Raw genomic sequence first — 144,179 nt, 5'->3', positions numbered from 1 at the left:
CATGTGCTGTGGAGGCTCAGTGATTTTGTGTTTGCAGAAGTGGGCTTAAAGACACAGTTGCTCTGGCCAATAGTTGTTTTCTGTGTCCTAAAATGAAGATACGGTGGGCTGCAAGAAAACAAAAAAGAGGGCCTCCCTAGTGGCACAGCCGGTTGGGCTCAGTGCTGTGAAGCTGTCCTTGGCCTCTGCAGCACGGGATCGATCCCAAAGTATTTATTATTAAATCCAACTTGAGACAACCTATTCTCAGACATACTTACATATATACTTACATTCATACAACCCTTCGCTTTCCAGCTCACTCTATTAATTCTTTTCCAGGCCAAGCTGAAATCCTGCTTCTTTGTCTCTCTAACTCTCTTTCTCATTTTCTTTATCCATCCTGTTCTGATCACTGGGTCCTCCAGTTGGGGTCTTTGAGTTCTGGAGGACTGTGGCTCCGTGAGCATTGGCAACCTTGCAGCTTCCCACATACAGGAACCTCCCTAAACTCTTGTTTTCTTGTTGGTACATTACCCTCAGGGCTGAGCTGTCCTTCCTTCCAGATCTTGAGCTTGCTGAAAGGATCCTGGCTTCTGCCCCCAACTCATCTCTTCTGTTTTTTTACATCTTGGGCCACTGGACTGTGTGGAGAGTAAATATTAAATAGCTTCCCACCCATGAGACAATAATAGGCTGATATTAGATAACCCTTTATTAGATAGCTACTTTAAAAAAATAACCTTTCTTATTCTGTAAGGAAGTTGGAACTTATAACTTCATGTGCAGTATATTCAAGTGCATTCTTCCTTTTCCCCACTGTTTCTTCCTTCTAAAACTCAAAAACTCTGGTCAATAATTTTTGGTTTTATCTACATGATTACTTTAGGTGTCAAAGTTGTCTTTACCATGTAACCTTCAGTTATATACTTTCCATGGTTAACACCCATTGATGATGGGGTAGGAAAATAATAGAGATTCTAAGATGCTATGAACACTATTTTCTCAAATTTTGCTTTCATGAAACCCGAGGAAAAAGATTTAAAATGAAAGATATACTCACCAGGAGCAGGGTGGATATTCTGTGCCTATTCAAAGAGGGAAATTAATCAGGTGGTTATGCACAGAATATAAGTTCTCTCGGGTTTTCTCCTGTTTAACTTTCAGAATACATGAAGCTGGCCTTTTCCCTTCTAGGCAGGAGAGAGTAAGAAAAATAGGCAGTGGGGAAGTCCTGTAAGAAAGATCTCAAAGTACTAATATGAAACAACCCAACCAGATCATTCTGCAGGGAAGCTCAATATGGGTACGTCTAACCCAAACATCTCAAGTCTTCCGGTAAACTTTCTGGTTCCTCAAATTAAACATAAACAGACACCCAAGATTGCCAACTATGTGAGGGATGTCTCTAATTGTGGAGATAGAGGCTAAAATGAACCAAAGAGGGAAAGAACAATTTGGAGGAATCTTAAACACTGTGGAGAGAAACAAACAATATAGTGAAACCCACAGAGATCATTAATATCGTCAGGGAGTTAAGAGGAGATACTGCATGTAGGGAAAAATGCTATTTGCCAATAAAAGAAAACAACCAAAACACAATGAAACCAAACCCCAAGAACTTTCAAAGAACAAAAAATAAGTTCTAGAAAATAAAAGCACAATAGAAAAAAAAATGGCGTTAGAGTTGCATTTAGATATATTGAAAAAGAAAGTTTCCAGAAAATAGATGGAAAAAAAGATGAAGAAATGGAAATGAGGTGATTCAAGACAATAAAATTAGGTAACGAGACCAGGAATTCCAATACAAGGGGTTAAAAAGAAGATAGAGCGAACTTAGAAGCAGGAATATTTTTTTAAAAATATTTTCAAAAATATTTTCCAGAATGGAAGAACATGAATCTCAGTTGAATGGACCCACAAAGTGTCCAGTGTTGTGAATCAAAAGTGAATCACACCCAGTACATCTCTTTAAAATTTCAAAATGGAAAGAAGTACCTCTAGGTTGCAAAAAAAGGAAAATCCTCTAAAGAATTAGGAATCAGAATTATTCCAGATTTCTCAACTGCACCACTGGCAGCTAAAAGAGCAGCTCTAGGAGAAAGACTCCAAACCCTGAAAAAAATCTATTTCCAGCTTAGAATGCATTACCAACCAAAATACTAATGTATAAATACATGACATTTCTATGAAATTTTTACCTTCCCTGCACTTTTTCTCAGAAAGCAGCTAGAGACTGCCACACCTAGCAAAGCAAGGGAATAAACCAAGAAAAATGAAGACTCTGTGTTCAGGACGTGGGGCTGAAATGCAGAAGAGCAGGACAGGATCCTCAGGATAACTGGGACTAGGATACTAGGGGAACAGCTAGACACAGCCTGAGGAAGGAAACTAGTCCTGACTGGAGCATGTGATACAAGAAATACGTCTAGTCCTTTGAGCTGCCCTTTTGCCTCATCAGCCTGTTAGAGGCTGTCTGCTAATGTACACCAAGTACACCAAGCATGAGGCCCAGGAGACAAGGACCTAATATAGGACACAGGCAAAGGCAGTTTAAGGATGAAGGTCAAGGCAGAGGGGAGCTCTCTAGGATGGGTGTCTTTATTTTCTCAAGTGATATACATACATATCTATGTATGTTTGCATTTTTTTTAAGTTTTTTTTTTTAAAGATTTATTTATTAATTTATACAAGCACTGGGTACAGTCAGAAGTGCGGGAGGGTGAGAGAATTCACCAGAGCCAGAGAGGGGAGCAGAGCAGGCAGAAGGACCGAAGGACACTGCTGAGGGGAGCAGCGGGTGGCAGGAGAGGTCTGCGCGCCATGTGGGACCCTCCTCTGGTGGCCGGGGAGCAGCTGGGAATCGAACCAGTGCTGCAGAGGCTGCGGGCAGCTTCGCAACCCAGTGCTCAACCGCTGCGCCACCGGGAAGGCCCCGTATGTTTGCATTTTTATGTGTTAATTTATGTGTGTGTGTATATAACTGATAGATTAACTGATGAAATTGGTCTATGAATAAAATGTTTTATAATTTTGTATTTAGTATTTGGTATTTTATATTACCATGTAGTACTCAGGAGTGAAGTATCATGACTTTTGCAACTTAATCTTTAAACAATTCATAAATATGTGTATCATTACATATATAGAGATAATATGCTTTTGAAATTTTTCATAGTAAAAACTTCTGGATAAAACCAGTAATACAGAAAAATGAAAATGTGTAAATGCTGGAAACAGCAACACAAATGCCGGTCTCTGAAGACAGACTAGAGGTGGTGAGCGGGCAGGTCTGGGACTGGTGTTTTTCCTGAGAAGCCTTTTAACTTTCTAAGCTATGATCATGGCTCACCAGATAAAAAGAAAAAGTTAATTTAGAAATGTAACCAGGAAATGAGAAAGGATTCATGGGCTAATTAAATTCTACCAGTACTAGTAATAGTTATATGACCTTGGGCGGGGTTCTGAACTATTCCATGAAGAAGGTTCCATTAGACCCTGTACTTTCAGTCAGAATTGCTATTTCTCTCATCAGATACAAGCTCATTTGTTTAACATTTTTTCATTATTTTATGTTTTATATATCTAATGGTCCAAAGCAGTTTCCAGAGCATCAAATTGCTGTGTATAGAAAAGAAAATCTTTTCTAAAAATCATTTTTTAGAACACTGAATATGAACATTATCACCTCACATATACCATGAAAGCACCCACAATCTTCCACCACAGTCTGTGGTCACCCCCTTTTCTGCCCACCCTCCTTCCCCTCTGGTAGCCTCAGTTCTGCAGTCTGATTTTGAGGGTTTGCTCTGGTTTTGTTTTATAGGAGAGCCTTAATGAGGATGATTTAGCTGCTTGGTTACAAAAATTGTACAAAAATCTTCACAGTCAACTGGAAAACCTGTTCTTCCTAGATTCCCAGTCTCTAAGATGGAAAAAAATATGGGGCATGTAGAACAAAAATAGCTCAAATATAGAATCACTTGGGGAATAATTTGGACTTACATAGTTAAATGAAAAATCTCCAAAGTCATATTCGCCAGAATTACATCCAAGAACAACGTTTTATTTAGCAACTAACTGAGATGAATAGCAGCTTCAGTAGCTCTAAGCAAAGGCTCTATTCATCAAATTTAAGGACACAGGCAAAGGAAATTGATTCATTTCTGGACCTGATTGAGTTTCCACAGTTGGATGCATTGGACGGAGACACGGCCTGAATGCTCCGATTCTGTGGACATTGCCAGCATGTAATCTGGTCTGGACACCTCACCCCTGTGTCCACAAGTCCAACCAGACTCCCCACATGGAAGTGACCCTTATCTCCATGCCACTTTTAGAATAATCAATGAGACCTTTAATAAATATCTGTGCTCTCAGTGGAAGTATGGCTTTCTCCCAGGAGGTGCCCATGTGTGTGAAATAGGAGATGCATGAAATATCAGAATGCCTTATGAGAAGGGAGGCTCGCCTGGTGCCTTGCTCATAATTGGTGCTCTAGCAATGTTTGCTAAACCAATGGAAGGGCTCATGTTAAACTTATTCTGTTTGACAAGCTCCACCCCCATGCTGAGAGTGTCCTCGGGAGCTGAAAGGCCCTTCTCCATGGCGTGTTATCACTGTCACATCCATAGTTCCTTGCATCATATTGGCTGTGTGTCTTAACTCATGTCTAGAGTGTTAGCTGGGTTGTCACCGGTCACCGTGCAGGCATACAGCAGGTGCTTGGTAAATGCGACTTAGAGGAGCAGGCTTGGGACTGGTTTTCCATTCTCCACACTCAGGAGGCTTGTTTGATGTCAGAATGCTAGATTCTTTAATTAATGAATGGACTTGCGCGTGTAAGCCTGGAATTTGGAGTCAAAAGATCCTAGGTCTGAGCCCAGGTCTGGCCCATTAGCTGTGGCAGCTCAGGCTATTAAATGCTCTAACTTCAGTGTCTTAGGAGGTGTTACCTGAAACTTATATAAAATTATAATGCAATAGTACTTTAATAAAAAATTTAAATACTACTACTAAAACACTGGAAAAAAAAGGTGACACTATCACTTCACAAGATTTTGTTGAGCATTATATATACAAATATATATATATAATATACACTACATATTATATAGTGTGTATATATACATAGTGTATATATAGTCTAGGACAGAATCTCACATATAATTACGTTAGATATTTTCCGTTGCCAGCCCAAGTTACTGAGGTGTAGAACTCCTTTAAAGTTGGGATAAGGGCAACAAACTATATATATATATATTATTTTTTTTTAAAGATCTTTATTTATTTATTTTATACAAGAACCGGAATACAGGCCAGATGTGCAGGAGGGTGAGAGGATTCACCAGAGACAGAGCAGGGAACAGAAAAGGCAGACTAATGAAATACACTGCTGAGGGGAGCAGTGGGCGAGATAGGAGAGGTCTGCAGCTCCATGTGGGACCCTCGCCGGCCGGCCGGGATGGAACCAGTACTACAGGCTGCAGACAGCTTCACAGTGCTGCGCTCAACTGCCTGTGCCACCAGAGAAGGCCCAGCAAACTATATTTTTTTGACATTATTTATTGATCCCTAGTATCAAAAAGAGAAAAATTATTATACATCATAAATCCTATCAAGCTATTTTTAACTTTAAAAATACTCACAGAATTCTTATAGTTTCTTCTTATAATATTAACTAAAATATGTTAAGCTCTTTTGAGAAATCTTTCCACTTACTATCAAGCTAGTCAGCAAGCTTTCTTGCTACATACCCAGTTTAGATTAATTAATTAATAGCTTGTTTCTCAATATGTAGCTTGCTATGTAAAAACTCAGAATATGGAATTTATCATCCTTGCTTGCTTGGAGTGGATTCTTGGTCATTCAGAACCACCTGTTTTGGGCCTCGTTGCCAACTCCAGAATTATGATGGAGCTCCCTAATTTTGCTGTTTTCTGTGGATACTTTGAGTGGATTTAGCAATAAAGCTAACTGAGTATCACAACAATAATACATATTCTGACCAGACCGAGCTACTGTAATTTTGCCCCAAACTCACAACTACTTATCTAGTTTGTATTAGAGGATTTTATTACAAATTACTAAGTAGTAGATAATGAATAATTTTATCACAGGTTTTCAGTATAAGATGGCAAGAATCTTATAGAGGCATGAGATAATTATAGCATTTTAAAGAATAGTAGTTATACTTAAATAGTCCAGATTATTTGTGAAATCCTATAAAATCCTCAACTCTCTTGTATGTTACTGTTTAAAATGTTTCAAGAAATTATCAGCTGGCATACTTTGGGGAGATAGTGTAGAGGTATAAAATCAGAGAAGAGTATCAGTTTACCAGCCTCATAAATTTGCTATAAAAATTCTAATTAGTGGGCCTCCGCTGGTGGTGCAGGCAGTTGAGCGCCGCACTGTGAAGCTATCCTCAGCCTGCAGCAGTGGTTCAATCCTTGCCGGCCGTGGAGATACCCACATGGCTCAGCAGACCTCTCCTGTCACGCCCGCTGCTCCCCTCAGCAGTGTATTTTTTCAGTCTGCCTGTTCTGCTCCCTGCTCTGTCTCTGGTGAATCCTCTCACCCTCCCACAAATCTGGCCTGTACTCCAGTTCTTGTATAAATAAATAAATAAATAAATAAACTTTTTAAAAAAAAATTCTAATTTATCTTGTTCACTACCAAACTCCTTTGGGACTGCTTATGGTACAAAAGAAAGGAGAGGGGAAAAAAAAGAGGGAGAGAGAGACTGATAGAGAAATTTGCTCTTATGTTAATATTTTCTAATTTGATTTTTATGTCACTTTGTATTTTTAAGTCATATTTACCATTACCCTAGACCTGAAACAACCCTGTGATGTAGGTGGTAGGATTAATATTATTGTCACTGAGATGAGGAAACTGAGACTCAGGGGAAATTTAAACTTTTTTTTTTTTTGCAAACAGAAACTAAACAAACGATTGCAATCATGTGAACAGGCCGATTTAAGTTTTCTTAAGCTAAGATGGTTGTTACCTTCCTCCCACACTTTTGTCATTTTTCTTTTGAAAATATGGTGAAAATCAACTCCAAGGAAGGCACCTGTCCCCAGAGGGAACCATGTGTCATTTGTGCCCCCTGGACTTAGGAAGTGTCTCACATTGACCTCACCTGGCCACAGAAGAAGTTGCGATGTCTGTTTCATCTTCCTCTACTTGGGGTCAATCCCACAGTGAGTCTTGACAACCTGGAGTAAATTTTTTTAAACATCGGCAACTTATTTGAATAAGAATTATCTATTTTAATTCTTTGCTGACACAATCTAAATTAATAAAAATAGAACATTGTAAGTACATTAACTACAACTTGTATCTCATAAAAGAAACTCACTTGTACTGAGTGTCTATTTGAATGACTGTTATCTCCATAACAATGATCGCTACCATGTGGTATCACTGTTACATGATATAAATTGTCCCAGAAAAGTAGCATTTTGTTCCTACAACAACCCTGTGAAGTAGGTGGTAGGACTGTTATTTGTCTCACTTTATAGATGAGAAAAATGAGGCTCAGAGGAAATTTGAGTTTCTTGGCCAGTGAAAACGCTAAGACTAAGACTAAGACTCAATATGTGACTTTCCTACTCTGAGTTTTGTATTTCTTTTTTTTTAAAAAAAGGTAAAAATATAACATGAAAATAATTTTAAGGTGTATAGCTGAGTAGCATTTGATATATTTACAGTACTGTGCAATCATCACCTCTTTCTGGTTCCAAAACGTTTTCATCACCCTAAAAGAAAACTATTTTTTTTAAGATTTATTTAAAAATAAATCTTTATTTATGCATATAAGAACTGGGGTACAGCCAGTGATGCGGGGTGGTAGAAGGATTCACCAGAGACGGTGGGGAGCAGAGACAGAGTGGGGAGCAGAACAGGAGAATTGACTGACTTGCGCTGCTGAGGGGAGCAGCGGGTGAGACAGGCGAGGTCTGCTGTACCACATGTGGGTCAGCTCCCTGGCCAGGGATTGCATTCAGGCTGTGGTGGTGATAGTGATAAGACTTAACCCCTAGGCCACCAGGGAGGTTCCCTTTTTTTAACAACTTTATTTTTTAATTGAAGCAACATTAGGATTCCCTCCCTCAGGTATCACCACCATAAGGTACCTACCACCACACCATCCTTAGTCCCCCACCAATACTGCAATTTCTTTATCCACTGATTGATACTTGGCTTTTGACAACAGAGGTGTCAAGAACATTTGGACATTTGTTCAAATAACCCTAATGATTGCTATGGATATTTGCACTCTCTCCAATTTGTGGGCCGTTCTATTTAATGCTGCTGTGAACATTCATGCTTTGAACACTGCGTGAGCACACATTTGCACTTCTTGTATCTACACAGGGTGGTGGGAATACTGGGTCATATGATAAATTCTGTATTTTCCTTTTTGAGGAACTGCTGAACTGTATTCCATAGTATCTGTACCATGTTACAGTCCCACTAGAAATAGATCAGGACTCTGATTTTTTTCACATCCTTGCTGACTCTAGTTATTTTCTCAGTTATTTTGTTTGTGTTTTTAATTATAGTCATTCCGGTGGGTGTGAAGTGGTATCTCATTATAGTTTTAATTTTCCTAATGACTAATGAAGTACTTGTTTTTTGTGTCCCCACAGCCCACGTACATAGGGGAGCTTAGAAGTTTCTGTGTTTGAACAAAATGTTTGGTTGAGGGAGGGCCTTTGCTGTCATCTCAAAACTTGAGAACCTATTCTGCTCAGCTGGAGTTGGGGTGGGGAAGCTGATGTGGTTTTGTGGATGGGAAAGCAGACAGAATGTGGTTTCTGGGCCCCAGGGTCCTGCGCCCTACTCCCCAGGAGAATCTGGGACTCCCCAGAGAGGGAGTGAGGTGTGGGTGTGCTAGCCTGAAAACCCCCCTTCTCGGCAAGCCCACATTCTAATCCTGGAGCCTGCAAATATATTACCTTACAAGGGCGAGGGGACTTTGCAGGCAGTTAAGGATCCTGAGATGGGGGGATGAGCCTGGAGGGCCTGGGTGGACGCCATGTACCCACGAGCTCCTTAAAGAGGGGGGCAGGTGAGCAGCATCAGAGGCAAGATGATCTGAGCTCTCGCTGCTGGCTTGGAAGGCCAAGGAGGGAACGCAGGTAGAGGGGTGCTGGGGTGTGAGGAGGGGACCTCAGCGAGAAACAGGGTCTCCCTGAGAGCTTCCTGGGTTCGGAGGAACCAGCGCTGCTGAGACTCCACTTTAGTTCATGGACCGTTTTGGATTTCGGCCCCAGAACCGTAAGCTCGTCTCTCCGCGTGGGCGCGCGGGAGCCCTGCAGTGACACTAGTGTGACCGTCTGTACGTTCCGGGTGCGCCTCACTGTTAGTCAACAAGTGTGTGCTCTGCCTTACCTCAGCGTCCGTGTCAGTCCTTCGCCAGACATTTTTTTTCCACAACTCATTTGTGTGGTTTTCCGCCGTTATGTTGGTGGCAGTTTGTTACAGCTGCCCCTGGGCGTGGAGGCAGGGTGACCGCGGGGCTGGGCCGTCCACCTCCGGCACCCCAAGTGGGGCCTGGTGGCAGTTGGAAGCTGGCAGGAGAAATTAAGGAACCACTTATAGGGACCCCCTGGCACTGTCCGTGGCGGCTTCCTCACCCTGCCCTGGCCTGACACCCCAGGATTTCCTGTCACAATGTGAGGGAAGGCTGGAAGCTCCCTCACATGAGATGACATTTCTGTGACCCCAGCGAACTGAGGAACTGAGCATTTTTGGGTACTGAATTGGGGGCTGAGAGTCCTCTTTTCCACGTGATAATGGTCTCATTTCTATAGAAGGAGACGGCGTAACCGCCGCGTGCCCCATGCTTTATGTACGTCTGTTCCATTGGTCTGTGCACCTGAGTGAGGCCGGTCCCCCTTATTTAATTTGCTTCTGAAAATGCATCAATAGAGGCTTTTGGGGTGGAGAGAGACTACAGTGTATAATTTTAAATAGAAGAACTTAGTGGGGTATGAATTGGATACCTATGTGGAGCTGTGAAGCAATACTCGTGAGACTTACACAGTGTTGTAGACCAGTGTTACCCAAAAAACCATATATATATATATCTATGTTTATATTTGTATATGTTTTTTTTTTTCTTGTGGCTGGTGATAGCTTGATAGCGCTGAGATTTAACCCATGTGCCACCAGGAAGACCCTAGATTTTTTTTTTTTAAGATTTATTTTATTTTTATTTTTTTTGTATATGTTTTTATATATGTAATTGTAATCAGTTCCAGGCATATCCAAAATGACCTTCAGATATCACCGGACATCTGAACTATCCAGGTAACAATCCATCAAGGATTTCTGTGTCACGTAAGGCATTAAAAACACAAGTCATGTAGTTATTAAACACATCATCAGGCACTTTGTGTCCGGCCTACGATGTGGCATAGTATTACACACCAGCTGTGTTTTCCTGGGGCACTGACAAGAGCTGTAACGACAGGGAACAATATGAGCTCATGTTAAAGATTCGCAAACCTGACCCTTTTCTGTGGGCTGACAGCCAAGCTGTGGCCATGGCTCTCTCTGCATCTTTTCTCTGAAAATCTTCTCGCCTTTTCCTCACATCCACACAAGTCCTCAGAACTTGGGTGACCTGTAGGTCATGGTCAAGTTAAGACCGGTTTTGTGACTGAAAATGGAACTGTTAATTGGTGAAGGAAATTCTATGGGGACTACACCTGAGGGGGTGGGGGGAAGCAAATATTGTTTAAAAATCAACAATGATGTAAAAAATTAAAGATTAAAAAAATAATTACATTGGGAAAATCGCAGAAACTGGGATATCTGGGGCCCCATGGAATATGTGGTCCTTCCACTTGGAATACTTCTGCAAGGTGGAAAGTGAATTTCCTAAGTTTTGCAGTAAAAATTAGTGTGGCAAGGGTTCAGCATTTTATTATTCCTGTTTCTGAGGTGAGAGAAGCAGGACTCAGGTGGTGAAGACATCACTTAGCCAAGTCATTTCTGCCATTGAGTAGACTCAATCCCAGGTCCGCAAGCTGTGGTTTTGTGCGTGCTTTCGAAGACTTTGGGGTAGGACCTCTTTTCTGAGGCTCAAGAGAATTTATTCCAGACCCACTAGAGGCCTGGAGAGGCCTAGGACAACTCTGTCAAGTCTCTTAACTCATAACCTCTAGGACAGAATTATTGTATTATTGTTATTTTTTTTAATTCGTTTCATTAACTTTTATTTTAACCGTGGTAACCCTGGTTGATGACATTGTTTAAGTTCAGGTTTATACTTCGGCATGTGTATATGCTACATTATTATCTTCACCAAAAGTCTAGTTTCCATCCACCACCATATAATTGACCCCTTTACCAGTTTTATGCACCCCGCTTTATCTCCCCTCCCTCTGGTGACCTGTTCTGTTGCCAGAATTTGGTTTAGTTTTGTTTATTCGTTGGCTTTGTTTCTTCATCTTCCACTTAGAGGTGAAATCACGTCCTATTTGTCTTTGTCTGTCTGGCTTCACTTAGCATCATCCTCTGCAGGCTGATTTTAAGGGGCCAGTTTGAATGGTCCCCCATCTTGGGTGCCTGGGATCCTAAGAGCCTGCACTTCAGCGGGGCCAACGAGGCACTGTCCTTCCACTCTGAAGTCATGCATCCAGTCACTCAGACTGTCAGCTAGTGTTTATTGCTTTAATCCTGCACCCAGGCTCCTTTTCCCGACTCCGTGTGACTTTCCACAGACTGGCATCGCCAGGGACCTCCAACTGGGTGGTCTCCAACAACAGACGTTTATTCTCAACCAGTTCAGGGGCCAGAAATTTGAAAAGCCAGGGGTCAGGAGGGGCAGGCTCTCTTTGAAGCTCCTAGGGGAGACTGCTTGCTCACCTCTCCCTGCACCTGCTGGCTCCTGGCCTCTTGACTGGGGGTGGCTTCACTCTTTCTCAGCCTCCATCTGCTGGTGGCTTCTCCCCGTGTGTATGTGCCTCCACAAGGCTTCTAGAATGATTCAGGCATTGGAGGCATGGCCACCCAACGCAGCAGGACTCCATCTTAACTTAAGTACTTACATCTCCAAAGACCCTTTTTCCAAGAAAGTCACATTCTGAGATTTCAATGGCCATGCATTTGGAGGTACACTATCAACCCAGTGCACCCCTGTTTCACTTCTCACAAAATCATGATTTCGGTGCTTATGCCAAAGCATGATCACAAGTTAAACTTCAGCAGATACCCCTGTGGGAAGAGTCTCACTGTCTGGTGGGCAGAGATGGGGAGGGGCAGGGCCAGGTGACTTGTCCTGAAGCTGTATTTGAAAAGATCTTTTTATCAGATTGAAGAAAAGCCCATTTCCTTTAAGATGAACAGGGCTAAGTGGGAGAGGTTCCAATGAAAATCTGGCAACATTAAAACTGCCAGAGACACTTCTCGCCATCACCACTTTCAGGCAAGGACTTTGGGACTAGGAAACTCATCTCCATCTTATTTTTCAACTTTTATTTATTTTTTATTTTTTAAAAGATTTATTTATTTATGCATGTAAGAGCTGGGGTACAGGTCAGAGGTGTGGTGGGGAGGTGAGAGGATTCACCAGCGACAGAGTGGGGAACAGAACAGGCAGATTGACTGGAATACACTGCTGAGGGGAGCAGCGGGCGAGTCAGGAGAGGTCTGCTGCACACTGTGGGTAGCACCCTGGCCGGCTGGGGGATTGAATTCGTGCTGCAGTGGCTGTGGACAGATTCATAGGTTGTGTCTTAACCCCTTGCGCCACCAGGGAGGCCCTCAAATTTTATTTTTTTTAAAGATTTATTTATTTATTTATGCATACAAAAACTGGGGTGTAGACCAGGAGTGCATTGGAGGGGGTGGTGGTGAGAAGATTCGCCAGAGACAGAGCAGGGAGCAGAACAGGCAGATCTACTGAAATACACTGCTGAGGGGAGCAGCGGGGAGAGAGGAGAGGTCTGCTGCACCATGTGGGTCAGCTCCCTGGCCGGGGATTGAACTTGGCAGTGGCTGGTGATAGCTTGATAGCTCTGTGTCTGTAACCCCTGCGCCACCGGGGAGGCCCTATTTTTCAATTTTTAAACAAATAGGGTAATTTAAACAGATGGTACTTGAGTTGTTTGCTTTCTGGAGTTAAGGAATTTGAAACATTAACCCTTTCTATATTTTGCTTTCAACTTACGCCGATCCTGAACTGTGGAGTCCTGCTCTACACTTTTTCTTTGACATGTACATAAAAGTGGTGTATTCCTTGCATTTAAGTAGTTGCATCCAGCTCTCACCCTGTCCTGGGCCAAATGCCTTGTATAGCTCTTAGTTGTTCTGACTTGCTTCAGGACTGCTGAAGGAATTTGCCAGATAACTTGAGCAGTATTCTTTCAACTGCCACTAGACTTCACAAGTTGTATGCAGATATGCAGACATTGCCCCCGCTTTACAGCAGGCTTGGCACGGAGGTGGTGTTCCACCCCCCCACCTTTGTTGAGTGAGGGAATACTATACATGAGACACAAGAGACCGGTTTACCTCCTCTGCTGATTGGATGTGCTAGTAAGTCTACTTTAGAACATTTCCCTCTTCTCTCTAAGTTGCCGCGTGAAATGACGCATTTGCTCTTGTTACTACCCAGTAGCCTCTGCTGCCATCTCTGCTAATATGTTAGCATGTGCTTCATCCCTCCACCTAGTAGCTTATTGCTACTCTGTGAGCCCTACAACTCACACAGAGTGTGAGCTGTGACTTGGTTATCTGAAGCTTCTGGATTCCAGGTGCCATAGATGTAAAGTACCTCAGAAGTGTGCAGAGGACATGCCTGAGCCTAAGCTGCAGATGACTGCTCAGATATTGTGCAGGGCAGGCAGGCTGCCCTGCTGTCTTATAAAGTTGTCCTAGTTTTTGTGCCAAGAAGATAGTCTAATGAAACACACGCTCCATGAAGAGTATCTGTGTGCTCCATGCAGGGAAATTATAGGTGATTCGTGACTGAATTCTAGGACAAAATTTGGATCATTAAATGCTCTCAGTCTAAGCTTTCAATATGCACAAGTTTGGAATCACAAATCTTGGCTTGCCAGAATTTTCAAGCGGACGTTTTTTGAGTATCTCAAGTTCTTTGGGGCCTTTTTCCTTGAAAACTCTCTCCTGGTTTTTTCAGGTGTCCAGAGAAATACTAATGTTTATTCTCTTTTCTCAAATATCTATGATTTTGCTCACTGCACCCTAAACATTATGCAACGTATTGCATTTCAGATAAAGAGGTAAAGATGAAGAATTTCAGCCTCTGGAAAATCAGATGAGTTGCAGGTCATGATAAGAAAAATGGTGCCATTTAGTGGTGGGGATAACACGTGGTCCTTTTTCTAGAGTTCTTCCTTGAGCTGGTGTAACCAGTATGTAAAGAAACTTCATTAGCAATCAAAGACCCAGTGTTGCTTCTGTCATTGCTACCATGTACCTCTCCACCACATTTTATAAAATTTGTGAGGTTTTTTTTAGTTTTTTTTTTTTAATTGATGTACCATTGGTTTACATTGTTGTTAGTATTTTGGAAGTATAGGACCTACCTTTTCAGATGTAGTCCCCATAGTGTTCCCACCACCAAAGCACCTGTGGTCCTCCACCATAGTCCATTGTGCTGTCTCCCTACCCTAGTCTCCACTGGGATGCCTCCCCCTCTGGATGCATCAGTTCTTTCCATTCATGTTGCTACCAGGGGTAAGAATTTATCTTTTTGATCACTGAGTAGTATTCCACTGTGTAGACCACTCTTGATCCACTCATCTGCTTTTAATCACTTAGGGTGTTTCTGTAGTTAGCCCATTGTAAATAGTGCTGGGAGTGCAAGCTTCCTTTGGAATTAGTGGTTTTCTGTGTTCTTTGGGTAGATTCCTAGGAGTAGAATTGCTAGGTTGTATGGTAGATCCCTTTTTAATCTTTTGAGAAATGTTCTGCTTTCCACAGGGCCTAGATGAGTCTATTTTCCCACCACCAATGTAAGAGGGTTCCTTTCTCTCCACATCCTTGCCAGCACTTGTTGCCTATGGTTTTTTTTTTACATAGGCCATTCTTACAGGCGTGAGATGGCATCTTACTGTGATTTTGATTTGCATTTCCTTGGTAACAAGTGGTAATGAACATTTTTTTTATTTGCCTATTAACCATCTGTCTGTCTTTTTTTGAGAAATGCCTGTTCAGCTCTTCTGCTCCTTTTTCTTTTGTTGTTGTTTTAAAGATTTATTTATTTATGCATATGAGAACCGGGATATAGGCCCCAGGCGCAGGGGGTGAGAGGATTCACCAGAGACAGAGCAGGGAACAGAATAGGCGTATCTACTGAAATACACTGCTGAGGGGAGCAGCAGGCAAGACAGGAGAGGTCTGCTGTGCCTGTGGGTCACCTTCCTGTCTGGGGATTGAACTCGTGCTGCTGTGGCTGTGGACAGCTTCATAGTGCTGCATCTTAACCCCTTGCACCACCAGGGAGGCCTTTCTGCTTCTTTTTTGATTGTGTTTCTTGGCTTTTTTTTGTTGTTGAGTTGTATGAGCTCTTTGTAGATCTTTGATATCAGTGCCTTCTTAATTATATGGTGAGCAACTATTTTCTCTCAGACATTTAAAAAAATCTGGGTCAAATTTTGTTGCTGAACTTCTGGGACATAGCTTCCTGTTTAACCTAGATGGGTGAACTCTGCCCAGTTTTGATCTCATTTATCTGGTCTCACGGATCACTTATATTGGCCACCTGAAGTCCCACATGTGGCTGACACTGTGGAACCGTCCTGTCATTACCCACTGCTCCCACCTGTGTGGTCTGAGTGGTGTCTGAGTTGCTCACTCAGTGGGAATGGGCAAAGCATGATGGGAAATGATGCTCTGGTATCTTTTGTACCTCACGACATTGCACATCATTCAAAATTCCTGAGAGCAGGCACTGTGTAGACGCTGGGGTAAGAACAAGACAAGAGAAGACAAGACAAGACAAGCAAAGACTCCTGTCTTCCAGGAGCTTACATTCCACTGGAGAGACAGACCCCTAAGAAGGAGGAGTCAGTAAAATACACACTATACAAAGTGGTCATACACACCATGGAGAAAGACTAGTCAAAGAAGAAGGTCATCAGAGCAGGCTACACCAGGAAGGTGACATTTTCAGGAATGCCTGAAAGGGCAGAGAAATTGAGCCATGCAAGATTTGGGGGGAAACATTGCAGGCAAGGGCATGATGGAGTGCAAAGTCCTTGCGTTGGGAGTGTTCCTGTTTGTTTCAGGGCTAGTGTGGCTAGAGTAGAGTTGATGAGGAGAAGACGAGAGGACGAGAGAAGGAGAGTAGATGGGTCTTTCACAGACTTCAACAGTAATGCAGTTAGCATTTTCTAGATTTTTTATTTCCAGTGCTACAAAAAATTGTAAATTATTTGATGGAGGAGAGTAGGTGACTATCTTTGATCAGGTCAAGTTGCCTCTCTTAGCTCAAGGGCAAACATGCTGGAAGAAGGGACAAAAGCAAGAGGGGAGTAGAGAGAGGAAAAGGCATAAACTTGACCAGCCCCTCTCTGGCTTTTTCTGGTCCTATTCCCCCAGTCTCTGAGTCTGGATCTATACAGGCACTTAAAAACTCACAGGGATCTCACCAATTCAGGGCAGAACTTGGCAACTTTTCAGAGACACCCCAGACAACACTCACCTTTCACTGGAGTTCAGCCAGCTTCTAAAGATGGGGTAGGGTTGAGTCGATTTTCCTGATGCTATGGAGAGGAAGAAATGATCTAACATCATTTAGTCATTCAACAAATTATCTAACATTTATTCATTCAACAAATGCCTGTTGAAGTCCTACTGAGTGCCAGGCACTGCTAGCAGGGATCAGACATTCATACCCCTATGCCCAGGGAACTTCTAACCACAAATAAAAGATGCACTATTCAGGTGTTAGGGCCACATTTTTTTTTATGTACACTTGAAATAAGTGCAAAAAATGCAACAAATGCTCGATGTCTGTGCTCCCCAAAGACCCCAGGTGGGAAATAATTAGTAGTGCATCTGTTGGTACCGCGGGTGAAAAAGGAGACTCACTCAGTATGCCTTAAAGAGCCCAGATTTATCAAAGCTGTGATGTCCTTTAAGAAACAGCACAACTTTAGAGAAAGGGACATAGTGGTCCTTCTGCAGCTGGCGTCTTTGGTTTCCTTCTCTACTATGCAAGTGCATGGAGACTCAGCCTCTTGCTCTTTGTCCAAAGAACCTGATCTTATAAACTCAAAGACTTTCTCCAAATTCACACTACCCAAGAGAAAAGTTCTAATTGGTCAGCTAACCCCCTTCAGCACAGAGTATGCTTCTAAGAGAGATGATGGTCAAGATCAGTCTGTCATGGGCCTCCCTGGTGGCGCAGGCGGTTCAGTGCAATGCTGTCCGTAGCCTCTGCAGTGCGGGTTCAATCCTGGCTGGCCAGGGAGCAAACCACATGGCGTGGCAGACCTCTCCTGTCTAGCCCGCTGCTCCCCTCAGCAGTGTGTTTCAGTACGTCTGCCTGTTCTGTTCCCCGCTCTGTCTCTGGTGAATCCTCTCACCCTCCTGCACATCTGGCCTATACCCTGGTTCTTGTATGGATAAATAAATATTTAAAAAAAAACAAAAATCAGCCTGTCATGTAGCGACAGCTGGGGTGGGGTCCCATCTGTGGTCAAATTAGCTGTCTTTAGTGCACCGGTTTCATATTACACACCTGCATGTTCCTACCTGTACTGAACCCCTTAGAAGGGAAGTGAAGGAAATGGCAGGTGCAGTGACAATTCCCAGGGGTCCCTAAGAGTGTCCCTAGTCCCTGGCAATCTGTTCCTTCAGAGAAATGGGGAGGAAATTCTCTATTCTTCACCACTCCTTCCTATCCTGAGATTTCCATCTACGCACCACCTCACTCCCCGCTCCTCCAGGTGACCATGATATCCAGCTGTGCAGGAGCTGCCTCCTGAATATACTGCTTACCGCTGACTCGGACATCTGGAAAGTGGGTGCATTTAGTAAATGAAAGTTTTCCCCATTGTTCCAAGAGCTGATCCAGTTTATGTTACTTCCCAGCTCCATATTCCCTATAGAATTCAAGAAAGCCCAGTTGTTCAGAATTAATCTCATTGCCTTTTCAGATTATTTGGGGCTAGGACCCAAATAGCCACTGATTCTGTGTTGATTACATCACCTAACGCCTCATACTTAAATTCCCCCACGCCGTTAGGACACTCAGTGGGCCTCATTTACAGCGTCCCTGCATGGCCATGTGAGAGAGGAGTGCCTGCCGCCAGTGCTGAGGTGTGTGCCGGCATCCCCCAGTATGGAGAAATGGACCACACATTTCTTGCATGTGTTTATGAGGTCTTAATGGGAATTATTAGTCCATGGGGAAGATTTGTAAGACATAATGGTAATGTGGTCATTTTATGGGCCAGTCCCTTCAAAAGGAGCAAATCCCTTAATTTTCCCCCTTCATTGGAAGAATTGCTTATGAAGCTGTAGTTCAGCCAATCCAGAAGGCTGTGGGGGGGCATGTGGGAAGGGTCTTGGGGCCGGTGACCCACTTCTTCATGGGGGATTTAGGAGCTTAAAGGGACACAAATGGGGAAATATTTCAGTTTGTAGTTATTTATGCTTGACATTATGAAAGAGCATGAGTTTTGTAGACTTGGGGCACAAGAAAGCAAACTTCTTGCTTTCCAGGCTCCCCCTCTACAGATGTGCCAGTTTCTTCTACCCCTGTTATGGTCTCTGAGCCCCACCGGCAGATTTTGTGCAAGTGGAAGGATATAAAACTATGCCTTCAGTAGAGCACTGTTTCATTAGATTATAAAGTGTTAGAAAACTGAAGAGATAGAGTGGTTTCTAAGCTTTTTTTTTTAAGATTTATTTATTTATTTATACAAGAACTGGGATATAGGCCAGATGCGTGAGAGGATGAAAGGATTCACCAGAGACAGAGCGGGGAACAGAACAGGCAGACTGACGAAATACACTGCTGAGGGGAGCAGCGGGCGAGACAGGAGAGGTCTGCCGCGCCATGTGGGACCCTCGCCGGCCGGCAGGGATCGAACCGGCGCTGCAGAGGCTGCAGGCATCTTCACAGAGTGGCACTCAACCGCCTGCCCACCAGGGGAGGTCCTCTAAGCTTATTTTTAAGTTACAAAACAAAACAGAACAGAATATCTCTAGAAGGATAGGAAAGAAAGTACAATCACAGATTCCTGCCAGGGAGGCTCTCTTATACACACAGATAGCACCCTTGGGAGGTCTGGGCAAATCTGTGGCCATCTCGCTCTTTGTAGCTCCCTCCTGGGCCTTCTGTTCTGCAAACTCTAGTCACTTTGGACTCTGTCTACTCAACTCTGAGTAGCCTGCTGGTCTTCACCCAGTTTCCCTTTTCTGGTGACTTGTCCTAGAAGCTGTCACAAGGCTGCGGTAGGTTGGGGCAATTGTAGAGTTCATGTCATTAGCTCCCACTGCCCTTCATGGTAGTGTTCCATGTTCTATTTATTTTGTTCATTTTCATTATTTTGAACAGCAGGGTTAATCCAGTCACTTTATACTGTCTTAGCTGGAGGTGGGATTCCAATAAAGTGTTTAGAAAAAAAAAATAGAGGGCCTCCCCTGGTGGCGCAGCGGTTGAGCGCTGGGCTGTGAAGCTGCCCGCAGCCTCTGCAGTGCCGGTTCAATCTCCGGCCACTGGCGAGGGTCCCACATGGCACGCAGACCTCTCCTGCTGTGCCCGCTGCTCCCCTCAGCAGAGTATTTCGTCAGTCTGCCTATTCTCTTCCCCGCTCTGGCTCTGGTGAATTCTCTTACCCTCCCGCTCTTCTGACTGTACCCAGTGCTTGAATAAATAAATCTTTAAAAAAAAAATAGAGAAGAATATATTTATGACCTCAGGATTCTGAAAGACTTCTGAATGAAGCATTATGCATAGGTCATACAAATACTACAGACAATTTTATTAAATTATACCAAAGTAAGACCCCAGAAAGAGTGAAAATACAAATCTACAAAGAACATAGCCTCAAGGCATATAATTAAGTGACTCAGAAGTAGACTATATGCCAAGAAAAAATGTCTTATAATACAGACAACCCAAGATAAAATCATACCAAAGTCCCTAACAGACACTACACAAAAGAAAATCTCCAAGTAGCCAATGACCATATGAAGTCGTGCTCAAACCATTAGTCATAAGGGAATGAAAATTAATATTAACATTTGCCACAAAATAGACACATGAATACATTTTACAAAGTAACAATTCCAAGTGTTAACATAGTATGACCACTCAAGAACTCTCTTCTTGGTTGTGGGAGTACCAGTGAGGGTAAATATTTTGTAAAAGGGTAGTGCACTGGCTACTGAAGTTTAGCATATACAACCCCTGTGATCTGACAAAAACATTCGTGGGTCTCTAGCCCCCAGAACCTGATGCCTGCATGAAACAGGAGACAGGTTCAGCAGCCCTCATGACAGCATTTATCATAGTAACCAAATAAGGAAAGCAGTCGCAATGTCCAGCAGGAGTACGATGGATAAATCTATCCAGATGATTTTTTTAAAAAGATTTATTTATTTATGCATACAAGAACTGGGGTACAGGTCAGAGGTGGGGAGAGTGAGAGAATTTACCAAAGACAGAGTGGGGAGCAGAACAGGCAGACTGACTGAAATACACTGCTGAGGGGAGCGGCGGGGGAGACAGGAGAGGTCTGCTGCTCTGTGTGGGTAGCTCCCTGGCTGGGGATGGAACTCGTGCTGCAGAAGCTGTGGATAGCTTCATAGTGCTGTGACTTAAACCCTTGCACCACCAGGGAGGCCCAATCCAGACCATTTTTAAGATTAAAAATGAATGAGCTGAGTCACACACCATAGAGTGGTATAAACCTTAGGAATAAAATTTCTAAGGAAAGGAGCAAGATTATAAAGACAGCATTCTGTCTGGTTCTGTTCATAAAGTTCAAAAATGGGTCAAATATATTATTTAGAGATGCAGTCTTAGCTGGTAAAACCATAAAGAAAAAAACCTAAATGTTTTCATTTCAAAGTAACCCATAGTAAAGTTAATATGAAATAATACATGAAAAGTATTTAACCATAATCTGTCTGTGTCCAATAAGTTCTAGCTAAAGTATTTTTCTTTATCCCAGTATATTTCCTGGTAAACAGTTTAAGCTTGGATTGGGACCAGGGGGTGTCAAGGTAACCAATCAACTCTAGGATGAGTCGTAATGATCAAGAGTGACTTAGTCTCCTCATTATAGACTCCGAATGGCACATATTTCTCCTGAGGCATTTCTTTTTGTGTGAAATATATATGTTCTCAATCATAATTATTGATTTCATATCCAGCTTTTTTCTTACAAAGAGAAAATATATTCTGCGAGAGCAAGTAAATGTGCGTTTAAGAGGTGAGCCCAAACATGGGAATAACATCTGGGAAGTGACTGGAGGGAAGTTGCAAGACAAAAAATGAGGCAGATGGCAAGGGGAGGTCGTGATGACACATGGAGCTGACCGCACCGTCCATTTATGTGATTCATAAACATTTTTAAAGGTTAAAAAAAATGGGCACATAGGGCCTCCCCAGTGGCATAGCAGGTTGAGTGCAGTGCTGTAAAGCTGTCCGCAGCCTCTGCAGCACAGGTTCGATTCCCAGTCCGCCAGGGAGATACCCACATGGCGCGAGATACCCACATGTCTCGCCCGCTGCTCCCCTCAGCAGTGTATTTCAGTCATTCTGCCTGTTCTGCTCCCCGCTCTGGCTCTCTGGTGAATTCTCTCACCCTCCTGCACCTCTGACCTCTACCCCAGTTCTTGTATAAATAAATAAATCTTTTTTTTTTTTAAATGGGCACATAATTTTGGAAGTGCTAACTGTCCTTAGGGCCAGTTATTCATCCTACCCATGGAAGTGGAAGGGAAAAGAGAAGAGAAGGATCTGGAACAATTAACCATCTGTGTCTTCATGCCGCGTATTCATTGTTAAGCCATTAAGCAGAGTTACCACTTAGACACCAAAATGCAGAGACATAAAATCTTAGACAATTTTTGAAGGGCCAAGTATATAATAGGACGGTGCTTTCTATGTTCTAAGTATTTCCCCAGGACTAACACATAGAATGCTTACAGCTCTAGGGCTTTACAAGTGAGGTCCCTGGGGTTATGTTAAAGTTAAGTAAGTTATCTGAAGCCACATAGCTACTAATGTAAGTGTTGGAACTAGGATATTTTTTCCAAAAGCTCAATTTAGACTTATATCCACCTCTAACTATCTAACTATCCTGACTACAGTGATAGTATGTGTTTTCCTACAATGCAAAAAACCATGAGCTTAGTACCTAGTTAGCAAGATTAGTGAATAAAAATAGAGGGTCACCAGATAGGCACATAATCGCTACAACTCCTCTATAAACCGCAGCATGAATTACACAGATGATTTAGAGGTTTGTGTATTAAGATTGCCCCTGGCTGCAAGCAAAGGGTTTATTTGTCTTGCTCAACAAGAGATCTAAAGATAGACAGTCCAAGGCCAGGATGTAGCTCCCCTGATTCCACAGGCACCTGGACTGTCTTGCATTCTGGCTCTTCCATCTTTATCCTGTAACTTTCTTCCTCAGCACTGCAGGATGTCTTCTGTAGCTCTACTTTTTGTGTTTGAGTTCCAACACAGACAAACAGCAAGGGGCAAAGGACAAAAGCCCAGAGTTTGAAGGGCATGGTAGTTGGAAGTGCTCTCTTACTAAAACTTTTCTTACAATTTTTTTTAAGATTTATTTATTCATTCATTCATTAATTCATTTATTTCTTTATTTCTTTGTACAAGCACTGGGTACAGTCAGAAGGACAGGAGGGTGAGAGAATTCACCAGAGCCAGAGTGGGGAGCAGAGCAGGCAGAATGGCTGAAGTACCCTGCTGAGGGGAGCAGCGGGCGGCAGGAGAGGTCTGCGCGCCATTTGGGACCCTCCTCTGGTGGCCGGGGAGCAGCCGGGGATTGAACCGGCGCTGCAGAGGCTGCGGGCAGCTTCGTAACCCAGCGCTCAGCCGCTGAGCCACCAGGGAGGCCCATCTTTTCTTACAATTTTCACGCATTGTATCCTTCCCCACCAACCCTAGAAACTGAGTAGGGAAAAGAAGGTTGCACATGGGGGCTGAGCCATCCAAGAATTGGTATGTGCCTTGAGGCAAAATTGTTAGTTAAGTTTCTGTTTGTAGGAGACTCTTACGGTGGCGAAATACGGCTGCCCAGTTATCCAAGCAATGAAGAGAGAGTCACAATGACCAGCCTGGACTCATCAATCTCAGTATTCCCTGCAAAAAGGGACCTATGGCTATTAGCAGGCAAAGCCTTCCTGGGGGAGGAGACATCTATTTACTTGTCAGCATTCATTCCTGCTCTTCGACAGAATCATTCCTGTCCCAATTGCAGTCGGTGTGGTTCAGTTAGGACTGAGGTACAAAGCTGGCCAGGAAATCAGCCTGTTAAGACTCAACTTCAGAACTTCTGTTAGAATAATTGGGAAACAAGTGATCTTTTGTCTAGATTACTATTCAGAAGAACAAGATAATTTTGGAGCTGCTGGGGACCACGCATGGTGGATTTTCCCAGCAGTTACCATCAGAGCAGAGGATGACAGACCCAAGAGATGGAGAGAAAGACTTCAAGAAGGGTTTCACGAAACATCAGCCTTCGTGATGTTGTTTGAACCGCTGAATCCATCTATACCTGAAATGCCATAATCTGGCTTTTCATATATAAGCCGTCTAAATTTTTTTAAGATTTATTTATTTATGCATTCAAGAGCTGGGGTATAGGCCAGAGATGCGGGGGGTGAGAGGACCCACCAGGGACAGAGCAGGGAGCAGAACAGGCAGACTGACTGAAATACACTGCTGAGGGGAGCAGCGGGTGAGACAGGAGAGGTCTGCTGTGCCATGTGGGTAGCTCCCTGGCCGGGATTGAACTCGTGCTGCAGTGGCTTCGGATAGCTTCGTAGTGCTGATGCTTAACCCCTTACACCACTAGGGAGGCACATCTAATCTTTCTTTAAGCTCTTACCATTTAATTTTTGTCAGTGCTGTTGAGAGAGTCCTCAGAAATACAGCCAGACTCCATCCATACTCATTTTCTTACCGCCCTTTCATGAAGACTTTGGGTCTTCTGCCTTCAGAGACACAGAAAAAGTTAATCAGAGACTCAGCCCCACTTAATCTTCTCTCAGTTTTGTCAGGGACAAGGAAGCAGAGGGCTCGTCCAACCTATCCCCATAGTCTGTACCTGGAAATACGAAGACAAACAGTGCCATGCCTCATGTAACAAGTAAAATGGACGGACACAAATACAGTGTTGCTAACCATGCATGTATTTTTTATTTTTCCCAAGAAAAAAATCATTTTTATTATGCTGGCAAACTTCTTACAAAATATTGAGGGGTGGGAAGGGTCTAGCTTTGTTAACAATCTATGGGAATCTGAAAGAGAATTGGAGCAGCAGGCACTCGGGCAGGTGACAGGATAAACGTGATGGGCTTAAGAAATTTACTGGAATGCTTGACCTTGTCTGCTGGCTCGAGGACAAACATTTATTTTGAGGAAACAACTGTGCAAAATGCTTCTGTTTGAAAACGTTTGCTTATGGAGCACTTTGAAATCTATACTTAAACTAGTAAGTTGCTGCCAAACAAAATATATTTCCACCCAAACATGTTTCAATTGAAAAATGCTTGCCAGGGAACACAGACAAAAAGGAATGCCTGAAACCTGGTCAAACTTAACAGTGTTTTTAAAAGTCAAATTATTTATTACTGATTTTTCAAAATGTTCATTTTCCAGTGAGTGGTCCAGTGTCACTGGTCCCTTACTGTATTATAAAAATGAACTGAAAACATATACATAGGCATAGCTTTTTTTTTTTTTTTTAAGTTCTATTTAAGCATCTGGCAGTCTTGACAATGAAAAAATGATTTCTTTCTTTGAGTCTCAAGGATCTTGTCATTTTTTGGTAATTCCTTTTTTTTTCTTTGGAAGATGAATTAATCATAGTCTGTCAGGATCCTTGGGAAATGTAGCTGCCTTTTCTAAAACATTTTCTCACATGGATTTTACTTCAGGAGGATCTGGAGAACTAGTCTTTCACACATCGCTTGACTTCAGTCTGTGTGTGTGTGTATATGTGTCTATTTAGTTGTATAGTTCTTTGCAGTTTTTACCACATCACAGCGCTGTGTGTTTCTGCTGTGCTGAGGGCTTCACCTTCATCCTGAAGTCCTTAGCAGTTCTCCAGTTATCTTAAGTGTGAGTTGGTTCTCAGACTTGCCCTTGCACATATTAGGGGAAGACAGTCTCGTGAAAACCTCTTTCTGAATCCCGGATGTGACTGCAGGACCCCCTGAGAGAGTAGCTGGCCACCCGGTGTCGTCTCCTGACGGAGTAAGAGCCGCCTGGGCCTCCCTGTCCATTTGTGTAGTGTCTTGTCTTTGGGTCTTCGCTCAGGCAGCTGCTGTGTCCTAGGAGGCCTTTCCTCACTTCCTCTGCCCTTCTTAAAGCAGAAAATTGTTGTGGCCCATTTGTCTGTGCAGCTTTGCTGGCTATCTCTTGGCCTAAAGTGAAGGCTTCCTCTTCTGATCTCTCTGCCTGTTACTGGCCCCAGATCCTGGGGCACTGTAGAAGGAAAACTGGTCTCTGAAAGATTTTTCCATTTTTAGCTTATTAAAGTCACTGCAATTGATACTCTTTTTGGCTTCCCTTATAGCATACCTGCACTGTGTCCTTATTCCAAGAGGGAAATTGAGAATTCATTCCTTTTTTGTTTTTGAAAGGGGACGCTCTTACACGGAGAAGACAGAGTGGGGAGCAGAACAGGCAGACTGACTGAAATACACTGCTGAGGGGAGTAGCAGGCAAGACAGGAGAGGTCTGCTGTGCCATATGGGTTGCTCCCTGGCTGGCTGGGGATCGAACTCGTGCTGCAGTGGCTGCGGACAGCCTCGTAGAGCTGAGACTTAATGCCTTGCGCCACCAGGGAGGCCCCACAATCTTGCCGATTTTCGGGAAAATGGAAAAGTAAATTCTTGGAGGAAGGGTGGTCAGGAAGGAGGCAGCAAAGGGAATACATGAATTTCTGAAAGGACAGTTCTTCCTACCAAATTATTTCACCTTTCCTTTACTTTTGAAGACTTACTGAAAAAAAGAACAACTATTTTCACTTACTGGTCATTCCTTCTCTTTGTGTCTGAACTGTGCTGATATATTTTCAACTTATTAGGGCTTTGCAAATAAGAATAGCTGATTTGGGCCTCCCCGGTGGCGCAGCGGTTGAGCGCTGGGTTGCGAAGCTGGCGAAGCTGCCCGCGGTGTCTGCGGCGCCGGTTCGATCCCCCGGCTGCTCCCCGGCCACCGGAGGAGGGTCCCACATGGCGCGTAGACCTCTCCTGCCGCCCGCTGCTCCCCTCAGCAGTGTACTTCGGTCCTTCTGCCTGCTCTGCTCCCCGCTCTGGCTCTGGTGAATTCTCTCACCCTCCCGCGCTTCTGACTGTACCCAGTGCATGTATAAACAAAAACAAACAAACAAACAAACAAATAAATAAATAAGCATGCCTCTATTAAAAAATAAATTTAAAAAAAAAAGAATAAAAGAATAGCTGATTTTCCTGCAAAGGGGAATGGATCTACTTAGAGGCTTTCCAGGGAGAATGATCTATCCCCAGAAATGGGTAATGGACTGTATGTGTTTCACCTCCGGGTCAGTAGGTCCACGTCTGGGGTGGCTGGGAGGCATTGTTTGAGTGCCAGCTGTTGGGTGACCAGGGTGAAAAGAGATGGAGGAATCAGCTGCTTTTCAAGGGGAGTGAACAGGAGCAGTAATCTGGTGGAGGATGAACTAGGCTGTGCTTGATCTCTGAGGCCCCGGAGGCAGACTAGATGGACCTGTCCACTAATCTGGTTAAGTAGAATTTCTCCTAGCTGTGTCCAGAGGCTGTCATTGGCTTGGGCCAGTGAGGAGCTTGCCTTCCTAGGGCAGTTGTAACAGGTGGAGAGCCGAGGGGGCTTCAGAAGACCGGTGAGGCCCCACTGCATGGCCTGGGAGAAAGCTGACTTTGGTGCCGTAAGCTCTGCAGTGGCCTCCTCCACAGGCCTCTTCCTTCTACACACCCTTTCTTTCCTGCTGTTGCTGGCACTGTTTTCATCACTGAGCAAAGGCAAATGAAGATGCAGAGGGATCCATGAGATGTTTGTAGTGACTAAAATAAGTGGCATGGGGTTTCTTTCTCAACATTCACACTTCACACAACAGATTTATGATATCTGGAAGGTGGGTAAGAAAATGGGAGTTGAAGAGGGAGGGCAAAAATTGGTAGCTCCTTGGGCCTCTCTGTGGTTTGGGGGTTAAGTCTCACCACTATGACTACTGAGGTCTAAGTTCGATCCCTGACCAGAGAGCTGACTCACATGGCATGGCAGACCTCTCCTGACTCGCCCACTGCACCCCTCAGCAGTGTATTTCATCAGTCTGCCTGTTCTGTTCCACACTCTGTCTCTGGTGAATCCTCTCCCCCCCCCCTACCTCTGGTCTACACCCCAGTTCCTCTATGAATAAATAAACAAAACAATCTTTAAAAAAATGGTAGCTTTTCAAACATCATCACACTTAGGCGGTAACCTCATTTGACCATTGAAGAAAGCGAGGCCCAGCAAGTTTGGGGTAGCTCATTGTGTGAAGTTCTAGAAATCGCTGCAATTTTAGGTGACTCCAATTTGACATGACTATACTAAGCAAAAAAGAAAAAAGAAACCAGAAGGGAACATTTACAGATGATTTTGCACATTTGCAAAACAAACAAACAAAAAACCCCAAGGAAACAAACTGGCAAAGCACAGCAGCAAGAACAAAGTCTTGGAGTGTGAGAAACACAGCTTAGCAGAGCCTGAGGGGCAGGGAGGAGGGAGGGGGAGGGAAGGTAGGAGCGCTTGGGCTCTGGAGCCTCCTCTGGGTGCTTGTGAAGCAAGTGCATATAAAGAGGGGTGAAGCTGTCCTCCCAACCTTAGTTATGCAAATGATGGGCTGAGCAATAAAATTTCAGGGGCAAAAAAGATTTAAAAGCAAAAAAGTGACCAGAGACAGTAAAAGCTATAGAGCAGCCCACAGAATCAGATGGGCGTGAGGGGGGACTTGCCCGAGAAAGGGAGGCCAGTTTGGCTGGGAGCTCTTGAGGTAGAATTCTTACCCAGGGCCTTGGGCTTCTTCAAGGGGCCCCTTTTACTGTACTAGCCCCTCGGACGCAGGTTAGGGCAAAACCCCATTCTGGCCGCAAAACTGGCACCTCTTGCTTTGTGTCTTTTCAAATGTCACCTTTCAAGAGAAGTCTTTCCTGACCACTATATTTAAAATAGTAATTAATACCCAGTGCTTTTTTGCACTGCTCTCCACAGCAGTCATTACCATCTGACAATAACTTGCTTAGGATGTGCTTTCTGCTTCGACCTCCTTAAAATTCACTGGAGTCTGGATTTTGGGGGGGTTGTTGTTTTAATGCTCCCCCCACCTCCCAGTCCCCTTCTGAGGGTTTAGCATGTCTGCCAGCAGCTACCTGTGCCCGTAGGAGTGGAGGGTCCTTTAGATTTCAGGTTTGGGCAGCTGCCCAGCTGCTCCTTCGGGAATTTCACAGAGGTGGGGGGAGGGCAGCCTCTTTCCAGAGCCTTCGCCCATCTCCCTGCATTCCAAGGTCCTCCTATGGCTCTTTCCAGACCCTAAAGCAAGAAGCGAGGGTGCTTTGTGAGTGCAGCATTGAACAGATGGGGCGGTAGGAAAGGAGACTAGTGGAGCCCAGGCTGCCAGTGCTGTTTGGGTGCAACATTTCCCCCCAAATTTTTCAGGGCAGGTTAGAAGGAACCGATCCACTCATTTGGCTAAACAAAGATTCCTCCTGTCTGCATCCCTGCCCTCTCCTGCTCCTCCCGCTTGCTGTCCACACACACACACACACACACACACACACACATCCATTTCCCAGGAAAATAAATCTCCAGGAGGACGCTAGGAGAGTGGATCACAGAGAACCCTTCTGAATAAATGTCTATATTAATGAATTATTAACTCAGCCACCCATGACCTTAAACCCAGGAGCTGAGCTCTCCCAGGGCAAAAAGGAGAGCTGCTGAATCCTTTATTGGAGTCCTGTCAAAGGCAACCGACCATTTGTTTCCCTCCTCCATCAGGAAAAAAAAAAAAAATTAATATGAAAGGCAAACTTTAAAATTGCATGTCAAACGAAATCCGATAGCCCGTCTCCAGGAGGGAATCCTCTTCCTGCCTGCCCCTTTCTGCCACTGCCTCCCCGCCCTGGGCTGGGCGCTGTTCCCCTGCGCCCAGCTCGGGGTCCACTGGGTATCCTAAGGATATTTTTCGGGGGAAAAAAATGGCTCGAGAAAATGATGAATTTGGGTAGTTAATTTATCGATCTCGGCTCCTCTTCCCACTTGTTTTATTTTAGAGGTCATTAATCAATGAAGAAAAACACCACCGTGTCCCCCCGTTTGCATTTAATACACTCGCGCTCCTTATTTATTCCTCTGGAACAAATTCCCAGCAAATATTCACCATCGATTTGGGAGCGATGGATTTTTATAAAGGTTTGATCGCTTCCTAAGTGGTCGAAATGATTTGTTTCCGTGGTGTTCTTCTACGCAATGAAGAGGGGAGCGGATTTGGGGGGTTGCATGTCCTTGCGCTTGGTGAGCTCCCTCTCCGAACACCCCGGAGACCTGCCTGGCTAGTGGGAACCCGGTCGATTCGGGCATCAGCTGGGCGCGCAGGAGGCAGCCCCGCCGCGCATCTAGTGTGGGGCGACCCGGGGTCCACCTAAGCAGCCCGAGGAGGCGCACCCCGGAGTCGACCTCTGCCCCACCCGAGCCCCATCCGGCCCGTGAGGTCACGGCCTTTGCAGGGGCCCCGCCCCTCGTCTTGGGCCTGCAGGGGCGGCGCTGGGATCCTCCGGCTCTCCCTGCAGCGCCTGGTGTCGTTTCTTGCGCTGCTGGACTCCCGAGCCCGCGGAGTCCACCCCGCGCCCCGCTCCACGCGACTTCTCCAGGGTTTCCAGGCTCTGGGTTCCTGTGGCCTTGCGAGGTGCGCTTGCCCCGCGCCCCCGGGGAAGAGGGTTGTCTTCGAAGCTGGCGGGTCGGGGGCACCACACAGGCCTAGAGGGGGAGGTTGGCTCGGCTCAGCTGTGCCTCTCGTGCGGCCCCCGCTGCCCGGAGAGCCAAGTCTCCCCCACACCCCTTCGGAGTCAGCTGAATGGGAGGGGGCGAGGGGAGAGGTTTTACAGCGTTGCGCAGGAGAATGCACTTGGCGCCACCTCACCCGGGTTTCAAGCTACCTTCACCACTCATTACCGGCCACCTTAGGCGACCTACCTAACCTTTCTGCGCCCCACCTGTGATCCATGAGCTAATGATAACGCCTCCTTCGCTTGGCTGCTGGGCGAACGCAATGCACTTGAAGCGCCTGCCCGCGCCCGTGGCACGTCTGAGGCTGTGCCCAGCCCGCTTGCTAATCTTATGAAGAAGGGACGCCCTGGGCTTCCCAGACTGCGGGGCCAAGGCCTTGGGAAGAGTTGCTGCAGCTAGCAGCTCAAACTCCCGGGATTTTTAAGTCCGATTGGGGGGCGGTAAGAGGAGGGGGGTCTCTGAAATAGCCAGTCCTGGGGCCGAGCACTCGCAGAGAGTCGGCGCGGAGAAGCACAACGCGCGGGCCGCGGGGCGCTGAAGAGGCTCCGGGCCCAGGTGCTCCCGCCTCTTCGGGGCGCAGGGGCGGCTCTCCGCAGCGCAGCAGTGAAGCGAGAGAGTGTGAGAAAGCGAGTTTGACTCCTCTTTCCTGGCCCGACAGCCTCCCTTGGTCAGCTCTGCGAGCAGATTAATTGCAGTGGGCCTGGCCCTTCATCCAGTCCTCCCCAAGCCCGCGGAGTCGGCCTGGTTAGCCCCGGGGTCCTCTGCACCAAGGGTTTTCCCTCGTGGTGTTTGCCTTAAACTCGGGTACTATCAATCTGTCCTGGGGTGACTGATGGTGCTGTCACAGCCACGCCAGTCAAAACATCGTCGGTCCAACTCTGCTCCAGCCAGCGTCGCGGCATCCTGCGTGAGACCCGGGCGGAGTCTCCAACAGCGCCTTTCCCAGGCTCCGACGAAATGAGCGATGGGAAGACAAAAAGAAACAAGCAGAAACCAGGCAAGAGTGGCTATTAATGGTTCAGAGTGGCGGGTGCCTGAATAAGTTGGTTAGTTTGGGGGGAACACAAATGTCAGTTGTTCCCTGAGAGGTGGACAGAAGAACTGCTGCGATGAGAGCGCGCCTGAGAGGGTGAATTTCACACACGGCCTGTGCTGTCCCCCCACCGAGCACCCCTATTTCTGCACCAGCTGGGCGGGTGCCCAAATCGCTGGGGTGAGACCGCCCCAGGCAGTGCGGCTGGGTCTAAGGCGCCTGGAGTCAGCCGGAGGGAGCGGGGCTGCGCACTTCTAGGGCGAGGGATCAATGCACGGGCTCCGGGGCACCCCGCGTAGCCAAAACAAAATCAGCCTCCCCAGGGTCCTGGAGCCAGTTGTGCCACCAGAAGTAGCTCCGGATACTTGCCTCCGAAGCGCCCACAGGGAGAGGGCGCGAGCCCCCCGAGGAAGACAGCCCGAGAGTGGGCGGGGTGCGCCCCGGGCGTTGCGCGCACTCGCGGGCGGCCGCCTCCAGCTCCGCGGCCGGGACCCGCCGCTCCTCGAGGTCCTGGGTCTCGCGCCCCGCCGCTCGGCCGCAGCCCGCCTCCTCCTCGCTACCCGCCGCGCGTCTCATTCCGGGGCGCAACCTGCCCCGCCCCGCAGCCCCCTCCCATCTCCCCGAGGATTTATGTCGGCGGTTGCGCGGGGGCCGGCCGACGGCGGCTCGCAGCAGCACTCCTGAGAAATCGCAGTCGTGCAAAACTGCAAACCCGGTCCCGGGACAGGGTCCACTTGGTCGGCCGCGCGCGCCTGCCCCGCTGCGGACACCGCGCGCGTGCGGAGATGCGCCCGGGTTTCCACCGCCTTCAGGATGGGGCATGGAGAAAAGACACCTCATGGGCTGAAAGAGACAACAGGCGAGCGGGAGACGTCACGCAAAAAAAAAAAAAAAAAATGGGGGGTTGGGGAGAGGGCGGAGGAGGTATTGGTGCCGGAGAGGTGCGCGGCGGAGTGCGTCCAGCCCAGGCAGAACTTCCTCCTTCCCGCTCCCTCCCCTCGGCGCTGGCCGGCCTCCCGCCTCCCCCCTGCACGCTCTCCCCCTACCCTCCCCCATCACTCACACACACACACACACACACACACACACAGACACACACTCACACACACGCACTCACACACACACTTGTATTTTGTGCTGTCGTAAAACCCACGTGTCCAGACGGGAAGCTGCCAGAGCGTGGAGCCGTGGAGCCGGGACGCGGCGGCGGCCGAGCGAAGCAGCCCACCTCGGCCCCGTCCCGCGCCCGGGTCCGCCGGCGCTCCCCGCGCCCCGGGAGGAATCGCCCCGCGCGCTCCGCCGGCCTCCTCCGCCCTCGCGCCAGGCCGGGGAGGGCGCCCGGCGGCCGGGTCTCGGGGCGCACCCCCGCGCCGCGCAGGGGCATGTAGCGCGCCCGGGCGCACCCTCTCCAGCTCGCCCGCCGAGACGCACGCGCGCGCGCGCCTGCCCCGGCCCCGCGCCCTCAGGTAAGGGGCGGCTCCGGGGGGGGGCGGAAGGTCTCGAACCCGGGGGCGGGCGGCCGGAGGTCCCCGCTGGGGGCGGGGGGCGAGACCGTCCCGCCTCCTGGCGCCGGCGGCCGGCGCGGCCCAGGCGCGGAGCCACTCCGGCTCGGGTCGGCTCCGGGCGCCGGCGGAGGGCGGGGGCTGCGTCCCGCCGCCGAGTTGCGCGAAGCGCCCTCTCGCCGGCTCCCGCCGGGCAGGCTGCGGCTCGGGCGCCGCGGGCCGGAGGCGAGGCCGGCTGCCCTGGGCGCCCCCCGCGCCGCCGCTCCGGAGGAAACTTTGCGCCCCGGCGGAGGGGGCGGGAGGGAGCGGCCGAACCCGGCCGGCGGCGCCGAGGGCGCGGGCTCTGGGGCCCGGGGCTCGGCGGCCGCGCTCCCCGCCCCTCTCGCTCCGGCCCCGGGGCCGGCCTCACGCGCGCCCTCCTCTCTGCCCTGTGCCCCCAGCCGGAGGCGTCGGACATGCTGAAGCCGGGGGACCCCAGCGGCTCGGCCTTCCTCAAAGTGGACCCCGCCTATCTGCAGCACTGGCAGCAGCTCTTCCCGCACGGCGGCGGCGGCCCGCTCAAAGGCGGCGGCGCTGCGGGGCCCCTGGGCGCGCCGCAGCCGCTCCCGCCGCCCCCGGACCGCGCCGACCCTGCGCCGGACGGTCTGCGCCCGCGGCCGGGCTCGCTCTCCGCCGCCTCCACGCCGGCGCCCGCCTGCTCCTCGGCCTCCTCGGCCTCGTCCTGCGCCGCGGCCGCCGCGCTGGCGGGACTCTCGGCCCTGCCGGTGGCGCAGCTGCCGCTCTTCGCGCCCCTGGCCGCCGCCGCGGAGCCGCTGCCCCCCAAGGACCCCCTGTGCCTCGGCGCCGCCCCGGGCCCGGGCCCCGCCAAGTGCGCCGGCGGCGCTGGGGACGGCCGGGGCGCCCCGCGCTTCCGCTGCAGCGCCGAGGAGCTGGACTATTACCTGTACGGCCAGCAGCGCATGGAGATCATCCCGCTCAACCAGCACGCCAGCGACCCCAACAACCGTACGTAGCCGCGGCCCGCGCGCTCCCCCGGGGCGCTGCGCCGTCGAGCGCGGGCGCCCTTCGGGGAGGCGGGTCGGGGAGGGCCGCGGGGCGGTGGGCAGGCGCGCGTCCCCAAGGCCCCCGGCGCGCGGCGGCGCGAGGGGCCGGCATCGAGAAAGAAGGGGGTGGTAGGGCAGCCGGGGGCACCTCGGGGGGCACCTCGGGGGTCCCTGTTCTCCCGCCCCTCATCCCTGGCCTCGCAGCCCCTGGCCTGGGGGACCCGAGTGCCTGCGCGCCCGGGGTGCGGATCTCTGCGCTCCCGCGGGACGGGGATCGGAGCGCGGGCGGGACTCGGACGCTCCGCGCGGGCTGGAGGGAGCCGCTCTCGGCGTGTCTGGGGGCGCGGAGAACCCGCCGGGTTCCCTTCGCCCCGTGCCTGCTCCAGAGTCCACCCCGTCCAGTCTCTCCCGGGCGCGGGCTCGTCGGGGGGCCGGGCGGCAGCTGCGGGCCGGCGGGCCTGCTGAAGTAGGAGTTGGGGGTGGCATTCCGTCTGTCTGTCCCTGCCGGCAGGCGTCATTCTTAGGTTTAATATTTTCCTAGAAAAGGAGGAGAGCAAAAGAGGCCGGCTGCTTAGTGAGAAAACAGTTCCGACTTCCAGGCAGGGTGGTTCCCTGCGGATCCCGCATTCTCCGTGCGTTCTTGATCCTGCAAACGTTTGCAGCTCGGAGCCACCCTGGTCGGCCGACTGGTTTTTAAAATTAGGGTGACGACAATTTGTATATTGCAGCTGGCTCTCCCTGCGCCCAAGTCGGTGGTAAATACCTCATTAGACAGCGGGTCGCTTCTGGCTTGTGGTTCCTGAATGAACAATTTCAAAAGCTCCTCACAAAGTACAGTTCCATTGTGGGGTTTTTGAAGCGCGCCTCTAAATGTGAACCAAGGACTGTGTGGCTCTGTAGCCCCTTCTTTTGTTGTTTTCAGAAGTTAAGCGTTTGCCGTTGAAGTATTGGGGTAAGTGCTAAATATACTTCCAGAGACTTCTGGAGACAGGCGAAAGGAGGTGCAGGGAGTCAGGTTGAATGCAGTGGGGGATTTGAAAGATCAGTTCACACTCAGCTTTTTCCCTCCATTTCATTTCTTCAACGAGCTGCCGTGTGGGGAAATTTGATCATAAACGTTTACGATTATTCTGTCTTGAATAAGCGCCTCCTTGCAGAATGTCTGCTCCTCTGTGAACGTCTTAATTCGTTGTAAAAGCACGTAACTTTAGGTTGTAGTTACCTAAAGGATTCCCAAAGTCATTGTTTGGATGAAAAACTCCTGGGCGTGAAGGACCCTGGTGGTGGAGGTGTACGGTTGGAGACTGGAGACGGTTGTTGTGATGCATATAATTATTGCTAACAAAAACAGCAATTGCATTTACTTTTTTTTCTTTTCTGGAGTCTCAGGCTAAAGCATTGGTTTAAAACCGGGGCTTTCAGCTCTAACTTGCTCTGAAGTTAAGCTTCTTGCATTTTAGAGTTTCAGGAAATTAAAAATATGTGTTGTCTTAATGGATCAAAAAAATAATGATTGTTTTCTGAATTTCTTGCACGTGTTGTTTTCAAAGCAGTTCTTTTAAAATGTGAAAGAAAGCGCAGAAATGCTTGGAAAAGGTGTTTCTTACAGCAAAGTGAAACATAGGCGGTGTGGCCTGGGAGTGCTTTATCAGCATAGTTTCCCTTCTGAATTAAATCACTGCTGGAAAAGAGACAGGCTTTGCACCCCAAAGCCCTAGCTGTGTGCTGAGCTTCCTATAATTGTTCATAATTTCAATACATTTTCACCAGAGAAAAACCTAAAGTAATCAGAGAAAGAATTGGGATAGATTCCTAATTAATATAGGGCTATTGAGCCAACTTATCGCCTAGGTAACTTCCCCCCTCTGGCTACAGGAAATGAATTATGATTTATTTAAATTATTCCTATAGTGTGAATCTTCTGGTTTCTTCTCTTGAGTGGACTGGACTGCTTCAGTGTGCAGAGTGCAGTGGAAAATCAGATTGTCTTATTAGAGTCCCATGTCACGTTACTTCCTAATTAAAGAGCAATTGAGAGAGCAAATAGAAAGCTGAGGTAGTTCCGTGGAACCAGGTGGAAGGGGCTCTTCTGTTCTTCCAGGAGCTTCTCTGCGCATTCACAGGCACTCAGCTGACACTACAGGGTGTGTTTACTAAGGGAAAGTGAGGAGGGAAATGAGTTTATTAACTAGTCGCTTAAAACAAATCAGATATGCAAATGCTGGGAAGATTCCCCCCCACCCCTTGATAGGGGAAATTGGTATGTTTGTTACTTGAAAGATGGTGAAAGCAGCTTCTCATTCCCAGGCTGGGTGGGGGTGGGGATGGAGCAAGAGGGGCCAGGGAAGCACCTATTAATTTATCAAGTCTGAGAAATCTGTGAACTGTTGGGTATTGCTTCATTTTTTTTTTTCTTTTACTTTGTATTCGGTCATTTTCTCCTTTTCTTACAAGACAAAGAAAGGGTTCTCCTTACTTCTCTGTTCCTTCTAAAAGAGTAACTTTTTTTTTTTGGCCTGGGATTAGCAATCCAAAAATCACTAATGAAAAAGTAACAGTTTCTCCATGAATTTGTGGAAGTCGAGTACAAATACCACAGCGAAGGCATAGTAAAGGGTGTTGGATCTCTCTGTCATGCTGACAGATTTTAAAACAGCAGAAACTATTCAAGTGAGCTCCTCCAGTAAGTTGCTGCTACCTGACTACTTGTGTCAATTTATTTAGAGATTGAAGCACTTTCCAGTGAACCTCTGAAGGCTTAACTGTCTCTTTCCTCTTTTTAAAGTCTGATGGGGTGGGGTGCTCTGAAATATTCTTGGGGGAGGGGTCCTTTCTTCCTCTTACTGCTGCTGGGTTTGCCTGAAGCCACAATTGCATCAGGGTCCTGCTCACTGTGGGCTCTTCTCGTCTTCTGGGGGCAGGTTGCTTGAGACCCTGTCACTACTCCTGGAAGGTATGGAGCAGGCCCCGGGGTGCGGGGTGCTCTTGGCTTTGCATTTGTGTGGAGGACCCTGGGCTGTGTCCCGGGCTGCTAGCCAGTTAGTCTTTCAGACCATGTTGTCTAGATGTTTCTCCCCCGTTACCTGGGAGGGAGACAGGAGCTAAGTTCCACTTCATCTCTCTTCGCAGAATCGGGTTGTCTGTGCAGAACTTCCCCACCTGGAGAGCTCTGTCTCCTCCCATTCAGGGGAGCCCCACACTGCACAGGTGACCCACAGCTCTGGGAACAGTGCCGACCAGTGTGAGCGCAGGCGTGGGATTCACCCCAGAGGCTCTCCTATAGCCAGGGTTTGAGGCGAGGGCTTGGGGGCGAGAAGGACTCCTGGGCTCAATACTGGTTTGCTGCCTGTCGGGACAGGGAAAGACATAAGGAGGGGAGCGTTTCCACACCTGCCTTCATTTCTTCCCACGCACTGGTCAAAGGCAGGTCCTGTTGGGGAAGCTCTGAGCCCGGTGGCGCACTGGCATCCGGGCTCTTTGAAGCCCCCCAGGCGCTCTCCTGGGTTCCTCCCACCTAGCGCCCAGGTCAGTGGCCAGCTGGGACTGGGGTTTCCAGCCCCCCCTCTAGGAGGAAGGCTTTGCATCAGCGTGTGGTGTTTTGTGCGGTTCTGTTTTTCTCTTTTTGGGGGGCAGCCTCAGCCCCATCCTGTAACGCTCGTGATTCAGCCCTTTCACGCCGCGTGGTGTCTAGCACCCTGAAACTGAGCATAGAGCCATAGATTAGATTGAGGTTAGAGGAGGTGGCGACTGTTTATTTAAGGTGATAAAATGGTCCATCAGCAGTAATCTCCATCGATATGTGCCACCCGGAGATGAAGGATGAGGGGACAAGCCACAATTAATTGCCCTATAGTTTTGTGGGAGAGAGTGGAGCCAGCCCAGACCCTCTTCGATCTCCTCTCGCGCCTCCTATTCATCATCTCCGCATTGTATAGGCCGCCTCAGAGGGGCAGGGGCCGGCGAGGTTTATCTCCCTGCAATATTCTCTCGCCCTCACACCCTGGCGCTCCCGTTTAATTTATTAATACAGTCATCGGGAAACAAATAAAATCCACATTTCCTCCCTCCTCTCTTGCCCTCCCCCTCATTATGTCAGCCTCTTGGTCCTGAGTAGGCTGTCTGGCCAGCAGAAAAGGCTCAGGACATCTGCCGATTGCTGGGGAACGCCGTGCTGTCTGCCCAGCACCCCAGAAGGTGCCGGGCTGGGCTGCTCCTCCGGGAACTGGTCACGAACCGCCGCCCTTTCGCCGCTGGGCCAACCTGCCTGGCATCTGGATCTTCTTCTGGGTCCCCTCGGAGAAGCTCAGAAAACCCTTCTCTGGTGGAGGGAAAGGAATGGGTGTGTAGCGGGCGGGGCAGGGGCTCCCGCAGTGTTTGTGGCAGCGACCCTGCAAGCCCTCCCTGTGCTGGCAGGGGCAAAGCCTTCAGAATTCAGGCTTAGGTGCGGGGACTGCCGCCAGCAGACGCTTGGCTGCCCCCGGGCATCTCACATGCATACCCTGTCTAGCTGGGAGTGCAGGGGGAGAAGGCGCTGGAGACCAGCCTGGGGGTGGGGGCTGAGCCCCAGGGCCAGAGGCCGCTGGGGGCCCCTGGTGTCTTCCCCTGTGACTCCTGCCCCAGGATGCCTGACCAGCGCTCACTTGGGCCGCCAGCAGGCGGCACTCCCTGGGCCGTGCCCCCAGAGGGGATCGATGGACTCAGCCCTGCTGCCTCTGCCTTGGAGACTGAGGGCCTGGCCTCCTTGGGGTAGTGGAGGATGGATAGCCCCAGGGGTTACTGCCGCCACGGGGCCACTGCAGTAGGCTTTTCAGCTACAACTTGGTCCCTTTGCAGCGGGCCTGTGAGGGCTGGGAAGGCTGAAGGGAGTAGCCGATGCTTCCTGCATCCTGACCCACACAACAGCAAATCAAACCCCCAAACGTGTTGCAGCCCAACTTTCCTAGAAAGCAAAATGAAATACTAGAAAACTGTGGCGCGCTTTGTTCCCTTTAACATAGGCCACAAAAGTTGCACTTGTAAAGGCAAAAACCGCAGAACGACAGAAAGCCACGCCTGAAGACCTGCTCGTCTCTTCTTGGCCTGAGCTGCTGAAGTCAACAGGGGAGCACATCTGTGGCCTGAGGATACTCCTTAGTCCTTCAGGATCCATAAATATTCAGGGGCATTAACAGACAATGGAAAAGGGGCCAGGAGTGCTTATAATGCCCTAGATGACATTTCAGACTGTCTTGCTGGCAGAACATGAGGCTGTTCCTGACAGATATCAGAAATTTTTCTGAATAATGATGAACTTGTACCAAAACTTAAGTGAGTTTAAGAGCAAGCAGCAACTTTACTTGACCTCTCTTCACGGAGACGAACAGATGTGTTCTAGATGCTTGTCCTCACCTGCTGTGTGTGATTATAGGTGTGTTACATGCATACGCAGTGCATGTATTATGCGTATACACACATGCATATGTGTATGTCAGTAAACACGTGTGTGTAATTGGGGCATCTGTTCAGCTTCTCCCCCCAACTTTTTCATGTAGGTGTTTGTGGCTCGCTGTTTAGACACCACTGGTAGAATGTCCCCTCGTTGCACAGTCGTCGACTCTGAGTCATGACTGACTTGTTCTAAACATGCTTAAGCTCCTTCGGGACTGTGAGACATCAGTCAGAAGCCAGAGAGCCTCAGTGGCCAGTGTTTGGTGTATACAAATGCAATCGCATCAGGCTGTAACCTGTATTTTGACTTTTCTGGCAGAATATTTTGATGTCGTGTGAGGTGTTTCACAAATTAACAGTTACATTGGGCAGACTAGTTAACGTGGATTGATCTTGCCTGCTCCCTGGTGGGCCTAACAGAGAGGCAGTCCTCTCGGTATTGGGAAAGCCTCAGCTTTGGGAAAGCCTCAGCTTTTCACTCTGCAAAATGCTGCTATTTAGTTTTTCCCAGTGAGACAAACGGGACGTAGCAAGCGGAGGAGGCCTGCAGGACAGTGGTATCATGCGTTGCACGGATCTGGACGGAGCCTGGTGTTGGTGGGGGAGGTGGCTGAAGTTGGTGCTTTTGCTCCTTATTTTGTGTCTGATGTAGCCAGTGAGGGCTCTGTGTCGTGGAGATGTGGGCAGTGCCAAGAGCGCTGCTGCAGACTGTCGGGGCAGTGGAAACCAAGTGCTCTGGCTTCTCACACTCTTTGTGTCACTGACCCAAGCAGAAAGAAAAGTCTGTGGAGCAGTTTCCTGGGGTGATTTATTTTATTTTCGTGGGCATATTGCCTTTGCCTATTGTCATTTATTTCAGCTTTTTTACACAGGTGCTGAAAGGCTATCTCTGAAGTGAGGCACAGAAATTCAAAATTATGGCCATTGTCCATTTGCTTTCTTAACTCTTTCTCTTGAACCTCCCCAAGCCGAAGAGTGTGGGAAACACGTGGGGGAAAACTCTAACCCAGGCATGCTACAGCAATTTTTTGTGGTCCCAATATAGTTGCTTCAGTGAAGTATTTCTTTTCTACAGCCTGACTTATGAGTTTGGATAGAAAATTCTCCCAGCTTTCATTCGTCTTTGGAGTCAGGCCGACCTGATTGTGAATCTTTCTGTACACTCTGCAATTTACGACCCTTGGTCAAGGTACATTGCTCAGGAAGCCTCCTCAGTGGCCTCATCTGCAAAATGGGACTCAAGATACTTAGATGTTGTGCTGGTGATTTGGTTTGAGATGGGCACCTGGCTCCTAGGGGGGGCTGGGGAACTCGATAAGTTGTATTGTCTTTGCAGCCCCTCTTCATCTGTAAGTTTTTATTTTTACATTCAGAAGCTTGCGTGAGTATGTGACGTGCGTGTCCTGGAGGAGGTGACAAACGGATAAGGTTGGGGGTGCGTCCTTTCACCTGGTCCTAGGATCAAAAGCTGAGCCTGACCCAGTTTTTACTTTAGTTGTGTGTTGGAAGAGGGGGTTTGTGTGAGGGAGGTCCAGAGCCATGGATACAGGAACAGGCTGTTGGCTGTTTCTGGCTGCAGAAACAGATTGTTGCTTTTTCCTGTAGACGTCTGGGGACACTTGCACCAAGCTGTAGGCAGGAGGACCCATTTTTCCTGGGCTCTCTTGGGAGGCATGGAGGAAGCGCTGACTGAGGGGAAGGCCATGGGCTAGAATCCACCTCTAAGGTGCTCAGAGTCCTTTCTTATCTGCGGGGAGGAAATGGCAGACAGAGGGGCCCCTCACCATGCTCATTCCTCAGGGTTCACTTTGTCACACCTTCCTTGGTGGTTTAGCAGCTGCAGTATGGGTAGGGCACACCACCTGGCCTGGCTACCTCCAAGGCCAGGTGCATGTGCCTGGAGCCCAGGCAGGCGCTCAGCCACCTGAGAGCAATCCTCTGCTGCTGCCCGGCTCTCATTGTCTCTGCCAGCCAGGACTGGCCCAGTAGCAGGTTCTGAGTCACAGGCGCTTTTTTGCAAAGGGACACAGGGGCTCCCCAGGAAGGCTAGGCTAAGGAGGCCTCTTGCACCAGCAGGGACTGGGGTGGGGGCTGGGGGGGAGAGGCTGCCTCCTTGAGGCAGGTCTGCTGAGCAGGGCGCAGACACAGCGGCTCCGCCAGGCCCATTAATAACCTGGAGGGCGCTGCAAACCGACAGCGTGGTTGCCGCAGGCCCTGCTTCCTGCAGCCGGTTTGCCTTATCCTGCCCAGTTCCAGTCGATGGACACTGGCCATCCACAGCCTCCTGACCAGAGGGTGGGGGTTCCTGCTCATTGGCTGCTCTGGAGAGCTTCAGAGAGGGGTGGCTTTATAATAGCTCTCACTTAGTTTATAATGCTAGATAATCTCATTTAGCCTGGGGATCGGCTGTCTGTGCTGGCGCTGGGGCCCTCCCCGTTGAACTGTTATCCCATCACTAAAGGCCCATTACCCTGATCATTACATTTGCCATTGGTTTCTTTTTGGCTATTGGTGACAGTTTGCCCACAAGCGCGGGTACCCTAACCCCTCCAGAACAGAACCCCTCCCATGTCCCACCTGCCCCCATCTAGCGTGAGTGCCCGGAGTAGGGGTCGCTGGGTGTGCTGGCGGGTCCCCAGCTGCAGTGTGTCCTCTGTGACTGTGCACTGGGGCTCCGGCTCCACTGGACCCCAGGCCTGCTCTGCCCTCTGCTCTGGGCACTTGGCGCAGGGGGCTGTTCCCAAGGAATGGCAGTGGCACTTGGCATCAAACAGGTCGTTCAGCTGACCTGCTGATTTTTAAAGTCTCTTCTGTAATTGTAAGGAGACAGGTAGGAGATGTGGCCTCAGATCCGAGATTGGGCAAAAGGGGACTTACGCTGTGTTATAGCAATAAACACCTGGAAGCACTAGAGAGCTGGCGGGAGCAGGAGAGAGGTTGGGGCACATGCAAAAGGAGAGAAAGACAGGGGCCAGCAGGAGAAGCAGTGCCTGCAGTTCCAAGAGGAGGACACAGCCATGGGCTCTCAGCTCCAAAGGCTTTTTGGGCCACCCAGGACTCACCCCATAGGGACTTAGGTGCCCAAGGCATCCTCAGGTGGCTTATGGGACAGGGCAGGGGCCCTGTTTCAGGGATTTCCCGGAGCTTGGACCTCGAGCTGCAGGGGTAACCCTCTCCCCTCCTCCCTTGTTTCCCGCAGGCTGCGACATGTGCGCAGACAACCGCAACGGTGAGTGCCCGATGCACGGGCCGCTGCACTCGCTGCGCCGGCTCGTGGGCACCAGCAGCGCCGCAGCCGCCGCGCCTCCGCCTGAGCTGCCAGAGTGGCTGCGGGACCTGCCGCGGGAGGTGTGCCTGTGCACCAGCACCGTGCCCGGCCTGGCCTACGGCATCTGCGCGGCGCAGAGGATCCAGCAGGGCACCTGGATTGGGCCCTTCCAGGGCGTGCTTCTGCCCCCTGAGAAGGTGCAGGCGGGTGCAGTGAGGAACACGCAGCATCTCTGGGAGGTAAGTGCTGCCGCCCAGCACCTTGCTACCCGCTGGAGCTTTGATCGGCAAAGAGCCAGCCCGTGGCCCCGTGGCAGCTCTGGCAGAGCCTGTGTGTTCCCCAGAGGTTCGTGGGGAATAGATTTTCGGGTCTTGCACTGCCAGACCTGGCACAGCAGCACCCCCACCAGAAACACAGGGCTACAGGGTTCTGAAGATGGAGTCACCTTAGCCTGCCCGAGCTCCTGCAGGTTGGGTTCTATCCTTTCTCTTTTTAGATCAAGAGAAAGCAGCTGAGAAGGTGGAGTCCAGGGGCTTGGGCACTGGGGCGTGAGCTCAGTGACCTTTCCGACCTGTTCTGCGCTCTTCTGATAGGCTTTTGCTCACTGGTCAAGAGGGAACATAACAGGAGGAAGGAGAGTCAGGCTCGTTTTCTCAGATAAAAACAAATTTGTAAACACTGTGAGGCTGCAGCATCTCCCAATTTTGCATGTTCCCGAACTTGGCAGATCATATTGTGAACCAGAAATGATGAATTCTGCTGCTTCCCTGACAAAACACAGTTAAACAGGGATCTGCAAGTAGGTAGAAAATCAAAGTATCCGGCAACTGAGTGCTTGGGTATAAGCCAGTGGGTGATAATGTTTCAGTGGCACAATCTTAGCAGATGCTATTCTTTAAAAATAAACAACCAATCTGAAAAACATTAATGGAAAATTTTTCCTTAAGATGCAGGTTTGATTACTAAGTTTCACTCCCAAGGAGACAGCCCTCAGGTGGGTGACACCCCCCATTAATCCTAGCTACCTCCCACCCATCCACCCATGGGGAGTTATTTATAAAATACAACATGCTGGAAGCTTACACCATAGGTAACTGTGGCTGAGGCTAGGCAAGAAAACTGAGTGGGAATACCCAGGAAAGAAAATTGCTTAAATGCCAGGGGGCAAGTTGGTTTGGACTCTTAATAGGTCATTCTGCTTCCACTTACCCCCTCACACTTAACTCAGTGTCCTGTCAAAATGATCATTTCACTGTGAGCTGCCCAATAGCCACTGACTAGAACTCATGGGACTCAGGAATTCATTCCAGGTCTTGGCTGAGCACCCACTCTGGCTAGCACTGTGTGAGTGAAAAGACCTGGTGTCCAGAACCTTCAGTGAGATGCTGAGGCCTGTGTCTGCAGGGCTACCTTGGGTCGGGGCGGAGTTAAGTGTCGGCATCACAACCCCACAGCTGCCCACGGGTGCTCTACCCAGGCCCTCACTTCATACATTTTCAGTCTTTCAGAGTAGGATTCTTGAATGAGAAAAACAAACTGGGCATATTTATGTTGCCAGCCAGTGTTTTTTGTTTTGTTTTGTTTTGTTTTTTAAACAAAAATTTTTAGAGGAAAATATGGCTGGAGAAAATGGGTTGGTCCATTGAGGCAGGTGGAGAAGTTAGAGCTTCTGGAAAAATTGACAGGTAGGAAAGGATAAAAGCGTCTGGTTGTGAAATATTTCCTAACTGACTTTTGTTTCTGACTAATCAGTTCTAACCTCCAATGTGGCACTCTTACACCACCCAGTAAAAGGGTAGCCAGTACTTTTTCTCAGGAAGTGATGAAGTAATTGTTCAGAGGTACAGAGATGTTCTATTAGAAAATGTTACAGCAGGACACTGTTAAGTAGCTCTCTGGTGCCTCAGGGCATTTTCAGGGTGTCAGGGGACAGAGCCATCATCATGAAAAAAAAAGTTCATTGGGTTCTTTCTTGTTTTTCTTTCTTTCTTTCTTTCTTTTTGTAAAAGGCTGTGATGACTGTGGTGCTGGCAGGAGATCGCTCTCCACGCAGAATATAGTAATATGCGTTAGTGCTGACAACTGGGGAGAGTTTACTTGTACTTGATGAAGTTAAAATTTTGTTGTAGTTAAATGTACTGGGGAATTATTTGGGTCCTTCCGTAGCTAAAGAGTTGTGCCTGCTGTCGGGAGTGTAGGACTTGACTGTGTGGGTAGGGGTGGGGGAGCGTGGAGTTGGTTCTGTATTATCAAAAAAGATTTGCTGGGTGTATACTTGGATGCTCTCCAGGGCCCTAAATTTGGGGCATAATCTTTGTATTTTTATCATATGTAAGAACAGTTAGAATAACATACATTTAGGGGATTGAAAGGATTGTAAAACCACAGACATGCGAAATGTGTCACTCTCCTGGGAGATCATATAAATGTGACTGATTGAGGCCAGGTAACTTCGTGCCAATGTCCCCTTGAAAGATGAAACACTGACTTTAATAGGTTTCAGATTCCTATTCATATAATTATTTTTAAGCTCTGAAGCATGAGTTTATTTAAAAGTTTTAAACACATGCTTTGTTATTTTTTATGAAATGGGACAATTTGAAATAAGTTCCATTAGTAACAGAAGATTCTAATTTTGGGATTGTTCCTTAAGTTTTCATCTTTCTTTGCAAACTTCAATTCTTTGTGAAAGATTTTTAATCATTATATCCTTTCTATTAGAAAGAACCTGTAATTGGCGTATACTGTAGATCTATAGGAAACTTTCAGGAATAATTGTTTAATGACTCATGGAATAATTATCCACTTTTAAAACATGTTCTTTTAGATATCTTCCAGAATATCAGGTCGACATAAAGCAGATCTTTCAAAAATTAAAAGCAGTTGAATCATAACCACTTCATTTTAAAAGTCAGTTGTAATGTTTTCTCTTCCTCACATTATTTAAAGTAACTTGCTGATGAAGAAATGTCTTTGTATTTAGAGTTCAATATGCAGGTCCTGCTGGATCTTGCAAGGGTTACTTATCTTTATTTCAGGACAATAAATGGATTGCTAATCTTTCCCCGTCACTGTTTCCAAGTAGATGATGGATTTTTGTTTCAGTTTACAGTTCATTGTTTTTAGTATGGTTGTACTTTATTATACACATGAAGGCTTATTACAGAAACAATCAGATTCACCTCAGTTGCTCCTTTTGTTTAATCATTAAATGCTCTGTTTTCTTTGTAGAAAAATGATTTTTTAATATTTAACACATATCAGCCCTAGAAAGTGCGCTTGGTGGTTAGCAAGGGTGCTGCCGTCTTTTAGTTAATATTTTCTTTGTATATACCCCTGGTTCTTTAACATAACATTAATATTTAAAGAAAGTTTATTATTATTCCATTACCATCAATATGTTTTGACGCTTTGGTGGTGTTTATAGGAAATATAAGGATTTTTCTTTCTTTCTATTTTTAATAATAAGAAAAGGCAATTTTTGTATAGGTTAAGAAAATGGACAAACTAAAAATCAAATGATTGGTCAATTTTGGGGTCAGTTTCTTTGAGAATCTGATTTTTATTGTGTGTGAAAAATAAGATTGTTTAATCCACCCTGCAACATTTTCATTTAAAACTATCATGTGCCTTGATTATGTATGTTTATCCTAGCAAGACTTGGGCATGTGATATATTTCTAGGTATTTGAACATGATGGGAAAAATCTTTCTGAAGACATTTCTCAGCAATTAGGTCTTATTGATGAGAGTGAGATAATTTTATTCTAATGTGTTTTCTAATGAAGAAATGAAAAGACCCATTTGATTCCAACATTTATGAAAACATTATCTCAATTATTAATGTGCCCTTTTTCCCTTTAGATAAATTAATCTAGTTGCACATGGTTTCCCTTTCTGCTTAACATCAGAACTTAATATGCCTAGACCTGAGGAATGTATACAGTGTGTACTTAAAATTCTACTGGAATAAAATACAGAAGTTTAAAATAAAGTTGCAGTTTAAGATAGGCTAGAATTACTCAGACCTTTCAACTCGAAGTCTGATTTGACAAGAAACTTTAGCAACAATGACAAAGTAAATTGCACTTATTTTCACCCTAGAAAAATTATTCTGTTAATTGAAATAATGTAATGACTTGTTAGGATCACAGTCAAGGTAGTAGAAGGAGATTTACTGTTACAGAACCTGTCTTCTGAGTAAATTTGACTGTCTACTTTTCATTTGTACGGTGTGGGAAAATTCATTATTTTTCTTCAGAAAAACAAAGGGCTCACATAATGTGGCCTTTTTCCCTGTGGTTTGATTTGGTGCCATCATATTTTAGATTTAATAAGAATTTTGCTTTTAAGCAAATGGTCTATTTTTCATCATTACCGTTTAGCTTAGGTCAAAAGATATTAAGTGAAAACCGGTATTAAAAATATATTACACATTGCTAAATGTTCATATTTCAAAACCATCACAGGCAATTGGTACTAAAAGGAAACATTGATTTCTTATTCTAAATGTGTTATGTGTGTTTCAATAAATGACCCAATTCCATGTACATACTGCTGTACCTACTTGTGTTTACCTAGATGTAAAAAATCATTTAAAAGTAATCATTTTAAATTAAATTAAAATTATTTAGAAATTAGCAGAAAACATTTATAAATGGTTCCAGCGATAGTATCCTGCAACCGTGTCCTCCACATTTTGCTTTGAGACTTTGGCTCATTTTGGCCTGATTCACCAGAACACCAGAGGATAGAACTATGTGGCTGCCGCAGTTATAGTGAAGTAAAAATTGTATTTCTTAGCAATTTATCATTGAATGAACTAGACTGCCTGTCAGCTTAGTCATGAATATGTCACATACATGAACTCCAAATAATTTCTCCTTAAAAGTAAACCACAGTAATGTTACTATTATGTTTTAAATGCTCCCGAGTAACAGCTGGTGTATCTCTCTGGCTTTGCCTCATTTGATCCGAAGATGTCTTTTATACTGGTGCCCGTTTGATAGAGTGTGAGCATTTTATAGTTTTACATAAACTATAAAACCATCTGCCGGCTCTTGGAATGGTCTCGAGCATTGTGTTAAAAATCAAAACTTGGTACTGACACTTGGCTCTGGAAAGGCCCGCCTGCAGTCCTGGTCCTTTGGGTTAGGGGTCACCCGGCACAGTGCCACCCTTGATTTTCTAAGTCCAAAAACGAGTCTGCTTTTAAAAAAATATCCTCATAGCTATTTGGAAATCCTCACGCTGGAGAGGTTTCATCCCAGTATGCATGTGACACTACAGCGCTGTGGTTGCAGATCCTTCATAAAGAGAGATGTGTGTCTCCGCAGACTATTTTCCTCATTACTCACTGACGTTTATCTACTGTTCACAGATTGCGTGTCTTACAGATAACATTTTGTCCCCGTGAGGAAAATAATTCACAAATATGTCTTGGTCCATAAGTGCATTTTTCTTACATTATAGGATTTTTTTTTTTTCTTTTTCCACATGGATTTACAAATAGCGTATGGAATGGAAACTAGGATCTCAGAGGTTATGGACAGACGAAATCTGCCCTCCCCGGATGCCGTGTGGCCGCCAGCAGTGTGGTCAAGACGTGATTATGGCAACCGTGGGGCCTAGGACCCTGCAGGGGAGCCCGTTTAGTTCACCGTTCAATGAAGGCAGTTTTCGTTACTGGAGTGAATGTTACCTGCGCGTCACTCAAGCAATTATGCCCACGGCCTCAGAGGCCTCTCTTCTCAGCAGGATGGACGTGACCCCTCGGTAGAGCGGGAGGGACGTCCTGCCGTCCCAGAACCGCCACGGGGAGACTGCCTTCTTTCTGTCTTTCTTTTCTAGAATCATATATACGCCATGCCTGCTTGCGTTCAGACATTCCTTGTGTATTTACACAAGAAGCACAGACTCCAGTCCCACTACTTAGCATAAAAGCCAGAGAAACCAGAGCAGAATCTACTTTTCCTTGTAGACATTTGCCACCTCGCTCAGATAAGTTACAGAATTCCATTATCCAAATTGTTACACATGTGTGACAGAGGTTGACCTTTCGTCATGTCAATCCTTTTTGTGTGGGCCCCAGGCTCCAGCCTAATGGCTCAAACCCTGATTTACTCACTGTAATAAGGGCAGAAGGTCGAGCAATTGTCAGGCTGCCTGTTCGTACTCTTCTCGGAGCCTGCTTGAAGGCTGTTAACACAAAGCTTTTCAAAGTGAATTTACAACCAGCACCACTGACAGAGGCCAATCAGTGCACCATAAATGTCAGGTTAGTGAGATTGAGCAGTAAGTAAAGTACTGACAGCACACTATTGGCTGGAATCAATTGGCCAGGGTTTACTGAGGAGAGCAATCTCCGCGCGGTGGGCTGAGGGACCCGGCCCTGCAGGTGGGGCCGGAGATATACCTGGCAGCAGGAACCTGAGAGTGGGGTGTCCATCCGTGTATCCCCCGTGTGCTTTAGTCCGCCTGGCGTCATCCATGTGCTTGTACTTCAGCATCTGGGAGTTGAGTGGCCAGGCCTGCTGATTCTGAGGCTTGGTGGTAAAAGATCACCCAGCGTTTAAAGAAGACAGAGAGAGAGAAAAGCGATTATGATGGGAGGCTGTGGGGACTGGGGGCACATCCCGGGGCAGACGGTTCAGTTCAGATTCCAGCACTGCCACAGGATTTCCACCAGGGCACAAGCACAAATAAGCCCTTTCTCAGGTTCTTCCTGAGCCTCTGCAGTGTGGAAGTTTCACGGAAGTCACTAATGAGTGATTATGGGTCGAGGGTCTGAATATCCATGAGATATGGTTTCCCTACCAGACGGAATGTTTTTATCATTTTGTGTAATGACAGCCTGGACAACAATTCATTTAGCTCTGAAGGCATCAGCATTAAAATGGAGGAATCCATTAAAATGCTGTATGCAAGGATTTATAAATTAGGCAATTTCCTTGATTATTGCAATCATTTACAAAATTGATTGTTCCAGTGTGGTATAGACAGATTTCAGCAATGATCATTGACAACAAGGACATTCTCTGATATGTATGGCTCCTGGTCGCTAAACCGGGTCACTATCCTTTGCCCCTCCTGCTATTCTGGGTCTCAAGGTCAAGCGGACTTTCCAAGCTTGTAGCGGTAAAGTTTCATTGTTTTTGGAGGAGACGCCCCAGGTTGCGAAGTTCGGCGCAGATTGTTCTAAAGGCTGTAGCACTGTTTCTGTATAGTAATCTTATTTTAGAGGATGGTGTGGATGATCCTGATAGGCCTCAGAGAGTAATACAGCATTTGAGATGGTGCCAACCTCAAAGGAAATAATTTTTGCAAATTGCAACTGTAAATATTAATTTGATTGAAGAGCTAAACATCAGTAATGTGTTCTGTTTGTTGCTCCTTAGAGTTCTAATTATTCCATAGATGTATTGTAGAGTCACTGGGTTTTAGGTCAATTAATTCTGGAAGTTATAATAAAGACATTGTTACAAGTGTGGAAGCTCAAATGCTGCAGGTTTTCCTCTATAGAAATGTACAGGGCTAGTTCACTTGGTGCTTAATCACTAACCACAAACCACAGAGTCTCCTTTCTTCCTGCAATAGCAGAGATGAGCAGAACAGATGTGTCCACAGAGTTCTGGCCACTGAGTGCCGGGCGTGCAGCTTATGCTTATGCTTCGTACAGAATCACTGACTTCAGACATTTGTTTTTAATCATCATTTTGTTTTTTTCATCATCATTTTTCCGATTGGGAACTCTAGCACTCACCACGGCTTGTAAAATAATAACACTTTAGAAGATGTTTTTAACACTGTTGCGAAGACCAAAAATTTTTCAGTGTGTCCTGATTTGAATATAAAATCATCTGAGTTCCAGATAGTTTTTTGTTTACAAGGGGAAATGTGATATTTCAGCAAGTCCCGGGCTTGGGACACCTTGCATTTATTTGGCTGTTGTTGCTGAATGAGTCGAGTTTGTTTTCATTTTTAAGTTTCTGTAAAATTCACTGCATACTAATTGAGTAAAAAGGCAGTATTTTGACTTCAGTGTCTTGAGATGACCTCATTGTTATTTAAATATTTTTAGGCAGTTTTTCTGTTTTTTTTTTTTTTTTTTTTTTTTTAAACGTACAAGATCTGTGTCTAGATCTGTCTTGGGTGGATTGTGAATGAGGCACTCAGCATTTCAGATGTTTTTGCCAGTGCCCTTTTATACTTTGTAAACTAAAATTTACATCGTGCAGTTGTGAAATTTTCAATCTCTGTGATCATTTCAAATGAAAACCGCCTCAGAGAAAGAAGTGTCCTCTACAGAAACACTGAGTGTAATCTAATTCAATAAAAACTTCATAAGTGCTGTTAATTGGAATCAAATGAAATGTAATCAAGTCCTGTTTCAGTGACTTGTAGGGACCAAGAGTTAAGTGTTGCTGGCCCTGGGAATGTTAATGTTTATCACAAAAGGGACACTACTAAATTCTCAGATATCCATGCAAATTCCGAAATGGAAGATAGCCTTATAAGTACATCATAGGTTAGAAGACAGTGCTTCAGAACATGCTGTGTTCATTGCAGACTAATACTACAATTCATTTGTGATATAAAAAAATGGACAAATAGTTTCTGGGAGAGAGATTTCTGAAAAATACTAGGTTACTGAGGCAAGCACTTAATTTCAATTTATCAGTATCTAAAAATCTGACCTGAATAATCCACAAAGAGGAAAAACTCAGTGTTAAACATTAAAATGGTAGAAATTTTCTGTTAAAAAGATTAATACTCAATTAATACTCAATTAATTAATACTTAATTAAGAAGAAATCCAAGCTATGCAAAAGTTGATTTTTATAATGGCCTTTTGAGAGATAACTGCAATATAATACACGCTTATTTCATTGAATCACAGTTTAGGTAAAAGAAATGTGCAGTATATCTTCATTACTGTAAAGCACATTTTAAAAACAGCAACCACTGGTTCCATTTTCATAGAAGCTTCTGCAAATGTTTAAATGTGGCTCACTCAGGAGTGGATTTTGATTGTGTGTCTAGTTTTGTCTTCCCGTCTGTGTGTCTTCCCTTGTGCGAAATTTCATTAGCAATCTGTAGAGCCTACTGATATTCTAGAAATACTTTTACTGATATTTTCATGTTTTATAGTGCTTGGTTTTAATGATATGGCCAGAGTCTCCTGGGGTCTGTAGGGAGATTTTAATTCTCACATGGGCGAGGAAAAATTTTTTTTTTATACATGAAGGTATTAACAAAAAAGGATGTAGTCTGTCTGAAGTGCTTTGCTAAATAGGAACACTCATTAATTTACCTAGATGTATGTGAGACTTTAGGGACACTGCTTAATTTCTTTGTACTTTGTTTCTCCATGTGTAAAAGAGTCATATTGAACTGCTATGCAAATTAAAGTTATAATATTTATCACTTTTCTGTAACAAAAGATTTTCTATTTTTTCATTTGGGATTTTAGTAACAGTTTTTGGCACATAGTCATAAAGAATCTCATTATTTGTCTGTTTAAACAAGATTATACAAAATAGACCAAAATACACAGTTTGGAGTGAATTACTCTCTCTGAAACCGGGTTTAAGGGCCTCCCTGGTGTCACAAGGGGTTATGTCTCAGCAATATGAAGCTATCGCCCACCACTGCAGCAAGAGTTCGATCCCCGGCCAGGGACCAGACCCACATGGCACAGCAGACAGAGCTCCTTGCTCTGTCTCTGGCGAATCCTCTCACCCCCTGCACCTCTGGCCTATACCCCAGCTCTTGTATGCATAAATAAATAAAATAAATCTTTTTAAAAATAGGGTTTAAATAATATTCAAATGTAAATTAATTTAACACTGCTTACAAGTAAAGAAAAAAAAATGTATTAAAGGGCTACCATATAACATAGATGTAACAAAAATCTTTGGATGGCTTTCACATTTAAAACTACATTTGGAAGGGATCATGCTCAGCGAAATAAGCCAGAAAGAAAAAGAAAAATACCGGATGGTCTCACTCATAGCAGGAATCTAGAAAACCTAAATAAGGGACCAGGAAAATGAATAAGTATAAGAAAGTGAAAATCAAAATCAACAAACAACTATGAACCAGAGACACTCTATGGGGGGTGGGAGGCGGGGAGCTGAGGGATTGGGGTCAAAATGAGGGGGTTGCAATTGTATGGGGAATATAAACATAAAATTTATTTGAAAAAAAAACCAAAAAACCCTGGACTTGGTTCATCCAAGTTGCTGAAAGGTCAGAGCCAGTCCAGGGCATTTTGTGCTCTGGACTGGTCCCACCTCGAGCCTTTCATTAATGACAATGAATAAAAAAATGGAAAATGGAAAAAAAAAATAAAACTACATTTCTGATCAAGAGCAATAATGGAAATACAAATACATTAAAAAAAAGTTCCTAGGTCTGTATGATTTCAGAAATGATCCCTCTTTATCCTAACAGCAGAGAACTGATTTGCACTATGAAAATGTAAGAAACATGTAAATATCACAAGGAATCCCTAAACCTGGCTTTAGGACCACTGAGCTCAAATCAGCAATTCATTAGGTAGGTTTGACGGTGGGTCAATAGAAAAATATATCAACACTTAGTATATAGAGACCTGTCAGTAAATATCAGATAACAAGTAAACATAGTGGCACATTTGCCACTGTCCATAAAAGTTCATGGGCACACGTGTGTGTGTGTGTGTGTGTGTGTGTGTGTGTGTTAATGAATGCTGACCTGGCAGTGCACCCTAAGACTCTGAGATGAGTCCCCCATGGACCCTGTGAAAAGCAAGGATCCCAAATGATATATTAAAAATTTTCGTGAAAAAAAATCAAAGCGTGTCATAAAGATCAAAACCTTAGATCAAAAGAAATACTCCCCACATGCAAATCCTTCCTATTATGGTATCTTTTCTGCTATGGAGTTTTTATTTAGTTGGCCATCTAAATAGGGCTGATATTCAAAATATTTGATGCACAGTTCAACCCCATAAGCGAGGCTCTCTCAGCCTGCAATGTATCTGGGTTCCACTGGCTGTGTCTCACCTCCAAATCTAACAGAGCCAGCAGGGCTGAGCTAGGCCAGCACACAAACAGACTCATCTAGAACACCTGTATAAAGTTTCAGTTTTACAAGATGAGAAAGTTCTGGAGATCTCACAGCAGTGTGAATATTCCCCACACTTCTCAATTTGTCACTTAAAAATGGTTAAAATGGGGCCTACCCGGTGGCGCAGCAATTGAGCGCTGGGTTACAAGGCTGCCCGCAGCCTCTGCAGTGCTCGTTTGATTCCCAGCTGCCCGGCAAGGGTCCCACATGGCGCGCAGACCTCTCCTGCCATCCGATGCTCCCCTCAGCAGTGCACTTCATCAGTCTGCCTGTTCTGCTCTCCGCTCTGGCTCTGGTGAATTCTCTCACCCTCCTGCACTTCTGACTGTACCCAGTGCTTGTATAAATAGATAAATAAATCTTAAAAAAAAAAGGTTAAAATGTTGTTTTATATTTTGTATATTTTACCATAATTAAAAAAAATAATCTGTATATTTAGATACTTCCCCTCGGCCCCCAGCTCAGTAATTCTTTTTTTTTTCCCCTAAAGGTTTATTTATTTATGCATACAAGGGCTGGGGTACAGGCCAGAGGTGTGGGGGGTGAGAGGATTCACCAGTGACAGAGTGGGGAACAGAACAGGCAGGTCTACCAAAATACACTGCTGAGGGGAGCAGCGGGCAAGTCGGGAGAGGTCTGCTGCGCCGTGGGGGTAGCTCCCTGCTGGGGATCAACCTCGTGCTGCAGAGGCTGCGGATTGCTTCACAGTACAGTGCTAAACTCCTTGCGCCACCAGGGAGGCCCCAGCTCAGTAATTCTTTAACGCTAGTGTACATAAGGAATTCTAGGCACAAAGACCCAAGTAAAATTCAATCTGGAGACCAACCCCCTAAAATATTTGAATTAATTTGTCCTGTGTTGGGGCCCGGGATCTATTTTCTTAATAACTATCTCTTGGGGTCCTGGAACTACACTTGAAAAGACAAAATGCCCGGCTCCACCATTCCCTACCTCCTCCTTTGGCACCGCTTTGGCCTCTCCTCCGTCTTGGCTACTCGAGTCCACCTGGCCTCTGTCGTACTTCAGGGGCATATCTGACCTGTTCCCGTGTTAGTTCTAGTCTCAGCCTTGCTTTCCTCCCCTAATTTCTGGACATTTCCAATCTCTTCCCTTACCATATTCCTTCAGATGAAGGGAGGCAGGGGTGTGTAAGTAGAAAATAGGTATACTAGAGAACTCGCAGACCGCAAAATTGACTTTCATATTTTTGAACTTTGGCACTCTGCCTGGGTAGAGCCCAAGGGGCCGAACAGATCACCCTGCATATCAGTCGTATGTAATAATTCCTTAAGTAATCACGGTGTGCTCCAGGAGGAGGTGGCGTTTGGTGTTGGAACTCAGAGCCTTAGTTCCGGCTCTCAGGGGTCTGGTGTATGTAGCTGTGAACTCTATACCTAACTCCATGGCTCTTACTGGCACTACATCCCACGGCCCCTTCTGTGCCGTCCTCTGCCTGGAGAGAGGCCGTATGCACTCTGCCTGGTATTTGCCACTTGTGGCCTGTACATTTTCTGTTGCCAACTCTCTGCCACTTTGTTGATCTTTCCCTGCCTTCCTCCTTGGCTTCCCATCTCTGTCGTGGAGGGAGAGAGTCTGTGAGCCTGTAGCCTGCTTTCTGAGATCACCTGTTCTCATGCCTCAGTTGCTCCCTCTGAAGGATGCGTCTCAGACTCCTTCCCTGCAGGGATCTCTCTTAAATCCTGTATTCTCAGGTGGCTGTGGGCCACCTCTTTTTGGATGGCCTGATTGGATGGATTTCAAATTTCAAATTGAGTTCACTAATGCAACACCCTGCCCCCGCAACCCCCAGCTCTCTTTATCCTTAACTTATAATGCTCTCATAATTGTCTTTGGTCTTCGAGTCCAGCATTTTAGAGTTCTTATAATCACTGTTTGAAATATTTGTAGTTCTGACAATTCAGTCTCTAGCACACAGTCTCTAGCACACAAAAAAACACTTCAGGGCATCCCTGGTGGTGCAAGGGGTTATGAAGCTGTCCACAGCCACTGCAGCAGGAGTTCAATCCCCAGCCAGGGAGCAACCCACATGGCACAGCAGACCTCTCCTGACTCGCCCACTGCTCCCCTCAGCAGTGTGTTTCAGTCAGTCTGCTAGTTCTGCTCCCCACACTGTCTCTGGTGAATCCTCTCACCCCCTGCACCTCTGGCCTATACCCCAGTTCTTGTATGCACAAATAAATAAATCTTTAAAAAAAAACACTTCATAAACACTTGCTCTGATAGTAACAAAGTGAACACAGTTAAGCTGAGACACTGCATCAGGCACTCTGCTATGAGCTGTACATCTTAATTCATCCTCAGATAACTCAATGAGATAAGGGTGCTGTACTCATTCAGTGGAACAACTTTTCAGATGAAGACAGAGAAGTTAAATAACTTGCTCAAGGTTGTATATAGTAAAGGTAGGATTTCCACCAGAGTTGCACTTCTTACCTGGTTATTTGCTAAGCTGCTTGCCTGGAAATCTATTCCAGCACTCTATTCCTTGCTCTCCCCCACCCCCCCCCCCCGCATCTTTACCATGGACATCAACCTGTGGCTGGCCTTGGCCTCTGGACTGGGGGTGCACTTGCCCTCCTTGGTAGACACTGCTTCAGTCTGTCAGCCACGTCTTCCCCGAACCCCTGTGCTCAGCCCTGATGTCATAGGTCCGCCTTGTGCTCCAGGATAAGGGGCTCCACATGTTTATCCCAGAAGATGAAAACTCCCCAGCATTCAGGGAAACAGTTTATTGAAGACCTGCTATGCATGGGGTGTTGTGCAGGTTACTGACACAAGAACTACCGAGTCATAGGACCCTAAGTCAGTCATTCAGTTGGAAGCCGTGCTGGCAAGTGCTTTTTGTGGCACATAAATAAGGGAGAAGATGGGCGGGAGGAGGGATGTGAGCTGGGGACCCAGATGTTCAGTTCACTGAGTGTCAGGGATTGGGGGGAAATATACACCCTGATCATTGAGCCCCCACAGTCCTGTCAAGCCCAGTTTGCGTTCTCCATCTGCTCATTTACTTTATTTATTTATTTATTTTAATTTTTTATTATAAATTTTATTTTTATATTCCCCATACAATTGCGACCCTCTTGTTTTGACCCCAATCCCTCCCCTCCCCGCCCCCCCACCCCCACAGAGTGTCTCTGGTTCATAGTTGTTTGTTGATTTTGATTGTTACTTTCTTATAGTTATTCTATGCTCATTTACTCTTAATCAGCTGCTTCCTGTTCTCACCCAGGTTTCGCTAATTTCCACTGCTGTGATTCTCCCTTCTTTTCCATTCAAACTCTGTCTGTCTTTTACTCTGAGAATCACCTCTTCCCTTCAGCCATCGTGTTGACAGTTGCTGAGGGTCTGCTTTCTCACCCGATGTTGCTCACCTCCTCTTTTGTTTGGTAAACTCTTATTTAGAACACACTTAAAACACTAAAAAACTTTCCTTGTTTATATGTCATCTTTGGGATCGACTAGGGCTGTTTTTTATTTGCTAAATCTGTTGATGTCATGATGGCCACAGGGCAAACGGAAGGAACCTTTGCTTATGAGGCCAGTGGCCACAAATACAGCCAGTTCAAAGAGACCTGGTGGGTGGTGAGGTCAGATGAATCAAACTGCGGGGAACAACTTTGCATCTTATTCTGAGTGCAGCGGGTGTTGGGGAAAAGCCCAAGCTGACTGGTTGGCTTTAAAGAGACCCCTCTGGGCATCCTGGGGAGAACAGCAGAGGTGGGGCTAGGGTGGATGCCTTAGGAGGAACTCAGAGGAAAGGGTGTGGTGGGAGAAATCTGGTAGGAGTGTGAGTGTGTAGCTTTATCAAATCTCCAAGTCCATGGGGTGGGCTGGGGGTGAAGGACGGGGGAGCGATGGCTCTGAGTGGGATCTGCTGGTGGATGAGGGTTAAGGGCCACGTGGTTAGGTATTGTCCTGGATTTCCTGGTCTGTTTCCTGCTTCTGCAGTAGTGTCACTAGGGCTGATGTGACAGTGAAGCAGTGTAGGGACTTTGGATCGTGGCCACACTCTTAAATGTGTTGGAATCTGTGAACATGGCATTTCACTGTCTGTTCCCATTGAGAGCTGCACCAGAGTCCTCCCCACATATTCCACTGAAAATCTCACTAATGTCCTGTACTCGTAGTGACATCTCCAGCCTCACATTCAGCGCCCAAATACATGTGCATGGGAACGCATGCTGTTTTCCTGTGTTTTTCACAGAGCTTCTGTGAAGTCTTTATTGTTATGATTGCAAAAGCTAAACACGTTTATAAGAGAGACCTTGGATAATGCAGAAAACTCTTTTAGAGAAAACAAAAATGAACCCAATTAATTTAGTACTCATTGCTATGAATAGTCGTTTATTTTAATATGTACGTGAAAACATGCTCTTTGCCTCTTATCACAAGACCACTTTATAGTCCTCGAGGATATAAGCAGATACTTTTATTGTCTCAATGTGCTTGAATCCAAATTTTGAACATTGAGGTTAGTCCTCCCACCTTCCCTCTGACTCTCTTCATTTCGAAAAGTCAGTTACAGGCCTCCCTGGTGGCACAAGGGGTTAAGTCTCAGCACTATGAAGCTATCCACAGCCACTGCAGCACGAGTTCGATCCCAGGCCAGGGAGCTACCCACATGGCGCAGCAGACCGCTCCTGACTCGCCTGCTGCTGCCCTCAGCGGTGTACTTCAGTCAGTCTGCCTGTTCTGTTCCCCACTCTGTCTCAGGTGAATCCTCTCATCCCCTGCACCTCTGGCCTGTACCCCAGTTCTTGTATGCATAAATAAATAAATCTTTTTTGACAAAAAGAAATGTGAATCATCTGACATATTGAGTGTATTAGATCATGTTTGCCAAAATACCTGCAGGAAAAAATAGAGACTACATTTATGCTAACACTATAAACTGAAAACAACAGGACATTTGTCCACTGCCTTCTGATTTAGATGAGATTTCATAACATGTACTAATTTCATTGCTGCAGCCTCTCCAAGGCAGACTCTCTGTCCCACCTGTGCCTGGTGTGCGGGGGACAGGGCCGCCGGCTGATGCCAGAGGCTGCCTGCCTGTTCCCTGTCAGGCCAGAGAGCTGGCTCTCTTGACCCGCGTGCTCAGGGGAGTGCCCCATCTGTCCAAATGTAAGCCTGGAACTAAACGCCTCCACACAGTGATGAAATAACTAACAAATGTAGTGACAACACTGAACATAAGGCCTTAATTTTTTTCAAATTGCTTGCATTTATAGTTAATTCAATTTGAATTCTAAGTCCCATCCACGGGAATGACTCATGCGCTCATTATTATGTGCTTTGTTTTCTAAAATGTGCAAAACAGAGAAATTGGTTTACAAACTCTGCAGAGCCAAGGTAGTGTTGAACTGGTCTCCAGCTTGCCATCGCTCATCCTCCCACGTCCTGTGTTCTAGGATAGGACTTAACACAAGCAAGTGGAATTAGGTTCTTTTTTGTTTTTTTTAAGATTTATTTATTTTTTATTTATACAAAAGCTAGGGTACAGGCCAGAGGCACGGGGAGGGGGCTGGGGGGGTGGCGGTGAGAGGATTCACCGGAGACAGAGCAGGGAACAGAACAGGCAGACTGACTGAAACACACTGCTGAGGGGAGCAGCGGGCGAGACAGGAGAGGTCTGCCGCGCCATGTGGGTGTATCTCTGGCCAGCCGGGAATCAAACCCACGCTGCAGAGGCTGCGGACAGCTTCACAGTGCTTCGCTCAACCCACTGTGCCACCAGGGAGGCCTGGAAACAGGTTCTTAAAGCACTTTGGCCCGCTGTCTGCAGTGGCATTTGGAGAGATACATATTCAAATCAAACTTAACTATGTACCCATGTGAACAATTTTTTTTTTTTTCCTGTTGCAGGACATGTTGCTCAGGCCAGCCAAAAATCTTTTCCAAGTACAGATGTTTAGGGATCTAGAGGGGCAAGAAGATTTGGCTTTGTAGGTTGTGAGGAAAATGAAACGGTGGGTTCAAAAACAAATCACTTTCACACTCTGAGAGACTGGAGAGGAAATGTCCAGCAAACACCCATATAAATAGAGAATTGCTGAAATATTTGGATAATTTTGAGAATAAATGCAGACTAACATTTTTGGACAGTGAAATCAGCTTTTCATAATAACTCTGTCTCCTAGCCAGTAATTTCCTTGTTCTCCCTAATTTATTTCACTTCTCAGCAGTTGGCAAATTCCTGTTTTCGTACCGAATGAACTGGCTTTCCAGCTACCATGTTCTCTTGTCAGGTGCTTGCCCTCCTGCTTTTATGCACAAGTTAGTCCTTGCTACCCTGCCAGGGAGCTGTGCAGCCCTGAAAAGTCTTGGGGTTTCCTGATGGCTCCCCTCAGCCCAGAACTTTAGAGATATCCAACAGTTCATGTAAATTTGGAACCAGGTCCAGTAATTCTAGAGTTAGGCAACTTTTAACATTTTTACAGCCCTTGGCCAGGGGAGTGGGGACTGAGAAAGGGCAGTGGCCACCCCCCTACCCCAGGCAATCCATGCTTGGGGGCCTATGGCTCAACCAGTCACAGGCCAGACCAAACTGCCCTCGAGGGTGGTGTGTCATTGGAAATACCTTTGGGTTTTGCCATTTATTACCTTGCCTGGGGAGAGGAGCAGTGGTGACTTCTACTTCTGAGAATTCCATGTAGTGGCCTAGCATGGTAGAAATTGCATGCCCATGACTTTGCATCCATCAGGTTTGTATCTGCAACATTTAAATGGGGGTTTAGGGACACTTAGAAAAGAGCAGGTCATCAGTGAGATAAAAGATTGCATTTTGGTGTTGCGTCACCTTTCCCTTGGGTTAAAGACACTGATGGACTCTTCCCAGCTCATACTGGTGGCCTAAGATCTCCAGTTATGGAAGTCCTGTTTCCATCTTGAGATAGGGCCTCCCTGGCAGCGCAGGGGGTTAAGTCTCAGCTCTGTGAAGCTAAATGCCGCCACTGCAGCACAAGTTCGATCCCTGCCCAGGGAGCTACTCACATGGCGCAGCAGACCTCTCCTGACTCACCCGCTGCTCCCCTCAGCAGTGTATTTCAGTCAGTCTGCCTGTTCTGTTCCCCGCTCTGTCTCTGGTGAATCGTCTCACCGCCCCCCCACCTCTGGCCTGCCCCCCAGCTCTTGTATGCATAAATAAATAAAATAAATCTTAAAAAAAAAACTTGACATAGTTGGTAAAGCAGGGGGTTTCAGTCAAAGCAACTGTGCAGTGTGTCACACAGGCATGAACCTGAAGTATAAGCGGCCTTTGCTTCGCATGTGTGATGGTGATCGCACTGGGACCGAGAGCAGGAACTGGGGAGATGTGCGGTGTTGATGGCGGTGGTCCCAGTTCTGGAAGAGTTTACGGTGTGCATGAGGACACCCATTCAGCCACTCATTCCACCTGTCTCTGACAAGCTAGTCCAGGCACTCTGCAGGGTTTTTGTCGCTGGTGAGTGTGCCAGACAGTCTGTGCCTGGGAGGAGCTCACAGTAAGCGAGAAAGAGACCAGAAGCTGAGGAAGATATTTCGGTGAAATAAATAAGTCACAGTGACTATAATAATACAACACCTGATTGTGAAAGTCCAGAGGCATAAATGGGGGGCAGGGGATGAAAGACCAGTTGGGGAGATGAGTCATCCAAAGCCTCTGCAAATGGGTTTGCAGTCACATTTTTCAGGGATGAGTGTACACAAAGCGGTAACCAAGACGAGAGATGGAATTCAAGTTGGGAAGAGTAGCAAGTGCACAAAGCCCACAGGAAGAGGAAAGGAATAGTTTTTCTTTAAAAGGTTTTTCGGTTTCCCAGTTGGGTGGTGGCAAGAAATGAGGCTGAAGAACCAGGAAGATGCATAGGTGAGCTTTGGAGAGCTGGTTAGAAACAGGTTTGGAGTGTGAGTAGGAGGGTGACTTCACAAGAGCTGGGGGCAGATGAAGAGGAGACAGTTTGACTCAATAGAGAAAATATGTAATTTTTATTTGTAAGGATTGAGGTAGAGTAGCTCCCTGGTGGTGCAAGGGATTAAGCCTCAGCACTCAGAAGCTATTGCTAGCCACTGCAGCATGAGTTCGAGTCCTGCCAGGGAGCTACCCACATGGCACAGCAGACCTCTCCTGTCGTGCCCGCTGCTCCCCTCAGCAGTGTATTTCAGTCAGTCTGCCTGTTCTGCTCCCCACTCTGTCTCTGGTGAAACCTCTCATCCCCTGCACCTCTGGCCTGTACCCCAGCTCTTGTAGGCAAAAATAAATCTTAAGAAAAAAAGAATTGAGCATCATTCCTTCTAGCTCCATCCACATTGCTGCAAATGGCATGAATTTGTCTTTTTTGATTGCAGAGCAGGGGTGAGGAGAGAGAGGGATCAAAGGGAGGGAGGGAGGAGCACAGGGGACTGAGGTGATGGTGCACAGGTGCATTGGTTAAGGAACTCCTATGGGGACTACACCTGAGGGGTAGGGGGAAGCAAATACTGTTTAAATATGAACAATGATATAAAAAAAAAAACCCTTTCATCCATTTAAAAAAAAGAATCGAAGTGGCATTGCACTAGAGTAGAATACAGTCTTGGTGTGCATTACTGAGACTCAACATGAGTCTGTCCTGCAGTCAGTTTGCTCACTGCTCACTGTCTAGCTCTGCCCTTCACCTGCCTCTCCTCTTTTCCCAATTAATTCCAGTTGGCTTAGCTATTAGTAATGGAAGTTTCCCTGACCTCTGAGCTCTGCCCTTCATTGAGACTGATAAAGACAAGGGTAAATCTAGGAAGATCCTTGAACCCTCAAAAATCGGAGTGACTCTAGCACAGCTTATCTCTCACATGCGCTGGCAGTCAGGGTGCGCGTCACATTTAAGACACTTGAGTGTGAGACTGTTTTAGAGTTGATATGTGGGTTCAAGGGACATCCAGTTCGATAGACGGAGGGCAGGGGAGGAACACGTCTGAGTAGAATGGTGCTCCAAAGGGAGCAGACACCTGTGTGAGGGAGATAGCAAGTCTCGGTGTGAGAAGCCTTTTTTCCTTTCTCCTGGTGGCCGGGAGGGTCACGCGCAGAGGTGCAGAGTGGAGGGGCTCACGCTTTGTGACCCATGAGTGCATTTTGCTTCCATTCAGTATCTAGTTATCTCTGTCCTTAGGTAGCCCTTCAGCAGACGGCACTAGCTGTGCAACGATAGAGGAACACAGACAACTATCTAGAAAACCCAGCTGTCTGGTACCAAGAGTTGGAAGGGGGAGTTTTGGAAGCGGGGTTCACATGAAACTTTGAAAAAAAAAATTAGGTCATGTATGGAGTAGCTAGTGTGTAGCAGGTAGCAAAGACTGTGGTTACTTCGAACACACCAAGAAACGAAAAAGAGAAACTAACCTAGGAAGGAATGCCTGGTTTGTTTTTTTTTTTTATATATAATTTTATTTTTTTATTTATATATATTTTACATCATTGTTCATTTTTAAGCAGTTCCCCCCCAATCCCCCACCCCAGGTTTAGTCCCTGTAGAACTTCCTTTACCAGTGCACCTGTGAGGAATGCCTGTTTTTTTTTAAAGATTTATTTATTTATTTATACAAGCACTGGGTACAGTCAGAGACATGGGAGGGTGAGAGAATTCACCAGAGTGATAGAGGAGAGTAGAACAGGCAGAGTGACGAAGTACACTGCTGAGGGGAGCAGCGGGTGGCAGGAGAGGTCTGCGCGCCATGTGGGACCCTCCTCCGGTGGCCGGGGAGCAGCCGGGGATCGAACCGGTGCTGCAGAGGCTGCAGGCAGCTTTGCGACCCTGGGCTCTACCGCTGTGCCACCAGGGAGGCCCGGAATGCCTGTTTTTAAGTGACTGGAGATTAGGGCAAGGAAAAATAACTGCAAGATATTTTTTAATGAAAGAATGAGAAACTGGGTGACAAAGGGAAGGGGTTCAGAAGAGGAGGAGCTGGGTGCAGGCCTGTGAGGAGGTGGAGGGAACACTACAAGGTGAGGAGAGGCACCCAGAGCAGCTGGTGGCTAGGAGCGTTTACTGCCCTGCCACTTTCAGGCCACTGCTGCCCCCCCAACTGCCCCTTCACCTTCCAGCTACAGCAACCAGACGCTTCTGCCGGTGAGGCCTGGCCCTGCCCCCTCTTGGAATTAGAGGAATGCATCTGTTTGTGGGCTGGAGATTAGGGTTTCGGACCAGGGGACTGCAGGGAAAGCTGTCTTTTTGGGTGGCCTCACAAGACATGCTTCAGACCCTAAGCTAATACTTGTAAACTGCCTTCTCTGATAATCTATAATTTTCTGTTTTTAGAACTGCATTGTCAGCAGCGTTAGAGAGACCCTTCTCAGATGATTCATCCATTTACGACTAGCAGTAATATCTCTTGTTTGGACATTAAGCAACAGAAAGGAATTCAAGGGGGCAAGCTAAATAAGACATTTTTAAATAAAAATGTATCTAGTTATACTGCTAAGGTAAGTCAGATCAGGGGCTTTCCAGAACTTCAAATGTGGTTTTAAAAATTATTTCATTTGTGTCTCAACATTTGTTTCCGCTTGAAAATTTTAAGTTAAAAATTAGGGAAACCAGATAAGGAATCAGGGAAAAAAATGTAAGACAGAACTAGCAGGAAAACTATACGTTGGTGACATTTGACAGGGGAGGGGAGAGAGAAAAACGGGCAGGAAAAAGCACAAGAGACTCCGCTCTCACAAGAGAGGAGAAATCGAACACTGTACAAAAATGAACAATGGTATAAAATATATATAAATATATGAAAAAATTATTTTTTAAGATTTCTCCCTCACCATGTCTTCTAAAAGGCCATACACATTAGATATCTTGGAAAGAATTGTTGGTTCCTTTTGGATGGCTTTCATTTTATTAAAGGTATTTATTCTCAGTTTAACCATTTCAAAAAAAAAAGATTTAAAGTGGTTCTTAGAAAGTGCAATTGCAGAGATGGATACATGTCTTCAGAAAATGAAAATGGAAAATTCTAAGTAGAAACAAGTGTCACCATTAAATAACATTCTAGATACTGTTTTGCTGTTGATGTGTTGTATCCAAAGAGAGTTGTCTGCCTCCTGCAGTATTGTGTTGTTTTCAGCTTGCAGAATGGGTAGGATGTTAGCTCCATGTGACACTTTGCTGCTTTGCAGACCTGTGATATTTTGCTACTTTGCTTGAGATCGGGAGGCAATGTCAGTTCTGCAGGCTGAACTCTCAGTTTGTGGAGTTTCTGGCTATATAGTTCTGCTGTGCTGGGCATCATTAATTTTTTTTATATGAAACAGGCAATTGACATTTATTGCCAAAAATTCAGAAAATACAGGAAAAAAATAGAAAAAAATTAACCACCAAAATTAACCACCAAAAAATATGTATATAGATGTGTATTAGACAAAGTAATTTTTGTTATTAATTTCCCCCATTTTTCCACTTTTAAAAACTATTATTTTAGTGATGTAACAGTGGTATGCAACACTGAATATACTTCAGAGAAAAATTGTTTTACCTAAAATAATCACCTAAATATGTCCTAAATAAATTCTTTGTGATTTTTGTATTTATTTTATTGTCTACCAAATAAGTGAACTAGACTTTGCTTATTATTTGTTTCCTTATTATTAGACATTTAGCATTTATGTAGTTCATAGTTTTCATTATTTTAGTTTACATATTTAGCCATGTTACTTGATCTTTTTGAGACATAATTTTCTTCTATGTGCTGGGAATTATTTCTCTCTTACAGGATGATAGTAATAAAGAATAAGGTAGTAATTAAGATAAATAGTAAGTGCTTCTTAAGTATGTGCCCCATTTACCTTTGGGCTTAATAGGACTTTTTTAAGGATCTGTAAATAGATGTTTATAAACATTATCTCACTGATGTTTTGAAAATGATTATTCTAAAATTGTGAAATTCCTTTAGACATGAGAGAGAATGCTAAAAAGTTGCTCAAAGTTCGGTTTTGCAAACTGAGTATCTTTAAACCACTGAGGGCAGTGTTTTCTAAGCTACTGGGCTGTTTTTTCCTACCAACTTTTTATAGAATTTTAAATATAAGCAGTACAAAAAAATACATAGAGGGCTGATATAGTAAATCCTCTTATATCCAGCCTGCATTTGGATTCTTTTTCTTTCCATTCTCATAGCCTCTGTCTTCGCTTGCTTTTTTGCTGTTCTTATTTTGGTTTTGTGTGGTTGTTGGAATCATTCAGCATAAATCCCAGATACCACAACATTTTACCTACAAATGCTTCAGTATCTATTGCTAAACGATAGATTAACAAAAAACACATAACCACAACCATACTCAGTAAATTAACAATTTCTTCCTATCATGTAATTCTTATTTCTGCTAAAGTATCATTTTACAGTTGACTTGTTTGACTAACAATCAAAACAAAGTCTTCACATCACATGTTTTAGAAATATTTCTTAGCTCTTTTCAGTTCCAGTAGTTCAGCAGTTTGAGTGCTGCATTTTTTTTTTTTAAGCGAGAGTTTATGAGTCTCTCCTCTAACCTACTGAATTCGAGTCCTCAGTAACGTGTGATGATCTGTATATTATAAAAGCTCTGATGTGCTTCTGATGGGTAAACAGCTTCAAGGATCTCCACACAAAGGAACATGCACCACCTCTCCAGTACATTTTTTCAGTAGAGAGGTGAAGTTTTTGAAATATATTGGGTTATTGGAAAAGCCATGGTGCATTTTGCATAGAAAACAGAAAAAAAAAATATGTTCTGATGTTTCTTAGAACCCAATAAATAACTACCCCCTATTTTCCTCATTATTTATTTTATAAATGTGAACCCTTTATTGGCTTTTCTTAAAACGGGACTCACTTCTTTATATGGATGATGATTTGTGAGGGTGTTTATCTTCTTTCCAGGATAGGTGGTTATTCCTTGTTCTGGGTGTTGTTACTGCTTTCCGCTGAGTACTCTTTACTAAAATTTCTCAGTCTGTGTGTACAGTGTCTGTGCTTACCTGTCTTTCCATGGCAAAGCATATAAAAACTGAGAGTATGTTCAGAAGTAGGAAGAAAATAATTATCATCTCTCCACTTAGAGGTAATCACTATTAAGTATTTTTGCTACGTTTTATTCAAGTCTTTTCCTATGACATGAAACTTAAAACAAAATGAAAATCCTGTGAACATTTTGCATGTGCTAGCATAATATTTCATTTTCTCATCTTTTCATTATTGTAAGTTTATTGGCTGCCTGATATTCCAACATATGGTTATAGCCTAATTTTGGATGGATATTTATCTTGTTTAAATGTTTTACCTGTTACAGATGATAGTTTATTAGAGTATCAGTTGGTTTTGTTTTTTTGTTTTGTTATTTTTTTGGCATGCCTACAACTGTTTCCTTGGATTTTAATTTTTATACTTCAGAGTTAGAGTGCTTACACATTTAACAGCTTCTGATTTTGCCTAATTTGCTTCAGAAGAGTCATGTCAGTCTATATTGCTCTGCATAAATGAGAGTATTTATTGCACTTATCAATAGTGTGATCTTTTTGTAGTAAGAGACCATATGTGTGTCCCTCCCTCTTCAATATTAGTGGTTTTTCATGTAGGACCTCAGTTATGCTTTCTGAGGCACATCACACCTGCGTGACTCTGAATGGGCATCTTGGATTCTGACTCAGGAAAACATGTCTTGGAGTTCTCGGAAGTCGCCTGTGGTGACTTCAGAACCTTCAATTCTCATTTCAGGGAAAAAGGAACATTAGAACCACATAGCTAGCTGTATTTTATTTTTCTTGATATAAAAAAATGATATTCTAATTGTGGTTTGCTAAAAAATAAAAAAATATTCCATGGTTTTGCATCCAGATGTGGGCACAGAAAACACACTCTTGTCTCTTCTGACACTTTTTGGTATCTCAAATACTTGATGCCAGGATCGATCGTCACATCTAGTTTGGCCATTTTAGATTCTGCATTGTAGCAGAGACAAAGTGAGGTCCCAGTTCTGTAAGTGGCATGTCATGGGTAAGCAAAATGAATCTCAAATAAAGACACTTTTCTTTAGCATCTTTGGGATCTACGGTTTGCAAAATATGTTTTACAATTGGTGAAATTATCTTTGCTTTTATTGCCCCTCATTCTCTTCCAGCATTTATACTGATGCTGCAATTCAGTTATGGTCTCCTACTCCACTGCAGACTCTCCTAACACTCTGAGGACATTTGTAACTGTAGGCCCCTTTGATCCAGACCCTTGGTGGTGTCCCCCAATTTCTTATGTGATACATCTGGCTGCTTTTAGTCCAGTCTGTTGTCTCTGATCTGCTCTCATTACAGGGAGACTGAAAAAGAAATGACCTGGAGAAAGGGAGGAGGTAGCTGAGTTTCAGGTGGGGAGAGGGAACACTGGCGTATTTGACTATTTTGCAAAACTAGAGAAATCTGTAGTTTGGAGTTGATTGTTGTCTTTAAACAGAGCTCACTAGTCAGCAGCAGGCAACGTCAGGTAAGACAGAATCCATGGCACACTGACCTGGGCAGGCCACCCTTGGAGACTGACCCACAGCCTGGGCAGCTGGGCCTTCAGGATTGCAGGCAGGCTGGCATGTGCATCTCTGCTTTGCACTGCTGTCGTCCTGGGCCACTACCTCGAATTTCTTTGAGTTTGTGACTGTTTATTCAGCTCAACGGGAAGAGCCAAGCTGCTGGTCTTCTAAATAATTATTTCAGTGTAGATGGCCAGCAGGATAACCCAGACTCCACGGCAATGATTTTATCTTAAATTGTCCACTTTAGCCACTTACATTGGTAGGGTGAGTGTTGCCAAATTTCGGTTTACTTGTGCGATGCTTAGACACACATCATATGGTGCTTTGTTTTTTGTTTTTTGTTTTTTTTTTTTTTTTTAAAAAAAAACAACCTCAAAGTGATTTTATGGAAGTGTTTATAGGAGGTTTGGTCCTCAAGGGCTAAGGCAAAGATAGTCTTACTCGGTTGGAAATGTTTGTATCCAAATGTGCTTTTTAAGACAATATCCCAACTTTGAGCTGGCGTGCCACGGAATGGTTCTGGTCTTTTCACAGATACAGTATGTAATTCAGACATGTTGCTGTTTTTGGCGATCGTGCTGCCGTGATTTAGGTGCGACAGGGATCAGGGATTGAAATGGCTCTGCCCAGGAGGAAAGTAGACAAGCTTGGCAGCAGTGAAATGCAAGACATTGCTGCATCCGGAAAATTTATGGTTAAGGCGAGGAAAGTCTGGGAAGTCAGACAACTCTGTCCTTTATTAATTTATTGGTCTATGCAACATGTTCTACTTTAGAAGACAGACCTTTGGCCCCTGAAAGGATCTGTCTTCAAGTTCTGTATTTTTTTTTTCTTGATATAAAATAATGATATTCTACTTGTGGTTTGCTAAAAAAAAAAAAAAAAAAAAGTGAAAGGTGGGAAATCCAGGCAAAATTGCATGCAGATATGGGCACAGAAGACACACTCTTGTCTCTTCTGACATTTTTGGTATCCCAAATAGTTGATACCAGGATTGAGCACCACCAATATTTCCCTGAAAACTGAGTGTGGGCAACTTTTAAAACTTTTTTTTTTTTTTTTAAATCACATGTTAACGTTTTCCTGAAAACTCTCCCAGTACCCTGCTTACTGTAACCATGTAACTCCACATGTGCTCACACACCCAGGCACCCTGCAGCCGTGGGTGCCTTTGGTGCTGCGAACCCAGCTGGGCTTGTACATTTTAAGTCTTGGTGACTCACAGTCTATTTGTTTTGTTGCCTCATTTAAATTGGGCTATCATAAATCACTCCATTTTTTAATCATTTGAGTAGCAAACACCCCAAAGCATTAAAGTTAAACAATGTTGATGGGGATTTACTTTGGATGCCATTGTTTTAATATGACAAATGGCCGTGCATCAAGCTGCGTAGCACAGTTTATTTATGCAGACATAATTAGGCCTTTGAGATGAAATACACAGTGAGCCATTTGCCAGAAATTCAAAGTCTACTTGACATGAGCCTCCTCCCAGTTTATTCCTCTGATGCGCTTGATAGGTTTAAAGCAAAATGGAAGCTGGAGGAGTATGATGGGTCCGGGGAAATTGTGATTAGGCCAGGGAAAGAAATTCTCTGGTATTCAGAAAGGAACACTTCCGCTTCCATTTCCTTAAGGATTTTTTTTTTTTTAATTTTGTTTTTGGTGAATTCCAGTTTAAGTCAGAAAAAATATTTTTTTTTTTGGTGTCTGATCTATGAAAAAGAGGCTGTGTCCCAAGGTGGGAAAGAGAGCAGGAGTTTCTCACTCGGAAGGACACTGAGCCCCAAAGCGCAGATGATAGAGAGAAGCCATGGAATGTTCTTTCTCAGAGCTCTTGGGGACTGGCGTACCGACATATACCCATTGTCAGGACCTTGTCACAGCCATGTAGGGTCCCTGTCCTGTGTGTTTATTCTGTGTGTTTTCAGGGACAGGTAGAGATAGGAGGTGGAGTTCCCTATTGCTACCTAGATGGATATGGCTTCTAGGTCATAATTACTTATATTTTAATAGCTGGGTAGTTGGGACTTAGTTGGCACAGCAGATAGCTGTGGGAAGGGGCACCAGCCCTGCAAGGAGTTTGCACAGTTCATTTCAGCTTCTTACTCTTGCTCCTGATTACTAGGTCCAGTCTTTCTCATTAATCTCAGAGGGTCTAGGGTGGTAGCAACAAAAACAGGAAGAGAGATTGGGGGCTACCCCCATGTTTCCAAGATTTAGATTCCATTGGTGACACTGCTGATATTGCTTGCTGTCCAGGGAATGTCAGAGGGGGTGGGTCTCTAGGTAAAAGTCTGAAAGAGGGGAGTTGGTGACCCTAACCGACCGTGATTTTTCTGGTGAAGTTCTGCAGGGCACAGACCCCTGGTAGGTGACCAGTGGACCAGTATTATTGGGGTCAAATGCGATCTGGAAATGGTCTCACGCCAGAAACTTCCAGACCGCAGCTCTGACATGCTCTCAGAGCCAGTCCAGTTCTATATATAAGATATTGCCAGTGTCCTGGGTTCCACTTTAATGAAGTTGTGTCATTTTAAATAAGATATATCTCCTGGGCAACAGATGAAATATATAATTATATTTTCTTAGGATGTAGGAAATTATACTAATTTTAAAGAGAATATTCTTAGTAACCAGACTTTGAAAGATTTTTTTACCTATCTCTATCTTTGATTCAAAGAATCTTCCAGCTACTTGTCTAATCCCAGCCTCCCAAGAGTTAACATAATCATAAGCATTAGTAGGCTTTTTGTGTTTTCTAATGTGACACAAAATGGTTTCTCCTGTGAGGGGAGGCAAGTCGATGCATGTTTATTGTTTTTTGTTGTTTAGGTACAAATGGCTTTATAAATTTACCTGAAAAGACAGACTCCCAAAAGTTTGACCAGCAACTTACTCCATCCTCAACACTTACTTTCTTTTATTCCTATTCATCAGAGTCCCTGGGAAAACCTATCAGTTGAAGTGGGGGAAAAAATCAAGAAGTTAAGAGAAAAGTCTCATCTCTCATCCTGTAAACTAAGTTCAAGGGTAAGAGATCTGATCTCTGCAGCATCACTGAGAGAAGGAAAGGGAAAAGCAACTACTCGTTTGGGGTTTAAAAAAGGATATAGGAGATAATGTTAATTTTAAGGAGAATATTCCTTGTTAGTTATGTGACAAGTTTTCAAGGTGAAGTCTTTAAATCCAGTGGAAAATAAAGCAAAGGATTTTGGTGCCACAAGAGAAGTCCCCCCCCCCCCAAGATTTATTTATTTACTTATACAGGCACTGGGTACAGTCAGAAGCGCGGGAGGGTGAGAGAATTCACCAGAGCAGGGAGCAGAGCAGGCAGAAGGACCGAAGTACACTGCTGAGGGGAGCAGCGGGAGGCAGGAGAGGTCTGCACGCCATGCGGGACCCTCCTCCGGTGGCCAGGGAGCAGCTGGGGATCAAACTGGCACTGCAGAGGCTGCGGGCAGCTTCGCAACCCAGCGCTCAACCACTGCGCCACCGGGGAGGCCCATCCACAAGAGAAGTTTTAAGGGAATAATATTGTAAGAGTTTTCTTGAATAATCTGTTACTATGAGGGCTGTTTAAGATCATATTGAATCCAGGGTTTGGTATGTAGGTGATGGTCACTAACACACATTATCTTCAAGTTTGAAGAGGAGTTAGAACCTCCTGTGGTGTTCATGACAGCCGTTAATATACCCTAAACCCACTGAACAAGTGTCTGGAGAACTCACTGATTGTCTTGTAAACAAGTGCCACAGTATTTGAGCACATTGAGAAATCCCAAGGGTCTTCTGCCTTCCAGTGCTCTCTGCAAAGAATGAGCCTCGGGGCTCATGGAATGGGTAAGACCAGAGCATTCTGGAAGGCTGGTTCACATCATGACTCCACTTTGTAAAATGTGGAGCAAGTCCTTTTTAACTGCTTCGCTTCAGTTTTCTCATTTGTAAAAGAGGAATACCAATCTTACATGACTTTGATAAGAGTTAGATAAAACTAAGTTTCATAAATTGCATAGTGTTTTGCCTGTCACACATAGTAGGCTCTCTGCAAATGTTTCCTTCCTTTGCGTAGTCTCAGGAAGTCTAGAGTATGGAGTTCTGTTCCATTTGTGATCTAAGCCAGAGAGAATCAGAAAGTCCAGTGTTCCAAATCTCAGCAGTTCCTGTTTATAAAAATAGCATCTGAACTGACTGGCACCCTCTCTCCTTCCTGCCTTAACCTCTTCTCTGCTTTCTTTATCTCTTTCTTCATAGCAGTTAGCTCTGAAACACATCTTGACAAATCAGGAAACTCTCAACCCTGGGGAATAACTAATTTCTTAATCCACGCATCAGTGCACGCATGTTTTTGGATTAGTGTCTGGCACTGAGGATCTTTTTTTGTTATGGCTTTATTTAAATTCTCTCAGTTATTTAAGCTTTTTTTTTTTTTTTTTTAAAACAACAAAGTCCATGTGAGTAGTTAAAGTGCTTATCGTGTTAGGAGATTAAAAATTGCATCTGAGCCAAATGATAATCAATAAGCAGTTGCTAATTCTCTCAAGAGATGGTCTGAGAAACACAGATGAGATTCCTCTTGGATTTCTTTATTCTTAATCTGTAATTAAGAATACATACATAGCGTTTTCCCTGCTAAGACACTCCATTCATTATGTTGCTCATTATCCCGAAGGGTGTCCCCTATACCTCTGAGTCACGTATAGTGTGGAAAGCAATGCTACCTTGATGAAAAGAAGTTTTATTATTAGTGTTAAATTCCTTTCCTGTATGTCACGTGTTGTCCTGTGTACTTGGGAATTATTATGACTCTTACTCCAAGAATCATCCCTGTGGGGTGGTTTAATTATTTCCATTTAATACATCAAAACCTGAGACCTTGAGAGGCTATATCTATCCTGAACCATGGTGCGTTGTACTCATAACTTTCAACATCTGTCTTTCTCTGTAGGCTGAATAAAGCCACTTAAGTCAAAGGTCATGTGTGATACATATCTATCCTCAGGTTTTAATAAATACTTTGGTGTTTGTAAATACCAAACAGTAATAGTAGGAACTGTTTGTTGCTACTGAGTATTTAATATGTGCCTGGTACCCTGGTGGATGTTTTGCATCTGGGATGATTTAGGATTGCGTCTCAACTTTTTCCACTGATAGATGTGTGTTCTCAGGTGAGTTGTTAGCCTTTCTGTGCCTCAGGTACCTCAAAAGCAAAACAAGCACAACAACAGTATCTTTTCTATTCAGTGGTTTGAGGATTAAATGAGATAATATGTGTAGAGCTCTAAGGACAGTGCTGGGCATAGAGCGAGCAGCTTGTAAATATTCACTGATATTATTTCCAGCTTGAGCTTGTCTCATTCCATGGTGCTCTTTATCCTACCTCTCTTTTTAAAAATGTATATATTTTTAAATAAAAATTGTGTATGTGCCATTGGGTGGGACTGCTAAGACACTCCTATGGAAAACAATATAGAGGCTTCTCAAAAGAATAAAACTGGATCTGTCATGTGACCTAACAATTTCTAGGTATCTACTAAAGAATACAAAAACATCGATTGGAAAGAATGTATGCATGCCTATGCTTCTTGCGGCACTATTTATAATAGCTAAGTTATGGAAATAACTTAAGTATCCAGGTGGATCAGAAATATGTGGTATATAGACACAGTGGAATACTACTCAGCCATCAAAAAGATAAACTCTTGTCATTTGTGACAGCATTGATGGACCAGGAGGGTGTTATGCTTAAGTGAAATAAGTCAGAATGAGAAAGACATACTGGATAGTGTCACTTTTATGTGGAATATAGAGAAACAAAAATACGAAGTGTCAGATAAAGGCAAGGCAGTAATATACCCTAGAAATCTGACTGTAGAACTGGAGCTACCTGAGGGGAAGAGAAGAAGACACAGTTGGGAGAAAGCCAAAAGGTCTATGAGAATGGATGGTGGGTGAGTGTGGTGTGGTAACAGCATCTGAATGGGGAAATCTTCTACCTCTAAATCACAAACAACACTGTAAATCAATGTTACCTCAATAAAAAAAAATACACGCCCACTTATAGTATTATACATGTTGGCCTCTGATCCCACAATCAGCAAAAAAATAAATAAAATTGTGTATGTGTAAGCTGTGCAGCATGGTGTTTTGACAGCCATGTAAAATGATTACTGTAGTCAAGCTGATTGACTTACCTCTTCATATTTGTACCATTTTCTGTGTGTGGTGAGTATACCTGAAATCTTCTCTTTGAGGATATGTCTGGTGTTTCATACAGCATAATTAAGTATACTCACCGTGTCTGTACATTAACTTCCTTGATGTCATGCTTAAAAATGTTTATATAGAGATCCAGATTTTCTCTCCCACTCAAGCTAGTTTCCTTTTAGTGTCTTTTTGGCACTCAGAGCCCCATTGTGTGGGCTGAATCAGTGTGGAGAAGCCTCTTGGGTCTTTTCAAATGAAAATTCTTGCTGCCTCAACCTGCAATAAGCAGGGAAAACAAATTCATCTGCCCACATAACCATGAATTAGGTGGGATTTTGTGTGTTGGTTTCTTCTTCCTGACTTAGCGGGAGAGGGGTTTTCAAGTCCTGACTTTTTCTGTAAGTACCTTCTAATGGGTCTCCTTGTTTAGTTTTTCACAAGAGTAGGTATATCGCCCTGATATCTCTGGTGAAGCACTCCCAAAGTGTGTTGACATTTCAGGAAGCTTCAAATGTCTCTAAATGCTTTGCCCTGAGTGGTTGGTCCAGACGTAGAGAAATGTGCCGACTCAAGACAGTCTCCATGTATGATTTTAAACAAGACAGATTATGGTTCCACACATGTCTTGCATAGGCCTCCCCCTTTCACTTAGCATCATTATTTAGAGGTTTCAATTACTTGTTAAAATTTTTCTTTCTTAAGATTTTAGTTTTTTGTTGTTTTTCCTATTCTGACAGCCGGTAAATATTATAATTCTACCTAACAGGTTTGACAAAATCTTATAACTTACCTTTAACAAATACTGTCTAGAAGACTATTTTCTAATGAAGGGAGTATTTTGTTCCTCTAGCCCACAAAGTGCACAGTATGCCCACCATTAGCTCACTAGTTAAGCACCCTTGTAATGAGAGAGGACACGTTCATGGAAAGAAGATAAGTTGGCAGTGTCTAGTATTGCAACAGCAGTGAATATACAAGTCAAAAGAAAATATGACTGGATTGGAAACAGTGTTGATAACCTTTGTCATAATGAAACATAATGAAACTCCTTTTTCTTATGAAACAAAGTATTCCTGTTATCAGTTTTGTGTTTTTGGTCCGCTAAGGAGATAGTAGTAGACATCTCATATAAAATGTTTGTTTCACCGTAATTGAGAGAAATTACCACCTACAGGGCTAGTCTTTTTCTTTGAAAGAGAATCGCAATCTCACCTTAGAGGAGGAAAGCAAAACATTCTGGTAGTTGATTACACTTCTTGAAAAACAGAAGACAAAAGAATAAAACACACCCAAAATAGGCTCTTTTCATTGAAAGTCAGAATTAGCATTGTAAATATAATCCAAGGCTGTCACTTAGAGGTGATGCTTTTGATAAATTGGACCTTGATATTTACAAAATCTATTAAAATACAACCAATAGTGCGTTTGTTTATATGTTGACAAGATGATATACACCCTGAAGGTCAAGGGTGATGTGAACTGTTATGGTGTTCTTGTCAAAGTAGCTGAAAAAGGTGGGGGGGCGCTTTTGAAAGATTTTTGATGGAATAATGGCTTCACCACCAGTGTGATAGTAAATGTGAGGATCATCTTGGAAAAGTGCAATTGATTTGAAACAAAAATCTGTGATGTTTATCAATCAAAAAGAAAAAGAGTTTCTCTTCTGTAGTGTGTTAAAAAAAATTGGCAGCTCAAACGGAAAAACAAATGGTGAAATTAAACAGAAAAACATTGATTTAACTTCTTGGGTGGTTTATCAAATGCCACAATGAACTTTTCATTCTGTCTTGTCATTTATTAATTACCTTCTTTTAATCAGAGCAGTTCAGGATCACTTTACAAACGTTTGGGTTACTTCTGTGTAAATAATTCCAACAACTCATAGTCACTTTGTCCTTTTACCAAATATCTTAGTCAGCCAAGTTCTGTTCCCTGTATAAAAACTCAAAAAATATCTTGAAAAATAAATATGGAATTTACGTAATAGCTTGCCTAGCATGATCTTACCACTGATTTGGGTTCCTTCTCTTGCTCTTAATAATTGTAAGAGCTTTAATTATTGGATACTTTAGCTCTAAAACATACCACCAAAAAGAAGGCAAGTGCATTCAAAGATAGTTATGTTTTCCAGGAGAGGTCTTTATTTTACTACATCAAACTAACAGCCTAGGAGCAGCAGAGTAAACATTGTACATATTAATGTCAAGGTAATAGATTGAGTTTACTTCGATGAAGTTAACAATTTGTTAGCAAAATAGGACTTGATGTCAGTATGTAGATTTCCATGCTGTTTTCCCTCCAGCTGCGTAGAGGCCATTTTAATTTTTATATATGTTAAATTGTAGTAGTACACTCAGAAAGCTAATTTAAGGACATGTTTGATTTCCTTTTTGAAAGTAACTCACCTCTTTTACAAATGGATGAATTAAACCAGGTTAATTGTGAACAGACATAAAAACTGTTAACCTCATGTCTCCACCATTTATTTTCATGATAAGATTTCTGCTAACCGGTATGTGGTTTAGCTTCTAAGAATTAATTCTTTGAGTACATTTCAATAAATTGGTTCATCGCCGGTTACTGCTCACCGTGCAGAGATGTGGAATTGGGTGTTATATAAGACACCATTGTTTTTTTTTTTATATGATTTTTTTTTAATTTTTATATTCCCCATACAAGTGCGACCCCCTTATTTTGACCCCAATCCCTCCCCTCCCTGCCCCCCATCCCCCCATAGAGTGTCTCTGGTTCATAGTTGTTTATTGATTTTGATTTTTACTTTCTTATTGTTTTAAGAAGCTATTCACATCGCAGTGCAGGGACACTTAACCTGCTGTGGTTGACACTTTCCTCCTCTGAAGGTAACGAGAACGACCAGATCTTATCCAAATAAATGCCTAAAAAGAGCAGAGGTATTCGTTAAGAAAAACTCACCGACTCCTCTTCTCCGTAAGTAATTAGGAACTTGTTGAAAACAAATCTCTGTGGTGCTCTTGATTGAAAAGATCTCGGTCATCCCAGAATTAGCTGTTGTTAGATGGTCTGTGTGGGCTGGAAACCTGAGTGAGGCACACAATAGGAAAGTCTTTGGAAAACATCCAAGTTGAAGACATGTTACTCGTCCTGTCAGGTGAAGGTGTCAGTGGAAAGTCTTTAGGACAATAAAGGGTTGTGAAATAATGCACCATGCTAAGGCTGTCCCCAAAGGCAGAAGAAAAACCAGAATAGAGCAAAAGGGTGTCACAGGGTACATGCAGGGGTTTCTCCTCTGAGCTGGCGCCGCGCTGTGTGCTTGTCCATACTCCGGGCAATACTTCGCGTCAAGACCTGAGGGTTTCATAAAACTCTGGGGTGTGTCCAGTAAGGATTGCTAGAGAAGAGATGTTGGTAATGCAGCATTACCCCAAACCACCCTCAGATCCCTAGCCCAGAGCCCCAGGAACTATATCTAAGTCACTAAACTTTAGTAAAGCTCATTCATCACCCCTGACTGCTTTGAAATAAAACAAATGATTTAAGAATTAAACTTTCTGTATCCCATTATCAAACTCATTAAGTCATCTTAAACAGCTGAATTTTGGATGTATTTCTAAATTCCTGAGAATCTATTCATGCACATCCATCCTCCCCCGCCCCCCCATACACACATTTATCCATGTTACACAAATATTAAAATAACCAGACCGATCCATTTGGACAGCAGACATGCACATAATTATTTTAGACTTTCACGGGTTTGTTTTGTTAACTGTCACACTGCCTTGGGATATTTTTAAAAAATTTTATTGCTTTTTTACTCTCGCTAAGTAAAGGAAATTAAAGTATTAAAATTGTATTCGCAGATGGGCTAAGATCTTACCCTAAAAATGAAACTTTCTTTTAGGCTAAGTCTCAACTTTTCTGCTGGGCGTGCGTGGATTTGCAGGGGTCTCTGTGAAGTGAGAGTGATTAGGTTTCTGGTGAGACTTTTGGGGAAGATTTCAATGATAAGGCTCGACTTTCAGCCCCATCCCACTATGAAGTCAGGCCATGAACTCTGTTTGGAATTGGTTCCATTTACAAGTTTTAAGACTATGTCACAGGAGTGAGAGGCTGGATATACTCCTTGGCCCGTCTGTGCTGTAACGTGAGCTGCATGGCCCGCTTCTATTTTCTCGTATTTCTGCCCTAAACGATTTTAATGTGTTTATAGGGTTCACATTGGCCGAGTATAGCCTTTAGATAGAAGACATTAATCATGCAATACGGTAGGCTGTTTAACGAAGTGAATACCCAAGAGGCCGAAGTGTTTCTAATTGTTATTATTTTCTGTTCTCTTGTAGAAAGAATGAAAATGTGGAAAAAAAAAAAAAACCTCATTTGAAACTGCGAGTTGCCAGTAAATCTAAGAAATTACAAATATATTTTAGTACATTTGACTGTATTTTGAAACCTTTTGGCCCCAATTTTTCTTTTGAATTTTCACCTTTTGGGGAAAAGAGCCGGGCCATGGATTGTTATTTATATTGTTGCTTCCTCCCTCCATCCCTCTGCCCCCAATTCCATAGTGCTATTAAAAGTTTTAATATTGTGGATATAATTTATGCTAAATCGAGGCAGGAGAATACATGTTGGAGTACATTTTTCTTCAGTTCTCTTGTCATTTTCCGGCTGTCAATTTCTAGATTATGTTTCAGGTCTCTCTCTGTTTTCCCCTACTCTCTTCATGTCCTCAGAGATCTGCTAGCAAAGTGTGCACAGGAACCTCTAGCAGCTGAGAGGCACCCCAAATTCATAGAGCAAAGTGATGTCAAGTCCCAGCTACATTTCTTAACCAGCACTATATTCTTACACAAGTTAGTTCATTTTGTGCCTCAGTTTTCCATCTGTGAATTAGGTTAATGGATCATGTTGGAAATTAAGTGAGATAATAGGTGGTGCCTTCATGGCACATAATAAGTCCTGGGGCTATTATTTCCCAGCAGGCTCGTTCCCAAATCACTGACGGATTTGTGTGGAGGGTAGATAGGATCAGTGTGCAGGAGCACTAAATCCAGAGTCCAGAAACCCAAGACCTAGATCTGGCTAAGCTCTGGTTTGCTTGCTGGGCTACTAGGCAGATTGCTCTGGGAGTCCTGGGATCATCAGATTTTAGAATTTGGAGGAGACCTCAAGGTCCCTCTGAAAGTTTACTTTCAGAGCAGCAAACCAGAAGATGCACAAATTGAAATGACCTGGCTGCGTCACACACAGCTGGAGCAGACCTGACAACAACGGTGTTCTTGTAACTTCGCAACCAGCACCTCCCCAAATGTGGTGTGTTGTTGCTACTTTCAAAATCTTCTCAGGGGTATACAGAAAAATGTTTTTAATAGGTGTAGCACACAAATCCACACTTTCATTAATGTCACTGCTTACGGTGAGGCTAAGTAACATGAACAAATTGATTTAAAGTCATTTTAGTGAGACTTTTACAGAATGGCACAGATGGTCAGAAATCCTTCATGCTGATGCTGAGGTCTGGTATTCTGCCAATCCAGGTTCACCCCATCTTTCCCAGACACCAATAGAGGCAGAATTATATGTAACCCATGTGGTTTTCTATGATTTAAGAGTTGTTTTTTTTTTTTTTTTCTCATACAGGGTTACATGTCCAAAGATAAGAAACTTTTAGGTGTGAGGAGCTTTTCCTAATCCTCTTTTAATATTTTCCGTGGAAGAGCATGAGTGAATATTGGTTAAGCACATGATGGGCTGTTCTGGAATCCTGAGTGCAAGAGGAAGCAGTAGTTGTTAGTGTAGCAAATGGAGGAAAGTGTGAACTGCACTTTAGAAGGAAAGACAGATAGGACAACCACGCTGTCAGGAATGGTCCTGATAGGGTTATCTTATCACGTGCGTATGACATTTACCCCTTCACTTTCAGCAAAGTCTATTAAGTGCCCGTGTCTTCTCCTCCCTTTATCTGTGTGTGCATACAGGTAAAGTCTGGTTCACACAGTAGCTATATTTTTGAAGAGATACAAACACTTTGAATTTGTTTTTTGTTTTTTCTTTCGAGTCCTACTTGAGAACTCTGGGGAAGTTGGATATTTTAAGGATGTGTCAAGCAAAGTCCTCCCTTTATCTCTTTTGTAAATTCTGATTTTTATATATCACATTTTCTTAAAGCAAAGCAGACAAATAATCAGAACATCTCCAAGACTGGACCAAGTTGATAACTGGTGTTTGATTTCGTTTCAGTTTTTTTTTTCCAAGATTTATTTATTTTTATACAAGAGCTGGAGTACAGGCCAGAGGCACAGGACGGTGAGAGGATTCACCAGAGACAGAGCGGGGAGCAGAACAGGCAGACTGACCGATATACACTGCTGAGGGGAGCAGCGGGCGAGACAGGAGAGGTCTGCCATGCCATGTGGAAATCTCCCTGGGCAGCTGGGAATCGAACCTGCAGTGCCGAGGCTGCAGACAGCTTCACAGTGCTGAGCTCAACCCACTGCACCACAAGGAAGGCCCTGTTATTTGTTTTTGAAGGCCTGAAGGGATGCCCCTGGACATTCCTCTGGTCTTGTGAAAAGGAGCCCAATGACCCTCGTAAAGCCCCCATCCCCTGTAAAGTGCACAAGGACATTTTTAAAAAAGAGTGAAAATCCTAATATTAAATGTACGATACTTTAACCGAGAGCAAAGAGAAGTTTCTTTTCCCTCCAACTAGAGATCTAGCCTGGCAGAAGGGAGCTTTAAGAGATAATAGGGTATCTCTTGGTGAATTCTAGGTGAATCAGTGAACTGATTTCTTCATGTGGATAATGCAAAAGGAGCATGGTTCATAATTTACACATAGTGTTTGGTGGAAGGTGGTCATGCAAAGTTAGATTATTCAAGTAGCATTCATTTAAAAAAACATTTTGTGTGTGTGTGTGTGTGCGCGCGTGTGTGTGTGCGCGCGCGCACAGTGGCCTGATGTGATCTTCAGAGAGAGTCTGTGGGTGGTGTGGACCGTGGGGCCCATGACTGTTCCTGAGAGGGTCTTTGGAGAGTCAGTTCCTTCTGTGACACACTGATCCCGTGTCAGGTTGCAGGCTTCCCTTAGTGAGTGGCTGCTGCTGGACCCTTGTGACTTTTTTCGGTCTATGGTGTCCGTGCACCTACTGTTTTGATTCTGTTGATTGTTCCAGTCAATTCTTAGAATGTGGGGCTCTGGAGGATTTTGTGTTTATTACAAGCCCAGAGTTGAATTGAAAGAAGGCAGAGATTCTGGAGCCAAAATGAGTTGAACTAAGTAAGAGAGAGAGAAGTGCGTGGGCTGGGCTGGGTGATGGGGAGTTTCTGGAAAGGGAAGGATGGATGGTGGAGAGGATGCTGCTGAAATGCTGAAATGGCCTCTCTTAGGGGTGCATGTGCGCGCGCGTGTATATATGTGTGTGTGTGTGTGTATAGTTTTTAATTTGTGAAACGGTGGTGACATAGTTGTAGCCTTATTTAAACCCACTGCATTCCCTGCATGTTTGTGTTTTTTTATTAAAGGAACTGTGTAATTGGTTCATAGTTTATATTGAGCTATTCAAAAAATATTCTACGCAAATCACAAATGCAGATTTCCTAAGTGACATCACAATTTTCAGATCATAATTACATCGTAATGACTGTGGCTTATGGAAAAAACGGGTTAAGTTCTGAGATATAATAATATCTTTAATCTGAAATTATGTATGCTTGGCCAAATTGACTTGCCTGTATTTTCTTTCACAAAACATTTGGTCTCAATTGTAGTTTTCTTTCTTAAAAAAAAAAAAAAGGTCAGAAAAAGTTCAAAATGACATGATGGAATATATATTTGTTTGGAAAATGATCTGGTTATTGCCATGGCAGCTATATTAAATTTTTAAGGTTATGTGATATAGTTTTTATATTAATACCATCTTTGAAATTTATTTACATGATGTAACAACTCTGATGGTTACATTACATCCTTGAAAGCAAAACTGTGCAAACTAGACAAGATAGATGCAGCGTCTTAGGGGGGGACAATTCATTTACTTAAAGAAAAAAAAAGTCATTTGTTGTGCCATTTGGAATCTGACATGGGTTTCATTTATTGCCAAAAAAAAAAAAAAATGCAGAGATGGTTTACAGAAAAACTGTTTTCTTTCCTGATAAAAATTGGCATGTGTCTTGGTAGGGCTATATAATTTTGCTTTCTAAGGAAAACAAATGTCTGAGAAATGGGTTTTATGAATGAGACAGAATCTCTGTTCAGTCTTCTCTCTGATGTGCAGAATCATTACGTGTATTTACTTTTGGCTGAGACTTTGCTTTCAAAATGACTTACTGATTAAGAGAAGGCCAATTGTTAATTGTTAATGAATTATAATCATAGGTATTATTGCTTATAAACACATTTATAGGTCTAGCCTTTCATCAAAAAAGTGCCCCCTTTTGGGCCTTCCCAGTGGCACAGCGGTTGAGCGCTGGGTTGTGAAGCTGCCCACAGCCTCTGTGGGCACCGGTTCGATCCCCGGCCACCGGAGGAGGGTCCCGCATGGTGCGCAGACCTCTCCTGCTGTGCCCGCTGCTCCCCTCAGCAGTGCATTACGTCAGTCTACCTGTTCTGTTCCCCGCTCTGGCTCTGGTGAATTCTCTCACCCTCCTGCGCTTCTGACTGTACCCAGTGCTTGTATAAATAATAAAAAAAAAGTGCCCCCTTTTAAGTTGAACTTCAGATTCTAAGCTTTAAAGATTTTTAAATGAATCCAATTATTTTTTTTAGGATTAATTCAGGTAGTTGATAAAAGGGGATTATAGAAACTAAACATTTTATTGAGAGGAAAATATAAATTCTGTAATGCTTCTCATAGATACATTTTCTTGTTCTCATGTACCTGGGTTTGAGTAATTATATCCCATGCTCAGAATTGTTCTGTAAAATAAATACATCAAATTCTGGTTGCTTTCAGGATGTATTTTCCCTCTTAAAATTATTGCTTTAACTTAAAAAAATGGATGATTCAATGAGATGAAACTGAAATGATTTAGAACTTTATTTTCTAGTTTGAATGTGCCACAACTAATAATTTAAATATAATAAGAGTATTTCATATCTTAGCATTTATATTTTTAATTTTAAACGGTTATAGAGAGGTTTTACAGAATTTGTTACAATTTGGTGCTTTTAGTATTGAAGATAGTAGGTGTCACACAACTAGAGGAAAAGAATATTTTTCTAGAAATTATCTTTTGTAGCTTTGTCTCTGGCACTGTTCCCAGCCCTTTATAGGTCTTATTTCCCGCATACCCTCTAGGGTTATTATTCTTTTATTACACATGAGAAAATGAACTTGGAAAAATTAAGACTGCCTGAATCACACAGCTGAGATCTTGTTCCTGCTTTGCTCAGTTCCTCTTAACACGTAACAATTGAGGGTCAAAAACTCCCTGTCATATTTCTTCTGTACTTAGCTTTTCAGAAATATTGAAGTTGAAGGGAATTTGTTTTGGAAAAGAAAACTCAAACCCACCAGTAAAAAGGGATGGAACGTTGCTGTTTATTGAGTGCTTGCTCCACATCACGCTTTTATATGGATTATCTCATTTCATCCTCCCGGAAACCCTTTGAAGATGTGTTAACATCTTCCCTATCTTAAAAACGAGATCATGTTTTGCCTGGAACGAAACAGCTCATAATAGTTACATCCCGATCAGACCCAGGCGGTCTGATCTGGCCCCATGACCACACTTCCTGTTCACATAAATATACGTGTATCCGTTATGTGTTTGTGCAGTTGAACTCACTTCCAATTCCTTGGAATTAGTTTAAAGAATATAACAGAGTTTATTCTGAGTTAGTTATACTCTGGAAAGTATATATCGCAATTAAATTTGCACAGGGCTAATAAAAAAGCATGTGACTTACAGTTCTGTGATTCTGCCCCCATTACTGTGCATTGGAGTAAGTTTTTGGTACACTCAGAATGGTTCTGTTATGGTTTTTACACTGTTGGGTCCAGCATGCAAGTACTTGAAGCTAATAATCACACATTTTATATAGTCATCAATTCTTTGGGTCCTAGGAAGGGAGCCATAAGATTATCTAATTCACTTCCATGCGTCATATGGGAGGCTACGGAGAATCAAGTTAAGTGACATACTATGTCACAGAACTAGGGTTGCCTCACTCATTCAATACTGTCCTTCTGTCTGAGTGTGTGGAATACGGCAGTGAGTGTGTGGGTATCTGTGTGTGCACATGTGTGTCAACACACCCCCTTCAAGAATCTACTAAGAGCTCTGAAGCTTCTCAGGAGATAATTCATGTGCACAGACATCATTTCCTTGTGATTTCAAGGTGTTTGTAACCCCCGCATGACACCCCCCCCCCATTACAAGAGCCCTTTCCAGTCTTGTGTTTCAGCCCACAGACATCCTGCGGGAAGAGGGAATTCTAAATCTTGTCTAAAAGCTAGGAAGCGGGCCTCCCCGGTGGCGCAGCGGTTGAGTGCCACACTGCGAAGCTGTTCGCAGCCTCTGCAGCACCAGTTCGATTCCCTGCTGGCCAGGGAGAACCCCACATGGTGCAGCAGACCTCTTCTGTCTCACCCGCTGCTCCCCTCAGCAGTGTCTTTGGTCTATCTTCCTGTTCTGCTCCCCGCTCTGTCTCTGGTGAATCCTCTTGCCCTCCCGTGCTTCTGACCTGTACCCCAGTTCTTGTATAAAATAAATGAATAAATCTTTAAAACAATAATAAAAGCTAGGAAGCATACAGATTGCAGCGATGTGGTAATGAGCAGATTGCTTTTCTTGGGCTGTTGACATTAGTCACCCTTCCGCGAACCTGAGGATTTGTAAACCTCATGCCCCAAACACTGAGTGTGCTGCATCTCCTCTTAGGATCTCAGGGACATCCTGCCTCCTGGACTGGACTGCCTGTCCCGAGCACAGGCCGTCACTCTGGGAGAAAGCACCTGGGGCACACTTGCCAGCCTCTGACCCAACTTTGTGAAAGGAACTTTATTAATAAGCCCAAAGCAGTGCTTCCTGGGCCACTTCTATTATTTGAGGCTCTTGACATATCAAGAAATGAATTTTTTTTTTTTTAATGCCACGATAGGGTTACCAAAACAGCGACATACTTTAAATGTTTACCTTTAATAACTTAATGCTTTTACTGCCAGCAAGGTGTAATTGTGCCATTCATAAGTTAATTGCAGGATTTATAAATTGTTCATTTATGGCTCGCAGTGTGGTCCGATGTAAGCACCCAGGTTTGGAGCTGTCCAGGGGGACCTCCTTTGCGTCCTGTCAATCTACCTCTGTGTGTGTGTGTCTAACCTCACTTGGAAATTCAAAGGTCAAAATTTGACGCTCTTTATGAAAGTGAGGCTAGATGGCCTGCTGGCACACCCTGGGGAGGATCTGCAGAAAATTCTTCATGGGAGGAGCTGAGGTGACCCCTGTCACGCAAATTCCTTTCCCTCTGCTCTGGGTTCACTCTTCAGAAGCCCTGGGCCTTGTCCTGGACCTGCAGCAGCACTTGCCCTGGATCTCATCAATGCCTAAAACAGACCGTAGGTGCCCTGCCGGTGGGTGCGCTGGGGTGACACTCATCTGTAGAGATGTGAATCTATACCTCTGAATCACATAGAGTGTTGTAAATCAGTGTTGCCTTTTTTTTAAAAAGAAAAAAAAAAGCAGTCAAAAAATTAAACCAGGACCATCTCTGCATTAGGAAGGGCTCAGGAGAGTTCTCTCTCTGCCTCAGGATCACTTAGCTCTGACCATGCTGCTTCAAGGCACACACTCCCTTTCAAGCCTCATGCAAGGAAAAAGCTCAAAATGCAAATATTCTCCCAGTAGTAGTGCCTTTGCGAGAGGTTCACCACTAGGGATGATACTCAGGTGCTTGGATACCAGTGAGAGTGAGCCATGGGCCAGAGGAGAGGGACAACAGGGTGCAGGGAAGACAAGAGAGACCTAACGGGAAATCTGGACACAGGGCTTGGGTGGGGGGAGGGACCAGCGCTGGCAGGTGTGTGCCAGGCTCTGACCTCACCTTCCACTGAAGTCTCCATCCGGGGACCCCAGCTCTGCAGACACTTTCGGGCATTTGTGAAGGAACTTAAATCTTGTTTTTTTATTTAAAGATAAATAAATGGAGTGATGGATGTGTTGATGAACTCCATGGGTGAGGGGGGAATCCTTTCACAGTGCATTCCAAATTATATATTCTATCTAGTCTATGCCAAATTACCACCTGTACAGTTTAAATATCTTACAAATTTATTCGTCAGTTATACCTCAGTAAAGCTGATATTAAAGAGAAGAAAAATCTAAGGGGAAAAAAATAATAAAAGATGTGTTGATTTTAGCCAGTGAGGCAGAGCACAGTTTTTCAGGTTATACTGCCTCCCTGAAAATTTTCTCTGCTGGATATTCAATTCTGCGTTAGCTGTGTTGGCCTTTTCAGAGAGCAGAGAGACATGTCCAGTCCTCAGTGCCTGGAAGATACCCTGTGCTTTCGTCTCTGTCCACTGGCTTTCCATGTCGTCATCTGCCTACCCGCCCACCCATCTCTTGTCCTGTCCATTGAGGCATCCACCTTCTTATCTGTCCAACTAATTAAATTAAGTAGCTAGCTAACCTAACCAACTACCAGCAGACATTTATTGAACTTCAGGAACTATAGAATGTTTTATTTATGTTAATCATTAGGAGTACTATGCCCAATTGGATAGATTTCATCTTTGTCTTTGTTGAGGTTATAATCTGACATCTAATCCAATACTGCCATTGCAGTATTTAAATCCCGGGATTTCTGAACTACCTTAGCTCTTTAAGTCCTGATGTTTTTTTTGTATTTGCCAAATTGCAGTGGATTACCCTTCTCACTCTCAGAACCACCTTCTAGATGCCAAATGTCCAAAGAGTGGATGGGAAAATCTTTAGATTGCGGCATTGGAATAAATGGCTTCTGCTTTGTTTATGTGTTTCCCTCTCCTGTGAAGCTGTAGGTGACTTTAGGGCAGAACTTGGGCCTTACATTGGTCATGCCCTGTGCAGTAGCGGGCACACAGAAGCTGTTGCTAAATGTTTCCTAAAGCATGCTGGCTGGCATGTCAGAGCTGTCCGTTTGGGGCTCCCCATTAATACTATCACCTTCTATCCTTGCTGCCTCTTCTGGATTTCCCTGGGGGAGGCCTTTGGCAAACCGATGTGTCTGTTCCATCTGCTGTACATCTACATTCTTCTGTACAACTATGCAATGTTCTTCAAGAAAAATGGTTCTGAAAAGTCAAAATCCATTCCTTCGCATGTCTTACTCTAGGACAAACTCAGCATTTCATTAGTTGTTTGCAACCTTGGTGGGGACCGAGGGTGGGGAGTGGGGGTGGACAGTCCTCTCTTGGGACCATGCCTGGTGTAGGCCTGTAGGTCTCACATGCTCTCTTTTTGAAGCATCTTTCTTCTGAGGGCTGACTTCATCTCTACCATTGTTCTGTGATGCAGGAGGGATGGTGTAAATTGAGAATTGAGTGTGTGCTCAGCCCTGTCCCAACTTAAGGAATGTCTCCTAAATTATTTAAGTTTGGAAAATGTTTTCTAGCCTTAACTGATGGTCACTTTTCCCTGTAATAAAGTCTGTCTGACAATCACACTTAATGGTGTGGTTAGGAAAAGAATGTCGTAGACTTAGGAAAACACAATAATTTAAAGAGTGACACATTTCAGGACAGAAATAAAGTTGTGGACTGCTCTGAAAAGCAGTAAAACCATAGGAAACCATTACTTCATAGGGACGAACATTCCACGTCTTCAGAAAGTTCTTACTAAAAAAAGCAGGTGAACCCGAGGGCATGCTGTGTGTGTGTCTACACATACATGGGAGGAGACTCTGTTTTTTTAGGGACTGTCCCTTTATGAACATTCCCTACTTAATACTAATAAGTGTTTAATACGATTGCTGTCCAACATAGCAGTTGGCACCTCGGGTAGGGCCCCAGCTACTTCTTGGAAACTCTCCTTTAATTTTTATCCCCTGCTGAAGTGTGAAATCACTCAAGAGTTTTCAGCAAGGTGTAGGCAGTATCGTATACTAGAATTTGTAAGCCAGAAATTTCCACCACGGTAAAGGTTAAGTAGCATTTCCTGGGATGAACCTTACAAAGAAATCAAATTATAATCCAGTATCTTTAACATGGTATAGCTGTCACTTGTAGAACCGTTTGGCCTACTGTTAGAGAGGGAGTCACATCCCGTCCACATTGGTGTTATTTATATATAGGCTTTGGTTTTTAATAAAACAGTGGTCCCTTTTCTAATTAGTAGAAAATGAAGGCTTTGTTTTTCCAAGTAGAGGAGTTTGTGAAGTCAAATGTCCCTGTGGTTTATTTCCCAAAATAGATCTTGCCTCACAGGTAGCATGTTGTTGTTTTGTTAATTTTTTTTCTTCTCAAAAATTCACCTTTTACTGTTTTGAGAATGGGCGGTGAGTAGTTTTGCCTCTTTGCTGCTCATCATCTGAGCGCATTCTCAGGCAGGACTCCCTGATGTAAGTGCTGAGTTCTGCTTCGCCTGACCCTTTCCTACCCAGCAAAAGTGAAAAAGAGAGAAAAGCAAGAAAGACGAGGACAGGAGGGAAGCTGGAGTCTGTGGTGCTTTGTTTATTCATATCAATATTGGGAGAAAAGCGTGGTCAGAATGTGACCCACATTTTGTTTATCATGCAGAGGATTTGTGGCAACAAGCTTTCTAGGCGCCCCATGGCACTTGATAAGTACGAGAAGATACAGGCTGTTTGATGACTTCGATCTAAATGTTTATTCACGCTTTCATGAGAGTTTTTCTGCATTTGCACAACATTCTCTGCACTGAACAAATGTCCATTTTGACATGTGGACTCAGCGCGTATGAAACACATTTTCACCGGGCCCGAACTGCTTTCATTTGTAAATATGTTTAGTGGAGGGCTGGGCTTCTTGTTTGATTGCTTTAATTGAAACCGGACTTTTAGAAAGTGGATTGAAACACTTTTCGAATGGGTGGGATTGTCAGAGAATATTGCAGTTTGTGAAAGACATCAGTGCTGTTTAGAGAAAAAAAAGGGGGGGTAGTAAAGGCAGAAATAACCGTGTGACCGTATTTCCGAGGCGCTCTTAGCTCCTGGCATCAGCACTTTTCTCCTGGTTCGTGTGGATGTTGTGTGGGCCCTGGCGCTGCTTGTGCATGTGGATATGATCGCTGTGAAGGGGGGAGGGGAAAAGATAGGTTTGCAGCAGAGCTTGTGGATGGCACCACGCCAGTGCCCTGAAAAATGGCAAACATGTCACAGCTAACAGCTGGAGGCAGAAATATTTCTCTTTAATTTGGATGGATAAAATTTTTTTCACAGCGGGGCACTCTCGAAAGAGTACAACATCAAAGAGGGTGGGTCTCACCAGTCAGACATCAGCTGGCTCCAGGATGGAGCAAAATGAATGAACTGTCAGGGCTTTTCCAGCATGGAGGCTTCTGCCAAGTGAAAAGTTAAAGGTTCAGTGGCTTGTTCAGACCACAGACAAAATCGCGATCATGGAACGCCTGATCCCCAAAGTCTGCCGCTGGTCAGCAGACAGCAGGATGTCTGAAGAAGATTCCAGATTGACGGATGGCAGGCTCGGTATTGATGACTGCTGCCCTGCTCAGAGATAAGTGGGATTCACCCACAGCTCTGCAGCTCGGGGGGTTCCCGGCTCTCCGTGCCGGAATCTCCCATCACCCCCTGTCCTGACACTTAGCAGCACCCACCCCACAGTGTGACCAAATACCCACTTCCATTTCTTCTGCGGTGTCGGCTTCTCAAACACCACCTCCGTGTTTTACGTTTATTGACACTTTTCAACTGTTTTTCTGATGACCATATTTTAGTCTTGACTTCTATGTTAGTATTATCTGCAAACTCAACATAAACCTCTAATGATTTTCTAATATTTCTGGAACTTGATGAATGTGAATTGACAAAGTACAGTATACAGCTTTATATCAGCATTACTGAAAATACAGCAACGGTGTCTATAACCATCACTCAGTTGTCTTATGGGGCATTTATTACTTCACCTTTGAGCTTCATCTTGAAAGCTTGGCATTCTAAACATTCCAAAATATTGCAAAGCAAAGCGAGAGGAAAGAGATTTCTTAGTAGACAGAGCAAAATAAGTCATTTTTAAGGGAGAAGAGGAAGAAATGATCAAAATGAAAAGAGCTGTAGTATTTTACCTCTAAGAAAAAAGTTGAAAAACTGAACACAGACAGCAGCTCCCGTGTCGGTCTTTGCTTTAATGAAGACGCGCTCCTGGTGGGATTTGCAACTTCAGCCACACAACTTGCGCCAGGTCTCACCCGGGCACATTGCCAGCAGGGGGACCCTGGTTTTCACAGAGTGGGAAGTGGCGTCTTTATCCGCTGCTTGGTTGCTTTGTGCAAATTTTATTAGCAGATTAAGTAAGTCTCACTAAGCTGACATTTGCTCTGGAAGTCAGAAATGGTTTGGTAAGTGGCGGTGCTATTCATTGTAAACATTTTTATGACCCTCGTTTGGAGAATTTCATGATGCTTTAAAGGAAAAGCTCTATGATTTCTCCCTGATAGGACAACCGGGATGTGGTGGAAACAGCAGTGACCTGGTAGGCTGTGACTCGGGAGGATTTGGTCCATGGCACACTCACTTCCGAACTGTGTGACTGTGGGCAGGTCACTTAACCCTTCCTAGCCCAAGGTTTCTTCTCTGAGAAACAGAACACTATCCAGCCTACCTTCCCGGTCAGTGACAAGGCTCAAACAGGCTTGTGAATGCATTTTATAAATGAAAGTGCCACGCAGATGTGTAGAAACGTATACATAGGACTTGCCATGTCCTTGCTCATTTGATTTTCCCTTCTCTTCAGCACTTTAACAAAGGGACTCCCAGTGGCACCATTTTTTCATGGTAAGTCTCCGGCATCTTCATCTTCCTAATATGTCGGTCACTGGCTGTTCTTTCTTTCTTTCTTTTTTTTTTTAAGATTTATTTATTTATTTATTTATTTATTTATTTATTTATTTATTTATTTATATAAGCACTGGGTACAGTCAGAAGGGCTGGAGGGTGAGAGAATTCACCAGAGCCAGAGCGGGGAACAGAACAGGCAGACTGACAAAGTACACTGCAAAGTACAAAGAGGTCTGCGCACCATGTGGGACCCTCGCTGGCGGCCGGGGATCGAACCTGCGCTGCAGAGGCTGGCTGCAGGCAGCTTCTCAACCCAGTGCTCAACTGCTGCGCCACTGGGGAGGCCCTGTTCTTTCTTTGTGTCGAGGACGAGGTAGAAGCTTCCACTGACTTTGGAAGTACTGACCCCTCTTTTCAAGCCTTGACGTGGCTTGATTTGAAAGTTTCCCAGCTGGGAAGTTAAGAGCACACAGTGCCTTGGTTCTGGAGTCTTCCTCCCTGGAGTGGAAAGCCCTGGCCGCCAAGGCTCATTGTTGGTCTGATGCCACCCGGCTGCCACCCACATGTGTCCCTTGCTCCTCATCTAGGTGTTTTCTGGCACCTGCCCCACTTTGGCTTTGAACATGTTCTGTGTTCACACAGATATGAGGCACTGTTAGTTGGGGCTTCCTCTGACCAAAAATGTATTTCAGAAGTCGAGCAATCTGCATGCTACTAGGTGAGGGTTCTGGAGCCACACCTAAATAAAGCACTGGGAATGGCTAACTGTTAGTCACACATCTGCTCTAGGAATGTGCTTGAAGGTGTGGGTGCCTGTGTTATTTCAGCAGCATTGCATTAAACTGAAGACTAATTAGATTTCAGAAATGTCAGATGTGGGTCTGAAAAAAGGCTCTCGTGCTGTTTTCTAGATGGTCTTCATATTCACCTTCATTTTTAGTTTCTGTGTTACTTTTTCGTAGACTCTTGTGGGCAAAAAAGACAAACTGCACGACTGTCCTATGCCTGGCTCTCCCTTATGCCATCCCTCATCTTCCCTCTTTCTCTTTCTGTCTCAACATAAGGTGATTTCCTGGTAGGTGCAAAACCTGGTGTAAAACACAGTGGGTAAATTTAAAAAGTGATTAGGATGCATTTCTGCCCTCAACAAGCTTACAGTGTGAAACCCTTTGTGCATTTTCATTGGTAAAACTTAAGAGAGGCTCCTCGAACTACCACACGATGAAGAGCAACACCTTTTCTTCAATCATAGAGGTATCCTGCTTCTTAACTTTGCATAGCAAAAATGGTTTGGAGTTACTCTTTCATGTAAATGGCTGTGGGGCTGTTTGTTATTCACAAGCCACAAAATATCACACCTCTGCCTCCTGATTCAGGAATCTCACCTAACATTTCCATCCACCATGGCAAGCTGTGTATTTTATTTTATTTATTTATTTTAAAGATTTATTTATTTATGCATACAAGAACTAGGTACAGGCCAGATGTGCCTGTGGTGAGAAGATTCCCCAGAGACAGAGCGGGGAACAGAACAGGCAGACTGACTGAAATACACTGCTGAGGGGAGCAACGGGCAAGTCAGGAGAGGTATCCTGCACCATGTGGGTAGCTCCCTGGTCGACCTGGAATTGAACTCGTGCTGCAGAGGCTGTGGGTAGTTTCACAGTGCTGTGCTTAACCCCCTGTACCACCAGGGAGGCCCAGCAAGCTGTATATTTTCTACTGGCTTTCTCAAATTGCTAATGTACTTGATTAGGGAAACCCTAGTTTTCTGAGTTATACTGGGAAAAGGGGATATATAAAGACACTGTGACAATAGGCAGAGGGGATCTGAAAAACCATCTTTTTGTCTGTTCTTTCTCCATCCCTGCATGTGCTATAAGAGGATTTAAAACAATGCTGGATTCTAAGGTCTAAACTAGGAAGCTCCCAGAAACCCCTTCTTGGATCTTTTCTGTGCTAATTTGTTTTAATTGAGGTAAATTTAGTTTACCACATAGTATAGGCTTCAGAGCTATATTCACCTCAGCAACTATATATTTCATGCCACGCCCACCACTAGATGTCTAGTTACCATTCCCCCGTAACCTATCAGCCCTTCTGCTTATTCCAGACCCTCTGATAACCACTATTCTCTTGTAAGAGTCCAAGTATTTGTTTTTATTTTGCTTGCTGGAATGTGCTTTTTTTTTTTTTTTAATCCCTTTATATTCCACACATGGGTGGAATCATACAGTGTTTGTTTTTCTCCTTCTGACTTAACTCATTTAGCATAATCCCTCATGGTCCACCCATGTTGTCACAAATGGCAAATTTTCTTCTTTTTCATGGCTGAGTAGTAGTTCATTGCGCATATCCTATGTCTCCCTAATCTGCTTATCTGTTGTTGGGCACTTGGGTTGTTTCCACATCTTAACTATATCTTAACTATTGTGAATAGTTCTGCAGTGAACATAAAGGTGCTGAAAATGTTTTTTTTTTTTTAATTCTTTGGGTAAACACCCAAAAGTAAAATGACTGGATCACATGTTAGATGCATTTTTAATTTTTTTAGGGCCTCCACATTGTTTTCCTTAGTGAGTCCACCGATTTCCATCCCCTCTATGGGAATCATCCTGTGATATCATCATTTGATGTTCATCTTTATATTTCATAGACTTCAAAAAAGTTAGGCTCAAGGAGGATATAGTATCTTCTTTTTTAAATTTTTTTAAAAAGGATTTATTTTTTTACACAAGCACTATGGTACAACCCAGAGGCGTGGGAGGATGAAAGAATTCATCAGACACAGAGCGGGAAGCAGAAAAGGCAGATGGACCAAAAACACTGCTGAGGGGAGCAGTGGGCAAGACAGGAGAGGTCTGCCACACCATGTGGGTAGCTTCCTGGGTGGCTGGGAATTGAACCTATGCTACAGAGGTTGCGGACAGCCCCACAGGGCTGCACTCAACATGCTGTGCCATCGGGGAGGCCCCTGTAATATCTTCTTTTAAAAACCCTACTTGTTAGTACTTAGAATAAAGTTTTCAGTTGCATTTTGTGGTGATACCTTCTTAAGCTTTGAATGAAACCTAAGTTCTTTAGGAAGCTATAGAATCATTCTGAGACTTCAGCTCACTTCACTTTAGTCAGTTTTGAGTTCTTCCTACATCCTGGGACCTGTGGTAGATTTTTTTTTTTAAAGATTGCTTTATTTTTATACAAGAGCTGGGGTACAGGCCAGAGGTGCGGGAGAGTGAGAGGATTCACCAGAGACGGAGCAGGGAGCAGAACAGGCAGACGACTGAAGTACACTGCTGAGGGGAGCATCGGATGCAACAGGAGAGGTCTGCTGTGCTATGTGGGAATCTCCCTGGCCGGCTTGGAATCAAACCCGTGCTACAGAGCCTGCGGACAGCTTCACGGCGCTGCAGTCTACCCGCTGTGCCACCAGGGAGGCTCACCTGTGGTAGATGTTTGGACAACAAAATAGGCTCCCTTTCAGCTGGTTGGTGCAAATTGAAGCAGACGGGCATTTCAGCACAAATCCAAGTGCTGGTGTTGAGGCCTTGACTCAGGGATGCGCTAAGGTGAGGAAATATGGGCGCAGGAGCCTGAAAATCTTACCTGAAAATCAGCTGATTCCTCATATAAAACATTTGTATCCACTTTTTTTTTTCCCTTCCGTATCCAAATTCAGGAACCCAGGTTCTTGGAGGAACAGATGAAAGTGAAAGTTGTAACCCTAGTTCCTTTTGCTTGAAGTCTTTGGTTTTTTGCACGATACTGAGGGGATTCCATAAAGTGAGGGAACACTGAGTGGACTCCCAGATGTGGAAGCAGAGGGAGGGAAGGTGACGGAGGAATCCTGGAGGCTCTGTCCCTGACTAGCAGTCTCATTGTCCCTAACTTTTGGAGGTTCCATTTCCTGTGTATAAACAGGTCATGTTGGAACAGATGGTCTCGGACTTTCCTGGGCTCTTAATTTAGCCAAAGTACTCAGCATTCCAGCAGAAGAATTGGTCTCTGAAATCTTCAGAGAGGTCTCCTGCCACGTTCTACCCATGGGTCACCCACTGCACTGCAGGCACTGGATGATGTCTTAGGAGCTGCCTCTCAGAGCAAGGGTGAGAGTAGTTAAAATGGTGGGGTAGCTAGTTTTTTTAATATGTGCCATTCTCACTGGTATAACGTAGTATTTCATTGTAGTTTTGATTTGCATTTCCCTGATTACAAGTGATGTTGAACATTTTTTCATATGCCTGTTGGCCATTTGCATTTCCTCTTTGGAGAAGTTTCTTTTTAGCTCTTCTGCCCATTTTTTAACTGGATTATAGCAGCACTATTTATAATAGCTAAGCTATGGAAACAACCCAAATGCCCAAAAATAGATGACTGGATCAAGAAGATGTGGTACATACACAACATGGAATATTACTCAGCAATCAAAAAAGATAAACACAAGCAATTTGCAGCAACATGGATGGAGCTGGAAGGGATCATGCTCAGCAAACTAAGCCAGAAAGAAAAAGAAAAATACTGGATGGTCTCACTCATAGCAGGAATCTAGAAAAGCTAAATAAGGAACCAGGAAAAAGACTAATTATAATAAAGTAAAAATTAAAAAAAATTGATGGTGGGGTGCTTATCTGTGCATTTTCAATTTTTATAGTGGATCAGGAGAACATACTTATTACCTGTTTTTGTAGCACAATTATACACTTCACTTTTTTAAGTTAAAACGGATTCTTTGTTTTAAAAGATCATTGAAAGCCTCTGCTGAGTTACAAATGAAAAAAATGAACTCTCTTTTCCTCTCTCCTGTTCCCTGTCAAACTACTGATGATGGCTTGGGGCAGCACAGGAGTGATGAGAGTTTGCAATGTTTCCAGACTAGCAGTTCAAAGAGTCTTCCTTGAAAGTTCCCCTCAGCTGTTATAGACTCATTTCAATGTAAAGAAAATTCCTTTGCAACTGGTATTGCAAAGTTAAATGACCAAACAGGTAAACCAGTTAGGGAAGTAAGGAGCCTGTAGGACAATAGGGAGTAGTAGAGACTGTGGGGAAATGGAAAATCACATAACCCATATAACAGGGAACCACCTCTTTTTCTCAGTCTAGTGAATTATTGCCAGAAATTTAGGACCCATCTTTTGATTTTTTTTCAATAAAAATTAGAGATGAGGTTATATTTACAAATTTCTTAAATTCTGCATGGGAAGAATAAAGTGACCTGATTGCTTAAATTCAACCTGAGAGCCATTGGTTGAAGCTAAAGCTAAACCTAGCTTTAGCGAAGCAGGTTGCTCAGAGCTACCAATATACACCAACTCCTATAATTCAGATGTTTGTTTTGCTTTTATACTAAAATGGATCTAAGTTAGTTCCTCTTTACATTGTTTTTATGATTATTAATGTAAGTTGGCAACATTCATAAATGAGAAAACCTTTAACAAACCATTCGTGACCAGTGTTTATAACACAAAACCCTGCATTTTTTTTTTCTCCTGCTATTCTCATTTAAAGTAAATCATTGTTCTTGCAGAATTAGATTGTGGGAGCAAAGGGTGCTTTGTGATAACTAGCAATGCAGAAAAACTCTTTCGCTGGTTTTATATGTGGTTTGTAGTGAGTAAGAAGTTGTGTGATCCTTTTTTCAAACACCTCTGTGGTGTACCAGTAAACGTTATGGGATTGAAAAGTGTACAAATTCCCCTAAAAAGGTAAGATATTACTCTTCCCTAAAGTTATCTTTCTATTCCTGTTGATACAAGATAAAAGAGAAAGTGCAGACCAAAAGCAGTGGTTTGAAAATGGCAATTGCAACAATCACAAAAATCAGTGGCTGATAATGCACTAATATATATTACAAATACTTTCCCAGGTGGATAACACAGATACAGCTTTTAACCTTGGGTTAGATAGTCAACCTCTCTGTTTTAGCAATGCATGCTAGAATGGAAGTACAAAGAAATAATTGGCTAGACTTTTTTTTAATTGTTCTTTGATTTTATTAAAGAAAAAAGTCAGAAAAGCGTAAAGTATGTTATACAAATGGCATTTTTACAGGCCATTAAAATAGTGAATATTTGCTAACACTTTGCCCTATTTATTTTAATTTTTTTTTTGAGAAATGAAGCATTTCAGACAAAATATTAGTTCCTTTCATTCCAGAGGCCAGTCTGCTGATGAAACTATATGCATCCTTCCAATGTGTCTTTTCAGAATTGTGCTAGGTATATAAGTATGAAAACATACTATAAATATTGCAATATACATTGGTATGCAATCTACTAAGAGTGTCCTTTTTAAAAAATTTTTAAAAATTTTATTAATTTTTTTATTTTTATAGTCCCCATACAATTGCACCCCCCTTATTTTGGCCCAAACCCCTCCTTTTCCTGCCCTCCCCCCACCATAGTGTGTCTCTGGTTTATAGTTGTTGATTTTGATTTTCTCTTTCTTATAGTTATTCTTTTTCCTGGTCCCTTATCTAGGTTTTCTAGATTCCTGCTATGAGTGAGACCATCCGGTATTTTTCTTTTTCTTTCTGGCTTATTTCGCTGAGCATGATCCCTTCCAGCACCATCTATGTAGCTGCAAATTGCATTAGTTTATCTTTTTTGATTACTGAGTAATATTTCATTGTGTGTATGTACCACATAAGAGTGTCATTTTTTTATATTTTGAAATGTTAGCAAATGTATATGCACCAGTCTGCCACCTGATTTTTGTATTTAACATTATGGTTTTGATATTTATCTATATCAACTACATCTTTGCATGAAACGGATCTAGTGTATTCATTTTAAGCATTTTATATGACTTTGTTGAATAAATAAACCAGACTCTGGTTATTCTTCTTCTGATAGACATAGCCATTGTATCTGTGACAGTGAATGCCCTGGGACTAGTTTCCTGAGGCACCTGTGTCGCTGTTTCATTGCAGCGATCTCCTGGCGGTGAAGTTACTGAGTCATAGGAGCTCTGTACTGTTGACTCTATTTCAGTATTTCCGAAGTGTTCTCCAACATGACTGCCAGTATAGCCTGTCTTTCTGCAATGCTGGAACTAGATTTGTAAATCAAATATGCCTGTTATGCTTTCCACAATTTCGAGGGTTTTCCATTGCAGAATTTGACCTTTTTTCCCACCAAATGTCCTGTGTCTTTCTTTGCAGATAGTTTCCCTACCTCAAAAGGATCATTTGCTTAACTTCCTTAGAAAGGACAGTGCAAATATTAAAACTATCTCTCTCGTGTTATTTCAGAAAAAAAGCATACAGTTTCAGCCAAACATTGTTTATATTCAGGTGTTTTTTCAGAATGACTCTTAATTTATATTTCACTCTCCTGCCTTCATGCTCACTATTTTAATGAACAGGATTTCTGATCTTTTCGACATTTTTCATTAGCCCTGAAGGGATCGTCAAAACACTTTGTGCCTGATTTTCAATATTTTTCTGCTTATTTTACACCCTTCATTTAAAGGTAATGAAAACCAAATAACGTGGGGTCTTGACCTGACTTCATCTTCTCAAATTCCTTAAGTATTTTATATTTATTAGGTGTCTCACTTAAAATTTCATTTTAGTGTCAGACAAATGAGGATTTCAGTGCAGCCACCAAGAGCAACTTCCTGAACTTGAAAATGTTGCTACTGCTGTAGATAGAAATTTGTTGAAATATTCTCTATTGTTGATGGATAGAAGCACAGGGTCCTTGCTCAGTTATTTGGAGAATTTACTCCCTCCTTTTCTTTTTCTTTTTTTAAATTTTTATTCATTTAGCACTGGTTTGCATCCTCTCCATAATAGAAGGGTAGGATTTCCCCTTCAGGCATTGTTGCCACAGGGCACTCACCACCAAAAAGCAGATCATCCAAGGTTTAATCAGAACAAAGTCGAGCTGGTGATACAGAGTAATAATAGATCCCAGATTAGTACCTCAAGCTCTCCTGAGAAGTCATCTTTAATTCCTACCCAGTATTCACATTTGGATATACTGCTTTCCCTAAATTTATTCTTTATTTATTTAAGATTTATTTATTCATGAATACAAGAACCGGGGTATAGACCAGAGGTGCGAGAGGGTGAGAGGAGACAGAGACAGAGAGGGGAGCAGAACAGGCAGACCAACTGAAATACACTGCTGAGGGAAGCAGTGGGCAAGACAGGAGAGGTCTGCCGCACCATGTGGGTATCTCCCTGGCCGGCCGGGATCAAACTTGTGTTGCAAAGGCTGCAGACAGCTCCATAGTGCTATGCTCAACCGCCTGTGCCACCAGGGAGGCCCTCCCCAAATTCATACTCCTGCCTTGATGGATGAATTGAAATAGGCACCAGTGTCTCTGGGCATATTTGTCTTTTCAGGAAACAAAGAGTTTATTTTACCAAAACTAGTCTTTTTCTAAACATTGGTTTACAGCATGACTATAAATGATGCAGAGGTACAGGGTCATACCTCTGCAGATCTATGTCAGGCCCCCCACTGCCCACAAGACACCTGTAGTCCAGTATATCCATTTGGTTTGGTTGGGCCCAACTCTTTCTTTTGTTTCCTTATATTCCACATATGAGTGAAATCATCCAACATTTTCTTTCTCCTCCTGACTTATTTAACTTAGCAAAATCCCCTCCAGTTCCATCCATGTTGTTGCTAATGCAAGGTTCATCTTTTTTTTTTTTTTTTTTTTTTTTTTTTTAATAGCTTCATGCTTTTATCCCATTGTGAATGTGTATACCACATCTCAATCCACTCATCTGGCTTCGGCACTTAGGCTGAAACACTGGGCTTAAGTGCTAACTCTCAACAGCACAGGCCAGAACCAGTTCAGGATCGTCTTGAGACAAATTTTTGGTCTCCCCAAATAACACTGGTAGGAGGTACTGCCCGTGTTAGTGTGATGAGATCCCTCGTGCTGTGAATCTGTGTTGTCATGACTTGACATAACTGAAACAATTTAATTAGGGAGGGGAGGGAGATTTGGGTGAAACATATAATCAGGTTTGTGGTTCGCAAAGTCACTAGCTACAGTATAGAGGCTAGGTTGGAAGTGCCTGCAGAAGCTGTGGAGAGAGCAGTTAAGAGACTGCTGATTCCTGGGGCCTCTCTGGTGGCGCAGGGGATTAAGACGCAACCTATGAGGCTATCCGCAGTCACTGCAGCACGAGTTTGATCCCCGGCCAGGAAAGTGACTCACATACACAGCAGACCTCTCCTGGCTAGCCCGCTGCTCCCCTCAGCAGTGTATTTCGGTCGATCTGCCTGTTCTGCTCCCCACTCTGTCTCTGGTAGATCCTCTCACCCCTCACACCTCCTCTGGCCTGTATCCCAGTTCTTAAATGCATACATAAATAAATCTTAAAAAAAAAAAGAGAGAGACTGCTGTTTCCTTCAGGGGAGAAAGGAGGCTGTGTGGGCTAAGATGGTGATGGGAGAGGAAAAGTGGATGCACATGAGCAGCAATAGGAGGGTTTGATGAGGACTGAGGGAGAGAACAGTATCAAGGTTGAATGGGTTTCCTCAACTCTGAACTCAGTTATGGGATCTAAATAGATGCATGGAATGTTCTCATGGTCTCGTGTGAAATTGTGTAATATATTGGTATTAACTGGAAGCCTGACCTCATGCCGCGTGATTGATATTTGTGTGATATTTGGGGAAAGCCTGCAATATAGCTGTCTCCTTTTCCTGAAGGCTAGTCACAGTTTCAGCAGGCAGGCAAAAATTACAGCATTCCTGTGGTTGCCATATACTCTGTCAAGTTACTGCTGATAAGAGTGTAGGAAACACATTTTGTACTCATTTGCAAGTGTGGCTGGCAGCAGCTGCTGTTCAAATAAGTTAGCTCAGAAGGTAGCTCCCCCAACATACAAATGTTCCTTGCTGCTGAGGACATTGGCCCAGAGGAGGACCAAACGTCTCAAGATGCTTCGTAATTCTGTTCACCAGCAGCCCTCACACAGGAATTTGTTTCTGGGAGAACAGGGCAGGGGGCTGCTCATCAACATTTTTGACCCCCTTTAAAGGTAAACAGTGGCATTTTGGGAACCGTTGGCTTTGTTCAGTGTCACGGAGGCTGTCAACAGTGGACTCCGGGCTGAGGCTCAGAATCTTTGAACTGGTTTCCAAAAACAAAACGAGATCAACAATAACACAGAGAGATCTAAGCTAAGTAGATGTCTGTCATTTGATTGCTCAAGTAGCAGGTTTATCCACCACACGAAATGTCTCCATTCTCTGCCATCATCCCAAACTAGGAATTTAAAGAAGTCGTTACCCTTAAATATGATATAATCCAGGGGTTTCTTCATCTCTCAGGCTTCACTGAGTATCAGCTGTAATCGCTCTGGCAGGTCAGCCAGTCACAGTCTCTTGAACCATTGTCGTTGGTAGATTAATATGTCTTTTATTTGAAGGGGTTAGAAAATGGGGGGTGGTGGTGGTGCGGGAAGGGGGGTGGAGAGAAATATTGAAAAAAATCCATGTTTTTTTTTTTTTTAAGATTTATTTATTTATTTATACAAGCACAGAAGTGCAGGAGGGTGAGAGAATTCACCAGAGCCAGAGCGGGGAACAGAACAGAACAGGGGAGCAGCAGGCGTGGCAGGAGAGGTCTGTGCGCCATGTGGAACCCTTGCTAGCAGCTGGGGATCGAACCGGTGCTTCAGAGGCTGCGGGCAGCTTCACAGCCCAGTGCTCAACTGCTGTGCCACCAGGGGAGGCCCTCCATGTGGTTTTTAATGACTGGTGATACTAAAAAGAAACTGTCATCTGTATGACTTTTGGCCCCCTTAATAGAAATACTGAACTAAATGATCATACTACTTTCAGGGCCTCAGTGTAACCAGTGAGGTGCTCTGTAAGACATACTCTCCAGGTCTGTTTGGAAAGGCCGATGAACAAGGCATGATTTCCCAGGGTGCCTTGAAAAACCCCTCTACAACCCACTGGGGTCCCACCACTGATTTTATTTGAAAAGATCCAGCCTTATGGTGGTCCTTCTGAAAACTGCCTCCCCCCTCCCTCCACCAGCATCCTAGATGCCCAAAGGACTGGGGATGACCTTCAGGAATTGCAGACCATAAGTGACCCCCTGACCTACCATTCTTCTAGATACTGCATCCCCCCCACAGGCTGCCCTGGCTTCTGGAAGCAGGATCTGTTGCCTCTGATTGTATCAGGTCAGCTAGTTATTTTGCATAACATTTTTGCTTATTGCCCAAGTTGTGGATTTCATGTCCTGAAATGCTGTCTTGAAATAGGAGCTGCTTGCAAAGACCTGAGGCCATCCTTATGAGACTACCCTGAGTTAGGACACTTAAAATCCAGAGGAAATGGTTATTGATTTCCTCCCCTTTTTTGAGGGTCTCCTCCTGTGTTGACTCCTCTCCTAATACCTCAGGTCTTGACAGCTAATGTCCTACATCTTCTGAGAGGTGAGAGACCATTTATTTCATCTGAATTAGAGTCTGCTCTGCCAGTTCTTTTTTTTTAAGATTTATTTGTTAATGCATACAAGAGCTAGGGTACAAGCCAGAGATGCGGGGAGTGAGAGGACTCACCAGAGACAGAGTGGGGAACAGAACAGGCAGATTGACTGAAATACATGTTGAGGGGAGCAGCGGGTGATAAAGGAGAGGTCTGCCTTGCTGTGTGGGTTTCTCCCTGGCCAGCTGGGTATCAAACTCGTGCTGCAGAGGCTGTGGATTCCTACATAGTGTGGTGCTTAACCCCTTGCGCCACCAGGGAGGCCTGCTGTTCTACCAGTTCTTTATGGCACCCTAGCTCTCCAGCTGCCCCCTGCTAGGTGTCACCCAGTTGGTGGAAGAGCGAGTTCCTGCCTCCCCCGATACCTCTGAGCAGTTCTGTGTCTGAGACTAGGGGCCTCTTCTGTGGACGTTCCAACCTCGTCCGTGTGGCCTCTCTCTTCAGCTTGCTTTTGTTTATCCAGCAGCTCATTACTTTAGAGTAGCCTGTCAAAATTGGTTAAATATTCTTTGGGAAACATGGTCACTCACATCCTTGAGATACCACAAGTATGTTTAATCCAGGGAAGATTGGCTTGATAAGAAAAAACGTGATCAACTTGCATCACCAAAACATATTTTCCTGTTATTCCAGTTGCGTTTCCACAAGCATCAGTAAGCACCAGCAAACCTCAGGCCATAAATTTCTGCCGCCGACACATAAAGACACCGAGGGAAGCAGGGAAAATGATTGCTGATGATTCGTTCTAACTACTTGACCTTCTGACCTCTTCTCTAGATTTATGACCAAGATGGGACCTTACAGCACTTTATTGATGGTGGGGAACCTAGTAAGTCGAGCTGGATGAGGTATATCCGGTGTGCAAGGCACTGCGGAGAACAGAATCTAACAGTAGTTCAGTACAGGTAAAGTATATCTTGATTTACCACTTATGGAGCTGAAGCCCTTTGGCTTGCGTATGCAAATCCAGGCTTGCTGCTAGGTTGGAAAAAATCCTGCACAACTTTGCAAGGACTGGCAGAGTTTCTTTTCTTTTCTTTTTCTTCTTCTTTTTTTTTTTTTTGCTAGGTTTCAAAAAACTCCTTAGTTCTTGCAACTGTGATTTTATGAGAATTCAGGATTCAGAACGCTCATAGAAGCATTTCACTAAGTGCCCGTGGTGAAGTGAAGTGACACCCACCTCATTGCCTGAACTTCCAAAACGACCTGAAAGCTCCTGGCAAGCCCAGGGAGAGGGGTGATTCCTGGGGCAGTCCTGTGCATACGCATAAGTAGGAATTCGGAGATTCAGCTCTGGCTCCCTGAGCCTGCAGTCACCTCGGGCTAGCTCCCCGGGGAAGGGTTCCATTTGCACACAGGCACCGGAAGCCAAGAACTGGCAACCTTCCCCAAGCTGTTGTGTTCCTCAGCAGTGAGGGAGCCAGCGTCACCTCTCTTGATCTTTCGAGAGGTGCCAAAGCGCTTGGCTCTGGCTTTGGGTCAAACGAGAACGTTTCAGATGATGAGGTGGTTCCAGAGCACAGAGGAGCCCCGGTTTCCCGACATATTTGGTAACACCCAAAGGCTAAGAAAGCTAACCCCCAGGACCTGGAGTCCTCTTGGGCGGCCTCTGAGGAGCTGAAAACGAGGTGGCTCTCGGACTGAGCCATATCTGCCCGTGCACCTGTTGGCCGAGCTTTTCCATTTTGGGCTAAAGAAGGCTGCAGTTGAGACGAGAGGGCAAGAGCAAATCACGTAGGAAAAACGCCCCACCACCGAGCCTTCTTTTCTCAGAATCCCTCGAAAACATGTGCCATATAAATATATGACCTCAGTTATAAACAGCCATGTTCCCTTTCGAATCAGAAGCAACTGTTTAGCTTTATTAGGCTCCCCAGACACATCAAAGCCTTGTGCTCAGCCCCTTGGAGTCCTGCCTGTGGCTATTTATTTTCCCTTTTTTTTTTTTTTTTTTTGTTTTTAAAAATGAAGCCTTAAAAAAGAAAAAACAACTGAAGCTTTATTCCCCTAAGAGGTTAAGGGCTGCGCAAATCTGGCTGCCTCTCCAAAGATCTCCAATTCAAAAGGAGCGCGTTGGGCCGCTGGTGACTCACTGCCTTGGTTTCCTCTGCAGTTTCATTTCATTAAGTAACGGTTTAAATGAAATCGTGCACAAACGGCGCTGGGGGAGTCGGCCGCGGACAGACTTCGCTCACCTTTATTGCGGCTGCAGGCCTTCCATGAGGTTTTCATGAAACGCCGAGCTAGAAAATTAGTAAAGATGGTGCCAGCCCATTCAGCAAGAGCCAGCTGGGCAGGTTCTGTCAAGAGTCCCCAGGGAACTCCTGAGGCAAATTCTGAATTTGGGCAAAAGGAGACTCACCCCTGGGCGGAAGGTAGGCGGGAGCAAATCACTACCTATCTGTCAATATTAAGTGGATTTTATAGCTCCCCCTTTCATGATGGCTTTTAAACCTCAAGTTCTCTCTGCGATCTGCTTTTGATTACTTCAGATCTTTATAAAACGAACTCCAAAAACACAATTTAAAAAAAAAAACCTGGCATCCATCACCAGCGACCACGTCCAAGAGGAAGAAAATAGAAAAGTTGGACCCCGAAGAGCCAGCCTAATTTTTATTGTACATGAATGTCCTCTTCACAAAAAGTCAGCTGGTTTAGATTCATTCTGTTATGATTTGTAATATCTAAATGGAATTTTCTTCAAAGCGCCCTTGATTGATTGACCCTTAGCTGAACGTTTTGTTTTTATTTTGAGGCTGACAATAATGCTTGTTGGCATGTGCTCAGCTTCAACGGCGTGGGGACGCCACGAAGCTATCTTTATGAGTCATCCAACCACAATACTCAATACATGTCAGCAAAGGAAATATTATCTGAAAAGGGAAAAATCCCTTTGATGTGCTTCAACATGCAGAGATTTCTGCGAGTTTTGGAAGCTCTGCCCGCTTGTAAGGAACGGTGTACGCTTACACATTTTTCTTCCCCCTTTCGGCCTGCTCCGGGCCTCCGAAGACCACCCATTGCTCGAAAACAGTTCTGCTCTTTCAGCGGCAAAGCGTGTCATTTGGGTTTAGCACATTCATTTGCCGGGCGCTGTGTTTATATTAAGGGAAGCCAAACCGAGAGATGAAATGTTACAAGGGTGAAGTACAAAGTAGACTCAATTTTTCTCAACTTAGGAGATGCCAGTGATTTATAGCTCGGCTCCAATTTTGATTTTTTTATGTAGCAGTGGAAAGAATTAATAAAATGCACAGCTCTCAGAGATGTGGAGGGAGGCAGGGTGGTGAGGTCCGGACAACTGGCTGGAGTTTTTGTCAGATATTCATAGAATGTTGGGAAAAACATTGTGCTTAGCTAGCAGTGCCCTCGTGAGACAGAATGGCAGCAAGTTAAGGAAAATAACAAGATAAATGAAATTTTTGCAGCTGCAAGTAAAATATTGAGAATCTGCACTTTTTTATTGATCTTTATGATCCTATTGCCAAGAGCCACTTTGTGGTGACAAAATATGTTGACAAGTGCATATCTCACCACCATGAAAAATGTGGTGAAGGATTCGCCTTATGTCTGCAGTGTTATACAAGGAACAAATTGCCCTGCTACAGCCAATTCCTCACAGAAAGGCTACATTTAAGGCCCACCAACCCTAAACACTTTTATCTTGAACTTGAGGCTAATATGTGTAGCAATTCTTCATTGAGGAAACCGCTCGGTGGCGGTTTCCTCATTTTTTTTTTTTAATCTGTAGATGTTTCTTTACAGTGCCAAAGCTGTTATAAAAAATGTTTATTTCTTGCTACCTCCGCTCTATCATTTCAGGGAGTAATCTTTCAGCCAGGGTAAAGTGCTCCTCTTGTGTTTATTGAATTTCTATCCATTTCACAGAAGAGGGATTTTTCTCTTCGCTTGTATCAAACTTTAGAAGAAAGGTGATGAGGAAGATTTTTATTTCTCTTGGTGCTTATATCACAAAGCTGCTTAGTTTTATTACGAATTTGGGAACTCCCAATGCCAAGTTGCAAGAACGCACGTAATGCTTTTCCTTCAAATACGAAATCAATAGCATTAATTTATATTTGAGGCTGAGGCAACCGTGTCTGCAATTTGCCAAGAGAGAGAATTTTCTCATTAGTGGGAGATGGAATTTTTTTTTTTTAAATCAACTCTTCCTTACTGTTGTCTCCTGGGCCAAATATCTGTCTTCAGCCAAGACATTCTGTGGAGGGAAACTGGAAATAAACTGTACACTGTTTATCATACTGGGTTACAGGCTCCTAATTGGTGGTCGGGAACCATAAGGTGGGTGCAGATTTTATTGCAAACAGGAAATGTGTAAGTGGAGCTGGGCAGAACTTTTGGGGGGGCGATTAAAAAAATGTGGATGGGGGCACATGAGTCCTACCGATGACTAAGCCGGGTTTTCTTTTGTTTTGAATAGGTCGAATATATTCTACCGAGCCTGTATAGATATTCCCAGGGGTACCGAGCTTCTGGTGTGGTACAATGACAGCTATACGTCTTTCTTTGGGATCCCCTTACAATGCATTGCCCAGGATGAAAACTGTAAGAATTTCTTTTAGCTCTGACTTCACAAATACCTATTTCACAGCTAACTTTTTTAAGCGTGTTGTTGGAAACTCCTGAACTGCCATCCACCCTATTGGGGGACGCCCATGCGCACACATCTGTCCCGGCATTTTCTACTCCCTCTGTGTCTGTTGCTTTTTCACGGGGCTGCTTGCCTGTACAGGCCAATCCTTCTTTTCCTGTTTACAACTTCAAAACCTTTGCCATCGTTTGAAATAATCTCCGGCAGCCACATCGGGAGGCTGGTTTTTACTGAGCATCTATTATGTGTCTGATTCTCTGCTTGCCACCTTTTGGGGTCACCAGAGCAGTTGAGACTTCTGCTCTGAAGGGATGCACAGTTTTGCTGGAGTCATACTAGATGCAAAAAGAAAGTAAGAGGAAGCAATGCCTTTAATCAGGAGGGGTCCCGCCCATAGATTGATATGCATCCTCCTGAATAGTCCTTGGAGTGAAAAATGGAAGCAACACCCATAGACGTGATTGAGGAATTTGTGTCTGAGTTCTTAGTCCAAAATGAACCTTGTAATTTTCTTCTATATTCATTACCATGGCAATCCCTATCTTTAAAAAATAATCTATTAGGCAAATGCAAATTTACAGTGATTTTACTTCCACTTTATAATTTTATCAATTTTTTTGAAAAATAATACAAGGTGATTTCCAGTATTTAGAATGGAATTGGGTCATTATGATGAGCTTCAGTGAGAAACCCTGGTTTCAAGGTTGCTATTTTTTTCTGTCATTCGGTTGACTAGTCTGATGGTCTGATATTATTGCAACAGAAAAAGAAACAGGAGAATAGATCTTTTTAAGAAACTAAAACAAGTAGTATTTTATTTTTTCCTTGTCTCTTTCCTCCCCTCCCTACCCTCTGTCTCTCCCGTTCCACACATCTACACATCTACACATGAACTTCAGTAAAAAATATTTATATTACCCCGATAAAAATCTGATGATAAGATATTTCTTTTCCATATTGTCTTTATAGTTTCATAAAACACATAATCTTCAGAAAGCATATTACTATCAACTTTCCTTTTCTACTCTCCCTAGACCCAAACCAGTCTCAAATCAAAAAATGAATCCTTAGACATATAGTACATCCCTCTTACTCCCCAAATTTCTATTGCAAAGTTTCTTTTCTGCAATAATATTCCTCTTTGAGGGAGAGTCAGTATTCATGGGAGAAAATGTCAAGTTGGACATGAACGTGGGTAAGTGGTCAGAGGCAGATGGACATGGTGGCCAGGCTGCTGTGTCTCCCAGAATGGTTCCAGGCCCTACCGCATCTAAAAGTAGTTCAAGATGCATGTACTGAGAAGCACCCAGATCAGCCCCTCTCATCTGCTGACAGGAGCTTGTGTGTGCTTTAGAACCTTGACATAACCTTTGAGAGAATGGAATTCCATAAATCCTGTAAGCCCATCTGTTTCCTTCTTTAATATGACTTACTACAGATTCTGAAGATGCACTAGAGAACATATCAGAGCTTACCATTCTGAGGTGCGTAGTACAAAGTCCAAATATTCATGCAGTGATTGCTAAGATACTTACCAAAAACTGTGGGCTGGTACCTTTGCTTTGTGCTTTAAATACAGCCATGAACAAAACAGATAAGAAAGCCTGGCCTCATGGAGCTTACATTTTAGTGGGAAAAGATAGATTATCAGCAAATAAATGAGTAAATGAATGGGTGGTAATAAGGATAAGTGTAGGGACAAGATAGCAGAGAAGGGCTGAGGAGTGTCAGTAGTTGGATAAGTTTCAAACAGGTGAAGGAACAGGCCATGGGTACTTGGAAGATTGTTTCAGGCAGCTGGACTAAAAATATAAAGGCCCCAAATTGGAATATTCCCAGTGTGTTGAAAAAGTATCATAAAGGTTGCGGTAGGTGCTTTGGAAGGCATGAGTCGGGGAGAGATTAACTTAGATATTCAGAGGCATGGGGGAGTGGAGAGACAGTCATCTTATAAGGCATAGGAGGCTTTCGTTCTGTGTGGGCCCAGTGAGGTGGGTATTGCAGAGTTTTGAACAAAAGAGTGATATGATCTGATGGAGGCTGTAATAGGATTGCTCTGGCTGCTGAGTGGAGGCTATATAGTAAGGGGTGAATATCCAGCAGATGATGCAATTAGAGGCTCTTGCTAGCATCTTGGGGACAGAGGACAGTGGTTTGGACCTAGTGAAGGTCATGAGAAGTGGATGAATTCTGGATATGATTTGAAAGTGAAACCAACATCATTTCTTGACACATCGGATGCTGTGTGAGAGAGAAAGTAGTTGAGGAAACTCCAAGACTTTGATCTGAGAACCTGAAAGGATGGAATGACTCTTTACTGAGTTAGAAGTCAGAAATGGAAACCATGGAGTGACGAGAGAACACATTTCTGATGCATGATGTGGGGTGGAAGTAACATATCCTCAACACTGCTTCCACCTTATGTTGCTGTTACATGAACAAGAGGGATTTACAGGGTGGGTTACAGGACTTGGGCATCTTGTGTCCATTCATAGTCACCTCCCAACGGGAGTCTATGGCTGTTGCATCTGATCTTCAGACTCAGAGCCATAGCGCCATCAAAAAAGGTGCTTTCTAGAAATGACATATGCTTTCCAAAAGTCCTTTCTCCTAGAGCCCAAATTGTGTGAAGCATTCTTAGAGTTGTTGATTAGAGTTTTCCATATACTCTACTGGAAAGACTCTCAGCACCTGAAATCTTCAGGAGAAAATTTGCAAAGCCAGAGCAGCTTCAAATATTATGGGTACGGTAGGTTAACTAAACAGATCTTTTGGGTTGAGTTCAGAACTCTGAGTAAGGGTTGAGGGAAGTTTAAAGGGAATTAAGTCATTGAAATGCTCAGCATTGACGATCACCTAACCCCCTAAGGGTATTATAGGAATTTTATTTCAGTTCCTGTCTCAAAATCATATATCTGTCATGTGATTGGCCACCCAAGAACTCAGTGGAAGGTTTCATCAGATAGTGTGAGGGAGATATATGACTCTGATTCTAACTCTCAGATGGATTCTCATTCTATATGATTCACGGAGAGATCGGGAATGCTTTATAATGAGGTTGCTTATTCTGTACAGAGAAAATACTCTGTGTGATTTAAAGGCGCAAGTGTGTGAAAGGGCATGGACAGATAATTTAACAGATGCCTTCCACAGCCCTGAGTAATTTAAATCATCGCACCTGGATTAGCAATTCTAAGACAAGTTTTATCCTACTGAGCTGGCCTCAAAATAAATTAGGTGCCTTCAAAAGAAGCTTCACACGATCAAAGACTTATTTGACGAAATGCCTCCACAGAGCCTCCTTCTAGTGCTGTGCACACAGTAAACAATTAATAAATGCTCACTGGATATATAGTGGGGATTTTATGGTCATTATTTGGAAAGATTAATTATTTCAGTGAGACTTTTATAGTTAATGAAATTGATATGCAGACCTAAACCGTCAAAGAAAACACGATTTTACATCGTGAATAATAGTTATTTAGCACTTCCATGTATTAAAATAGTACTTCTTTCCATGGGTCTTTCAACAATAAAGTATCCAATTCCTATTGAATGTATGTGGAGGGTACAGGCTTGGGTTTCCACGCCCCTCTCCCCCGGCAGCTTCTGGGGAGCCGAGGGGTACACTCGTTTGGACAAGCAACTGAAAACCTCCTGGCCTCACAAAGAAGGCAGCATTTCGCATGGGCTTTTGGGTTCTGGAAGCAATTCCTGTGCTATTTTCTTTTGAGAAATCGTAGCTACAAGTGTAATAGAACTGCAGAGGGAGAGCCCCTCCGTCCACCGTGGGCTTCCGGGAGAGCCTGAAGGAAGGCCTGTGTCGACAGATCATATCCACACGGAGGAATGAGGTTCCCCAAAGCTTCCAGTGGGGGATTAGCTCCTGCCGAGTGTAAAGACTGGAGTGTGTTCATATTCCTTTCAGAGGAAATTAAAAAAAACCCTGGGAATAAATGTTAAACAAGTCTTCCTGCTGCTTTTTCTGTCTTGGCATATAAAGCTGAGGTAGCAGAATGTGAAACTTGATGGCCATGCGGGGGTCTCTGCTGTGGCGTCAGCGCTGCCTCCCCGAGGCCTGCTTCTTTCTTTTGAATTTAAAGAGCAGAAAATAAAAAGGGGTACTTCTGGGCCTCCCTGGTGGCGCAGCAGTTGAGCGCTGGGTTGTGAAGCTGCCTGCAGCCTCTGCGGCGCCGGTTCGATCCCCAGCTGCTCCCCGGCCACCGGAGGAGGGTCCCGCATGGCGCGCAGACCTCTCCTGCCGCCCGCTGCTCCCCTCAGCAGTGTACTTCAGTCCCTCTGCCTGCTCTGCTCCCCGCTCTGGCTCTGGTGAATTCTCTCACCGTCCCGCGCTTCTGACTGTACCCAGTGCATGTATAAACAAACAAACAAACAAATAAATAAATAAAACATGCCTCTATAAAAAATAAATAAAAATAAATTAAAAAAAAAAAATAAAAAGGGGTACTTCTGCAGAGTGCCCCTCGCTCCCACCACCCCACCAACAAGGTGAAGCTAGGTCTCAAAAAGGCTCTCTAAAGCCTCCTGTCCATGAACTTCGAGGAATCAAGGGTGTGTTTCAGTCCAACAGAACAACTGTGTGCCAGGCTCAGTGGGGACCCTGGATGGGTGGTGCAGACCCTCAGGCCCTATCCTCGAGGAACTCTGTAGAAGGAGGCAGGTTAGCACACAATTACAGTGCAAAGCACAGAGCAGGTGCCGTGTGAAGCAGCAATTGCGCTGAGCCAGAGAGTGGAGCTGAGTATTAAAGCACTTGGGAGGCGCTGTGTGTACAGTGGGAAGCAGGGATCTAACTCCTGACAAAAATCCAGAAACCAGAAGTTACTAGTTTGCCCCTGGAAAAGGACTAGAAAAATGCTATGCAGAAGTTACTAGGCTATGAATTGTGCATCTTGGGACATTTGTGAAAACACGCCGAAAGCCAGCCACAGCTGTGGGAAGCCATACATTTGACTTAGCCCAGTCTACTACCTATGGAAAACCTGGGCCAAGAATCTCCTAAAAATGGGTCAAGAACTGAGGAAATCTACATCCTCCTACAAGAAGTAATGGAGAAGTCACTACGCAGGGATGCTTTGCTGTATGCGCAGAGCTGGAACAGAAGACAGCACCTACAGCAACTGGGTTCACTGAGAGGTGACCAGAGGCACAGAGAAACCGCTCTCGTGAGAGATTTGACCTTTCGTGTGCTAGCACCCAGGATCCCAGCCTTGCTGCAGCACAGAAGCAGTCACTCCTCCCGTTTGTGCGAGTGTCCAGGCTGACGAGCTCAGATGACTTGTCTGTGGGAACTGCCTCCAGCCTTAGAGAACCCATTCACCTTAGCCTGTTCTCCCGGCCCATGTAGCCCTTGTCCAGTGACTGGTCTGTGTGGGAGTGTTAAGGACTCAGTACCTTGTCCTAAAGCAGAACAACCCTGAAGAATCTTCCCAGCTCCAGAGCCCTTAAACTCCTCCTTCAACCTGATCTTGCTTCACTCCCAAACAGGTCACCATCCCGGGAGCACTCCCTGGTTAAAGTTCCTGCCCACCCAGTACAGCTCTTCATTTCAGAGTGTGTGTGCCAGGGGACTTCAGATAGGTACTTCCAGACCTCCCTGCTGAGCCCAGCTCTCTACTGTCCAACTCCCTGCTCCCCATCCTCACTTGTGTGTCTCACAGGCATCGCAAACTCAGTAGGTAAAACTGAAACTAGTCCATGACTGGCCATACATTTCCTCTCCCCCAGTTATGTAATCCTTACTCCCATTTGTCCAGTTGCTCTTAGAAACCTCAACCCCTTGCTCTCTTTGCCCATCTATCCAATCAGTTATCAAGTAATGTTGTGTGCGTATTCTTATACATGCATTTCTTTTCCTTATGCGTGCATTTTCCTTTCCTTATACATGCATTTCTTTTCCTTATGCATGCATTTTCCTTTCCTTATACATGCATTTCTTTTCCTTATGCATGCATTTTCCTTTCCTTGTACATGCATTTTCCTTTCCTTATACATGCATTTTCTTTCCTTGCCGCACCCTGGGTCACTTCACCCTCAGCTTTGGTCTGAACCTTTGCAGTACCCTTCTGCATGTCACCTTTCCCCTCTTTTAGTGACATGGCAGCCAGAGTGAAATTTCTCTGATTTGCTGCTTTTATTTTTTCACTTTATTTGTTACATGAGCTCATTGCCTAGATCAAAATCTATAGAGGATTGTGGACATTCAGTTCTTCTAAATAGCAATCAGTTGACAGATTATTAGGTATCTTTCCAGACATATGTTTTGCCCATTCAAGCACAATTCTTTCTCCTTTTCTCTGGCCCTCTCTCTTATCTTCCCCAGCCCCCACTTTATATACATTGTAGCATATCACACACAGTTTTGTGTCTGGCCTTTCCATTTAACAACCTAAAGGTAAACAAGACAGGGATGACATGTAATGATTAAGGTATTAGACATGTAATGATTAAGGTATTATGGCACCAGAAGAACATAACTGTTATAAATATACCAAATAAAGGAGCATCAAAATATATAAGGTAACAATAGCAGATTAAAAACATATTGGTAGCAACACAACAGTAGTATAGGACAATGACACTCCTATTTCATCAGTTGACAAATCAACCAGATAGAAAGTCATCAAGTGCGTAATAGCCTTCAACAAGGAATTAAGCCAGATGGGATCAAGAGAAATTTAAAGGGCACTGCCCCCTAAAGGTGAGTACACATTCCTCTCAAATGCAAATGGAACATTTTTGAAGATATTCCATATATTGGATCAGTTAATTTATAAAGACTGAAATTGTATCAAGTATCTTCTCCGTTCACAGTGTCATCAGACTAGAAATCAACCAAACAAGAAAAGTGGGGAAACCTAAATGTGGAGGTTAATCAACATGCTGCTAAACAACTATTGGGTAAATGAGGAAATCGATGGGGAAATTTCAAAATACCTGAGATGAATAAAAATGAAGACTTGAGCTACCAGAACCGATGGGACACAGCTAAAGCAGTACTAAGAGGGAGGCATACGGCGATACAAGCCCACATCAAGAAACAGGAAAGATCTCAGATTAATAATCTAACTTTACAACTTAAGGAAATAGGAACCTAAAAAAAAAAAAATCAAAAGCCAGTAGTAGGAAGGAAATTATAAAAATCAGAGTGGGACTAATTTAAATAGAAATAATAAAACAGTCTTAAAGATCAGTGAAACCAAAGATTGGCTCTTTGAAAAAAATAAGCAAATAGACAAACCTCTAGCTAAACTCACTAAGAACAAAAAAAGAAAAATAATAATAAATAGGATCAGTGATTAAAGAGAAATCACAACAGAGACTTGAAAAATACAGAGCTTCCTAAGAGACTGTGGGGAACATCTTTATGCCAATAAATTAAGATAACCTGGAAAGAAATCAACAAATTCATAGAAGCATACAACCTTCCAACATTGAATAAAGAAGAGACAGAAAACCTGAACAGACCAATTACAAGCAAGGGAATCGAAACAGTAATCAAAAGTCTCCCAAAAAGCAGAAGCCCAGGAGTGGTGATGATTTCAAAGCATAAATATGACCCTCTCCACCCAGCTCACAGCCTTTTATCCAACTTGACATTACTGTTACAATAAATACCCTGTACTTTAATCTGGTAGCCTATGGGTCACATACAGTCTCCAGAAATGTCTTGTAAACTCATATACAAAATTAGAATCCACACATCTTTAAGCTGGCTGTGCCCTGTTGAGTTTGCTGCAGACCCACCATCCTCTTTTAAGGAACCTCCCATCACTTAGTGCCATCATTTGCCCAGCTCCCACCGACACTGGCATTGGGCTCTTCCTCGCCAGCCTCCGCTGTGGCCCCTCTATCTTCACTCACTGGCCACAGTCTTCTCTCTTTCTACTCCTTCAGTGCCCTGAACTCCGTCCCATCTCAGTGAGACACATAGGCTTTGTGGCAAAGCCAGCGATGTGGTGTTTTTTTTTTTTTTTAATTTTTTTAAAGATTTATTTTTATTTATACAAGCCCTGGGTACAGTCAGAAGCGCGGGAGGGTGAGAGAATCCACCAGAGCCAGAGCGGGGAGCAAAGCAGGCAGAAGGACCGAAGTACACTGCTGAGGGGAGCAGCGGGCGGCAGGAGAGGTCTGCGCGCCATGTGGGACCCTCCTCCGGGGGCCGGGGAGCAGCCGGGGATTGAACCAGTGCTGCAGAGGCTGCGGGCAGCTTCGCAACCCAGCGCTCAACCGCTGCGCCACTGGGGAGGCCCAACCAGCGATGTTTGATCTCCTTGCTTTGCCTTTTCTTGCTTTCACACCTGTCTGATGACTGCACCCTTCAGGACCCACATTCAAGGTCACTGACTCAGGTGGGCATCCCTCAGATCCCAAGTTTATCTGTTCCTGACCCATGCTTTCCTGGCAGCCCTTTCTTCTCATAGCACTCACGACACTTACAGCATCTGTGTATTGACAATTCTAAAATTCATGTATTTGTCACATTTCAATCTTTATGAACTTGGAAGATATCATTAATTTTGACTTATAACTAATAGTGCAACTTGCAATGATTCAAATTTTAGATTTAATGGAAGCTGAGTAGATAGTCACCTGTACAATTGTTTTTTTATTATTTGTCCCACTGTAGAGTGGAAGCGGCAAGAGTTCAGGGGCTGTGGCTTCCTCGCTCTCCTGTAGTCACAGTAGGAGGCATGTAATAGATGCTCAGTAAGCACTCATGGACCTGATGAATGGACAACGGAGAAAGAATATAACTCTCTCAAATGTTTTGATTTCCCAGGATCTGAGGAGTGTCTGTTCTTCCTGGACTATCCTTTAAGACTGAGTATTTGCCCTCTTCTCCTGAGTCCTTCTCTTACAGATGGAAGAGATTTCACTAACTCATTATGTCTCCATGTGGAAACCACATCCTCCTCTTGGTCTTTTTAATTAGTCACCTCTGGCCTCTTGCCGTTGTCTGTACTGTCTTGAGTCGGGAGGAGATAGCATCTTCTGATTCATTTCTGTCCCCTCTCTGAAAATTTCCTGTTTTTGTTAATACTTTTGATTTTCTTGGTGAATTTAGGAAGAATAATCTGTGCCTCTAAGACCTGCTTTTAAATAGTAAACTTTATAGATGTCTAGTGTCCTGTGGAAATGTGCAACAACTCTGCAGGACAAGCTAGAGATTAAGTGAGGTTGCTTTTGTGAAAACTACTCCTTCCTATAATTTCTTTTTCTTCTCTCTAAATTACATGCTCATTACATTCAGTAGGATTGAATTTATTCGTAAGTTCAATACAGGAACATTCCAGCAGTAGAATACAGAGTACAAGTATTACTGCCTACATCTAGAAAGCTTATTATATTTGTTTGTCCCAGAGAAGAAAATAATAAGGTAGAGAATAATTTTATTTCAACCATCCCTACTTTTATTGCCTTAATGCGATTATCATTAACTCAGTTCCCATATAACCCAAATTGGTATGAAATTTTCATTATTGCCATTTTGACATTCATCATTAAACTTACAAAAATCCATTGGGCCACAGATCCTTTTGTTTATTATAAAGGTCATGTAACCTTAATGCTCTTTGAAATTAATTTATTAGGTTACTTTCCAGGAGTGTAAGAGAAATCAGAACCTAGAATCTGAACCTAGGGAGTTTTATTTGCATCCATTCTCTTCCCCCAAAAGCATTATACTCCTCTTTCCAATAGTGAAGCTTCTGCCTGTTGTTTTTTTTTTTTTCCCTCCTCTCATGCATGTTGATGACATCTTCATTCCCAAGTCTTCCCTCTTTCCTACCTGTTTGTCTGGCATTTACCAACCCACGAGAGCTTAGCATTGGCTGAAAACGTGTGGTTTAGCCTCTGCTTTGTCTCTTCAGGGTTAGTTTTAAAATTGCTGAGTGAGATGAGCTCTACCCTTATCTGACAAGGCTGTTGTTTTTATTTCAAAAGTACTAAGACATGATAAAATATTCCTTCTTCTCTTTCATTGTCTTCTTAAAAAGTAACAGCCTATGCAAAGATTTTTTTTCGAAGTCTAAAATGTGTACTCGAAGTTCATGCTGATTATGCACTTTTGCTGCAGAAGTTGAAACTGTAGCTTTGAACATGTAAATGCATGTGTGTGTGCAGGTGCATCTGTATGACTTCCATGCCTGTTATGTCCATGTCTTTGTGCATGATGTATCAACACACACACAACTCTGTGCTAGCTCTAAAATGTCCTTTTTAGTTTTGAAACCCAGCTCATGAGCAGACGCAATGTGGCAAAAAAAAAAAAAAATGCCCTGTAAGTTGGAAAACTAAACCTTCCAGAATGACTGAGTGCACGACCCTACATAAGTGCACGCCCCAAAATAAGCCATATGATCTTGTTGGGCTTCAGCTTTTTTATTTGTGCACAGGTCAGTTTCTTAGCCTTAATTGCACATCTTTAGAAGCGCCTGGGAGAAGCTTTAAAATGCAGGTGCCCAGACCCTACCAAGAGATACTGATTTAATTTAAAAAAAAATCTCCATGAGTCTAACATGCGATCAGGGCAAAGAATTGCCAACTCAACAGATTCTAGATGCTCTTTCCATGTCTGTGAGTCCTTTTAGTTTTCCTTTCTGAGACAGGCCAGGCCATGCTGACAGAATGCAATAGGCGGTTGTTGGAGTCACCTGGTGCATGTGGTTATACAGATGGCTCTGTGTCCCTACACCTGGTTTCTCCCTGTCCACTTGCCCGAGACCTGGCTGTCACCCCGCTACCATCCTCTGTTCACATTGAGGATGTTCAAGGGTCCGCGCTCAGCCATGGTCTGTGGTGGGGAAGGGCAAGTGGCCCCAAGTCCCTTGTTCCTTGTGTCCCTGACCCAGGGGCCAGCAGCCATGATTTACTTCCCTTTACCAACCTTCTTGCCTCTTATCCTTTCCAATTTTTTGTTCCCTGATTTTCTTCTCTTGACCATGCTGTGATCTTTCATCTCTTGAGCCTCTGCAACAACCAATAAATACATCTTACTGATACAGCAGTTCCTTATAAAATACCAACAATAAATGATAAGCATATTAGGTGCTAGTCACCTCTGAGCCTGTGTGTTGACCAGCAAATTCAAGAGAGAGGTAGTGTGAACACAGTAACAGTGTAAAAGACAGACAACCAGATCTCAAGTCTGGAGGTCTCCCTCCTCAGAAATGTTTCTTCTAGTTCTTTCTGCTCTACCCCCATTACCGCCCCATTTAGGTCCATCATGCCAGTTTCTTCTCTTTCTGTAACCATCAGAATGGTGGCTGTGGTGATCGTGGACTCTGGATGAACACTGCCATTATCTTCTTTCAACCTCATAAAAGGGGGTTGAAAGATGATGAAACCGCAGCTCATAGAGCACAGCGTCAAAGATGGGGTCCTGAGCATACAGTAATTGCTTAGTAAATAGGCACTGAATGACTTCATCATCTGAGATATCAGTGCTTTCCTCCTGATGTCAAGTTGTCTGCTCTCATGTTCATTCTGAGTCCAGGAAAACAAATGTTTAAAATGCTGATTTATAGGAACTTTTGAAAAGCATGTGTTTTTGTGCTTATTTTAAGGGCTAATAAAACTGATTTTCTAAAATACTGCTGTTCTCCTAGTAAATGTCCCTTCAACGGTAATGGAAGCCATGTGCAGACAGGACGCCCTGCAGCCCTTCAGCAAGAGCAGCAAACTCTCCCCTGCCACCCCACAGCGCTCCATCGTTTTCCCACAGACTCCCTGCACCAGGAACTTCTCTCTCCTGGACAAGTCTGGGCCCATGGAGTCGGGATTTAACCAAATCAACGTGAAGAACCAGCGAGTCCTCGCGAGCCCCACGTCTACCAGCCAGCTGCACTCCGAGTTCAGTGACTGGCACCTTTGGAAGTGTGGGCAGTGCTTTAAGACTTTCACACAGAGGATCCTCTTACAAATGCACGTGTGCACGCAGAACCCCGACAGGTAAACCCCGTCCCGCGACTCACAGAGTGAGCCCGGTCAGGCGTGCGACCCACCTCGGGCCTTCCAGCAGCATCCCCTCTCGGCCTCCCACTGCACCCCGGGAAACACCCCTGCTCCAGAAGGTCAGCCAGTAGCGTTAGGCCGCTGTTTGATTTATTGTTTAGACGGGCTACATGAGCAGTGGCAGCAGAGGGGTCTGCTCTTATTTTCCAAACCGTTCTTCTGTCCCAGTCCAGCAGGAAGCGAAATAGAAGGAACATTTATGAATATCATAGATGGGAAAATGAGGTCAGGATAATTAGAATCCTCTCTGTCTTCCAGAGATAATATAGTTGGCCACTCAGCTGCTGTCACTGTCATTTCAGAGTTCACCTCCAGTGTGCCGTGGGTATGAACTTAATTAAGTACTAAGAGGTAATGAATTGGAATTTTTTGCTTAGTACTATTTTTCTTCAGAGCATGCAAACCCATAAATCCTGCAAAGCTGTCAAAAGGAAATACCTACTCTGCTAGTGATGTGGAGGAAAACAGATGCCACTTATTCAATAAACTAATATCCACACAGAAGAAAAATGTTGACTAGATACCTCAGAGTCAAAGTTGGTTTGAAAGTTTGTCAATAAAGAATTTTATGGCCATGAACTGAGGATGAAATTTAGCTGAACAAGTGAATTAAAATTTCAGGTACTCTGACGAGTGGCACAGTAGATATAATGGAACTATTATTTATGAATCAAAACTGGTTTATTCGACAATCTTGATAGCTGGGGGCGCAAAAGACAAAAATCAAATTAATTCAATAGGAAAGGATTGTGTTTTATCTCTCCTTCGCAGCTTATGAAAATTTCATTAAACCCCAAATATCTAAGAATAGCACTGAAAATGCACTTTGAATATAAAAGCAGAAAATAATTTTTAGAAGGAAGACAGATGAGGTATCGGGACTCCTGGGTTATTTTTTTTAATTTGGCCACTGAACACCCTCAAGCCATTTGACTCCTGGCCTCAGAACATCCTCTCAGCTCTCCCCAAATAGCTCTGCCAGTTACAGTTGTGTTTGAAGACCCAGCAGGCAGAGGGGATGGAAAGTTGATGAAGAGCAGCTGAATCTTTTCTAAAATAGTATTAATAGTCCATTTTAGGGTACATAGGCACATTTATAACTTAACACATTTTTATGTGTCCCCGTCTACAAAACACTTGCTTAACATCAAGCATTGCTAGAACTAATTTTTTATTAATGCTTTTTTATGCATACAAAAACTGGGGTACAGGCCAGAGATGCTGGGGATGAGAGGATTCACCAGAGACAGAGTGGGGAACAGAACAGGCAGACTGACTGAAATACACTGCAGAAGGGAGCAGCGGACGAGTCAGGAAAGGTCTGCTGCGTCATGTGGGTTGCTCCCTGGCCAGCCGGGTTTTGAACTCGTGCTGCAGAGGCTTCGGATTGCTTCATAATGTGGTGCTTAACCCCTTGCGCCACCAGGGAGGCCCCTAGAACTGATTTTTTAATTAATGCTTTTTTATGCATACAAAACCTGGGGTGTAGGTCAAAGGTGCAGGGGGAATGAGAGGATTCACCAGAGACAGAATGGGGAGTAGAACTGATGGATTTATTGAAATACACTGCTGAGGGGAGCAGCAGGTGAGACAGTGGCAATAGCATGATAGCACTGAGACTTAACCCCTGCACCACCAGGGAGGCCCTATTGCTACAACTAATTAAGTGACGTGTTTCTGCATTAGGACTTTTGAGGCAGCTCTATCTTTACTTTTACTTCAGTAGGAAAGCCTCCTCGTAAAATTATCAACAGGCCTCTACACTTCCTAGAGGCCATGCAAACATTTTAGAAATGTTTTCTTTACTCAGAAAGGATTTTTTTTTGAAAGCTTGCCTTGCTTGCCATGATACATATATCCTCAACATATATATATGTGTATATGTGCATATACATATATAGTTGAAGTTTGCAGATCATTTCAGTGGTTTCTTTAATATAAAAGATGAATTAACAGGTTGGGATGAACTTATTTTCTAAATCAAGTGAGTTCTTATGTACGCAGCTATTATCTGCTTGAGATTCATTGTCATAATAACTCCCTATGCAAGGTAAAATTAACTGATAGTTGGCATTTTCTGGAACTCGAAGCTTAACCTTGAGGTTGATATGATTTCATGCTGCATGTGACTCAAAGCCGTGAAAACATCTCATGGTAAATAGAAAGACACACAAACAGCTGGTTTTGTCTGACTCCAGTTACACTTGGGAAACCCTGTGCAGTCTGTTCTGTAATATAATAGTATCACCTTTGGCAATACCTCTGTGTCAGCTGTCAGAAAAATACCTGCCAAATTAGAAAATACGATTTTTAGGTCAATGCTGATTCCAAGCTAATTTCTTTTTTTATTTTTTTTTTATTTCCCATACAGTTGCACACCGCCCCCCCCCCCCCAGCTAATTTCAAGGCAGAAATCCAGGTGACACAAGGCAGCTGTCCTGTGCAGGACCCTGACAGTCTGTTTTGAGTCAGGTGTCCCAGTCAGGTGTGGCCAGGTCTCCTCAGGTGAGGCAAAGCGAGTGCTTGATACGTAGGCAGACAGCCGGAGCAAGGTCCAGTTTCTCATCCAGTGGGATCCTACTTCTCCCTACCTTGTACTTTGTTGGTGAAGACTTAAGAGGTGGTCACCATCATTTATGAGTAAATTAAAATTAAGAATTGTAATTTCAAAAATTTCTCCCTTTATAGTCAATGCAATAAAGTACAGTGTTTCTTAGCAATGGTGGGGAGTTTCTAGATTTACTCTGTCTCACCTGAGTTGGTTATTGATGATGGGGGAGACAGAGCGAGGTCCCTGTCATTTTAGCCCACTAGTTGCACTCTAAATACGCAGTTTGCCTTCAGCATATTCCTATAGAATAGCTCTTTCCTGTTCCAGAACCTGAAATGCTATCTTTGACCCAGCAAGTTTGGAAGTAAAAGATATTCTCCATAGTCTTTAACCACAAGGGTGAATTGCTACATAGGAGAAATATACAGAACTAAAATGGAGTATCACATTTGTTCCTTATGCTGCTAAATTTAGAACTTCTTTTCTTATTATCCATAGGCAGACTTAAAATTGCTGAATATCCGTATTTTCTTTAGTGATTGGCTACATTTATCAACTGGCTTTTGTCTGACAGTTTATGCCCATTCAGCTGTGTATAGTAAAGAAGTTTAGAACCTGCCAGGCACACCCATCTCCCTTCTATTTGAAAATCTCACTTTTATTTTGATAGGAAAATTCTTGCTAGAACCAGAGGCAAGAAAGGGAGACAGAAGACAAAGTCAGAAGGTAAATAGGTTAGAGTTTCAAACAGGCCCAAATTTGAAACAGGCCCCTGAATCTTAGGTCCAGAAGATTTTCACTCACAGACTGAGTATTTGGCCATAAAAGTGAAGACATTTGAATCTTCATCAGAGAGACTTTCTGTGACTGTGTTGTAGTTTTTTGATGTGAGGCACCACTGAAAAGTGTATGCCTTACTGTATTGGAAAGATGTCTGAAGATACCCAGGGGTATCGGGATGATGATTTTCCACTACTGTGTTACTTACGTTGAATGCAGAACAAAATTTCATTTGACCTGGCAAGGTAGGAATTTCCATGAGCATCAGAAACCCATCCACACACATCCAAGAGCCACGCACTTATTATTGCTTGATTTTGTGCTGTTAACATTAAACAAATACAACCAAAAAATATATCTCCTTCCCTCTTTCCAGGATACAATGTTTGTCTTTTCTTGAGCACATTCAAAGGAAAGAAACTGTTGGAATCTAAATCAATCAACATTTTTTATTTAGGGACTTCAAAAACATTTGGGTTTTCACGTAAGTTTATTACTTAGGTCAGGGTAACTTGACTCACTTTTGCTGGAACCAGGAGTTAGAAATCCCTGTTCTCTTATCTTCCTGCTGGAGAAACTCTCACCAGTGCCACTGGGGGAGCTCCAGAAAAGGGTCAGCAAAGCCTTCAATCACTGTGGATTATTTTCAGATGAATATGTTTACTTTTATGTTTCTGCAGAAAGTGTTTTTATAATGCTTCTCTTTTTTGTGTGTATCCCTTCGCTTTTTTATTTTTTTTTCCCCCTTTTGGATTGTTGGTGCCGTGGGCAAAGTTTGCTTCTAGCTTCCTGGGCCACACTGCCAGAAGCTCATGTTTGTTTCCAGCGTCACTGTCTGTAGTTGGATTTGGTGGTACCAGAGGAGAGGATGGCTCTAGAAGGTTGGGAAGAGCCTAGAGATAATCCATCACCATAATAGTTTCTCTGGAATGTGTCTGTGCTCCACTGCCTCTCCCACCCCCACCATGAAGGCTGTCTTCTTTCTAGCATACATTGTCCTCCAGGTGCTCTCTTTGGCTCTGTGTTTTTGCCTCTTCCCTGAAGTCTTTCTCTCCTTCCAAAGAGCTTTGTTCTTTTCTCACTCCACGCAGCCAGCGATGACCGACGTGGCACTCCCTTAGAAGTGTTGGGAGATCAGTACTCAGGCTGACTGATGTGGAACAAGCAGAGAATGTGGCCCCAGCTGAACAGCTTTGTCCTGGAGGCTTTCATGCCATGAACAAAAAAAATCAAAGAAGGATTAATAATATTTTAAACTAAGCCACACTTAATTTTGTTAAATGTTTTATCCTTTCCCTACGTGTACCACCAGAGCAATTACAGACCCAAAGTAAATGAATCGCAGATTGTACTGGAATAATCTTTGGCAGAGGAACTGCCAATTATGGAGGATGCCAAGGGATGGACAAAACTTTCTCACTGCTCATTTTTCTGCTTAAAAATCGATCAGCATGGATACATGCTAACTGTTTTTGTCTGTTTTTCAGTTACTTCATTATTGACTATGAAACCCCTGTAGTCTTTCATGAAGCTTGATATTTCTGTGCTGGAACTAGCTACGTAAGATTATTTAAAAGGCAGTTCTTCAAAATTAAGTAATACTTTGGTGTCTCATCCCCACCCCCTACACATTTAAGGCGCTAAGCAGCTGCAAATGGCTGGTGATGCCCACCTTGAATAGAATAAATGTACAACATTTGCATCACTGAACATACTGCTATCCATGTCTAGTCATTCAAAATCCATAAGATGTTTCTGGATTATCTCTCTGTGAAGAAGCTCATTGCATTTGTTATGAGAATAGTGAAATGCCTCATGTGTGTGTTGTTTGGGGGAGACTCACAGAGCTTTAGAAAAGAGGTCCCCACTTAGTTGTTCAATGATGTGAGAGATTGGAGAGAGCTAAGCACTGTATGTGGCGATGTTCGCCCTTCCAGGCCTCTTCTGTAGGGCACATCAAAGGGAAACAGGATTTTGGAGTTGAAATTGATTGTATCTAAAAGTTTAATCAATTAAGTTGTACCATTTGGCTAGACCTTGAAAAGTTAATGGGAATGTTAGTCATCAGAATAAAGAGCTGAATCATGACAAGTGATTCTGTGCCCCAAACATCCTGGGGCTCTGAATTGAGAGCAGAAGATAGGGTTTGCTGATAGAAACGGACATAAATATTCTTTTTAAAAAATTTATTTATTTATACAAGAACTGGGGTATAGGCCAGAAGTGCGAGAGAGTGAGAGGATTCACCAGAGACAGAGCGGGGAGCAGAACAGCCAGACGGACCAAAAACACTGCTGAGGGGGGCAGCGGGAGAGACAGGAGAGGTCTGCTGTGCCATGTGGGTACCACTCTGGCCGGCTGGGGATCGAACCCACGCTGCAGAGGCTGCGGACAGTTGTGTACAACCCGCTGCACCACCAGGGAGGCCCCGGACATAAATATTCTTAACTCTTCTGGCATGTCCCAGAAGCAGTTATGTGTGAGATTCCATAGTGACAATAATGCTCTCTAAATTCTGCTTTTGGGCTTAATGATTTCATTCTTGGGTCCTTATGAAATCCTGGAACAAAATCGGTGTTAGAATTATTTTTGATCATTCCCTTTTATTCATTTTTTTTTGTGGGAAATATTAAAAACCCTGAAAAAGAAGGAATCTTGTCTACTTGCTAAAACTTCTGTGTTACCGGAGTACAAACTTTCTATACAGTTGTAGACTTGAGAAAGACCATCTATTATTTATAGTGGCAAGTAGAAGATACACTTTTGTTCTCACTCCTACATAAAATCAGTTCTGCAAAGGTGAATGAGCTAAATTCTTTTTGAAGAGATAACATTTTGTTTTTTGAGATCAACCAAAATATGGCTTGGTGATCCATGTGGCACTAGATTTTCATGTTGCTCTCAGCTATTTACCAATAAGTTTAAATGGTTCATGTTGTAATTAGCACGTTTGCATGCACACACACACACAGCTTTTGAAAACTATGTATAGGAAACAATGGAAGATGGAGATCACATTGGCAGTACTGCCTCTGTGAGGCTGTGTTGGGACAGTTTCTTAGGGGCTATAGTTATGCTGATTCTCTGAAAGCAGGAATAGGGCATCACAGGAAGAAGCATCTAGTTCATTCTAGTCCCCTAACCAGACAGATGAAGAAATAGAGTCAGGGCAGCTCAGTGAGTTGCTGGCATCCCATGGCTGGTATCAGGCGAAGCAGGACTCACCTTACCAATTTCCTCCATTCTAGGCCCTTCTGTTCCATCAAGCTGAACGCTGCAGTTTTAAAAACTTTGTGCCATAGTTCACTGGAAAATACGTCTCAGGTGCTGGGCATAGGTGATGTGTTAGAACCCTGTTTGCCTCTTATTGGCATTAATTTGATATAAGAATTCAGCAGAAACCTCTCTGTGGTCATTTCTGCTCTTCTCTGTAAATCTCTGCCATCCTGACTATTAACATTAAGAGAATGGATTGACTTCTGACTGTAGGAAATAAATCACTGAAACTTTTGACAGCAGAGTTAGAAAAAAAAGAAAAGATGAATTGGTTTTATTTAGCAGCTTATTGTTTATTGTGATAGCTATTAAAAATAGATAACCAGAGGCTAATAAATGTTAATGGTTCCTTCACTATTAGAAAAATCAATTGTCAGTGGATATAGCATATATTAATATATTATTGTTTGTAATCTTCAATAATGTTAAAAAAAAAACCTCACCCCTGAGAATTATTTCATGAATAATCCTTTAAGGCTAATGGTAACTACAAAGACTGTATTCAAGAGAAGCACATTTTCATCTCCAGTACTTTTAATAGCTCTCAAAGCATTATTTTATAATTGTAATAAAATGCATGTGTAATTTGTCAAGATTGATAAACTCCTTACCAAGGACTCTTATATATTTCTTTGAAACTTGTTTGAGAGCACTTAGATAGATTTCTAAATGTAAGTAATTAAAATTGTATAGTATTGAGTTATTGACCAATCCTAGACTATTAATCAAGCTAAAAAATTCTACAATCAGTGCTCAGTGTGCTGAAGCCTGGCAAAATAATAGTATTTGTGTTCAGTGAGGCAAGTAGCCACAATTAAGCCCTTCACTTGACAAATGAGAGGGTACACTTTATTTTGCACTTAATTGAATTGTTGTACGCTTGGTCACCATTGTCTCCTGGCCCGCCATCTTGATTTCTGCTCATTGGATCTTATGCATGTGTTAAAGGTAGAGGAATTAAGTCAGCTTTCACTGTGGACTTTCTGAACACACCCAGAAATGTCTGGGCCACCAACCAGAGCTTCATGAGCGCTGCTGAAATCCCCCATGACAGATTATTAACTTTCTTAACAGAAATGTTGATAAACAAATTAGAACCCTGTCAAGGAATGATATGAAATAGCTTTGAATAGGGAAAACTCCCTAGGTTTTATATCACTCACCCAATTTTGCTTCAGTAAGCAGAGGAATCTCTATAGAGAAGACATAATTTTAATGTATGTTATGAAAACCAAAAATTGATTTACTTCTCATGAGCTGGAAAGAATGGCCTCTGATAATCTCGCTAATTATCAGGTATTTGTCTGAACTTCCACTTGCTTTCTCATCACCATCCTCCTATAAATGTAGTGACATCCTGTCATTTCCGGGCTGCTATAAATCGTTGCTTGCTACCAGATTTAACTGGGGAACCGAAGTTCAAAAAAGACCCAATGGATAAATATTAGTGAGAGGGAGTAAGTTGAGGTCAGGATTTCTTTTACAGAGAAACACATCTGAGTGCACATCTGTGTTCGTGCGTGCACCGTCGGGGTTGTGCTAGGGACAGAAACCCAGAGGGTTTGGCATTTGTCCGCACATGCATGCAACTCCCTGGCTTGCCTCCATGTGTACCTGGCACTGAGCGTGAGGTCCAAACACCCTCGTGTGACCTGGCATCCAGTGTTGATTTCCTATGAGAACAGTTTATCCTCAGTCTTCTGAACTGGCAGAAATAATAACACCTGTAAAGAGGAAACTAGATGATTGATTTTTGAGCAGAATCACTTTAAATTGTAATAAAGTGCCTGTGTAATTTGTCAAAGATTGATAAATTTTTCTTTGAAAACTTGAAAGTCCCCTGGAATGAGGAGAAACAATTGCCCATTTTAATCCTGTAACGTCCTGCTTAATCAAGCCTGGACGCTCCATGCTGGCGAAGTAGACTGCTGTTTATCTGGGTGGCGGGGATCAGAGCAAGAAAACAGGACTTCTTGAAATAGTGTGGCTCATAGCAGAAAGGAATATTCATTGGGAATTCATGTGCCTCAGCAGCTCTGTGTTGTTCCTGTGGTAGCAAGCCCTGGGGATCCACCAGCCAGAGCTCTGTGCCCTGTTTTAAACTTGGAGAACGTGGCGCCCACAAGTTTCTGTCCTTGCTCCCCTGCTTCTGACGCCCCTACAGCCAGCATAGAAAATAATGACCAGGTGGTGTCTTTGTTTGTTCCAGACCTTACCAATGCGGCCACTGCTCCCAATCCTTTTCCCAGCCTTCAGAACTGAGGAACCACGTGGTCACTCACTCCAGCGACCGGCCTTTCAAGTGCGGCTACTGTGGGCGCGCCTTTGCCGGAGCCACCACCCTCAACAACCACATCCGAACCCACACTGGAGAAAAGCCCTTCAAGTAAGTAGCGGCCGGCTCTCCATGCTGCGTGCTCCTACCCAATCCTGAGAGCCAGCATGCGCTGCTCATTCTTCCAGCTGGTGGGGGACACTGTTGGAAGGTCAGTGTCCAGGCTGCCCCAGGACCAACTTATTTAATGGGTGACGTTTGGAAAATTAAGTCAGGAAGTGTGTGCACTGTGCCTGGCTTGGGCTGGGGGACCCTGAACACAAGACAGCCATTCTGGTGTGTTTTCTCATCAGTAAAATAAGCAAGTACGAGGTATGTTAAGATTCTTATAGTTCCTGAGGATCTGTGTGTCTCGAATTTGAACTGGGAGCCACAGAGAGTGCCACCAAAAAGCCCCATATTCCTTGACACAGTGGCCATAATTTAGGACATTACTTGGGGAAATGAACCCTTTGGGATTCTGGTGAGCTCTTTCTCGCCCCTTCCTACATGTTAAAGAAGTTTGAATGTGTTATAACTGCCAACTTGCGACTTTTCAGTGTACCCTTTGGATCTCAGAATGACCATGTTGGTGAAAAAAGGAAAAAACCAAGCACAGGGCATGACTGAGTTCTTGAGGATTCAGGGGATGTGCAAAGCAGAAGTAGAACTGAATTCCAAGGGTTTTGGCAAGGTAAGGGCACCTGGCCAAGAGGGTATGTTTCTAGATATGGCACCATCGTGAAACAGTAGACATCTAAAACAAGCAAGATGATCTGTTCATTCACTTATTCACTCATTTATGTATTCATTCATTCAGAAAATATTTATTAAGCACCTACTTTTGTTCTAGTTACACTTGTTCTAGGAAAAAGAAATACAGAGGTGAGTGAGGTTCTACCCGCCCCCTCCCCGTGGTCTTTGAAGATCTTATATTTTGGGGACAATTCAATTAATAAGCAAGTATTACAACACAGGGTGAAAAATGCAAATGTGAAAAACAGTGAAATGTATGTGAATAGTATTTCAGGTAGCAAAGAGTGAAGTCATCAATACTGTCTGGCAGAGATCATGACTAAGATGTGTTTTGAAGGATGAATAAGAGTTTTCCAGACATACAGAGGGAAAGAGGCTTTTCTAGCAGCTCATATATGTCGAAAGACTTGGGAGCATAAACCAGTATGACTGTCGGGTTGTCTCAAAGCAGTTATCTCTTCAACCCCTTACATCTTTCTTTACTCATTTGTCATCCTGGCTTTTTCTGACTAAGAAGAAAAATTGAAAGGTTACAGATGTACACCCTATTCAGCTTCTGTTAGGCAAGATCAAACATGAAAGCAAATGGCTCAGGTAGTAGGAGATGAATCCCCTTGTTGATTGTCAAAAAGTCTCCCCAGAGCTACATGTTCCGTGGTTTTCCCTCTGGCCCCACCAGCATGGCACGTGTCCACATGGCGTGCAGATTCAGCTCAGGGGCACAGAGCCTGCTGGTCTGGGTCTGCCTTGATACCTGCCAGCAGGAGAAGGACTTCATAAGAGGCTGTCATCTTCACTCACCTCTTCATGAACTGGTTACCTTTGTTCATTATTCCTAACTAAATTAAGTCACGGTGTATTGTATAGTGACAATTAACAAATAACGTCAGTTGTTCACTGCCTGACAGCCTTTGGCTTAGGGGACAGGGTTGGGTTCTAATGTCGAATCTGCACTAGAACAGTACAGCTACTACAGCACACCGGGATCCCTTTTTCTAATCCTTCCTGAAGGCCAGAGGGTTAGCACCATCCCCATGGAGCTCCCAATGATGTCACAGGTATTTGTGTCCTATGCTGTGACTTTGTCATCGCCCTCAATGCTGACCAAGCTGGGTGTCACCTCTGCTGTTAATGTTGAAGATGACTATGACACATTTCCAGAGCTCTTGAGAAAGAGAGCTTTCCAGCAGCAGAAATGCAAGAGGGCCAGGGATCGTCCTGGCTCCTGTATTAGAGAGGGCAGCCAGATGACACGGTGCCAGGAATCAGATTGATTTTTATCTTGTTGCTGTGTAAATAGATTTTAGTAATTAATTGAAGAGGTTTCAGGGTCAAAATGGGAAATAGATTTCTATTAATGTTAAGGTGTTACTTATGTGTAACCTCGTTGACTCCGCTCAATTTTTTTCCTTAACATCCTGTTTTTGTCATGTTTCCAATAGAGTTGCCATGTTAACTTAATTTTAATTCATCAGATTAATATTTGAAGGGCTTTAATAATTGTAGCCTTTTCCTTTCTGAAAGTATTTTTTGTAACCATAACCTAATCTCATCTGGAAAAAAATAATAAGGAAACAGCCAGACTTGGTTGGGTTAGATTCTAAAGGCACCTTTTAGTTCCTTTAGCTTCTATCCTTATGAAGATAACCACATGCTGTATGGTTATTTCCAACATAAGAAATAAATATTCTCAGGGGTGATCTGAGTACACTTTTTAGGAAAAAATTGAGCTTTAAACATCTTTAGAAAATGAAAAGCTCATTCCTTTGGTGTGTATTTTGTAGGATTGAAGTCTCCCAAGAGAGTTTTGGGGACTCTTTCAGCCATAGCTCATGGATATCCATCCCATGGACATTTGTAAATATTATGAAGTTATCTTTTAGAGGCTTATAAAGCAAACATTACCAAAAACACTTTCATTGCAGATCAGTCAATAAAATGGGTTTCACCACACTGTTAATTTTACTACTTCAACTAAAAGGTATTGGATAAACAATGTTGCAAAGAAAGAAGAATCTAGTAAAGATGTATAGCCTAAGCTATGTCTTGGGCAGCTTCCAAATAGATGCCCCAACGGCATAATGCCCAGCTCTCCCACCCATGCAGTCCAGGAGGCCATCACAGAAATCTCAGGGCCCTGCTGAGAATGGGCTGTCAAGATGGGTTCAACTTCTAAAATCTCTCACTGAGAAAGTGGTTTTTTGAAGGAGACCAAGGTGCTCATCCAAAGATAACTAGAGAAGAATGGGCATTAAGAGAGCAGAGTTTCATCCAGCCTTTGCCTTACAATCTGATGGCTTGAAATCCTATTGAAAGTCTCTATCCCCCAAACTCTAAATGGATCCCAGGCCCATCAGCAGCTAACTTAGGCTATGGAAGTTGAATTTCCAAAGTAAAGGAGCACATAGGGACAAATATATATGTGTAAGCATCATATTGATGTTTTGGGCATTCAGTTGTACTGTGAGACAAGAGGTCATGGAAAACAAGAAGCAAAAGCAAGACATCATTTCATTTTACAGCAATTTTCAAGGACTGGATGAAAGGCAGGAAGGAAGGAAAGAAGGAAGGAGCAAGCTTTAAATTTATTCTCTACAGTGAGAACCCCTTTTTCCTCTGTGACTAAATGTAATCTCTCAAGCTTTCAGGGATGATTTTGCTCTACCTGGGAGGATCCATGTGAGCTGCTCAGTGTGGATTCAGAGCTTGGGAAGACCAGGGCTTTGCCTAGGAGAGCTTCTTCTCTTCATCTTTGTTAGAAGCAGGGAAAAGTATTCATCACTACATTTCATATTAAGTGAAGACGGTTTGGCTTGGTATAAAAAAATTCAAAGGATATTCCAAGAAACCTCTAGTATTTTAACAAGATCTAGGCACAATCAAAGCAAATCAAGGAGCTCATCACTAAATATGCAGTGAGCACAGCAAATGTATGAGGTCTTGTGTAGTTTGGTTCGATTCAAGAAGTATTTTGTGACCGGCCCTAGAAGCACAGGAAGAAAACTTCTTGCAGGTTTTTCATATAATAAAATTTGACATCGTTTTGTGCCTCTGTCACTTTCGGGTGATAATTATTCATCTCCCTGTGACTATAATCTGGTCAACCATCATAGCGATAAAGAATGATTTCAGGTCTAAAAGGAAATCAAGTCTAATTAAGACTCCCATACTTGTAGAAAGTTGGGGACATTGTCTTTCCTGAGATATGTGGACAGCTTTCCATTTCAGTGTCCCTGCACGTTCCCTCATTCAAGGCTGTGACATGAGCACCAAGAGCAAGAGCCTGAGTACAAACACTTGCCTGAATCTTTCTTCTTTGTCATATTTCATCACATGAAGACCCTGTTCAGGGGTACCCAGGCGCCATCACTCGTCTGGGAATGTGGTTGAGTTAAGTCAGTGCCAACCCAGCTAATGTCTAGCTCTGACCTGCCAGACCCTAGGTGTTGTGTTGATGAGTTTCATGAAGCTATGGAAATCATGTGTGAAGGGAATTTTCCAGTAATTAAGAATGATGAGTTGAGTTTCTCTTATTTAAAAAAATATTTATTATATTTAGCTCTCGTGAATTCCTTAATTATAAAAATTGTGTTCTTGTAATTCCCAGCCCACATAGCTATTATATCCAGCAGTCTACTCTCCTCAAGAAGGGGGAAGTTCCTGGAAAAAGGACCTAGATTAAGGGAAATTTCTACACATCTGCATGTGTTTTTACTCACACTTGGCGAGCAGATGGCACTAGAGATGATTGTTCAGTGATGATCTAAGCCATCCTATGCATCAGATTGTGAATTTCCTGACTAGTACAACAAATTGTTCCATGAATGTAAATGTATGTGAGGCATTTAGGCAAATCCTTGAGAAAAGTATAATTTTCCTCTTAATGTCTCCATCCAAACTGGATATTTAAATATTACATATAGACACATTTTTGCCTGATAGGAAACGCTAAACTTCTCAGTGGTGAATTCTTTCTATTGTAATACATAAAGTTAGGAGGGCAAAAGTGTGATCCAGGAGAATTGCCACTCCTCGTGATTGTTCAAGCTATTCTGCTCTCTTGCAATTGGATTCTAGAGCTTCAGATTTTTTTTTAAAGGAATATAATCATTTGCAAGTTTGTCAAGCAGTGAAAGGTAGTATATTTTGACACACTCATCCAGTAACTAATCAGTTTTCTAATAAACAATCAGCAATTCGCTAACATGTCCTCAGCACTTCAGGAGCTCTGCAGAGGGCATGAGCCGCCCATGGACGTTAATGAATACACCAAAAATCATTAGCTGATCAATACTTCTGAGTTATTTTCATTGAGCTGATAGGTCTGATACATTAAAGCTGACATTATACATTTGTCAAGATCACAGTGCAGTTTTTAACAGTGGAACAGGCTGCTAAAAATATTCACAGAAAGACAATCAAAATAACACAACTTCTTTCCCTTGACATGCACAGTTGGCACAGGAGCCCTGGAAAACCCAGGCAAGATAGTCCAGCTCAGTCTTCCCGACATTCAGAGCACAGGCAGGCATTCCCCAAGTGGACAGCTGTGGTCTCTTTCCCTGAGGCAGGGACTTAGGAGGAGCACCTGCCAGATCATGGGGACTTTTCCATGATAGCTTTGACCAAAGCCCCTTTGTCCAGGGACCCCAAGACCTTAAGTTGTTGAGGTCGTTGTTGTCTGCTGTTTTCCTGAATGGCTTTTCCTTCAGAGATTTGAGGAGAGGGGATGACTAAGGTGGCTGCTGAGTCCTAACCAGCAGGGTGGTGACAAGGAAGTGTGTCTGTCCCCAGCTTACCTCCACAGTTCACAGTTAATCTGTGTGCGCGTGTATGTTCTGGTAGGTTGAGTAGCCCATCTTGATAGTGACTGTGTGTTTCCTGGGAGATGGTTGACCCCAGGGTCTCCCAATTAGATTCTTTCCTGTTTTTAAGTTAAAGACCTGTTCTTGAGGTGTGGAACCAGTTCTCACCTCCTCACACACACTGGCCTCATTTAGGGCACCATGGACATTCTTTCTGCTGTACTTCCGGGAGAGGTGACATTCCCGAACCTGGTTATTTGTAGGTTTGTCTGAATCCCCGCCGTTCCCCTCCCCCCACTGCCAGTTAGTTTTAACCCTCAGTTTGCCACCCACACCCACCCCCCCATAGTCACTACAAACTAATGTGTTGCTTCCTCTAGTTTCGAAATCTGGACATGATCGCTCTTTGGCTGCTGTGTGGAGGGGAGAAGAATTCCTGATTTTAAATTAGCAGCAAGTGAAATTCTATTTGTCATCAATTTCTCTTTGGGGTTACGGAGCAGAAAACTGCAGACAAGCTGCTGCTTTGATGGCTCACTCCTAAAAATCTCTTTTTGTTCTTTATCTATTTGAACTGACAGTGATCAGAGGCGCAGCAGGACAGGGCCCTCTGGAGAAATCACCTTCCCCCTGCCTATTGACAGATCCCTCTGTTCTGCATCAGATGGGCTTTGTCCCATCACAGGCATCCAGGCCTTGGAAGGAGCCACCAATTAAACCTCTTGAGCCGGTAAAATCTGAAGCCACTTTGGAGTGTCTGATCCGATTAGGCAGGATGAGAGGAAGCCCATCACCCTGCAGGCCTCGCTCCCTGGTCTCAATTTTCTCTCTTGCCTCCACCAGGTGCGAGAGGTGTGAGCGGAGCTTCACACAGGCCACCCAGCTGAGCCGACACCAGCGGATGCCCAATGAGTGCAAGCCAATAACCGAGAGCCCAGAATCAATCGAAGTGGATTAACTGATTGACTGGTTGGAATTAAACTGCAAGGAAAGTCATGATTAAATGTCATGGACACTTAAGCAAAACCAAAGATTTCCTCTGAGCAACTTTCAATCAGTCCCAGAAAACCAAAAGCAGTAATAAAATAAGTAAGATGTTAAGAGATATTGATCCTGGCATGGAAGTCAGACCAGGAAAGAGATTATTTATTTATGACTAGGGATGAGACTTACTTCAGTGGACACTTAACCTGGGATGGCTAACACTTCCAATCCCACCATGTATTTGCTTTGTTTCTAAAAAGCTTTTTTAAACTGTTATTTAATACCAAAGGGAGGAATCAGGAAACGTATGGGTTCCTCTGCCCACAGTCGTGACTAAGAATGCACAGGGACTTGTTTCTCTTGCACCTTTTTTTAGTAGCATGATTCAAGGAGACCCACTGTACAGTCCTTCTTTCTGCCATTTTGTTCAGCCTGGCCTGATGTGGCTGCCACAGCAGGGACTTCGGAAACGGAAGCAAGATGGCACCGTCTCTGTCAGCACCATCTTCAGCCTCACGGGCCTTCCATTTCTGTTTTCCATGCTCACTTCTCACACACTTTCCGCATGGCTCCTTCCATCCAGCAGCCTGATCTTGACGCAGAAGAGCCTGGAAAAAAAAGAAAATGGTTTAAATCTCAAAATTCAAGGGAAAAAATAAGGGGGGAGACTTAACGTTGTCCTGTCGGAATTTCAAAAACATTTAAAATGTACGGAGCTTCATAATACAGTATATTGTTCTGAAGCAGCTAGTTGAGAAAATTTTGTTTTCAGTAATGATTTAGCTTAAAAATGAAAATAAAGTTCTTCAGTATGAGGCTGAATGTGCGGTATGAGGCTTCAAGTAATTTTTCTGTTGCGTCTGTAAACATGTTGGATACATGAGCCAAGGCAGTGCCAAGCCTCTTTGTCAAGGTCCTTGTAGGCAATTTCTTCTTCCTTCCTCATACAGGTGAGATCTGAGTGTGGGGGGAGTATTTGTGCAGAAACAGGTGAAAATAACCCAGACTGGAAGCACTGAGAGGCAGCCACAGAGAGGGTTGTGGGTAGAACAGACTGCCCAGGAACTAGCTCATTTTATCAATACGAATGATATGTTTATCTCCTCTGGTCTTTGATACTCTTCTTCCTTCAACATTAATTCATTGAAAGAGAAAAGATGATGTACAGAATGTCAGTGTTCTTTGAGTGTTAAGAAAAAGCTTGTTTCACTTCAGCTAGCCTTTTGGTCATTCTGCAATGGTACTCAACAAAATTGGGTCACAGTCCACGAAATGGTCCAACATCAGAAGAAGTGGCACCTCCCGTCATTAGCTTCCTACAGCATTGCCGAGATGGGGTCAACCTTGATAAAACTGCATGGTTTGATAGCGAGTACTTAACAGCAGCAATCTCTGTGGATTTCCTGGTCACTGGATAACAAGACAAAGCCTCTTTTAAGGAACTCATGCTCTCTTAGCCCTGCCTTCCATTGTCTTCCCCCAACAAAAAGACAAGAGACAGAGTTGAACTGACCAGTCGAAGAAAAGTACTGTGTGGTTCATTTTAATCTATCATCATGAATTTGCTTCTCAGAAAATCTTCCTTGCCTTTCCATTTTGCTTCCCTATCCTTTAGTGCCCAACTACCACATTTAAAATGGAGTAAAACTGGTTTTTACTGGTTGTGTTTGTAATTTATGTATCTGTACCTCAAAATCCATAAGAATGGAGGAAGTTGACTGATTCTTACCTGTTTCCCAGACTCAAGTCACTTACCTAAAATTCCCCACCCCCCATTTCTTGTGGGTTCCTGGTCATAGAAGGGTAAGCAATTGTGCTTCCATGTAACTTTTGCTGGTTGAAAGTGTTCTCTCTGGTAGCTAGGAATATGATCTGACTTTATCGTTCAGTGTCCTATGTGATGGAGACATTTGCCCACAATATGTGCCCTCGGGGTATGTAGCCATATTAACCCAAATCCTGTAAGAAAATAACAGATCTGCTGCACAGATGCCAAGTTGTTCCATTTATTAAGGTTGAAACATTTGGTTGTACTTTTGGAAAATGATATTAATGGACAGCTCACCTATAGTTTGTGTATTGCTTTTACTAAGAAACATCAGTTCAGCTATTTCCTTCTTAATATAACACAACTTACACCCCTTGGCACTTATGAGCAAGAGCAAGAATGGGAAGCCTGGCGCCGCTCTGGATTTCTATCATGAACAATGGAATTGTTCTATCCACTCTCGTGGCTTTGCCGGCTGATCCCCAACTTCCACTAAATATGGCAGTAACTTCTATACCAAAAGGAGTATTCTGCTTCTTTTAAGTCTGTCTGATTCTTTTGTTATTAAGAGAGATCTTTGCATGCATTTCCTACCTATTCTATCAGAAAACTTTCTCCTTAACAAATAGAAAACTCAGGATGGTCGCAGTTTTCACCTTGCTGAGCCATTACTTGCTTCTAGCAGAGCAGCCTAACTCATCTGTCACAAGACAGGACAACAGCCACAAGTACATGTTTGCCCTGAAGCAGTTCAGGGCAAAGATTCTTGCAGTTCCCAATTTTTTAATCGAATTATGGGCTGAGTGAGGTGAGGTAGGAGTAGGATAGGAAATTCTCCTTAAAACTTTCCAGCAATTTCTTTAGCTTTTTATGTTTAAAATGGACAGGTCGTCCCTTGGGTCACTGTGGTTGATAGCAACTGTAGTCATAAAGATTTGCCCTCTTCCTTTTTAGTAACTTGCTAATTAATCATGGAGTAAAGAGAATAAATGCTCTGAGTCACTGAGAAAAAAAGAAGGTCTCAGCAATCACAAAAGATAAACTCATGCAATTTGTAGTAACATGGATGGAGCTGGAAGGGATCATGCTCAGCGAAGTAAGCCAGAAAGAAAAAGAAAAATACCAAATGGTCTCACTTATAGCAGGAATTTAGAAAAACCTAAATAAGGGACCAGGAAAAGACTAATTATAATAAAGTAAAAATCAAAATCAACAAGCAAGTATAAAGCAGAGACACACTACGGGGTGGGGGGAGAAGGGAGTAGGATCAAAACAAGGGGGGTGGGAATTGTATGGGGACTATAACCAAGATAAAAATGCATACATTGTACAAAAATGAAAAATGATGTAGAAAATATATTAAAAAATAAATAATGAAAAAGGAAGGTGTCTAGGAGAGAAAGGAGAATACAGAACTGAAGCAGTATTTCACTCTGGAAGCAATCCTTTTTCTATTGGTGGGGACAATTTTTTTTTTCTGAGTGACATCCTAGTATATGCTCATTTTTCTAGCTGAGTCAAAGCCAAAGGCTGCTGCCAGGTAAAAGTTGGGGTGCAAAAGGAAAAGGAGTGGAATTGCAGATATCACATTTCTAGAAAAATCTAACTACTTTTAGGCAAAGCTGAATATTTCCCCCAAGAAACATGCATGAATTCTTCTTAAGATAAGCTTTTCATTTTCATTGTCTTTGTCTTTAAAAATGACTTTTTTCAGGGGACATTGGCTCTTATGGAGTTGTTACGTGGATAATTAAACCTGTATAACTTAATCTTGAATAATTTATATCATGTGATTCATTTAGTAAATATTGTTGAATGTCTGTCTATTCAAGTGTAGCCTTTTGGAGAAAACGCCTAACAAAGGTTCTGATAACTTTGTTGTCTCTATTGTCACAAGACTCAGATTTGTTGGATTGCATCTTGGGAAAACTACGTTCTGGGTCAGATACACAAAGATTTACAAACATTTACCAGCTCATCAAAATTTTACGCCAGTTGAGTGAGTCATTGTTTTATTCATTTACTCAACTGAACTCTTGTATAAAGAAAACCATTGTAGTTGTTTGCCATAAGTAGTATTACCTGAGTGACTGGTAGAAAATAATATTCTTGTAAGTGGCCTTCAGTCCTTCAGACCGTTGTCTTAGTGGATTTTCAGAGATTGCTGCAACTGAGAGATTAGAAAGATGAGGATTCAGTGGAAGACTAAAAGGTAGCAATTTCAAAACAAATTAAGATACACAACATGTTTGTCTTTGCTTAATCCACTGGACTATTGGTTCTGAACAATGAAATGAAGATACCAATGTTAGGACTAGAGTCTTAGAGATTTTATAAGACTATTCCAAGTGATGAGCCAACAGTTGGGGACAGGGATGCAGTTGCTCAGGGAAGGAATTCTGCAGAGCCCCATGGGTCTTCGGGGCCATGCCAGTGACATGCTGTGACAATGCCACCCTTGTACACACCCCTAACCTTATGTCCCACTGTGATACTCAGTTAAGGGGCCTCCTAAATGTCACTCAGGTGCCCCCAAGAACACTGTCAGAGCAGATCGTAACGATTGGTTTCGAAAGAGCAGTTGTTTGGCTAAGGTTGCTTTTCAATGTCACTGTCAATTCTTCATGCCCTGAAATGAAAGGATTTTCTTCTAGTTACTTCATCCTCTGAAGATTGGGGTCTTGGTTTTATTGCAAAACAAATTGGTAGTAATTGATTTTAAGAGCTGTTTAAGAAATTGATAATTGGTTTTCATAGTAGAAGTGCCATCATTACTGTATATGTTTTGCACAAATTTTAAAAATCAAACCTAATGTGTGTTCAGCTGTTTTAGTTGGGAATCGTGGCACACTTCACAAGCAGGGCATTTCCCAGAACAGCATGGATCTGGGGTTCAGGGATTGTTCTTTGCAGCCCCTGCAGCCTTTTATTTAGAAGCAAATCTATCACTCTCAGATTAAGACTATGTGTGCCTGCAAAACCAGACAAGGAATAACAAACTAAGTAAACTCATTTTTTTTAAGTTAGTTTCTTTTTCCCTTCCTTGATGTGAGTTTGATTTTATTTCCCATGGCCTGAAAGATAATAAGAGATATGGTTTTTTAAGTGGTAACAGTAGATTCTGGAAATACCATTCATTCGTCAGGATCCTTTCAAAATGAAAAGGTTTGGAACCTTTTTACAAAGTGACTAGATGTTTGGATCCTTAACCACCTAAGCATTTGAGGTTTTCCCATCATTAGCCATACCTGAGCTACTACAAAATAATAGTATAGAGTCCCAGAAGGACCACTACATTTCAGAACTTCTCAGATTAAATACTACAAACCAAATGATCAATGGTCGGTTACAACTGGCCAGAGAGAGGCAAACCAAAAATAATACGTTTTTATCTGTAGAAACCTTGTCACAGAAGTGAGCCTATGATCTGTGATTTTATTTCCCACTTAGTTTCTTCTTTTACATGTTTCATTAGATCAATATGAAAATGATTTTTTTAAATGAGAAAATAGCCAACAGTTAAAATGGTTGAATTGTCTTCCCTCTGTTTTGAGCTGCTGCCATTATACTCAGAAATTAGAAAGGGCTCAATCAAGTAAGTTTTCATGGAAAAATCGAGTCTGAGTTTATTATCTCAGATATTGGCGGAAATAGTATCGGTGGCAGCAGCTTATCTGCTTAACAGATAACATAATTTAGTCCTTAGTAAGCCTGGAAGAAAGATAACCATCAGCCCTTTTTCATAAGTGTTTCCCCTTAGTTTCTTTACTAATCTCCCTTCCAAAACCGTATGGCTATAATCCTTAAAAAGGAAAAATATTTCCTTATTCAAGACTTTGAGAGCAAGAGCTTTTTAAAATAAACACAAGTATAATTGATTTATAAAATATGTTTGTGGGGAAAAGTGCTGGAATACCCTTAAAATACATATCATCATCATTGATGATATAATTGTAATCCTCAAATGGGTCACATAGCCCTTTGCTGGCAAGCATATTTCCCCCCTAAACATGGAACTTATAGTCCATATTAAAAGAAAAAAAAAAAAACTCCCCTCAAGTGTGTGATGTACATTAGGACAAATAGCAGCGGGCAGAAGGCAAGTTATGTTGGACAGGGGCCAAGAGCAGAACTCGGGCTGAACACTATTGACAAGTGAAAACACATCCTGAATGGAGCTAAGTGAAATCTAGTTTTCCTTCTTTGTTCTGACTGAATACTAAGTGAGTTACTTTTCAGGCATCAATGGAGTAATTATGCAGTTGTGTCCATTAACAATAGGAGCTTGTGTGGTTGCCTGGGAGGTAGAAAGACTGAAGGCATTATAGGTTTGTTTGGCGAAAGGTACAAATAATGTAGTTACATGCTTGAAGGACTTGTGGAACCAGTTCAAGTTCTTCGAGGTGATCTAGATGAGTCTGTTAGTGATGTTGAAAAAAAAAAAACCTTCAGTTTACAAATTTCTTCATGAACCAACTCTATTACAGAGTAACTCTTTACCTTGGCATTGAAGCCACCATGTACTACTTTTCTAAGGATGGAATGCTGACAGACACATTTTGTTTGTCAAAGTCTTGACTGTTTTCCTCTTCAGTCAAACATGGTAGCCTCCAGCTGGTATTTCCTATTTCCTACCTTGCCAAGTATCCCTGGTGCTGCCTATGTGCCCCATAGCTTGGCACGTAATTCGTGCCTGAAAACAATCTTAATAGAAACTTCACCAAGTTGGGGGTATATTTGTACAGAAGGGCGCTTTCTTGTTTGAAAGAAAGAAGTCCTGTCAGAGCAGGTGATCGCCACGTGTCCAGAGAGCAGCCATTTTATTTTATTTTATTTTTTTATAGATTTATTTATTTATGCCTACAAGAACTGGTTTGTAGGCCAGAGGAGCGGGGGGTGAGAGGATTCAGCAGAGACAGAGTGGGGAGCAGAGCAGGCAGTTGTACTGAAATACACTGCTGAGAGGAACAGTGGGCGAGACAGGAGAGGTCTGCTGTGCCATGTGGGTACCTCCCTGGCCAGGGATCGAACTCATGCTGCAGTGGCTACGGATAACTTCATAGTGCTACATCTTAACCCCTTGTGCCACCAGGGAGGCCCCAGGAGAGAGAGAGTGAAAGCAGCCATTTTAGACCCAGTTCCACCAGCCCACAGTCCCCCTGGTTTTCTTTTTGAGCATTGTGTGGTGATAAGAAAACCAGCCTTTGTAGATTCATTTTCCCTGAACAATCGAACAATCTAGTACATGTACTGAAGTTTCTCTCACCTTGGAGGGAATGGAAAAAACAGGTAAAATTCTACTCTTGGGAAGTTCTAAGTACAGTGGTAGTGGCTTTCCACCACCCAAAACCAGCACAAAGACCAAGTTGGTGACTCAAGCTCAGAAGACTTTGAGTCAGATCAGCAAAATCATCTCAGAAACCTGATGTCCCCAAATTAATTGATTTTATTACATTAAGGGAAGGCAACCAGCTTATATAGTCTGGGAAAGGAAGTATGATATTTGGGTGCTCTCGAGGTATCTCTAAGTTTCCTTGCTATGCTGATTTTACAGTTGGTGTATATGTCCCCCATTGAAATAGAAATCGATTTCTAACTCCATCAAGTAAAATGGTTAGGGTGAGCAGTCCATTTCAGTTCTGCATTTTGAGGTTTGGAAAGGTTTAAAGAGGCCGTTAAAAGACTGAGAAGTAGCTTACTGTGGGGGGCGTGCTTGTGGGAAGGGCAGCTGATATGACAAGAAGGATTATCCTGCAATTAGAAGGGTCCACGATTTGCTTACGTCTTTTAACTTTATTAAACTCACATCTTCAAAAACTACAAAGGACCATGAGATCATGCACACAGCTGTACTCATGATAAAATCAAGCAGGATTATTGTGTTTAAATGGAAAACAGGCACGCATTTAGAGATAATTGACCAAGAAATGTAAATATATTTGATTAATTAAACATTCCAATGAGGACTTGCTCTGCCCCTGGGTTCTGTCTTTCGAGTCTCCCATCTTTCCAAGTGCGAGCTGTTCAATTCTAGTGCACAGGTTAGGCAGGAGACCGTCAAGCCACTCTTCTTGGGAAAACGTAAGCTGAATAGTGAAACAAGAAAGCTTGTAGAGCTAACTAACAGAAATTTGTTAAAATTTAGCCCTGTAGTTTATTCACATGTATTTGAGATTGCTCATCTCCTCACTGCTGTCCCTTTTGTTCAGCTGAGTCTGGCTTGTTCTTGGGCAAATTTACACACAGAGGTCTAGCCACAATTCTGCAGCGGAGTGCGCTTGATATATTTGATCTTTGGCCGTCGTAAGTCTTGGAGAAGAGCAGAAAAGGGCCTCTGCCCTTCTGAATGCAGGAACACGGCTGTCAGTCAGGAAGCCAGCGTCAGCTGCTTGATTGATCTCTTCTTGCCTAGGAAATAAAATGCCACTTGGCTCTGAAAACTATGAGTTTCAAGGAGCAGTAAGGAGAACTCAGAGGCTCTCTGTCAATGGATGGAGGGTGGTGGGGGATCATCAGAGGTAAAGTCAGAGGCTTAAATGGGGTGGACCACAGAGAACCTTAAGGGATGTGGCTGTTGATCTCAGAGTGAGTTGGGGAAAGCTGGCTTTGAGAAGTGAGATGCGACCTGCTTGCAAAGAATAGTGTTGGCTGCTTTGTGGAGAATTGAGTATAGAGCATCTGGGCTGAAGATGGGAGATGGTTAGGGGAATCTCTCAATACAGTTGAGAGATGGAGGAGTCTTCTGCTAGGGTGATCATGGTGAAGGTGGCAGGAAGTTAAATTCTGAGAATATTTTGAAGATTGATAGGTTTGCTGAGGTGGGGTGTTAGATAAAGAGAGGAGTCCAGGATGTCTCCAAGGTGGTTTGGCCTGTGCAAATGACAGGTAAAGTATTTTGGTTTGGGGTTTACACTCCATTGTTTAGTTTGCTCCCATGTTCTTAAGCACCACGGTCACTGCAGTATAACGAATGTGAACATGATCTTGCACAGCAGGCCGCTCTCAGACATGATTGCTGGCTCCCCTCAGTGGCCAGGTCAGCAGCCAGCCCTGACCTGGATTCCAGGAATTGAAATTTGTCCTGCAACTTACGGACACCCCACATAGATAGCCCATTGCCCAGGATGACATGCAGGTGTTTCTTGAGCTGAAGAGCTACTTTAGCTCAAAAGTGAGGGCCTGCTTCCAGAACAATTGTGCTCTGTAGCCTCAGGACTCCTGAGTCTCATTCTGGAGATGTCTTATAGCCAGCATGTCCCAGCAATGCACACTGGACTGTTTCCTTGTGTAGCTTCGTTTTCTGGTCAGACTCCCGGCTCAGTTACTACTTCTTGATGAGGGGAGGGCAGGGCCATTTGGGGGTGGGTGGTTGTGGTTTTCAGCATCTTGGTTGAGATCTAAGCAGCTTTAATGAGGCTTGTAGTCCATAGACAACTCGTGTTTGTCATTCACCCATTCATTCATGTATCTATTTTACAATTTTTTTAAAGATTTATTTATTTATGCATACAAGAACCAGGGTACGGGCCAGATGTGTGGGAGGGTG

The 144,179-nt window shown here is 43.7% G+C and overlaps 1 protein-coding gene across 1 annotated transcript; it reads left to right on the top strand.

The window, feature by feature from the left end:
* The first annotated feature begins 33,222 nt into the window (after window positions 1–33,222).
* Window positions 33,223–137,779, top strand: PRDM6 (PR/SET domain 6). The gene is made up of 7 exons (XM_037509454.2): window positions 33,223–33,772; window positions 42,437–42,744; window positions 103,529–103,656; window positions 107,193–107,317; window positions 118,994–119,336; window positions 128,216–128,392; window positions 134,725–137,779. Exons 1-7 carry the CDS (start codon window positions 33,223–33,225, stop codon window positions 134,837–134,839), a joined length of 1,746 nt encoding a protein of 581 aa, XP_037365351.1. The 3' UTR covers window positions 134,840–137,779.
* Window positions 137,780–144,179: the final 6,400 nt, after the last annotated feature.

The sequence above is a fragment of the Talpa occidentalis genome, unplaced genomic scaffold (assembly GCF_014898055.3).
Source record: "Talpa occidentalis isolate TD23 unplaced genomic scaffold, MPIMG_talOcc4v2.1 talOcc4.13, whole genome shotgun sequence".
Taxonomy (NCBI): domain Eukaryota; kingdom Metazoa; phylum Chordata; class Mammalia; order Eulipotyphla; family Talpidae; genus Talpa; species Talpa occidentalis.
The sequence above is the reverse complement of the archived record's forward strand: the minus strand, read 5'-3'. Positions and strand labels throughout refer to the sequence as shown.

What these genes read in the sequence shown, in the direction of transcription:
- PRDM6 (XM_037509454.2), top strand. Translation starts at nt 33,223, where the DNA reads ATGCTGAAGCCGGGGGACCCCAGCGGCTCGGCCTTCCTCAAAGTGGAC. An exon ending in CATTGCCCAGGATGAAAACT is followed by an intron (nt 107,318 to 118,993) that starts GTAAGAATTTCT and finishes CTGTTCTCCTAG; the next exon opens with TAAATGTCCCTTCAACGGTA. An exon ending in TGCACGCAGAACCCCGACAG is followed by an intron (nt 119,337 to 128,215) that starts GTAAACCCCGTC and finishes TGTTTGTTCCAG; the next exon opens with ACCTTACCAATGCGGCCACT.